A 131,451-nucleotide genomic window follows, 5' to 3' on the forward strand; every position below is an offset into this window, starting at 1 on the left:
CTCAATAAAACTGATTTGTTGCAAGTACTGTAGTTGGAAAGCGGGTGGTTTGTTAGACTTGTAGTCTAATTTTTAATCAAAAACTGTTGCCACTATAACATTAAGCGAACAGATGATACCAAACTAGATATCTTTGGTCCCAAATCATTTCTGGTGAGGATTCTAAGTTTCTTCACACTTCACAGACATTATACAAAGAGTAAAAAGACGATCAAGAAAAAATGGTCTACCTATGACGTTCTAACTCATACGAATGGTGTATGGACCGAAGTCCCCCAAGGAACCATTTTGGGTCCTTTGTTATGGAATGCTTTTGCGAATGACCTAAAGCCAGGTGTCAAAAAAGTATGCTGATGACACTAGCTTGTATGACATTGTAAAACAATGTGGAGTGCCAGTCACTGAATCAACAAAGACTAAATCGACAGTATCATTTATTTGTTGAAACACTCTGCAGCATGTTGCAGATTACGCATCACTCTGGTGTAAACTCAGCCCCCCGATGTTTTGCGTCAAACTGTTTTGTACAGAGCATTTAACAAATTACTTTTGTTAGCTGATGGTTGGAGATCCATTTGTCTGTAATATACTAAGTGTTATTCACTCACCTAGGTAATCTTGTTCCATTCTATGAAACTGAGTGAGCAAAGTAGCCTGGACAATAAATATTTAGATCTTTAAATATTATTAAATAAAAGTTTTATTTTGAATGCCAATGTGCATATGTGGTACAAGTTAGACAATTGATGCCATTGCCATTTATGAAGTTGGATCAAGCACAAGCTCAGCTCGTGTCTGACAGTTAGCCAATGCTGAGCGATAAACCAAAAGTGCTTCTAGGTTTGATGCTCAAGCAACTCGAGCCGCTAACATCGTCAAGATAATAAAACTATAACAAACTGACGATACTGCCGTTGTACGAAAACAGAGCGAAAAACTGTCTTATTGTACCACAGCTTACAAAATTGATTAACAATATGGTTTGCAAGACCCTTCTCCAACATGTCAGAAGGATAGCACCCTTTAAGCGGCTTGACGAAATTCTCCTGCAAAAGTCTCCAAGAAAAACTTTAAAACCAAGCGAATCCTTCAAATGTTGGGCTCATGCGAATTTTTTAATTGAATAAATCGTCCACATTAAAATAATGAAATAGAGTGGAGAAAAAATTGTTAAAAGGTTTTTTACACAGAAACGCAAAAAGAAACGGGAGGTAGGCGCATAACTTAGAGAGCACTACCAGCTTTTACAGGAGAAATTCATAAAGTCACCTTAAGGCTAGCCAGCAAGTAAACCAATTGGAAGTACACCAGTAATAGGCCCTGCCAGCAAAAGGACTGGTCTAAAATACACTATAACCGTGATTAGAAACAAAAACGGATGCTTGATAAAATTATGCTTTCAGCAGTAATAGACTAAACACTTCATTGGGCTCTAACAAATGGTTGGAAACGCTCACAAATAGTAACATCCGCAAGAGAATGAGTAACACCCAAGAGCATATTACCTACTTACAGGAGATGGCCTCTATCCAATAACGGATAAGAACCCTAAAAGGTTGAATATCTGACCAACCAGACACTGCACTTGGCTAATAGTCAAAAATAAAGATTGTCATATTAAATAAGAAAAAATAGGCAATTAAGTAAACTGACAGGGCCAGTCGAGCTCGCTCTTGACTATTTACTCAGTTTGCTGATGACCCTGATAAGCGCACCATTTTCTTCCTTAAGCCTTGTATTGTCTTTTATAAGGCTCTGCATTTTCTAAAACAAACGGATGCTTTCTACAACAACTTTTCCCACAGATAAAAAGCCAGGAGCACACATGCAGTCTGAAAAACTCAGTATATGCATATTTATTGTACTGATTGCATGCTGCTAGTCATAAGAGAGCTTTGAAACCCGCTTCAGATAGTTTCACATGACTCTAAAACCTTCCTGTATATCTGCTTATTTTAAGTCATCTACAGTATACGACTTGAAATAAGCAAATATAAATTTATGAAATGTGATAATATTTGTAAAGACTGTTATCTTCAACCTTGAAAAAAAAAAATGTTCCAAATTTATTCTACATGATTATTGACAATACATAATTTTACAGCTATTTGGTTTACATATTCGCTATCAGAAAAAATGAGGATTAATTTAATATATAATTTATGGTTATTGACTAAACTCACAATGAGTACAATATAGTAAATGTGAATTTTAGTTTTCCAACAAAAGGGTTCCAGTTTATTTCACACACCAGTGTATCTTGATATTGGCAAATATTTAGCAACTCCAGGTCAAGAAATCAAATGCCATTTAAACAGAGACAAGATGTCTGGTTTATAACACATAAGTTCTTTATGATGTAATTAGCGAAGGTAGCTAGGAAACACTGAAGATGCTCAGCACAGCATCCAATCACATCCACCCTCAAGTAGCCCAAAAGAAAACATGCCCAAGTTAACGAAATTTTACTTTGTTAAACTTATAGCAAAGTATAAAAACCTGAATGAGGCGTGAGTAGAAAAAGAGAGAAGCATGCGCGACACTCGGCTAATGGCGAGCACGATGGTAATGCAATTCGCTGACCCAACTCCAGTCTCAAACGGGGATCAACGACTAGTCATTCAGCTGCGCACCTTTGGCCATGCAGTAAATTAGAATCCAGCAAACCAGCCGAAGACGAGCAGCGCATGGACCGTGATACAACCGACGCTAGGAAATGAACTGCATGCGTGGCCCAATTGTACCTGCTTTGACAATGATTTATCATTTTGACGAAAGTTTTGCTACAACTCGAGTGAGGGCTCGGTTTTCTTCTTTGAGTTTATCATTTTCCGCTTTGTATTTGCGGCACTTCTAAAATTTATGCATTCATGAGAGTAGATTTATATAAAATATACATAATGCAATCAGTGTAATATATATGACACGCATCTATATTGAACTTTCAAAACTATAAAATTCAGTCTATATAAAGAGTAGGATAAGAGAAGAGCAAGTCAGATGTTAACACCGTTATAAGTAGTACACAGCAACTACATGTAAATATATAACATTTTATCTTTCTGAAAAAGAAGTTCAGTTTTTTTGATCAGCTAATCTGTTTTGTAATACATAGAGTTGTATGTAATACATAGAGTTAGATGCTTCAGTAATACATAGAGTTATACGTTTCAGTAATACAACGAGTTCTATGTTTCAGCAATACATAGAGTTATATGCTTCAGTAATACATAGAGTTATGTTTCAGTAATACAAAGATTTATATCCTTCAGTAACACATATAGTTATATGCTTCAGTAACACATAGAGTTATATGTTTCAGCAATACATAGAGTTATATGCTTCAGTAATACATAGAGTTATGTTTCAGTAATACAAAGATTTATATGCTTCAGTAACACTTATAGTTATATGCTTCAGTAACACATAGAGTTATAGGTTTCAGTAATACATAGAGTTATATGTTTCAGTAATACATAAAGTTATGGGTTTCAGTGATACATAGAGTTATATGTTTCAGTAATACATAGAGTTGTATGTTTCAGTAATACATAGAGTTATACGTTTCAGTAGTACATAGAGTTATGTTTTAGTAATACATAGAGTTATACGTTTCAGTAATACAAAGTTATGTTTCAGTAATACATAGAGTGATATGTTTTAGTAATACATAGAGTTATACGTTTCAGTAATACAGAGGTATATGCTTCAGTAATACATACATGTAGAGTTATATGTTTCAGCAATCATAAACTGTTAAAGGAAGTGGTATGTGTAGGTACCAAGTATATGATTACAATTCATGTCATTAAAAGTGCATATAGGTGTTTTTGTTGCTCTCAAAATGATGACGGAAACCAGATTTGGTTGACTTAGACAGATAGGTGATGCATGACTTGTAAGAAACTGTGGATCTACAGTGACAAGTGAGATGGAAACTACATGCACCAGAAAACAGGTAAAGTAATGTGTCCTTAACAGACAAGCTAGAAATTGCTTTTGTGTGATGTGCATATAATGAGGGTGATGAAAAACCGTGACACTTAAATTGGTGAAATATTACTGCAGATGACAAATGGAATCGTCTCATCTTCGTGGGTTTCACTGGAGCTCCTAAAGTAAGTATTTGTGTTAGAATACAATAAATCAAGAGTCAACGACGTATAAAACAAAAGCATAGCATACATTACCTCGTGTTCCTCTTCCAATTCAGATATCCTCCTTTCCATCGCCCGTCGTTCCTGTGAAAATACCATAACCATAAATATGTACATAAAAAGCAAAAGAATTGCCTCAAAAACCTCGAGACTGAACCTCGAAACTGAAATGAAGACCTGAGTTAGTTGATCAGTTAGCAGCACCAGCTGCTAACAAATTACTCTCTAGTTTAAAACAACCCCTATGTTTCCATGACGTGGATGATACAGATTTGGAGTTGTGCACACATTGAGTTACCTTGTGATAAGTGTTTCAATGGACATTCGCATGATGTGGATTAACACAGATGCTTTAGTAAAAAAGAAAAAGATTTTTACGTGAGAGTTCATAGTGACGCTTTCAGAACTGCTCACATTAAAATAAGAATGGTCGAAATGTGGAAAATGCTTAAAATGGACTATCTTGCTCGGCATGTTCTTGCGCATCATTTGCAAGTGTCGTTTCTATCTTTAGAAAACTTGAAACATTGGATAAAGATTTACGAGAAATAAAACTTGACTTGCGGATTTTTGCTGTTTCCATGTTGCGGACTGACCCAAACTTGGGGATTAATCGTGTCATGGCAACATAGTGTATAAAAGTCAACTAGGTTAATGCATAGCTAGATTAACACAGCAGTATTTAACACTTTATAATTACCTTGTCTCTATGAATAAGTAATGTATATAGAACAATTTATCATCTTTTGTCATCAGCATAACAAGCCTTAGATTACAGTTCGCAAGTAAAAAAAATTGAAGGGCCATTTGAATGAGTACCTGCAATGGCTTCTACACTTCAACATGCTCCTAAAACTATTTACAGTATATCAGAATGTAGTATATACACTATCCAGTGCATGTAATATCCTAGAGTGTTAACAAGTCTCAATGCGATAAAGAAGCACGGTAGTTATTTTATGAATGAATCAGTGAGGCTAAGTCCTCTATATAATCACATGAAAGAAAAATCTAATATGTATAACCAGCCACCAACTGAAACAAATCTTAAAGTAAATATTTAGGGCAAACTAGTAACCTCGCAATGTCTATGGTAATAAAGGTGACATATTAGCACTAAGAGTCTTGCATTGCATGAAACATAGACACGTGTATGCACGTTTATTGAACTGTAAACTGTACAAACGAGCAGATAACTTCCAATTTTGTTGCAAATATTGCCTGATTTTCTATGCTGCCTTCTTGAAACTGTTTTACAAATCAAGCCTCGTCGTCGGCATGAGTTTATATGAAGTTATCCAACGATAAACGTAAGAGAAATGAAGAAAAACAACTCACAAGTGGGATCTGTTGGAATATTTGATGATTTAGAATGTGTCCACGCATCCATACAATACACATCCATACGATACGCATCCATACGATACGCACCCATACGATACGCACCCAAACGATACGCACCCTAACGATACGCACCCATACGATACGCACCCATACGATACGCACCCATACGATACGCACCCATACAATACGCACCATACAAAGTTTAGTCCAATCTGATTCCTAAGCCTTAGTTGCTTGAAAAAGTGCTGCCGGTACAAGTCAGAACGAAAAGTAACTGGATGCCAACTACTTAGCACAACAGCAGCAGGCATTATCTTCAAATCATTGAGAGGAATGGAAAAGTAAGCAAGGAAGAGATACCATTCTTGATGCAAACATACCCGCCGATCTGTCATTTGAGTCTCGGTAGAAGACGAGCGGTTGCTAGCATTTCTATTGGACTGCAGTAATTGCTCTTCTACGTTCTTCAGCTTCTCTTTCAGGTGCTCATTCTCTACTTTTAGTTCCTCACATTGCTGTTCACAAACCAGACATATTTATTCTTATTAACGATAAAATGAATGACGAGTAGAAATTTAAGAGGGTGAAACGATGATGAAAATTCACCAACATGTCGAGTCATACACCAACCATATTTTTTAAATCAGTAAAATATGCTGAGCTTCATCCTTTTCTCATTGCTGCCAGATTTCTTACCATGCTCTCGACATGTCAGTAATGTTTCAAAAAACATATTAAACATCAGTTTTTTCCTCCTCTTTTCAGGCAAAGTCAACAATTATATTTTCCCTATACTCCTGGATGTATTACTGAGATGGTGACTGCCATGGTTAATAATCATATACAGTCATACTTCGACTTACGAGCTTAATGCGTTCCAAGACTGAGCTTGTATGTTAATTTACTCGCATGTTGGTGCAATTTATTTATATAAAGAACCATTAAATATATATTGATTGGTTTCCATACTCTAAAAATGCAAATAAAACACTCAAAACAAGATATTGTAACAGAAAGAACATGTTGGTTATTGTCTTAATTTACCAAATGCTTTCAAAAAGCAACAATTAAAAAACAATGCAAGGAAATGTGATTAATTAAAATGTAAAATTAAATACATACAATAGCAGCTAACGCTAACATTTGCCAGAGAGGGAGATATAAGTTATCCTTCATTGCAACAGTTGAATAAATTTGGAGTTTATCAATGTCTTAAAAGACAAACGTAGAAGCAAACCTAAAAGCAAACTTTCATTTTTAACTTAACGTAATTAAAATTTCTTCGGTGTTTGTAGTTTGAAGTTTCTCGCTGGTTAGCTAATTTTTCTTTTGTTTCGCTTTCACGACCAGCCGGCCGTTTTAAGTTGAACCTATCTAAGGACGTTTGCCTTTGTCGCCCTTTCAACATGTTGCGATTAGGATGAACGCAGGTGTCGTCACAAAAAGTTAATGCACGGCCACTAGCCAACTTGTCCGAATGTCTATTTTTATAATTTTGCTAGATAGCACCGGCCTTTTCATATAGCATTGTTTCAGTTACGCTGTCACCGGCCAATTGTTTATCCAATGCCTGAGCAGTCTCTCCATCAGCGGTCGTGAAGATCGCTGCGGCGTTTAGAAACTATGGCCAGTCCTTTTGCGAACTAAATGCCCTGAATATAATCCTTCGGTTTGATAATTGTGGATGTATTTCTGTCATATTGCTGAGCTAGCTCAATCACGCATACACATTTTGCATATTTTTCAATAATTTTCCGTTTAATATCAACTGTTATCATTCGCTTTTTCTTTGCATTATCTTTCATTTTACTGGCAAACTTTCGGTCAACGCAGAGTACTTTAAATTCACATGATTCTGCACTGAAAATCGCACAAAAAAAACACGGTACAAAAGTATAACCTGAGCAGTTGAAAAATACAGAGTGATGCTGTTCTCATAAAACACCTCCGGCATACTTGGCAACTGACTCACGTGCTCGTATCTCAAACATGGCTCGTATGTTAGTGCTAAAACTTGCTTAAAAGCTGGCTCGTATCTCAAGTTTCTCGTACGTTGGAGCACTCGTAAGTTGAAGTATTACTGTATTGGCTAATAATGGAACTTAAAACTAAACATTTGAGAGAATATATAATTTCGTCCGTAATTCAAATGAATGTTTAATACTTGTCCATCAGTCTATCACAAGCGAATTCAATCTTTTTTGAAAGAAAACAGTGGCCATCCATGGAGACGGTACCTCCTTACATCAGACGCTTACGGACATCAAACAACTTATAAATAGATTACGCTGGCGTTTAAGATGAACTTACACAAATTTTTAGTGGATTTTATCAGAAAGTGTTAGTATTTTTTTACTATTTGTGATTGTTTTTGATGTTTGAGGTGATCTGACTGCCAGGATGTTTCGAGATTAAAATTAACAAAAATTGATCGTGGTTGAAACCCTCAGAAGAAAAACATGTGCAAGATGATATTACTAGTTGCTATCATTGCTATAAAGTTGTGTTCAAGTTGCAGCATTACAAGTCTCTATTCTGTCAGTCTCTTTGCAACTATAGATGTCATAATCACACTTTTGCTTGATATGAGTGTTTTAACTGTGGTTAAGTTAAGTTGATTTTAACCTTGAAACATTCTGACTATCAGATCACCTCAAACATCAAAAGCATGGTAGAAAAATAGCGATACTTTCTGATAAAACCTACTAAAACTTTGTGCATATTCATCTTTAAAGATGCAGGTGATTACCCAACTTCTACATCCTTCTATCTCAATACATGCTACAATCTGGCTCTGCTGTCAATACAATCCATTTGCTGGTAATGTTCTGCTAGCAACTCACAGCTTTGTAGTCTACTTCAGAAGACGAGTCTAGTACTGATGTAGGCCGGCGGCTATAACGTGAGCTATATGATGACCTATCACTTTTGTCACCGACATTACCACTAGCCATCTGTGTTGGAACATCTGACGTAGAACCGTAGCGCCTAGTAAACGGCCTTGATGCCTGAAACAATAGAGCAAACAATAGAGTGAAATCCAAAAACTAAGCTTGACCAGTTGTGTTAACTTTATTTTTCTGCTTTTCTACCTACACATTTTAAATCGGATGAAACCCTGCAATTAAGGTGTCTAAGATGAAAGACAGTAGTTATTTGAAACGCAAATACAGCTCAAAAAACGATTCTACACGTGTGGCAGGCACATCCTAAAATTCTTAAAAATATTATACAGTTAATAATATGACATTCGCTTTAACTAGTAAACACAATCATACTTCATCATTTCGATAACAACGCTAGCTTGTGATAAAATAGCGCTTCTTGGAGCTCATTTTTCTTGGCGTTCAGCCTATTAAACATCCTGTAACAAGCTATGAGCAATGTGAAATAGCTTATCTACCTTTAAGAAAGAACTGAGATTATTTTGAAAACTAAATTTAGAAAATAATGGGTTTTAAGACACCCATCTCTATAATTCTAGACCAGACTAAACATCCCAACTTCAGTCCCTAAAACCTAGCTTACGTCCCATATTTATGGGCGGGGCTTGTTGTGTCGATTGCGACACCAACATTGAATCGCTGTAAAAAAGCCTTCAAAAACAAAAATGACTTTGAAAGTTAGTGGACCAATTTTTATTTTGAGTACAAAATCAGACTCACTGTGTTTGATTTACGTATGAACAAACAATGAAAGCTGTTCGTGGCAGTTATGATTTAAATTCTTGAAAATACTATACAGTTAATAATATGATATCCGCTCCAATTAAAAACAGTTATACATCATCATTTCTTGTATGCATAACTCTGGTGCTGAGCATATCCTATAACAACCGGAATAAATTCTATTAAAATATACATTAAATTCCCCATTCCTATATCGTAAGTTATTCATAGCAAACCTTCAACTACCAGACTTCACAGAAAACTATTCAATTCTATCTTTCAAACAGAAAACGTGGTCCAACTAAGACATATGTAAGTACATTAACTCAGAGATAATTTCATTAATTAAGAAAGAACCACTCTAGTAAGACAGCTTTCCGTTACAATTGGTTGAATAAGGATATAAGATGTGATTGGTCAGTATATGACTATATTTGATGTGATTGGTTAATATATGAATATAATGAATGTGATTGGTTAGTATGTGGATATATTGAATGTGATTGGTTGAATATCTAAATATTTAATAGAATACTCCATTTTTTTCACATCTCACTATTTCTCTTATGATGGAGATATCAATACCAGTCTTAGCTTTGAATTTTAAGGTTGTAGAGATGTTTAGAAATTATAAACCTAGCATGACATGAAATTCCTTTCTACATCGAAATATGCATAGAAATGACAGTCAACCGGCAGCATTTTTAGTCCAGCTGCCCTATCACAGGCAGATGTTTATGTTGCTAATGTTTTTCATAGTAATACTAAGACGCTCTGTTGAACATGTTACAGGACGGATTTTGATAAGTTCTTTTTAGCTATATCAAGATTAAAGTTATTCTCACACCCATCACATGCCTAGATACATGCCAAATTATGACAAATAACAAGAGGTCAAGTCAGACTAATGATAAATACAAGCTGACCAGTATTGTACATTTCCGCCATAACTTAACAAATAATGCCACTAACAAGTTAGTTTTTAGGTTTTCGTAAGTCTTGTGAGCAGTGCGGATTTTTACTATGAAAACAAAATTGGCAAGCTTGTCTCAGTAAAAATTAGTGCATGTGAATGTTGTGAAAGTACTGCCAAAAGGAGGGGACGGCCCTGTGTTGTATTTAAATAAAACTAATAATTAACGATTGAAATTTATGACTAAAATAATAATTATGAGCGAAAAAAGTGCCACCCGTTCCATAAAATATCCTCATCCCTCACCATGTGCAACAGCACTAACAGACAGCTATGGGTAAAACAGCTGACTACAATTTCTGTGTTTAATTTAGTTTCTAGGTTTTTAAGAGTTAATAAAAAACAGACAATAAATCTTAAAAAAATAAGGCGAGACCACTTATTTATACAGTGTTTTATTAAAGTGATGCCGTACAACAGCGGTCTATGCAATTAATAAGGACCGTTATGGGTAGACAACTTTAATCGAGAGTTATTCCTTGTGAAACAATATACATGTATAATCATTTGAGATACTAGTCATGAGTGGTAGCACAGGAAAAACGACCAACACATAGTTGCTATATGTGTAGTTATGCAGTAGACTATAAACTCGACTAAGCGATTTAATGTTGCTTGAAGCAGTTGAAGAAATTCAAATAAACCTTATCTTAAAACCTATATCATCTTCATCTTTATCTATATACAGTCAAACAAGGATAACTTGGCCACGGATATTTCGAACACATTGTTAACTCGAACGGATTCTTTGGTCCGTTCCTACGCAACGATAAATTGCTTTAGATAACTCGAATTTAACACGGTTAACTCAAACAGTTTTTTGCCGAAGGAACAAACTTAAAACAAACTTTGGTTTGTTTTAATCCGAAGGAATTTACATTAATCGCGGAGCTACGACTACTCTGCCTTCCTAGCGAGTAAAGTGCTCCCTATAGGTATATAGTGTACATATATTTCCCCCGTACCGTATAATGGAACCGATTAGGAGACCGTATAAAACCTGATTAATGGGGTCGCTAACACGTCAGCTAAGTTACGGCCAAACTAAAAACGTTAAAAAGTATTAGCGATAAAAATTTAATAAAGATCGACACAACATGCAAAATCCATATTGTAAGAGTGATTATATGTGGACATATAAGGATAACTCACCTTTTCACAGACTACACTCGATAGGTATTTTTAATGAAACAACTACTCAGATGTGAAGCATGCGTTTTTGGATTGGTCGTAAATGTTTACTCGTGTGAAGTTTTAAAAATTATCCGAAAATTTAGATATTTTTCTGTCAGCTAAGATTTGTTTGTAGTTTTAGGTGATGTGACTGCCAAGATGTTTTAAGATTAAAATTGGCAAAATTAATTCCTGTTAAAACGCTCAGAAGAAAAAGATGGTTTTTTTCTGAGTGTTTCGACGACGATCAAGTTTTGCCAATTTTAATCTGGAAACGTCCTGGCGGTCACATCGCATAAAACAACAAACAAACCTCAAGGGATAGAAAAATCTCTATACTTTCTTATAAAATTTTTTTAAACTTTACAATAGAAGCATTTTATTTAAAGCAAGCCATTCATGCTTTTGATTCATATTATAGTTTGTATATGTACATGTATCTACTAATAAATACATGGACTTATGACAGTGCTCTGATAACTTGAACGCTCTGATAACTCGAACACTTTCACTCGGTCCCGTGAAGTTTGAGTTATCCATGTTTGACTGTATATATTTCTCAAAGAATGTCTGTATGTATGCAGTCCGGCTATAGCTATTAAATCTTGAAATAAAGAATCCACACCGAAGAAGATTTGATCTCAGACCCTACCACTCACCAGTCCGACACCATACCCAATAGATCACAGAAACTGAGTTGATAACTTGCCGGATAAAAGTCACTATATGAGAGCACATACTAAACGGCTTTGCATACCATGTAGGGTGAATGCATAAAGGCGAAAACACACTAGGCGATATCTAGCACGATTACGCGGTGTGTGGCGCTAATCTGCGCTAGAACTCACTCAGGGAGCGCATGCAGAGCGATAACGCTAGACTTTCTCTACACAACTTTATCGCTAGTGAGATGCATTTCGATTGGTTGGGTTTTCCCAGAACGCAATTTTACGGCGGGTAATTATTTTTTATCGATGTTCAGCAACGTACAGCAGCGATAATTTGCTATTTTGTTACAATTGAAACATCTTCAGAACGAACGCTGAATTGTTCATAAATTTAATAAAAGCACTTCCAGTCCTGTACACCTTAACAAAAATTCCGAGTTGAAAACCAACATTTGGAGTCAATCGTTGCGCAGGTTGACCATCTTGACAATGGTAAATATTTAATATATTAAATATAAAAACTACAACAAAATAAAAAATATATATAAATCGTAAAATATTACAATTAAAAGTACAAGAATCATTGTTTTCGTATATCTTTTTGTCGTGTACAATCCGGGAGAGTGAGATAGGTTTAATAACGAAAGCGGAATGTGTAATAAACATGTCTTCAAACAACCAATAAAACTGAACACCAAAAGAGAAGATTTTGGAGCTTTATGTGACCTGCAAACAGGCTAACGCAGACTCCAATTATTCCACTTCTGATCAGGATTGAACTACAATCCAACTTGCACTTGTTTAAAAGAAGACGAATCCGCTCACCATTACCTCCATATATGTGCGGATTACAAAGATTCTAGATCACACACACAGCCAACAGAAAATAGTTGGGACTCCATAATAGACTTCCTGCAAGTCACCCGTCGTCTCATGTTCACGTGACAACAGATGACAATATTAAAGCCCTAGTCAGGCGCTAACCCGACCAACACTTTACGGCGTCTAGGGCCGTCTGACGTCAGGAGGAGATGCGGATGTTAGCGACGCAGATGTTTGCAGATACTGTTGACCCAAGCACTCTACACAGTTTTTGCCAAACGCTCAAAACAATCATGCCAAAAACTCAATGCAATCTTGATTATGGAAAATTTTGCCCGTCAACATTGCCAAACATGAACAATCAAAATAAACACGTCCATTTTAATTGTATATAATATTATCTAGTTTTTGCTATATAATATATTACAATCTATTCAGGTCAATGTGTACTATAAGCGGACCATACAATTTCATTTCATCTTCGCCTGCAAAAAGAGGCTTTTGTTTCATTGTTGTATATTATATTTTATTAATAAAGAGTTCATCATCATCATCATCATCAGCGAAACCCAGGGCTGATACTCCCCCCTAAAAGGACCATTAGGTTCGGCCCAAAATCACGTTTTAGGGGGGGTTTCAGACCATGAGGCACTGTCAGTGAATTTGCTACTTTAGGGGTGGTTTCCACAGCCAAGCTAGTAAAAGGGCCCATGCTCATTAAGGTTTTATTCAGCCAAAGTAATACCAAAAAATTGCACCGAAATTCCAGTCTTCATTTTAATACAAATCGCATTAGAATCTACATGCTTGCTGACGAGAAACAAATTGAAAAGAGACAGTCGACACTGAATCATCTAAGCAACCCTTTAGCAATATACTCAGAACGAATGATATGCTATTTCTTTCATTGATATTTACTATGTTTTCCTTTGTAAATTAAAATGATGATCTGATGGTTGATGTTTGGAATCAGTTTTATTAACCCTTTTTGCAGGCTTAGTGACATTTTGTCGTTTTGCGATACTGACGCTAGTCGGCAGAGCAACTATTATGTCGCCACACGAATGGTTTTTATAAATTGATTTATGGTTAGCTAATTGCCTGTTTTTGTTTAATTTTTTACCAATAGTAAACTACAATATATCAGTCTCTGTTAGCAACAAAAAATAAGCCGTTTGCAGTAAAAAAAAACGATCGTTTTTGCTGTACTAAACAAACAAAAAATTCGAAATAAAAACGTATCTAAATAAAATTGGGAATTTTTTTCTGCTTTATTAATGCATGAATCATATTGGATGTTTAGCAGGGCTTAGAACCTGGGCGCCCTTTAGAAAACTCCCAGTGTTTAGGGGGTGTATTTCAAATTGACCAACCAGGTGATTGGGGGTACAATATCCAAATTCAAATTGACCAACCAGGTGATTGGGGGTACAATATCCAAGTATGGGCCTATCCAGGTGGGTGTTTCTTTCAGAGTATCAGCCCTGGGCAGCGAAAGTGGAAGTTTCTTACGCTGTTGCCTAGATGGCACCATATTGAATTACCTAAATTTATTAACAGCTCCGAAGAAACTAATGATACGAAATTTTATTGGCAATTTGTGAGCGTGTCCATTATATCATTTTTTGGTGAATCGCTCAAGTGTGTTTAGGCACACGCCAGCGATATCTCCGCCCTCCTCATGACGCTCGCGATAAATTCGCCTAGTGTGTTTGGACCTTAAGTGATTGTCATTTGTTTGCTTACTAAAATTTTCCATTGGCAATCTGCCAGGCTAATAGCAAGTGGTAAGCAACTCTCATTACTCTCATTGTTTATAAGCTGATTTTTAATACTCCAGCAACGCCGGATAGCACAGCTAGTCACTGATAAATTTAAGGGTGTATACCTGTCATTCCACTCAAATCTTTGGACCTGCTTTGCTAAAAACTTTATGGTATATCACTGTTGTAACAGCTTAAAAATCAGCGACGTTTAATATTAGTTGAATTGTCATTTTGCTTTAATTGAAAAATTGCCAATGTAAATTTTCCCGTCTTTTGGCTGTACTACAAACATGAAAACAGGAATAACAGTAAAAAATTTTCTTTTATACGAAGTATTGCAAATTAAACTATTTTGATGTATAATTTGCATTTAAACAGGCCATTGCTAAAAGGGCAGACGAAGCGAGAAAACTCCATTTCAGTTTTTGGCATAAATTCAAATATGAAGATGTTGTTACTGTAGGAGGATGTTAGAATTTTTCAAATTGTTAATTATTAAAAATTGTACATCAACCCCCTGGCCATACTCCATGGTCAGAATTACCCGACACACAGTTATTAAGGCATTCAACTCCTCACGAATGTAGAGATAAACCTAATATTTTCCAAGTATCACCATCTTGTGAGAATTAGTCATTTTCTTAGGGTGACCTGAATCCATACACATATCTCCATCAATATCACAACAACATATGTCAGACGATGAACTTGAAGTCATAAACATATCACTCTACTTTATTTATACATGTAGATACCATATCGTGGAAGCACTGTTACTAATTGGCAACAGCAGAGGAATTATATTGACACCAATGACTTACTACTAAACACACAACAATCGCATAATGAATGATGTACAGTGTAAATGAATAATAACCTAGGGTCAGGCAATACTTAGGCATTTACTAGGTATATGAGCAACAGAGAGATAATTGGCAGGCGTTATTAGTCTCTGTTCTTTAGAGCTAGTGATACGATTGTGATGAGGAGTTCATTGAGCAGATTGAACAGGTCAGAGAAATGGAAAAACTGATATACCTGAAGATCTATATACATGTACATCCATAAGAACTGGTATCTATATACATATACATCCATAGAAGCTGGTATCTATATACATGTACATCCATAGGAGCTGGAATCTATATACATGTACATCCATATAAGCTGGTATCTATATACATGTACATCCATATGAGCTGGTATCTATATACATGTACATCCATATGAGCTGGTATCTATATACATGTACATCCATATAAGCTGGTATCTATATACATGTACATCCATATGAACTGGTATCTATATACATGTACCTCCATATGAGCTGGTATCTATATACATGTACATCCATATGAACTGGTATCTATATACATGTACATCCATATGAACTGGTATCTATATACATGTACCTCCACACAAACAATTCAAGCAAGTCAGAAACAGAACAATGAATAAGCTTGAAATTTTATTAAATGGATTACTACGACAAATTTGAAACTTCAAGTGTTGTTTGATGATAAGGATAAATTACAGACATTAATTAGGCCTATAGTAAAAGAGAATTATTCCCTTTATTTATTGGTTTTTTCTTTGTAGCACCATACAAGAAATATTTGTTTTATATAAATCATTATGGACAGCCCAATAAAGGTATCTTCATTCCCTAACCTTTAAAAGACTGCGAACAGTTAACTCTTTAAGCAGGTTCCGGGATGGCAAACAAACACTTCTAAACAATAAATCTGTATGAATTTAACGACTTAACAAATTACACCCTGTTACATCCTTGTTCGATTTTAGCATTAAATAGTAGCTTATTTAGAGACTGACACTAATGGTTAATTGACTAAAGAAAGCCCAATATGGCCTAAGAGATATTGTAACTGAAACACAAGTATCTTACGCAGTCAGCACTCCTGCTACTGGCTCCACTGACAGCACTAACACTGCTCACGCCACTACCGATACTTGACAAACTGCTTGCGCTGCCAGACCGCTGAGCGGGAGAAAGGGAGGAAGAATACGCGTTAGGAGAGTATGGTGATGGGTAAGTATAAGCCCCGCTGTTTGAATAGTGTCCTGGGTTATATGGCGCGTAGGAGTATCTCGACGACGGCGATGCCCTCTCGGTTCCAGTTGAATATGGAACTGACAACGAATTTGTACCTGAATATCGGCTGCCGGGATAATATGACGACATAACGTCTGCAGCGAGATCTTTACTGACCTAAGCTAGTCCACCGAGTTCGACTGTCTTCCAATAAGACAGAAAGTAGCCTGACTATAAGATTTCAAGAGACTACAGAGACACAGGTTAGCAAAGAACGAGTAGATCACAAAGCTAAACAATGCCGAGAACGCAGAGCTGTGAGCAGTTATATCCATGTGGCGCACGCGCAACCTTAATAACATGTACACGAGTAAATGTCAGAAAGTCTGCAATCTACCAGTGACTAACTCATTTTCTCCATCACACTAAGCTATTGCGAGCAGCCACATTATCACTATCTATGTAGTTATCAGCCAATAGAAACGGCTTATGAGCTCTAATTGCAAATTCTATGCCAGCAACTGTTGTATAAGCATCACTCCGCCTTGATTATTATACAGCAGACAATGCATTAGCAATGCTATCTTCCCAGTTAAATTTAGAGCTGGAGCACAGCCTTCCCTGAAGGCTATGCTTAGCCCATTGCATAGAGCAAAACAATAGAGCGCTTCACCGCGAACCTAGACATAAAGTACAGACGACTTCATCGCTAAAAGCGTATATATGTAAACATATTCACGCACAAGGGAGATGAAATTAAGACATGCTCCACACAGTAGCCAGGAGACAACTATTTTTATAGCAGTTGAGGAGGCTCTGGCACATCATTAGTGTAACCATCTCACCCTTACTAAAACTACTAATTAATGCAGGAAAGCTAACTCATTTAATCATCACACCATCGCCTGCTTTACAGCAATCGCTATTCATTCTAAGTACCTGCAAGCACATTTTCATGGAGTCAGAGGAGATCACCTATAATCTGAAAGATGATTGTCATACCAAAGTCAAATTCAGTTTATCGACTATGCGATCGTCAAGCACGTATTGAATTTCTCACATCAAACTGATATGAATGGGTACGACAGCCACTGCACACTATATTTTGCATACAAAAGGAATCATTTTTTGAAGAAAATATGTTATTGCTCTGATGCAGTCTGCCACATAACCTCCTGCCACATAGCCTTCCTCATTACATGCACAGACTGCGACTGTCAGATATACTTTAATTGAAACACAGTGTATAAATAAACAGTACTGCCTATTTTTAAGAAAGAAACATTGTGTTTTGTGATACACTCTCAAAACTTAGAAACTAAATTAAATACAGACATTGTAGTCGGCTAATTAATCAATAGCTGTTGGTTAGTGCCGTATATGGTGAGACATAAGAATTTTTCCTCGAATAGATGGTACGTTTTGAGCCCACAGTTATTAGTTTAATCTAAATTTGAGTATAACACATGATAATCCCTTTTTTGGAAGTATACACACAACATTTTTTTATCAAAAGCAAAAGGTTATAGGAAGGACGAAATTTGTAATATGAAATTAATTATCATGTGCCAAGTTTCGAGAATAAATACTAGGCAAAAACTTACACGAATGTAACAGGATCCTTTTCTACCTGCCCCAAAACCTATGAACTGCACAAATAACCGATATTAAACTCAACCCAACTCAGTAGAAACCTTTGGGCCCACAGGTTTTATATGTGTTATAACACATCTTATAGTAAATCTGAGCCAACAGACACATGCAGCTTCTAGTACTTGCCATGAATGGCTGAACACTAATACGTTGATCATTCATTGGTAATATTCAGCACCTAGATGACATACTCACATTACAGTAATCCTTTTTCAAATAACTGTAGAACGTAAGAGACCACAATCTATTATCATTGAAGAATTCACTGTCATACTGCTTGGCAGAAGGCCAACAATCCCTTCCACGCATACCAGCAATAACTCCAACCAATTGTAAAAGAAATGGATTGACTTCTTGATGTTCTGAACTTGTCAAAGATAACAACAAGGATAACACGAGTGTGAGATGCTTATTGCAACTAGGCAGCACTAGCCAATATGCCTATGCAACACGGACTAAATACCGAATTGGCAAAATTTTATATGGAGTTATCACGACAATGAGTAATAAAACGATTCAAGATATAAACATGGTGGGTTGAGGGTAGGCACCCTTCAGACAGAATTGTGTACTTGAAAAAAATTCAGGTGGCGCTGCTATTTTTCCAGTTTATTTTACACACAGCCCAACTATGAACCTTTAAAATTAGCATGTTTAATACAATACGAATGTAAATTGCTTAAGTTGTTTTAGTTATGTGAATTGGTTCGAGCCGAGTTATTAAATTTTCAATCGCACCATTTTAAACTCCTTCCTTCTACATGAAAATTCATCTACTAGGCTGTTGAATCTAGAAAGACTTCAATGATCTCTCTCAAAGACATTAAAAACTTTGTAGCATCAATTAAGAATTCTACCAAAGAAATCTTCAATTCATAGTTAAATGGATGGGAGTATATAGCGAGTATTTAATAGACTTGAACATCTATACTCGGCTCTCAAACCGATTAGAATTTTTAAAACATCAGACCGAGTTTACAGCCAAAAGTCCTGTTGTTTCTTACAAACTATAAAAACATTATTTTTAGTTAAATATTCAAACTCCAACTCAGCCCACTAGTAGATAGGACATCTACAGCAATCTAGATGCACATGTATTTCAGAACATTTTTTTCCACAAGACAAGTTCCAATCTGACTCACGCTGCGTAATGGGTTCATGGGAAGTAGTAATCATTTTGTGTCTAGGCCTATACGACAGTTGCTAGCGAGTTGCTATGAATGAGAAATTAATTCAACAGTTCCAATGCCAACACAGCGACTTTCACGCTTTGGTTAGCTGCACACCCGAGTAGCTATAACAATCAGTAAGCGTTTTTACAATGTGCTAGTCATAGGAGTGAGTTGCATAGTTCTAGTTAATAACGCTATGAATTTAGAATCTTCCACAGGGCTGATATCAAATTATCACTCGTTATGGCGGATTGTTTTCTGAAATGAGCAACAACGCAAAGTATAAAATTAATAAGAAATATGAAGTAATTAACTTAAGATTGATCGCAGAATAAGTATTTGAAGCTGCTGATTAGATTAATTCCGATGCATTTCTGAAGAGCACAGCTATAAATGGCTGCCTGATTATGAAGAGATTTTATCAATATAGGCTGCAACATCGAGAGCAGTGATGTAGACAGGTAGCAGCATTGATCTGTGAGAGTGTTTCATATTCACACCAGGTATACCCTGCATCTTGAAGTAAATAAACAATCAAATTATATATATTTCTACAGCGTGTGTGGTCGTGTGTGTCGTCGATATAGTAGAACTATAGCTGAAGGAATGACTTGACGAAAAGGTAAATCGGAGTAGCTTTAACAGTTTGCAGTCAGATTAGTAATTAGCTGTCAACTTTCCTGCGGTTAACTGCTTTGAAACCATTTTTTACGAACATCGCGGATTAATAACTCGCTACTGTGCACTTCAGCTTTCATGGCTTCAGTACTTTTTGAGGCATGAACTATTCATTACAACTTAAATAGAGAGAACATATAAAAAAAACTAAAATGGAAAACCCTTTCATACACTGGCCTAGGGAGATCCCAACGTGAGTAACACTGTACTAGGAGTCGTTGTGATTCCCTGTTTTCCTGCTCCGTTTTGTCAAGTGTAAAAATACCAAATGCTTGTGACACTCTTCATCATGTTTAACAAACACTTTTGACTAGTGCTGGGACGATATTAAAAATTCGTTTCGGTACGATATGATGGCGTAGCCAACAGATATATCGAAATGTTATTCGGAATTGTCTTACCTGCCAGATAACGCTGCCATGAGAGAACAACTCCCTAATGAGTCCAAGTACCAGTATAATTCTTTGAAGAATCGGGTATCAAATCGAGTAGAATATATATATTATCGTCGATATCGTCAAATATCGACGATATCGTCAAATATCGACGATATCCAATATTTCGATATGGGCAAAAAGCACTTGGTATGGTCGGTATCAGAAAGTGGTATCGACGGTATACCGAAATATCGTAATATCGTCCCAGCACTAGTCTTGACCGTAAAACTGTCTAATGAACATGAGAAAAGCTTTCGATTAATAAAAAAGGGAGTTTACTAGATATGAGTCTAATAGTTTATATTAAACAGATTTTCCTTTTTCGCGCCAGACTTGATTAACCGTGAGAATTGAGGGATTACTGTATTGTTCTTCAATGTTGAGCTTCAATGTTGAGCTTCAATGTTGAGCTGCTGTCACAGTTTATACATCATTCGAAGCTTTGATTTTCATATAGAAATTAAGCGTTGGGTTAATATTTTACTTATGAACAAAATTTGAACTGATACAAGGAGCTTAAGGAGAAAACACACTAAGCGATGTTTAGAGCGATATCGCGCTGAGTGGTGCTAATCTGCGCTAGAACTCACTCAGCGTGCTCATGCAGAGCGGTAACGCTAGACTTTCTCTACACAACTTTATCGCTAGCGAGATGCATTTCGATTGGTTGGTTTTTACCAGAATGCAATTTTACGGCAGGTAATTATTTCTTATTGATGTTTACCAACGTACAGCAGCAACAATTTGCTATTTTGTTACGATTGAAACATCTTCAGAACGAACACTGAAATGTTCATAAATTTAATAAAAGCACTTTCAGTCATGTACACCATAACAAACAAAAATTATCAAAAAATCCGAGTTGAAAACCAACATTTGGAGTCAATCGTTGCGCAGGTTGACCATCTTGAGAAAGGTAAATATTTAATATAATAAATATAAAAAACCAATACAAAATAAAATATGTATAAAAATCGTAAAAATATAACAGTTAAAAATACAATAATCGTTTTTTCTTGTCGTTTTTTCTAGAAATTCCACTGTCATACAGCCCACGACCAAAGTAATAATGGAAAAAAGAAAGGGTACTGTTGGTTGTTGAAAAAGTAGTTCTCAGCAGGAATTGACAGAATATAATGTAAATGAGACTTGTTTGAGATGATATAAAATAAATTTGAGGGAGCACGACTCTAAAAAGGCGCAACAGAAATAACAGAAATGTAACAGAAATAAATATTAATAAAATAAATAATTAACTATCTCAAACTTATGTTTTACAATAATAAAATAAATATTAATTCAAGCTGTAGACCTAAACTACTGTAAGTAATTTAAATAACAACGGCAATAATGAAATATGTTTATTATATCTCTTATTATATTGAAATGCAATATTAAAAGTAAATGGCAAGCTGCCGTGTAATAAACAATTTGAAAGTTGGTTGTTGGTTAAAATAAATATTAATTCAAGCTGTAGACCTAAACCACTGTACGTAATTTAACTAACAACAGCAATAATGAAATATGTTTATTATAGCTCTGAAATGCAATATTACAAGTAAAATATATTGTCATATACAGTTTGAAAGTTGGTTGTGTTGAATGCAGAACAGTTTTGACAACGATATGTAACAGAAATAAATATTAATAAAATAAATATTTAACTATCTCAAACTTATGTTTTACAATAATAAAATAAATATTAATTCAAGCTGTAGACCTAACCTACTGTACGTAATTTAACTAACAACAACAATAAAAAAATATGTTTATTATATCTCTGAAATGCAATATTAAAAGTTAAACGGCAAACTGATGTGTAATATACAGTTTGAAAGTTGGTTGTGTTGTGATGAATGTAGAATGGTTTTGACAGCGATATGTAACAGAGAGCGAGCGTGAGCATTTACGCGTCTGGAAGTTTTATGCAAACTGGAGTGAAATAAATAAATATTCTTGTCATAGAAGGGCGTTGTAGTAACGCCCTACCTTGTAGATAAGATGTAAAGAAATCTGGCTGATGTTCTAGATAATTTGAATAACCTTCGGTAATTGGACAAAAACGTAGGCTGATAAACTGTGTGCCACATTTTCGTACCTGTAAATCGGTCTACGCCTCAAACAGTACACAGTAAACAGTTCTACTATCTGTCGCACGGCTTTATTGGCGTTTCGTAGGTCGATCGAAACTATTAGGTAATAACCCAAGCTGTTCAAGCGTTTTGTGGCGATTTGTGGCAAGACTTTATCGCTCTATTCTCTGTCGCTCGGCGTTTCAATTCTCGGTCTTAACTTTAATTAAACGAAGCTTTTCAAGCGTTTTGTGACGATTTTCGTCCTAATAAATCTGTCTATTTATGTATAATCCGATCAGATGGGTTAGTTTTAGGAATTTGCGTCAACCTTTCAAAGACTTGGTAACATATTTAAATAGGTTTATATGCGTTTTGTATCATTATTATACTTAAACGACTTTACCAAAAAATAGTAAAATTTGTTGATAGGATTTCGTTGCAAGGGTTTGGTGACGGCCGTTAACGGATAATTGTTCGGGAGTTGTGTGCACATGTGCATTTATCATAATTCTCCCAATCAATCGTTTCACTCTTGCTTGGTCGTGGGATAATCGTTTTTTCTTGTCTTCTTGTAGTGTAGGCAGTGTACAATCCGTGAAAGTGAGATAGGATTAATAACAAATGCGAAAGTTGTTTACGTTGTCGCCTAGACTGCGCCATATTGACTTACCTAAATTTATTAACAACTCCGAAGAAACTAATGATACAGAATTTTATTGGCAGTTTGTGAGTGTGCCCATTATATCCTTTGCTAGTGAATCGCTCAAGTGTGTTTATGCACACGCCAGCTATATCTCCGCCCTCCTCATGACGCTCGCGATAAACTCCCCTAGTGTGTTTGGACCTTTAGGCTTCACTGTATCTCAAATGAATGTCATTTACATAACTTAGCCAAACAGTACTTAAAATATGTCTTATGTATTGCTGGTTTGATACATATTATCTAGAGTGTATATAATCAATGCCAGTCAGTTAAGAAAGACAATTAGTAGCAAGAATACAAGTGCTGAGACCACAAGCGCAGAGGATGGCGCCTCATCACTGTGTTCGATGTGGTGGCATTACGGCTCCCTAAGTGGGTTGCTCAAATAGCGACCTGTCTCTAATTTGTGCCTCATGTTTCGCATCCTCAGTACGAAGCTGAGTTTTTGATAGCCACACTTCTATCACACATGACTGGACGAGAGGGAACGGAATCAACATAAATTTGACATCACAAATAAAAAAGCGACATCTTAGCCAATGAAGCTATTAAATTACCAGCAATAATGTATATTCAGGAAATAAACACTGCAGTGCTACCTGTTTATCAGAGGCAACATAAGTGAAGAATATTTACAAGAACCATTCGGGTGACATCACCTTGACACCACCTTGCAAGGTTCTCATTGGAAAATGAACAAATAAGCCAGTCTAGACTTGTTTTCAAGTAAGGTAACACTGTGACTCAAATATATAAACTATAAGATGTACTTGGTTTTACACAAACTGGCTATCAATGTATAAACTAATGTATGTGTGCTATTAACATATAAACTAGCTAGCTGTGTGCTACCTGGCATTGCCCGGGTATTAAAAATCAGCTTATAAACAATGAGAAGTAATGAGAGTTGTCTGCCACTTGATATTAGCCTGGCACATTGAAAATGGATAATTTGAGTAAGCTTACTAATAAGAGCTACCACAATGCCATGACTTCGCGACGTGACTGAAGGCGCGATTGCCTATTTGCTCCCATATAGTGACATACATCGCCTAAAAAATCTATCAAGCTCGTGTAGCTTAGTTATTAAGGCGTCAAATTTGCTAATGGTAAGTTCTGAGATCAAAACTTCTGCTTCCCGATTCTTTATTCCATGATTTTAATATCTATAGCTGGAGAGACACACATACCAACATTGAGCAATAGATGTATGTGTGCAATAGAGAGTTTACGCCACTTTTTGGTTTCTCACTTTTGGTGGTCAGCACTAGTCACCATTAAAAATGTATGGGGTATAACGCAATGGAAAACATCTATGCTTGAACAAACAAAAACCGACAAACTTCGCAAGATGCCCTTATACAGAGAGAGATACACATTATTGACCTTCACTCATACACCTACCCAATTTGTGCCGCTGACGTTGCTAGAGTTGGCCGAAGAAGCCTCTGTGGATATGCTATTTTCTGACAACTCAGATGTATCTTGCTCTTTTTCCTCTTCATTTTTTTCATTCTAAAACAAATTCTACAATGCAGCACATGACTGGCATAAACTGTTTGACAACCTTATTTACTTGCCATCTAGCAAAAGCAACTCGATGCTCACACAACAGAATTAACATGGCAGCTCATCTTAATTCACACACCTAAACCACCTAACACAACATATATCCCTTTATGATGCATTCCATCCAGGTGTATTGGCTCAGCTATGACTAATTCACTACGAATTGTACATCAAGTATAGAGAATGATAGTTAACCTAACAAGTATGTGTGCGTTTGTGAGAACAAAAGCAAAAGTTCTTGTAGTTTTAACATTAGAGACGGACGGTATGCAAAATAAAAGAAATATCTGAACAAATTGGAGAAGTAGACCAGCCTATTTAGCTATTAGAACTGAATCTGTTTAAAATTCTTTTGGAAATCGGAAATTAACAGTACGACTATAGAATCCAAAGTGACTCAAAAGGTGAAATATTTATCCCTTTTGTCCATGTAAACTATGAGCTTGGAAAACACCTCGATGGTAGCATGTATCTCTTTAACTGGGAGAAAGCGACATTGTTAACAAAAATATCACGCGATCAACCAGAAAACTTCTCTACCTATATTTTTACTGACGAAACAGTCTCACTAGCGCAAGAAAGGAAAACATTGTGAATCAACTGTACAACGATAGGGAACTTCTTGATCTGGTAACCAAATGGTGTAAGCGGATAATTTTAGAACATATGGAACATTTTAGATATGGACAAACATTTCAGTTGGTTTAATGATGAAATGTGATAGAAATTGGCGCACAGACTTGTTTGCTATTTTACTGATGTTGAATAAACGGGAATTCCTAATTTTCTGAGGCTTCGTTAATAATGAGCTAATGTTTATGAGATGTTTTCGGCCTGTTTACAAAAATGCTACCTGGATGTTTACAAGGTTTTTATGAATTTGTTACAAATTCCTCTAATGCCACACAGCGGCTAACAAATTATAAAACACAGCGAGAGTGCTTATCCCAATTAATCCCTACTTGAGCCCCACTAATCTTTACTATAATAAGAGCTGTGTCTGTCTGTCTGTCCAAAGCCACGCTAAGAATGTTAAGAAAAAGATTGCCTCACACGGGAATCTAACCCGCGTGTCAAATTCAAAATCAAGCATGTTCCCACCACACCATTCAGTCCCCTTACCACTTCATGGGATAATTCTCCATATACTGATTACACATGACGATCTCTCACGGCACACAGGACTGGAAGCGTACTAGTAGAAATAATTGATGTAAAGCCTTAATGTACGATGCCAAATGATGTTAAACTATTCCTCCTTACAAAAACCCTAACCTCATCATAGTTAATAACTCCAGTCGATCGCCTCTCTCTGCGGTTCCGTCTTGACCGCAATAGCCTGGGTTTCTTTTGATCCTTATCAGTGTCCTCCTCCTCATCTTTGGCTAAAAGAGAAGTTATTGTAACTATGTATATGTAGGTAAAATAAAATGGATAGAATCCATCGACAACTCACCTAAAGCAAGATTTATAATGACAAGTATTATAGAGAAAAAAGCAATTGGTGTCTCAAACAGACAAAAAATGGTCACAATAATTGCACACAGATACAAGTCATTCCTGAAACATGCAAATGATGACCACTCAAAAGTGGGGAACATTTCTTCAGACGAACAAATGGTAACACTTCGATCTTATTTCGAGTTCATAGCCACATGCACGTCATACGGATGCCCAGCGCTAAGTTTCATTCCAAATGTTCCACAGTCCTTGCTTACAGAAACAGGCTTTTGGATGATACAAAGGCTATCAGTAAAACCTTGCTGAGCAAATTTTTATTTAGGTTACCTTTTTTATTATTATTCTCCTTGTTCTCTGAACGCCAGCTTAACCTAGATCTTGCCTCTGAAGGCTCAAGGTCACCATTCCGATAGCGTGCATACGCTGCAAGCAACATACAACCGAACGATAAAAATCTATTAAATACATGCAAGACACAACAGGTTCCATGGCAAGCTTGTCATGCAATATACAGACTATCGCAATCAATTCTTGACACGGTATAACCTCGAGATTAAAATCGTTCAACTTGCGACATAGCATTACAGCAAATATTTGTCTTAACATACAAATTTCTAATATATGATCTCTAGTTTCTTGAAACATTACAGTTGGATAAATCAGCACAAATGTCTGAAGGTCACCATCACCAAGTTTGGTTTAACAGTGCCCATAAATAACTTTATAGCGTTTCATACCTTCCTTCTGAATTAATTTTTTAAAATCATGAACCCATGATAAGTAGTGGAGATGAACAAAGAATGCCATTTTAGAACATGACAAAAAATAATATAAAAACAAAAAAAAAAGACTTCTTCGGATCAATTTTCTTAAAAAATCGGAAGCTGTCTGGAAAAAGTGAGAGTAGGTACATATGTCTACTGAAAAACAAAACATACCTAAGCCAAATTATTTTCGGTTCACCTAGTCTGAGCTCAACTATATCTGTATTACTGTCAGCCTCCTGTATCAGTATGGCTATAATTCAACTGGCTACACTTCAATTAACAGAAGAAAGCCTTTTCCTGGATTATTACTTAATAAAGTCTCTTACATATAATTTAGTTTCAATATTCATATAGTACACTTGTTTTAATACTAGAGTATTCACTTAAAATATTTATCACGTTAATCAGATAAAATACAAAGTATTCATACAGAAATATTTGTTCAAACGTAAGATGGTTTCTGCACACGACACATGTCAAGGTTTGGCTGTACCAACTTGTGCCATGCATGTGAAAACCATAGATAACGAAATGCAAGTAATTGATGACAAACTCAAAACACATGAAAGCAAACAAATGCAATGTATGAAAGCAATCTATGTTACCTGAGCTGCTAGCCAAGGCATCAGGAACAGATGAAGCGCTGCCGCCTGAGATTATAGTATCTCTGGCCTTTCTAAATGAGGATGAACGACCCTCGTCCTAAAGAACAAAAAAGCTGAGTCACAATCATGATTCACAACCCCACCATTCTTTTAGCAATCACCAATTCATGAGCCATTATCAAGTTACAAACTTCGCGACACCAAACTCAAAAAAGGGAACAAATGAAGGATTTTTGAAGTCACCAACAATAGGCAGAGATTTGTATGATCAATCCTTGTTTACTTTAGGGTTGGCATATGGTAGCTGACATGCACTCAAAGGTATTTTTACTGGGGGGCATGCAGCGAGGCAGCAAGGATAAAGCAAGACGTGTGCAGCGACTCATAAGGAAAGGTTCATACAGTTGACGGACTTTACTTATCAAGTAACTAACTGTATGCCCAAATAAAGCACTCAACTTCACAACAGTTATCTTCGGTGGCAGATCCAACTTTGGATTTAAATTTCGAGCTAATCGTTATCAAATAATCGTTAATTGCAAATGAACTACAAGAGTCATGCGGTCAAAACATTTGGATACAGAAACTAAAATCCAGCGAAGTCCAAGAAAACAGAAAGCGGGGGTTAGCAAAATAAAATATAATCTCTAACTAGATAGGCATGCCTATGAGCATCAGTAGAATCTGCTTATGGAATGCTGTTAACTTTGGACGCACGGATGCGTAGACCAATCGTACAAATGTCCATGAACAGAAACCAGAAATCTTGCAAGACTGCTCATCTTTAAAAAGATGACAGCAGCGGTGTAAGGAGATTTGGCGAGACTTCTAATAAGCGACTAGACTAGGCATGTTAGGTAGAAGGAAGAGGTCATGTGAGAATACCTGTGGACGAGAGGACGCAGATGAAATATCTGGCGCATATGGACCCAAGGGTGATGGAGGGTCGTAAGATACAGACTACAAACAACATTGGCAGACAAAATATAGCCAAGCTTCTAGTTGTCTTGCGCTAGTGGACAAAATCAAGTAGATAACAACATGAAATCTAGGATAATAGGCAATTTATTAAGATTGCGAACAGAAAAATTATAACAGCAAATCAATTTGCCAATTTGAGGTATGAATTTGTCGGCATGATCACGCCGATCGTGAAGCCAGTTAGCAGTAAAACGATACTTTTGGCAGCGATAATGACTTTGAATGAGTGAATTATTTGTCAAATGTTGCTTTCAATGTAGAAATAGAAGTAAAACTTTAACTAGCTTCGCACAGAAACAGCAGTGTGCAACAAACATAGAACTTCTTGTTTATGCATTGAAATTTGATGCAACCTGCTGCGTAACTAAACAGCAAATGAAAAAAGGATAAATTTTGCAACCTTTTAAAAGCAATGATCACATGCTCATTTGAATGCAGGGTTTAAAACAGCAGCAACAACTCCCATTTGAGCACATCTGTACATGCTTAAACACCAAATTCAAGTGCTAAATGCAACAGAAAAAGGAAAACAAATGGCATATTTAACAGCCACCTATGCAAAAAGCAAAAATATGACCGAGATTAAAACAATTGAAAAGATAGAACAATACAACGTTGACAGTCTTCCTGTCAGGAACAAGCTGAGAAATCCCGATCTGATTACCTCAGTAGTCTGAAAAAACATGAAAACCAAAGCCTGCTATTATTTTTCTCGTAAGACATTTCGCACAATTCAAGATGAACTTGCACAATATTCTAGTAGATTTTATCAGAAAGGATAGATATTTTTCTATCATTTGCGACTGTTTTAGATGTTTGAAGTGGTTTGATTGCCAGGATGTTTCAAGACTGAAATCGACACAACTTGATTGCGATTAAAATGCTCAGATCAGGTGAAAGTCTGATTATGACATCTATAATTGCAGAGAGACGGACAGAATAGAGACTCATAATTCTACAACTTGAACACAATAGTCGATATCAGCTACAGCAATGATAGCAACTAGTGACATCATTTTGCGTATATTTCTGCTGTTTTAACCATGATCAAGTTTTAGCAATATGAGTCTTGAAACATCTTAGAAGTCAGACCAACTAAAAAATCAAAAACAATTGCAAATGACAAAAAAATATCGATACTCTCTGATGAAATATAGTAAAAATTGATACAAAAAGCTTTTATATATAAGAGTGCAGATCGTGTGCTAAGTAAAGGGAGGGCATGAATATCAGCGGTGTGTTTTGAAATATCATATGCCGGCATACAAGTAACAGAGTAAATATTAAAAGTTACTAATTATAGAGTCAGATATCCTAAGAAAAGTTCTATCAAAAGATGGACATGCGGCTAATCTAACCAAAGCTGCAAGCTAAAGAAACGTTAACAAGCACGCGAAAGAAGACAGCTGCAAGTACCTGCCCATATCAACTACGTTAAGTCCTCTACTCACCCTGCCCCAAGCGCGTCGCCTAGCAGGCTCTGCACTCAAGTCCTCAGGCCTAACAACGACGGCGCTGTTGGAGTCGATGCGGACTGATGCAGGCTCTCCATTGCTGACTGGTTGGTCAGTCACCCCAGCTGGTTCGCTAGAACTTCCACTAATATGTTTCTCCGTTTCTGCACTTTTTAGTGTTGCCTCGGCTGCTTTCACATCATCCTGAGTGACTCCCTAATACAACAACATAACATATAATGTTGAAAACAAAAGATGTAGCGAGTGGCAAATGTATGAATTCTGACCGCGGGTCACTGAATAAACTCATCAAGCAATGAAAAACAATCAAACCTCTACATATGACGATGTTAATCCTTTCTAAAATATTCTCCACGCGTTAAATTAATCCCGTGTTGGAATAAATACTTTATAATAATACAATGCACTACTTTCTACAGCTTATAAAACTATAAAATACAGTATATACTCACATATAGCTACAAGAATTATCTTCCATAAAACTAAGTTGAAAACTAACCGTAAAATAAAATTAGCTAAGTGATAATTGGTGAAGATGTTATTGTCACTTCGCCTTTAAATCAAAGATGCCTTGGCGATGCAGCAGATAGTGATACGAAGCTAGTCACACTTAAGCATGATTCCGATATCGACTGCGTGATCCTGGTGGTTATCTCGTGCAGCAAAACTTGCGGCGCTAGACTCGGCGGTTTATGCTCACATAAAGCTGCATTGATGATCGCATAAAAAAGCCATTCGCCATTCCGTTTTCGAAAGCACTGACTTGTGAGTATATAGTACATTTCAGGAAGGTTTTGCCTGCAGCTCCTGGCGATAGTTGAACAGTGCAGAGCTCTTGCGTCGAACGCCGGCAACTGATGGCGGTACTCGGCGCGTAGATTCGCATTTCATCCCTGATAGCCTGCGATCCGGCTACCGGTGCTTGTGACGTATATGGGAACCAGGCTTTAGACTCAGTGCAATTTAAATAATCTTAGCTTTTTGTTTTCAATTTTTTCAATTAGAACTTGTAAAGTTTACATTTTACACTAAATTTTTACATTAATACCTATTCCAGCCTTTTTGATTTCACACATTTTTAGGTTTCATTTCATTGTGAAACCTTCACTTCCCTTATAAAAACTACTGGACTACTTCGTAGATATTTTCAAAGTGCTGATCCAAAGAAGGTTGTTTACATTTCACTCTAAATCCTTGCTTCAATTTTAAGGAAAGCATTACTCTCATCACCCTTTTTCTCTATGTATGACTACAATCGCACACTAAAAATTCACGATTTCAAACTATATAAGGAAGGTATGAAACACCGTTTAATAATATAAGAGCCGTGTTAAACCATATCATGTGAAGGAGAGCGATTTATATACCGTAAAACCTCTAATTGAATGCCATGGCACTCTATTTTTCAACCCTTCCTATATAGTGGCGGTCAATTGGAGTCGGCGGTGTATTTTTCAAATAGCTGGTCAGAATTTTGACGAAGCGAATGTCGCCTATATTTTGCTCTTTTTCCGGCGGAGTGATATTAAACCTTTTGGATGCAATAAATCTGCTAACTTACCTCCAACTTGTCAAAGATCTCTTAATAAATATGCATTGAGAAACCGAGAAATATCTCTACCAGTTGATATCTATTGCTTGCAATTGACCTGCGATGATATAATCGTATGTGTTCCTTTTTGCAATTTGTTGGCATTTTCAATTTTTATTTCATTCTAACTTCAAAACTTATTTTTATTTTATATCTATATATAACAATGTTGCATAAAAGCTCATTGCACTCATTGATATGTTTGCTACAGTTTGCATCCAAAACTAGCATTTTAGGTGCGATAGAAGTGGAGTTATGAGCATCGATCCATTGTAAGCCGTGTTAAGATAGCCGCAAAGATGCTATTGAATAACATGCTATAAATCTGCATATTTGTAAGTTATATAATGATAATCTATCAAATGATACGAATATATATTCATGAACGATTGGCATAAACGAACCATACTTATACTACACGCAGAAACAAAAATTTATGATTTTAAAACAAAAATATTTCCATTGTTTGCGTTCTGATTGTTGCTTTCGATGGAACGAACATCATCTAGTTGTCCTATACTTTCCACAATATCTTCTGGCCTCAACTCTTCTTCTGCACTGCTGAACTAGTCGATAATAGCGTCCAAACAATTTTTTGGCAGAACAAAACTTTTACGCGCAGTATTTAGCAAAGATGAAATGCGTAAAAGTTTGTTTGTTAAACGTAACCTCAAGCCCAAAATTTGCAAACTGTTTTTTATGCATGTTTTTCGAAGTATTAAGACCGCGTTAAACAAGGAACTACTATTAGCCTAAGACAGATATTAATTATTTCTATGGTGTTGCTTTCAAAGTTTTCACGAAAAAAAGCAAAAAGCTTTGGAGTTGGACGAGAGAATTGATTGTTAATAATGTAAACGATTCTACATGTAAATGTTTCTACAGATCACTTGATATTATGGATTCATAAAAAATAAAACATGTCAAAGTGGCGGTCAAATGGAGGTGGCGTTCAATTAGATGTTTTACGGTATGTACCAACTTACACAACCACAATATTTCGAAAAACTTTGGATGTTGTATGCTGCAAATAAATTCTCGGATAGAGTCAAACAGTTGCTTAAATACTATGTCATACATTACGAAAGTCATAAGTTAAAGTAGTTGCAAGCTAAGGTTTGACAGTAGATAGTGTAAAAAACAAAGAACTTCAGTAGCCTTGTTGCCCAATATGTTGATAATCAAACTACACAAGCAATCGTATCAAAAATTGAACTATGCAGAAACTCCAACCTGCGTTGAACGCCTCGTTTCACGCGCTCTCTTTGCTTTTATTTTTCTATTTGTTTCAGCTTCATCATCTCTCTGCGGAGTCACAAAGCGACCAACACGTCGCTCTTGACTAGGGGCACTTGTTGCAGCTTTAGTGACCTCTTTGTCCATTTTGGCCTATTAAAAGAAGTAAATGGATGATAAGATATCAGAAGGAAAGCAGTCAGTAAAATAAAATTGTCTCAGCATAAAGACTTTCCTCGTCAAGAACTGATGCGGCCATCTAATTTTCCCACATAAATCTTTACGACAAGAAGAAAAAGAAGAGAAACTTCAAGTTATGTTAAAGCAAAGGAAAACCACCAGAAAATCTAAGTTGGAAGACAGAAAGCAGAAACAACTTCAGGTATGAGAGATAGATTTGATTTGACTTTTTGTCTAACTAACATCACTAAAACGATAGATAGTGGACATTTTAAAAATAAAGTCACACAAAAAGAACAGCCATGAATTTTTAACTGATTGCTGCTAGCTAAGGCAGCTGTACAAGTTTCCAAATGCAGCGTAAAATACACAAACCTTAGCCTCCCTCTCCATCTGCTGGCGCCGATAGTAAGGAACATACTGCGACCGACCTGCTGTCACAGGATAGGAACTCCGCTCAGAGAGTCCCTGATCCCTAAGGGCCACAAATGGTCGCCTATTGTCAACTCTGACCTGCACAGGCAGGTTAGCTGAACTAGAAGACGATGAGGTCTTCCCTTCCTGTAGTAACAGCGACAGCGTATACAGGTGCCGGTAGGTGAACCACCCCAACGCCCAACAACTTATCAATCCGATACATTTTTTAGCATATGCCTGATATGAGTATCTAAGTCAAAAATGAAGATGAAGCTGAGAGCTAATTAAAAAAGATGAGCATGCTATTTGACAATCTACATATTCTACATTAGATGAAACCAAGGTTGACAAAAAGATTAAGAATACCCTAAGACACTTATGTATCGCCTCATCTAACTTTCACGTTTTCGAGGAGTCATCCTCTGGCGAAAATTTCATGCGCGAAACTAAACTATCATAACGAACGAGCGAAAATGCGAAATTAAATAGCTTTGTTCATTGATAGTCCAAGAAACAAATAGCAGCAAGAATCAAATTGCATTATCGATCTCACCCACACCATTCTACCTGCGGTTCACAATTACAAACTAGTCCCAAATTGAAATTTTTTTCTTATCGGTGAACCGAACCTGAGGAATCTAATTATGTTTGTTCCACTGCATTTATTTTCACACTCCAACATTTTCACACTCATCAAGAGCTGCGAAATTAAGTTGCAGCAAAATTTTACTTTGTATGCTACTCACGAAACTAAATACTAGTGAAATATAAGTGTCCTAGGGTAGAGGTAAGCTAAAGAGAATGGAAATACGAGCACTTACTTGTCTGCTACACAGATGCTAGATGGTTGAACTAGTTCATCAGATCAAACAATTTGAATAATTATAATATTACTAGGAGAATGCCCGGAGTTGCATAGGTAATAAAATAATTACCTAATGAATTTGAGTAACTCACCTGAAAAGCAAAAGCTTTACTAAAAATTTTAGTTAAACAATGCCAGTGTTTTGAGGCAGCTTAACAATCATTATGAACAACGGTTAACAGTGCTAGTTATTAACCCCAAACAAGCGCTTTAAGCATGAGTATCTCAATCAATGTAATGACTATTTGCCCAATGACCCCATTGTATTCTGTGTAGCTTAAAGGTTAAGTTCGCCGCTTTTAGATCTGGAAGTTTTGAGATCAAATCCAGTGGTGTGCAGATTTTTCATTGCTAGATTTTGATTGCTATAACTGGACACAGGGTTTAATAAAAAGACAAATGATGAAAGAGAGACATATATATATATATATATAGAAGGAATATATATGTATTCCTTCTATAGCAGAATTCTTCAAACAATAACAAATTATTATTCAATGATGCCTAAAAGGTTTGTTCAACATGCATACATTTAAAAAAGGTTTATAAGATCGAAAAAGAAGCAATTATTGTAAAACAAAGTAGATAAATTGTAGTTATCATTTGAGCTTGAACGACTGAAGGAAGAAAAAAAAAACAGTACCTATGAAACATGATGCCAAATTAGCACCTTCTTTCTACATCATGTAATAATGGGTTGCCTATAGATTCTCTCAGTTCGTTACACACATAACAAAACCATCAGCGATAATCAGCAGAAAAGTTGACAAAGAAGAAATTAAGTTAATTCAGATAATTAAACAGATGAGAATGCAAAGTAATAAAAGCTTTTATCATTGCCATAATTTTAGTCATCAGTTTTAGTGAGTTGCATCTTCCGCGTTGTATCTTCAGGTTTAATGAATTATAAATGACTGAACATCCAGAAATCAAAAGCATAGAAAATGGATATCATCTGTTTTCTATGCTTTTGAAAATAGATGATGTCCATTTTCGATGATGACTACGAAGAATTAAAAAAACATTTAGGACTTTGCAATACCCGTTAAATTAAAGATACAATGATAGAAAAGCTAGCATATCTTGAGAACGTTTTGAGCATGTTAGCCATTTGCTAGACAAACACGTATTACAGCGAGGACACCCGTGTGACAAGCTCAAACAACCAAATCAGCTACTGATGGTCAATACTATTTTGGTAGTAAAAGCACGACTAGCTGGGCCTGAAGACACATGCTATAATAACAACTAAATGCTAAAGGTAAATAAAAATCATATTAAAATGTTTTATAGCTAGAGGATCACGAGTTACTACAATGAAGAATGATGGCATCAAGCAGATAAATGATAAAGCAGCATTTTGCAACAAGCGATGCCAATGTTACAAATAAGCGTTGCTGATAAACTTATACTAGCATAGCACAGACAGAGACGATTACCATTGTCACATGGAACAATCAGGGATATGCTACAAAGTGGCCTATTTATGGCTATCTCAAGACCATCTGACTTGTGCCAAAATGGGTAGGGAAACGACTGATTTAACCCAAGAGGTGCGAATAGGTTTCTTCACTCTTTATTTAATAGAACAGTTTACTGACTAGTGTAAGATTCAAGGGAATTAACAATTTTTCCAATTAGTTATTTGGATTGAAATCTAACTACCTCCGGACCCTGATGCTCTATGTAACAATAGTAACGGGCAAACTCGGCAGCAGCTAATGGACTACAGGCTAAACAGCAGAGGCAGCAGAAGGGTTTAGATTCAACTAACTTCATATTCTTGAATCACTTCTTATCTGACGGATCAACTTTCTAGAGGTTAAAGCATTGAGTAGACAAAAATTGAAACAAAAGACTGTCATGTCAGAAATTTGCTGATGCGATGAAAGTTCTAAGAAGGGATTGGCTTTTGACAATGTTGAACAAAACATTTCTGGAGTGGCAAAAAAGTAGTTTTTAAAGCAACGCGTAAACATCTAATTAACAAAATAGCTTGTGAAGCCAAGAAGAGTTACATCACAATTTTTCTTGTAATCTATTCTGGCACAGACTTTGGCAAAGCAGTAGAGCAAGTATGGAAAGAACAAATTGCGCTGTTGAATGCTGAATGAAAAAGCATGTATTTAGGTAGAACGCAATCTTTGCTTCAATTAAATCTAAACCCCTTTGCAGGCAAATATCAAAAAACTGCTTTACATGTAGATGTTTTTTTTTCAAGCGTTGAGCCACTCACATTGCCTGCAACAGCCGTGGCCGAAGCCGATTTGGTCACACTCGGTAGATGATGTTCAACAGTCTCAGATACAGACGAAGAGCTACCAGTTTTACGAAGACTAGCGCGCCATGATGTTGGATCTGATGAGTTTTGCTCTGTCTCAGGGCCTGAGGATCGCCTCAGTGCCTGCTGCTATAGTAACATATAGGTTGTGGGAGAAGAATTCCTCAACAAACAACACGTCGATCGTAACACAGAGGATCGGAGGAAACAACACAACGACACCTAGACTATAAAAATGCGCACCCAGAACAGTTACTCTGCTACAGAAGTGCTACAGCAAACCAATATCCGCATACTGGCATAGCAAGAAACTACTTCCAAACAGAATCATGTTAAAGTTCAATATGCATGGGCAAATCTCAACAGAAAAGTGTGAACTTTCAGCTTATTTTAACATTCGTGATTTTCAACAACTATACAACAATGCACAGGTACTCTGACAGCTGTACAACAATGCACAGGTACTCTGACAGCTGTACAACAATGCACAGGTATTCTGAGCAGCTGTACAACAATGCACAGGTATTCTGAGCAACTGTACAACAATGCACAGGTATTCTGACAGCTGTACAACAATGCACAGGTATTCTGAGCAACTGTACAACAATGCACAGGTATTCTGAGCAGCTGTACAACAATGCACAGGTATTCTGAGCAGCAGCATTATCTTCATTAGATAAATTCTTCACAAAAACTCCTTTTCTTACAAGATTGACAACATCTAAACCAAGAGGATAAATGCGATAGCTTTGCAACTCTATAAAATATAGATCTATTGGAAATGAAGTAAGACGCAGAAAAGAACAAATCTCATTTGAAAACAAGCGCTTGCACTACAGAACGAGTTTACTTGACATGCACAATTAATCCAGCATTGAAACATGTTTATCAGTGATGGATTGAAACAACTAAGAAACTAAACAACGAACGAAACAGCAAACCACTTCTATACAGAGACCAGAGGAATTATTAAATTGGTAGAACGATTGGCTCAGAAATGAAAGCAAGCCATCTGGTGAGTTCATTACCTTCCGAATTCTATCGCTAGTATAGTCGATGCCAAAGCAGACCGGCACCACCGGCAAACAAACCGGAAGGCTGGTTGCTCTATCTTGACGAACTTGAAAATCCTAGTATTTTTTAAAAGAAAATGTGCAATACAACAAAATACAAACAATTGCAAAACTGTGCAAAATGGTGAGGTCACCCACAAGCTCACACTAATGCCACTACAAATGCATTCTAGCAACAAAGAAAATATATGCAAGCTACAGTTAATATGAAACTATATAATTTGCTCGCTTACACGCTAACAACGGGATCACCAGACGAAAAGATCAAGTTGGGATTGGTGTTACAGAAGAAAGATATGTCAGAAAGTGTTACTAGACTAGTCTATCAGCTAGGAAACCGAGTTATAATGCAGAGCTATACACTAATTCGTGCTAACAGCCCGCTAAGCTACCAGACAATCAGCATTTGTCTCACCTCTTCAAACTTGTCACGATTCTCAGTGGAGCTCGTGTCCTCAACCTTTTTAGCAGGTGCTGACGGCTCTGTTTCTACAGAATCATTGTTAATGTAATCCAAAACACTCGATAAGGTTCACCAGCTTGTGATGAACAGAGGTAGTGTTCAGATTTATCAGTGGGGCAGTCATAATATTACAGCTACTCATACAGACTTGGCACACAATCAATAGGGTGTCTGATTTGGGTTGTCATCACCAATTACACCGGTTGTACTGGTAGGACCTTGTATATCCAATCACTTCATCTGAACAGACTGTTATTAGTAAAATAAGGAGGTTGATTTGGTCTTGATTGACTGAACCATCTGGTTGGATCGAAACAATAGGATATCGTATAGGATAGTATACCAAATAGTTGTGAAAACTGACCTTATCTCAAAAAAAAGAAGAATAAAAGAAATATAAAAAACGGTATTCTATTACAGTGACTAAAATCTCTGCTGAAATCATAGATATATAAACCTTATTTATCTAGGGTTTATATATCTATGGCTGAAATAATGAAGCAAGATGCAGAAATAATAAGACATTAAATATAACAACAAATAATAGAAATAGTAATTATTACATGTACATAGATGACACTCATATTATGTGTGTAAAAGGTCTTTTCACATAAATGTCTACATGTAAGCCAAAGCTTGCGTTCCCATGGATCACTTTTAGGATTTAAACAATTTTAAAAGAATTTAAATTGGTGAGTTTGACTCATGATCATCAACTAAAATGAAAAACTAAAAATACTCAAGTTAAATAACTTTCTCTACAAGAGATAATAGGCGTTGAAAAGTTCCACATTGAAGCTGTCAATTACGTCTCACTTTGGTTATAAATTTCACGAGTAACAATCTAAGAAGATATGAACAATGAGTTGGATAATGTAATAACAATAATACATAAATAATCCTAAACATAAGTAGAGATGAATACTTTATGGCATATATTTCATAATACAAAAAGCTACTTGTTCTGAATGTCCGCCAATGCTCATCATTTTCGAAAATAAGGTAGACGTCCCCACCTTTGTTATCCTTATGAGATGCTGGTTCTCCATGTCCTGAATTCGTTTCCTCATTTCGAGTGATATTACTCAGCCGGTTCTGACAAATCAAATATTCTTAGAGTATAAAAATGATACAAAATCTCCATTTCAAAAATTGGAGAAACCTGAAAGAAATTATTTGACATTTTACATGTATAAGTGCTTGAAGCAGACTTGAAACAGAACTAAATCAATAGCCAAGAGAATACCAACCATAAGTTCTAAGCACTGATGCATAGACTGAATTTTAAGAGTAAAGAGTTAGGCACTGATGGGAAACCTGGCCACTCTCAATGCCACACTGGATATATTTTGACCAGTATAAATATGAAAGACATAACCTTGGAAGGCATCAACAGATGTGTCATAGGCATCAATAGATGTGTCATATGCATTAATAGATGTGTCACAAATTTTTACTACTATTATTAACATACCTCAAAACAGCAATTTATATACATAGACACTCAGTCGGAAATCTGTCAGCTTAATACAAGTAATTCTGCCACATGGAGCTAGCCACCACCAACACTTAGTATGTACAAAGAATTGATTTAAAAAGCTTCTAGCAGACTGTCTTATAAGCTGACGAGGTACTTTCAAGTATTACATGGACTGTTTTGCTGAGTGGGTCATCATCTACTTTAAGGATACACGCTGGGTTGAAAGAGGTATAAGGGATGAGTAGCTTAGGGGTGAAGTGTTTGCATGATCATCAGTGGTCACATGATCATTAGTGGTCACATGATCATTAGGAGGGTTGATTCGGTTTAAACCTTGGACCGGTGTAAATTGGCTGGTTTTTCGGCTGGTTTAAACCAAGCGGTTTAGACCAGCTGAAAAGAACCGGTTTTTATGGTTTTTACATTATTTTTGTGTGTGAAAAACATAATATTTTAAGCTCCTAGTGGTTTCTGTGCGGTAAAAATGCAATTCTATGTAATTATCAGCTGTGGAAGTTCATTTAGCACAAAGTACTAAAGGGGTAGTAGAGCTCAAGTTGCGACTACATGAAATCCTAGCACAACAATGAATTAGTGAATTTCATTTTCAATTGGTTTTATCAAGTGATATGATGATCTCTTTACTGGTGAAATATAAAAACCATGTGAAATATACTAATCCCATCATCGTCTCTAATAATGCATGAAAACTTTCTCAAGTTTGGTCAGTGAAAGAGGATTGCTTATAATTAGAAATTAAAACAATAAAATCCTTTTGGGGAAAAGCTTCAAGTTTGCAAAGTACAAGCCAAAGTAGTTGGATTGTTAGAATTCAGTTTATCAAATTTTTTGTTTTTGGAAAAATCAACTCGAGTGCTAGCATTGAGCGGATATTCTCAACATTTGGGTTTGTCCATTCAGGTCAGAAATAGACGGGGCAGAGAAAGCTGAGAAACTTGTATTTATTTATCGTATGACCTATACCTAAGTACATATTCAGTCACATATTGTATCTACTTCTACCCTTACAGATTTGTAAATAATTAATTCTTGCTTCAATTTTAGCAATTGTAGATCATTATGCTCTGCTATTCACTACCACATAATTAATCACTGGGATTGAAATTCATACTTATACATAGAATTATATATATATATATAATTCTATGTATAATATATAGAATTGTATATAATATATTCACTTTATGCGATAAGATTTCTGCTCTGTATTTCTTTAACCATGTTTGATTAAAGATTAATTCTGAAATTTCCATGTTTTCTCTCCTTTTTCTCATAGCAACTCCCACAGTACCATCTTTAACAGATGATTCCACATATGTATGTTCAATACCCAATCATGCAGCTATAGTAGGTGATGTTAATTAGACTTGAAATTGCAAAAACTTTGGTACAATTATAAACCGTAAAAGCCAGTTTAAACTAAAAAACCTGGTTTATCCCTTTTTTTAAAACAACCATGGTTTTTTCCAACCCTGATCAGTAGTGGCCACAAGATAATTAGATTAAAATAGATAGCTCAACGAACAGTCAATGGCTGGACACTAAAAATAAGTGGTAGTCTGAAACCAAAAAACTTGGGATAATTTTAGATAACTTATCAATTTTATTTGGTTATCAAATTTTAGTTGTTAAAAAGTTGTGTTATTTTCTTATTACATTTCACAGTTTTCGGTATCAAATTGAGAAGTCAGCCAATCAGTAAGCTGCTCATTTTGATTCCAAAATTCTTAGCTCAACTTGGGTAATGAGAGGTAAATTAGGAGTTGTCTACTCATCATACCTCCCTGCACCACAACATGTGATGGATTGGCCTATGATCAAGTTGTCAAACAACACCTCAACATGAATTTTTAAAAAGGTATTTAAAAAATACCGCTTATGCTGCCTCTCCTGGGAGTATATTGTACATCCATGTGATGCATTCAATAGTGGCTTTAAAGCTACCACATATACATGTACATCAGCGAAAGGCATTTTCTACAAGGATCAAAATAACAAATAGACAAACTTACCGAAGACCCTTCAAATGGGGACGAAATGGGCTGAGAATCTTCTACTGCCTTTTCCTCATTCTCTCCAGAGGCATCATTCTAAATCGTGCGAAAAAAGTGTGATAGTACAAAGCAGCAAAATTAATTAAGTTCACAGTGAAAAGATTCAAAACTAAACACGCAATGCCTATATAGAACTGGAGTTTAAATTTATACTCCAGAAAGCATGCGGGGCTTGAATGACAATGATTAGCAGTAGCGATACAAATCGTCAAATTACTATGACACTATTTTGTGAGCTAAAGCCAATGCATAACTACTATCGCAAAATTCCCAAAACTTTATAGATCATCGGTTGGCTTGTTCGTTACACTCTAAACCAAAAGTACAACTCGTGCCAATTATTCAACGTTTGTCATAACTCTCATGAACTTCTAATTTTTGTGAATGGAAGTTCACACAGTACAAAATGCAAAAGCTGGGGGGTCAACTCTGAAAGCCAAATTTTAAAAAGATGCAAAGGTAAGGCGTTAGTTTACCAGTCGGCTTGATTTGAAGATGGTCTTATTTATGATTGGTTTGTTCAGTGATCCCAGGTGAATTTATGATAGCAGAAACTAGCCCAAAGCCTGGCCATACAACGCACTATTTATGAAGGAAGGAGGCACCGAGTCAAATAGTTTAAGGTTTCACTTTTGGCATTATTTCGTCTCACTATAAGTTTGACTAATGATGATGTGTGCCAAATATATTAGTAGAATTATTACTGGTCATTTCTACCATTATCATATCAAGCGCATTAGGAGGGGTGCATCAGAAAGGAGCGGTCAAACAAAAAATTCAATTCAGAGCAGCTCTTTAGTAACCAAAGCCACGCTAGAAACCAATAGACTTCAATGTAGCTCAATTTTTCGTCCAACCGCAACCAAAGTTTACATTTCAATAAAAAACGTGATAAATAATAAAATATTTACTTTATTTCCCACAAACAACTGATTTAAGCATGATTCGGAACATAACAAATGGAATGGAAGGGCAACAGGACATTTTAATTAGAATAATATCACTTTCGTGATTCCTGTTTGGATTCTCGTGGCTGCTCCTGGCAAACTTCCAAAGCTTTTTAGAAAATGGGTTAAGTTGCAGCATGGTTATCTCTTAAAACCATATAATTAAACCTTGACTTAGGAGAGGCCCAATATACCGAGTTTTTCAATTTATGAGTCATCATGTTTGTTCGTCATATAAGCCAACATTTGGGAGATCAGCTTTGTTTCAGAGCAGTTGTGACTACACGTATGACCAGGTACATGTCACGCGTTGATTCTGCATCGAGTGAAACTCACGAAAGTGTAGCTAAAATGTCAAAGCCAAATAATGGTTGAAACAACATGTTTAAATTACAAGTAAACATTATCCTTCGTTCCGACTAGAGAGATTGTTTTGTTAATTTATGCGATGAAAAATTCAGCATTTTCTTTGTTGTTAGAGTCAAAGAAAATGACCTTTACGTTTACAGAACTTAAAAAAAAACCTCTTCTTCAGCCACCTCGACCACATCTGTCGCTAACAAAAGGAGGCAGAATAATATATTTTTATATAGTATAACTTTTTCTTTGTTTTTATTCTGCATTGGCAAAATGTATGCAAGTATTTATTATTTAGTAACATGCTTATTTTTGCAATTCCCTGTGACAACGACATGTCTTTTTAGGTCTGCAACGCATCATCTTGTTTTCAATTATTTCAGCTAAGATCAATTCATTTGACCTCTGAGTTGATTGATACACCACCTATTTCACGTATCTCGAGGTTCAACTGTAATCAGATTCCACAAAAATTAAAAAATCTGTTCGACAGCTACCATAATACTCTGTAAGAACTCACCTCTGGAGCAGTCGGTATGATGTTCGGTGTAGTACTAATTTTTCTCTCATCTATGAACAGAAAATACGATTAAACAGAAAAGTGATATGCAGGTATCAATGAAGGAGAAGCGATGGCTATCATGTGAATTATGCTTGCATCGTCTAAACTCAAAAGATGACTCCAATGAAAATAGAGCTATCAATCCAATGAGTTGGTGATGGTGCATCTCCACCTTGAACTTGAAAGTCAAATCACTGCCAAAACTGTGAGCCTTGTTTTTGACTCGATTTACCTTCATCTTGCTGCATGGACTAGATATGTTCCAACAACAGATTTACTTGACAGGAAATTGCACATTCGGAGCTACAATTAATTTCCATTGTAGCAAAATGAGAAGAAATCAGAGACATTTTTATCATACCCTCATCCAAGCATAAGCTTTTTACATTTGCGCAGCTATACATTTCATAAAAGGTTCGTGTATGGCTATGCCAGCCATACACGAACCAAACTGGTTTAAAACCTGTCACTATCATAGAAAAATGTTACCTGGAATAATTTTAGAAAATCTCTAAACCATTAACAGTTTTTCAAAAAACAAACTTAAAAGTTGTGAATTTCTTTAATATTTAATCTGTAAATTGTTAGTCAGTGGCTAGAATTATAGAGGAGATGCAGAGCTGATGGTTCGCTGGCATGTAGTGCGTAACGTGTACATATGCCATGGTGACACAACAATGTAACTCAATGAAGCACTTCATTGACAAATGAACTGACCAAAGAGAATTGTCCTCAGTTGGGATTAGGCTGTAAAACCCTCTGGAATTTCCATTAACACTAATGAAGTATTATCAGCAGAGTGATTACGTATTTTGAATTAAGAGTAATTTGTAAAAGGAATAGCCTTTGTGCAACTAATTGTACAGTTTTAGTTTAGCCCAAAAAGAAAAAGGCTACAATTTAATATTGAAAGTTAGCCATAAAAAAGAATTAGGTCAATCAAATAGACCAAATAAGAGAATAAACTTTGGCTTTCAACGGATGTTTAGCAGCAGTGTTATAAGGCAGACAGAGCCAGTCTTGGCATAGTCATAGTATTGACACATGATTACTGGGTTTCCATGCTTCGAATAAATTCAGAGTTTCTTCCACTCCGAATAATAGAAAGGGTAAAATCTAAACAGATTCGGAGTCATTTCACTTCGCAAAATTTGTATGAAAGCATTCGCAGAGAGACTACTGTTCAAAGTAACACAAATGCTCACTGCGGATGAATTTGAATCGATAATACCCAGTTAACAACTGTACTATACAGTGGCAAGTGATAACTGTATGGCTAGTAGTAAATTCTGTTGTTGTTTTGTAAAATAGAGGGATATTAATATTATTATTATTATTATAAAGGAAATCCTGATAAGGTATTATGGCTGAGTTGGTGCAGCAAACGTATGAAGCGTGAATTGAAAAGTGACCATGACCAGAAATTGAGTCTACTTGAGCAATTTGTTTTCAGGATTACATGGCTAGTCTTGGAAAAATCGATAACGTGCAACTCCGAGTTGATGAAACGGTAGGGTGCGAATTCGTTAGCAGAAGTCAAATCTGAATCCATTCCAATCATGGAAACCCAGTGATTGTGTGATATAAATGCAACAAGAGTGTTAAAACTTAGAATGGGAATAGCGATGCTACATATTTTGGAATTTGGTGAGGAATTTTCCAAGTAGTCATTATCTCAATCAATCAAAATTATTATTAGTAACAAATTATGATTTTTATGCTGCCACATCCAACATAACAAATTTTAAATATCAATGGAATATTACATTAATCTGATGAAGGGACTTTGTGCTGATTGATATACAATTCATAAATACGTCAGGATTTAAGTAAAAGTTTTTTCTAAATCTTGAGTGACTAGGACAAATTAGTGCGACAACATTTTTGTGCAAAAATCAGATACGTTAGCGTGTTGAAGACATTTAGCAGAGAATTGAGGTGTCTTGAGTGTAGATAAAGCTACCAAATAGGAACCGGTCGACTTCTTCAGTGATTACAAATTTATCCATTGAATTGAGAAAAGTGTGTCGAGGCGATAGTGTGGTGGCTCACCCTAAATTGATAAGCAAACTTGGGTGAGTTGTTGTCTCTTGAGATGAACGGCTTGTGTCAGTATGGCTCAAAACTTAACATGGATCAAAGATTTGGCTTAATTAATGATGTTTGTGAATAATACTCACACGCATTGTTACTAGTTCAAGGTAGTATATACCTACTGTAAGCTGCGTCATGGTTTATTCTGGTAATCTTACTGATTAGTTTCATACTTACATGTACAATGTATTTGAATGCATCATAATAAATGAAGTGACAGGGCATTCCTTTAGTAATGCAGCAATGATAGATCAAGACTTAGCAAGCAAATCCAGTCATGAGATCGACACATAATTGGCACTAACCTGGGTTGCCACTGGTCAAATTTTGAGTAGAAATAGCCGAGTTTCTTTATATCATTTGATTATATTAACCAATCAGCCGAGGTACTAGCGCTGTTTCTCATACAAGGCAACCACTAGTGAGCCTCAGGCTTCAAAATAAACTGAAATATCACTCAGCGACCCAGCTCCAATATGAAAAAAGCTAAACAGTCGTCCAAGATCCGCAAGGTTTACATACTAAAGACTGGTTCACATTGTATCACGGCATGTCGGTGTTAATCGCACAATACTTCGGTGATCCTCTGTGATATCAATGTTTACACTATCACAAACCCATCTGTGTTTACATCAGCGAATAGTCCAAAGCAGTTCTTATTATACAACGCGGTCGAGGAATGATGAAATACTAGTCCCGCAGCAACTGTCATGAAAGAAAATAAAGCTCAAGCTATCTGCAACAGCCAATCATCATCGCTGAAGTGGTGCGCATTGCACAGGCTTTCATGGATGCTCAACTAACTATCAGTAAATTTGGACAGCTGCAATGTTTCCCGATGTATCAGCATTGCCTCGACGATGCCGTAGTCGACGAATAATCGCTGAGAGGACAATGCTGACTTATGGCGATATAGAGTGAACCAGCATTTAGTTGTCGAGTCATAATTATTACTAATTTTTTAACGGTTTATATGTGGCTATGTTCGTTTATAAATACAAGTCTTATCAACACATCAGCTTGATTTAGTAAATGGTACTTATTCAAGTGACCCACCAGTGTCCTGCTCTTCGCCTAGTCTCAGGTTGAGGAGAGTCGACTTTTCTTGAAGTAACGAGTTATGTGACAACTTTTCTTTCTCTTCAATAGACATTCGAGTGACTGAAGGGCGTCTTTTGATGCCGACTGTAGTTGATATCATGTTTGAACCTATCTCATCTTTCATATTCTCCTGCGCTTTTTGCTGCAATGCCAATGAAACAAACATGAAGCTGTGCACTTTCAATGCAAAATTTTATAAAGCGAGTGTATTTACAAAACTCATTGTGAGAATAGCTAACCTAGTTATAAAAATATAGTAAGTAGCATACTGAAATAATGTCAGCAAAGATACTACACTATGAATAGTGTCACTAATATATTGTTAAAATATATTGTTATATATATATATTGTTAACACATACATATTGTTAACATATATATATTGTTTAAATATATTGCTAAATACATTGTCAAAATATATTATTATATATTTTATATTAGTAAAATATATTGTTAAAACCAATATATATTATATAGTGTTAATACATAATTGTTAAATTGTTGTTAATACATACTGCTAAAAACAACCAAGTATGCTCCAGTTTCAACCAACTAGTTAACAATTGTTGATGAACTAACTCTTTAATTGATGTAATTTATAAGAAATGCGAGGTCAAAACAAACTAGCAATTTAAAAATACAAAATTGCAAAAATAAAACTTTGATTTCAAGTAGAGATAATACTTATAATATTTACAGCCTCGTAAGTGAAACCTAGAAACATCTAATGTATAAGCTGACAAATCGATGGGAAAGTAACAAAAGAAGACATGAGATTTGTGATGGGAAGACCATGATTTGTGATGGGAAGACCATGATTTGTGATGGAAAGACCATGATTTGTGATGGGAAGACCATGATTTGTGATGGAAAGACCATGATTTGTGATGGGAAGACCATGATTTGTGATGGGAAGACCATGATTTGTGATGGGAAGACCATGATTTGTGATGGAAAGACCATGATTTGTGATGGGAAGACCATGATTTGTGATGGGAAGACCATGATTTGTGATGGAAAGACCATGATTTGTGATGGGAAGACCATGATTTGTGATGGAAAGACCATGATTTGTGATGGGAAGACCATGATTTGTGATGGGAAGACCATGATTTGTGATGGGAAGACCATGATTTGTGATGGGAAGACCATGATTTGTGATGGGAAGACCATGATTTGTGATGGAAAGACCATGATTTGTGATGGAAAGACCACGATTTGTGATGGGAAGACCACGATTTGTGATGGGAAGACCACGATTTGTGATGGGAAGACCATGATTTGTGATGAGAAGACCATGATTTGTGATGGGAAGACCATGATTTGTGATGGGAAGATCATGATTTGTGATGGGAAGACCATGACTTGTGATGGGAAGACCATGATTTGTGATGGGAAGACCATGATTTGTGATGGGAAGACCATGATTTGTGATGGGAAGACCATGATTTGTGATGGAAAGATCATGATTTGTGATGGAAACACCATGATTTGAAGATGAAAAGAATGCCGTACAAAGTTATGAATATTTGACGCAAAGCGCATTCTCCACATATTAACCTATAGTTTGCCAAATATATGTTTATGAAGCAATATCAATTCAGAATGGTATATTTACTGATGAAATTGTCATGAATGAGTCTGACATTCTCGAAAAATGCCGGGTTAGCAAAATGGGAGCTAATAGATATGTATTAACATTATCAAATAAAACAAATTTTAAAATGTTAAAATACACCAAAAATATTGAGTGATATGAATTTAGGATTAACCATTTCTTTTGAAGTTTTAATCGACCGAGTAACAAATAGTTTAAATCGAAAGCAAATCACACATTCCAGAAAACTTCATGATGACGCTAGTGTAATTAAACGCCGACACTCAATCCAATCCTACATGCGTGTAGACGATGGCCTAATATATCTCTTTGAGTATCGGTAGTTTTAGTGACTGTTTATTTGTAGTCATATGAATCGGCTCAAGGACAAGAGGGTGCAGACTGAAAGTGTGAAATTATTTGATAAACTGGTTATTGATGGTTTGGCCCGGCAACTTTTGGCCTTCAAAATAATTGTACCATTGGTTTATACAAATACCGTTATGACCACTAGTCCATTATTGATTAGCAGCTGTTGTCTTATTACAACTTGTTACTCTAAAAAACTACAGTTGAGATTTCACAACAGCTGAGAAAAATGTAAAACTCTACGATTGAAACTAATTTTGCATAGACACCATCATCATGGCTCAAGATCTGAGATAACAAGCTAAAGAGAGGAATGAGAAGATAATCTACAAGCATGCAAAGTTTAGGAGTCTAGACACAAGCCATACTCTACAAAAGGCTGCTGTGGTACCGTCCAAACCACATTAAGAAGGGATTGAACGCAGCTTTGAAATTACTAGTAAAAAACAATACTATATTTTTAAAGGTTTGAAACAATAAAAATATCTACTGGTTATTTATTGGCAGTAATGTTCTATAATGCAAGATAATAGAATAATTTAAGGCAGAAAAAAAAGATTTTTAAACGAGCGAATCAAATATCTGCCGAGGTTATGCTACTTTGATTAAAAAACTTGTCTTTTATACATAAAAGCATGCATTCAGATGTACAACTTTTACCCAGCTTCAGCCAGAATCATTTATAAGTGAGAATCAAAGCCCACATTCAGGGTTTCCACCAAAGATTATCTCACTCCGCGAAGTGGAGAATATGAAAAGAGAAGATGAGCAGGAGTGACGACTCACACGAGTTGCTTGGAAAGCTGTTTGTCTGTGAGTTGCTGACTAGCATTTGAACAATTTAAGATAAATGAATTAAATATGCAAAAAGCAACGAAGAAATGATGTACGTGTTGAACTGCAATTAGTGTGCATTTACCTTTGTTGGAATGACCTCGTCTTTCGAAAAACGCTACAACATGGTAGGTGAAGGTAACTACTGGCATAATTTGCTACAGTAAAACATTGACTCAGCTAAATTATGTGTTCACAATACTGACGATATCCACACTTGCGAGCGCTCGCACTACCTGTGTAATTACACATCAATAAGCTTCATAAACTGGAACAATAAATATATTACGGTTCACGCCATACCTCATAGATAGCTAAGGAATGGGATAAAACAAAACGACTACCAAAACAGTACACATTTTGCAATTTCTAACTTTAAGCTTTGCAATTTATATCTATAACCATGTATACTTCCGTAAAATATGTCAGGCGCATGTGGCAAGTGCTTGCAAGTGTTTTTGTACGATCTCCAGTGTGCACAGCCAAAGAAACAAGCGTGTTAAGGATTTAAAAAAATGCCTCAGAGAGTATACTTACAGCCTCTTTGCGCTCAATTTGGTCTTTCAAGAACTTTGCCATTGTTTTGTCAGCAACATCAATAGCTGTAAGACCACCGTGGTCTCTAATCGTTGTATCACAACCATGGTCTATTAAGATTCTACAAGAATCCTCTTGGCGCCAATGAGCGCCACCATGCAGCGGAGTCCATCCATCCCTGTCCTGATGATTTATTGCTGCACCAGCTTTAATCAATGCCCTGTTACGAAGGGACAAAGTCCTTGAAGATAAAACTGAGAAACAGACTACGTATTAAAGATAAACTTACACAAAATTCTAGTAGATTTTATTAAAAAGTATCATTATTTTTCTATCAATTGTGATTGTTTTTTCAAAGAGTTCTAAAGCACATTTTAACCGCGACCCAATTTTGTTGATTTCAGTCTTGAAACATCCTGGCAGTCAGATCATCTCAAAAATCAAAAGCAATTGCAAATGATAGAAAAAATGTAAATCAAGAAAACTTGATCACGATTTCAACACTGAAAAGAAAAAGACCTTTGAAATGATGTCACTAGTGGCGATAGTTGATATAGGTTATTGCGTTACGTGTCTCTATTATGTCGGCCTCTTTGCAACTATAGTTATCATAATCACACTTTCACTTGATCGGAAACATCCTGGTGGCAATCAGATCACCTCAAACATCAAAAACAATCGCAAAGGATAGAAAAATACTAATTCTTTAAGATAAAATTTACTAAAAGTTTTGTGCAAGTCCATCTTCATGTTCATCGCTAAATGATAAACGATATAAATAACAGTTCATCAGAATTACTACAAACCAAGATTGCAGCCCTTTATAATTTTGAAGAGTCCATTTTTCAATCAAAGAGAAATATATGAAGAATTATTTTAAAACCTATAGCCGTACAATTTATAGCTCTAAACTCACAACATGGCAGCATGATAGCCCTTGACAGCTGCTACGTGCAGTGCCGTTGCACCGGTACGTTTGTCTTCATACTCTGGCATGTCGGGATTCTTGCACCGCTCGTTGGCATCATTGAGAATATTCCTCTCTTCCGCCTTTCTCGCAGCATCTGCGTTCACGCCTGTGAAAGCGCACAATTCCATGTTCTAAGAACTGAATGACCATCAACTATGAGAAATCTATAATGGACTATATTTCTCACCACCTAAGTTTTAAGTTCTATTACTGATATGTCAACTTACTCTGCCGATTCATAGCAACAGCCAGCAGGTTCTCCATGTCTCTGCCTTCTGCTAAATCTATGGGTAGATCTCCATCGACATTACAGGCTGCGATATCTGCTCCTTTGTTGATGAGGTATCTAAAGACATAGAACAATAGGTCTATCAAAAGAAATACAATGTATGGTAAATGAACAGCCGGACATGTGGCCCGATCTCTTCCTAAAACATGAACAAATGCTTTGAGATGTTTGCCAAACGAAACATCACAAACATTGGTAAAATGCAAAATTTTCCAGAGGTAAAACTGATGCACGAAATACAACAGGCAATATAATGTATATATAATACTAGAAATTCCACTGTCATACAATACAGCCCACGACCAAAGAGATGGCCAGAGATATTGGCAAAAAAATAAAGGGTACTGATGGTTGAGAAATGCAATATTAGCAATCAAATGGCTCTGCAGTGCAATAGGATAACTGCAATGGTAGCTGTAATGTACTGGGTGTTATTATATACAATAATAAGCAATAATGAATGGAAAAGATGTTTATATTTTCCCCCTGCAATAGGAGAAATGCAATATTGGCCAATATTAGAAGTAAAATGCATTGATATTCTTAGAATAATCAATTTTATTAATATAGTAATAATAGAAAAACAATACACAATTTTGTTTACATTTCAAAACGTAATAGGTAGCAATATCGAGAAGTTGTGGTATTTATATAGGTTTTTAGAAAATTTATTTAAAAAGTGTTTGGTCATGACAAACAACAACAATGAAAGGAAAATATTACACGTTTATATCTCTCCCTTGCAATAGGAGAAATGCAATATTGGCCAATATTATAAGTAAAATGCACTGATATTATTAAAATAACCAATATTGTTAATATAGTAATACAGCAATAATAGAAAACCTATGAGCGTTCATGCGTCTCGAAGATTTCTGCAAACTGCAGCAAAATAAAAGCTGTTATGGAAGTGTTATAAAGCTGTAGGCCTAATTTACTGTAATGTATGTAATTCAACAACAATAAAGAAATATGTTTATTATAACTCTGAAATGCAAAATTAGAAGTAAAATGGCAAGCTACTGTGTATTATACACAGTTTGAAAGTTGGTTGCGTTGAAAGTAGAATGGTTTTGATAAGCGATCTTTAACAGAAAGCGAATAAGAGTATTCACGCGTATAAAACTGTAGCAAAATAAAAAATGTTCTCGTCATGAAGGGGCGTTGTAGTTCGGCCCTAGCTTGTACATAAGTTGTAAAGAATTTCGGCTAACGTTTCAAATAATGAAACCTTCGGTGATTGGACAAAAAACACAGGCTGATAAACTGTGTACCACAATTTCGTACCTGTAAATCGGTCTACGCCTCAAACGGTCTACGTTTATTACAGAAACCTTCGAATAAATTCGATTACAAGTGAAAAATGCCATAGACTGATGAAATGAGCACGGTTTTCTCGTGAAATGCGCACTACAATCGGTCGCACGGCTTTATTGGCGTTTCAATTTTCGGTCTTAACTTTTATTAAACCGAGCTTTTCAAGCTTTTTGTGGCAATTTTCGTTCAAATTAATCTGTCTATTTGTGTATAATCCGATCAGATGGATAAGTTTTAAGATATTATCGTAGGTTTACAAAGACTTGGTAACATATTTAAATAGGTTTAAATGTGTTTTGTATCGTTATTATACTTTAACGACTTTAAATTCCGATGCTTAAACTTTTTGATGAAATTTCTTGACGAGGGTTCGTTTCATTGTTGATGAATAATTTTCGTAAGTTGTGTGCGCATGCATTTATCATAAAACTCCCACACTTCCGCTCCGCTCGTGTGGTCGTGGGAATATTACAACTACATATGTGTATTGTGTTTTGTGCTTGACAGCTCAATAACAATTAGTGTTGGGCCGGTATCTAATTTAGTGCCGGATCGGATATTCTTGCACATTTTTATTGGTTTTCCCGGTATCGGTATCCTCGGTATTTACCATCTTCGGTATCCTTTGCCAACTAAGAAAGTTCGGTATTGTCGGTACTATTGTTCGGTATGTGGTTATCAGTGTGTCTTTAAATGGTTTAAAGTTTAATGGTTTAAACTTTAAATCATAACTGTCTCGAACAACTTTTATCGTTATGCAAAAAGTAGCCTGTGCAAAAAAAACATTCTTTAGTGAGCAGTATATTGTTACGGCAAAGAGACTCCTTGTTTTAGAAAGCCAAAAAAGAAAAGAAAGATGGAAATATAATTTTCATGATAAATGTTTTTATTGTTTATTCTATTAAAAAATATAGTTATTGATACAAACGTTATGTATAATAAAGAACAGATAGATAATGGCAAGGGGCTCTCTTTGTTAAATATAATGAAACAGTTTACAGAAATCTTACTATCACATATTGTAATCAGGTAATGCAATCATATAATTATACGCAGTCCAATTAGAGTCCAGTCCAGTTAGAGTCTTTATACATCCTCCCATCTGTGGAGAACTCCCAAACCTTCGAGGCTGGTGGCATTATCAATGTAACCTAATATAATAATAAATTCGTTGAATTTGTTCGCCAATGCTTGCTGAGATTAGCACGTTCATAATATCCGTATAACCATTTACCGGTAGGCTTTTACGGATACATACCGATCATATCAAACCGGCCGCGGATACCTAGCTGTCACCGAAAATGACTGGTTTCCTCAGATACCGAGAATCCCTCGGTATCGGTAAGAGCGGATAACCCAACACTAATAACAATACAGTAGTAGTAGGCGTATGTATGATTGGTTCAAGCTAAAATTTGTTCAATTTGTGTTTCCATCAATGACCTTTAGATGTGTCACCAGCTAGTCCATTCTAAAGCTCGGCAAAGTAAATACTCAGATTGTAAAAAGGTTTTTGATGGAACCTTTTATATATATATATATATATATATAAAAAATTGTTTCCTCACCCCGAATACACCGTATGGGTGGTAAATTCTGCTCTAACTCGGGTCTCCTACCAGAGACCTGGGAGTTTGAGCACTCGCCTCAAGATCTTAGCTGTTTCCAATAGCGCACTTTTCTGCAACTCATCTGAGTTGATTGCTGTTGGTATTTGGGCAAGCCACATTTTATGCGCCGGTGTTATTGCACCCAGTGCCCCAATGACTACTGGGATTACAGTTGTTCTTACATTCCAGCATTTTTCAATTTCTTCTCCAAGAGGGAGATATTTCTCTACCTTTTCTTTTTCTTTGCTGGCTATATTGTAGTCATTGGGTACTGCTATATCTATTATAGTATATATATATACATATATATATATATATATAAAATATTTATAAGTGGAACTTCACTCTATAAGTTAAACATTTTATTACTAATAGTTTCATGTGGTACACTCAGTATCACACTCTTCAGATAAAATGTCTAAAAAACGTCTAAACGTCGTTTTTTAGACGTTTTATCTGAAGAGTGTGATACTGAGTGTACCACATGAAACTATTAGTAATAAAATGTTTAACTTATAGAATGAAGTTCCACTTATAAATATTTTATAATTTAGCTCTGATTTATCATTGAGCACTCTGTAACGAACTGTGCAGCGTCCACTTTGTCTATATATATATATATATATATATATATATATATATATATATATATATATATATATACTGGATGATAAAGAATTGAAAATATAAAAGCTCGGCATATAGCATTGCCAAAGACTTGCATTTATAGCTAAAAAATTGCCTATGGGAATAAGGAGATATTCAGCAGCAAGTTAGCAAAGAGTTGCCATGTAAACTAAACAGTGGATGAGCACTCCACTTTCTTTCACAGGAGTTCTATGAGTGGAGTGCCTGCTCTGGGGTGTTCCAACTGACGAATTGCACATCCAGAAAAATTGCTATTTCTATGGAGCACTTCCATCTGCGTCACTTCAATTGAGGAAATTAAACAGTTAAGAAATTGTTAATGAAACAATTAAGGGAAGGCAAAACACCTGTTTGCAGGGAGTTTGTACAATTTTCTTCTCCCAACGCCAATAAACACTGGTCAATATCGCCATATACCCGACACAACTAAGACATGAAACCGTAAAACACTTGTCCAAGTTTGAAGGATATTTAAAGTGTTAGTTACAACAAACACAGCGATGCAGATGGTCAGGCCATGAGACCATCCATCAAACGTTGCGAGGCCAGAGAAGAAGAGCAAAGCTGTTATGGCGGTAAATAGATAATAATGCTACTGGAATAAATAGTGATAAGTAACCAGCTAATTACTAACATGCTCTACTCATTATTGCATGATTAGCCTTTATATACATGTAGATATGTTCAGAGACTAGATTACTGGCGTTCCATGGTTCAGCGTATCTACTTAGCATACCCTGAATACCCAATTGATTAGTATGGCTCAATCTGGTGACTAGCTTTGTGCCAAAAACTATTGAAAATACTTTAGTGCAATTTGAGAAATTAGTCTTGTTTTCTTTTTCTCCCAGAAACCCTACCTGACGATCAGTTGTAAAAATAGTGATCCAGACAAGTTTTTGGTCCAACAAAAATAATGTACAAACGCATGTATATCGTTAAAAATGGCACTTAATGGTGTGGTATGAAAGTGTACAAACTTTATGCAGCAAAATATTTTTGATGTTTGTATTTATTTGAAAACCAGATTTAGATTTGCGATGGCGTCTTCAAATGCTGCCAACTGCACAGTTCAACTGCTGCTTATTCAATCATAATAATAGTTCTCATGTTTCTACTGCAGCTAAAACATAATGTTGGGTTTGGTAACAAATATAAATATTTCGGAAACTCATTGAAGTCAAACACTGACAAACTTTTCTAATTTTTGAAACATTGTAAGAGTGACATAATACAGTCAAACATGGATAACTCGTCCACGGATAGCTCGAACACATGGTTAATTCGAACATTTCCTTTGGTCCGTTCCCACGTAATGATAAATTGCTATAGATAACTCGAACTCAACACTGTTAATTCGAACTGTTTTTTTGCCCAACAGCTACCGAAACGGTTGTTTTCGCTTTAGAAAATCACTTTATTCAAAGCCATAGAGGTAAACTTCATCTTTTCGTAATTCATAAGCGTCGTTATTACCACCATCGGCAAAATATTTTTGTCAACGACTTTTCTAAAAGTTTGGTGAAATTTGATTTATACTGCGATACGATGAATAGTACGGGCTAGCCGGGTCACGTGCGCAAGAATTTTCGCCACGCACATACAAAACAAAAATCGCATGTTGTTTTGTATGTGCGTGGCGAAAATCCTTGAGTGCGTGACTCGGCTAGCCCGTGATGAATAGTTTTCCGACGTTGATTCCGTGTTGAATCAACGTCGGAATGTTGAATGTTTAAAACGTCTTAAAAAATGTTGTAATTAAACGTATACGTTGTCTTAGCTAAAAAAACTATTCATCGTTTGACCTAAACACAGAATACGTGTGTACATTCAATAAGTATCTATTAAAAAAGCGTGAGTGATATAGAATGTACCGTAAAACCTCGTAAAACTTCTAATTGAACTGCCTCGGAGTGTTGCTCTTAACGAATCCCAGGTAAAGTAAGGTAATCTGCATAAACTTCAAGAAAAAACGGCAAAATTGATCGTGGGTAAAACCCCAAAAGACAAAAAAGTCTTTTCTTTTGAGCATTTCAACAACGATCAAGTTTTGCCAATGCCAATCTGAAAAACGTCCTGGCAATAACATCACCTCAAACAACAAACCAATCTCAAGTGATAGAAAAACTCTATACTTTTTCATGAAAATGTTTTAAACTTTACATTAGAAGCATTTAATTTGAAACAAGCCATTTGTGCTTTTGATTTATATTATAGTTTGTATATGTACATGTATCTACTAATAAATAAGTAAATATATGGACTTGTGACAGTGCTCTGATAACTTGAATGCTCTGATAATTCGAACACTTTTGCTCGGACCCTTGAAGTTCGAGTTATCCATGTTTGACTGTATATATTACTGGTAATTACAGACAGCCGGTGCATAAAATAGACATGAGACATTATGCCTACATGACAATGATGTCCTGCAACAATGCACTCACAACTATATGGGTAATGAGATTTGTTCAAGCGGTAAATATCCAAAAATTTTAAACAAAGTTCTACAAAAACTTGTATGTAAGAAAGTTATGCAGCAATAAGACATAGCATATAACCAATAGCATGACTATCACTCGTGCTAAGGATAGCGTGCGCTGAATGACTATAAATTATTCCACCAGGGATTATTTTTGATTAAAATAAAATTCACGAATGTTCTATCTAATTTAAGGAATGCTCTCCCATTTTGATTAAGGCCAACACAACTAGTGAAGTTTAAAAAATACATGGTCGGGCAACTCCATGTGTGCATAATCACTGGCATCTGAACCTTATTGGATACACATAGTCAGCCATTCTGTGTGCTAAATAGCTTTGCAAAGCAGCATATAATCCATTTGTAAGTCATTACTAATTCATACTCGACATTCCTCTAACTAGTTGATCTCTCATACTTACTGGTTGTTAAAGCGACAAAAATGTATTAGTATTGACAGGAGAATTCTTTTCTTACCCAGCAATGTCTATATATCCGCAGCTGGCTGTGGCATGCAGGGGAGTCCAACCTTCGTTGTCCCTTACATTAATAGAAGCACCATTATCCACCAGGTATTCCACGACTTGCATCTTGTCATCAATACAGGCCTTCAAAGAAAATGTTGCTAAACTTACACAGCCATACCAGGATAACCATAGAAAAAAACTTTATTATATAACGGAGAACAATGAAAACAGTTTCACCATTTGTGATATATATTCGGGTTGCATTCAATTTGGTTGCGTGATAAATCTGGCAATATCAATTTAACAGATACCAATAGCTTAAACAATTCATTTCCTACGCGACATTTAGCAAAACTCAAATGGCTGACAGCGGTGCTGTCAAAAAACAATTTTACCGAGTAAGAACATTATATATATGCCTACATGGTATAATATACATACATTATATACAATGTATTATATATATAACATTGCCATATATATAATATGTATTATATATAATATATATTATAAGCTACTAATCAAATTTCAAACAGAGATGTTTTTCAAATTATGCCATTCAATAATCATAAAACAAAAAGAGGGCTAAAAATAACCTCTAAAATCAAAAAAAAAAAGATTCGACATATAGCATTTAAAATACCTTTCTCCTCTAAGTGAACAGACATTAGATGGAAAATCACAACAATGTAATATTTCTCTGTTCTCCATGAGGATGAATAAGGTTTAGAGATGTGGAGAATTATTAGATTCTTGGTGCCAAACAGTGTTAAACTTTGCTTCCAACAAACTGTTTCTAACATAGACTGGGAATGTAGAAAGTTTAAAAATCTACACTACTATAGCTACGATTTATTTAATTGAGAATCTATATTTCAGACAACGAAGAAGCTGCAACTATCAGAACTTAAGTGACCTATTAGGATTAGGTGACTTAATCAATGGCAAATCGACCTTAAAACGCCACACAAGGGTATTATATGGAACGCTGGAAGTATGCCAACTTGGATTACGCCCTTCTAAGAATGGAGCAAGCCTTCTAAGAAAATTATTTGGTCTGTTCTTATTGCATGCAGCCTTATCGATTGAGCAGCCTCGAGAGGCTTATCGCTTGTGAGAGAGGAATTTTGTTGACAACCACAAACAGATTGTCTTTTGTAGTCAATATTAAAAACATGGATTTCTGACTGTCAAAAAATAACATAAATAAATTGTGGGTTTGTGAAAGAAATCAGCTGCATTTATGTACACCATAATTCTTTGTCTTTATGGTGCAAATCGAATTGTAATTCACATGACTCGCTCAAACGATTGTTGTAAACAGAACCTTGACTGGAGCGGTCTGTGTAATGCGACTATAAAATACAGAGCTAACAAGGATGCTATTAATATTATCGGGTATGATATTAAGTAAGACAAAAGACTATGCTAGTCCAAAAGTGAACTTTCTAGTGTTTTTAAGGAGAATTGCGTTCAGCTGAGAGTGTTTTATGGCAACTGTAACCAACTATTTTTGAACACCATTTATATATTAATACGTATTTTTGATGCTTCCAGAGTTGGGATTTAAGTAATTGCTACTCCAATAAGTATGATAACGTAATACTACTACTTTTGTTACTTCATTGTAACCTTGACACACCGATTCTCAACTATAAGGCTATAGCTATTTTTTCTCCAGATCTTTTACTCTTCACCCAAAACCTTTAGTCATCAATTCTATTATTGACAGTTAGGAGAGCTGGTCACTAATTCAAGGTGCTGATCTTATAGCAAAGGCGACAGCACCGCAGGCTATTAGCGGTGAAATGGGAACCTACACGCCGGGTACTGCCGAGGACCGCCGGTAGTTGCCAGCGGCATCTGGTATTTAGGAAATCAGCAAATGGTATTTAGCAAATGGTATAAATGGTATTTAGGAAATCAGCAAAGAAAATATTTTGATTGATCATTGCCTCACACAAATCGTGAGCTTTCTTTAATAAAGTATTTTACATGGTATGAACTTTATAAAAAAATAAACATGGCAATCTATTTTTAGTTACAACATAACTCAGCCAAACCAGGGTGAACCTTGCAAGGCATGTCAGAGCATTTATAAAATAAGATAGTGTTATAGTCGAAGAAGAAAATTTTTACTAATACTATAAAAATGCGAGACAAGTTAGATTTCATTATTTAATTTTTGATGAATGCTGCATTTAATTTTTATTTCTTCCTAAAATGACATTTATCGCAATAAATTCTTAGTTTCATATAGTGACCGTTGTATCCTACTTGACTTTCAAACTCAAATACACTCTAATTTATATACATGCAAATTTAATATATTTTTGAGCTTGATTCATGAACCCTCATGCTGTTCACACTACTGCTATAGAATACACTGTAATTCTCTAGCTTATTTCCACAGACCAAACACCTATGACAACTCCTTAATAATATTGCAGAAGATTACCAGCATCAATACAACAAATGCATGAAAGACGTAAAGAAACGCTTAACCAATAACTCACCCGATTACCAATATTTATTGTTATTTCACTTTAGATACAAGGCATCAGAAGTGTAGGTTCTTCGATAAGAAAATGTTCATGTGGAGATAATAATGAACATAATCAGTGTAATTTACTCCCACTTTAACTCGTGTAAACAAACTTAGATCCATTTAGTTTCTACTATTTTCAAATTTTATATTTGTTTTATTTTCTTTATAATTTTCACCTTCGACCTCTTCACTACAACTAGCAAAGCTGCAATGCTTTCAAAATGTTGGAGGGTCTTTTGTTTGAAAACATTTGCACAAATTTCACATCATTTGTTGGAAAAATTGTGTTCAAGCAATTGGAAGTAAAAGGTTTTTGGCATGTTGCAATATGCTGCAGTGCAACTACATAGCGCAACTTATAGCTAAATATGGTTGAATTTGTTCACAGAAAACAAGACTGAGATATTATTATTACTAAAATGTAAGGTAGCGTTATGAGTTAAAATTTTTTTTTTCTAAATGAGACTCAAATCCTAGCGAAGTACTTAGTTGAGAGAGTTATTACTGCTCACCCGATTAGAAAGGCAATAGCCTAGTTTTTCCTCTATTGTGCTTATTATTTCAGTGCGTCATAGTCTTAGACAGTGCAGCCAGACACGAGGCATAATGAATATTACCTAGACAATTTGAATATTCTGATAATCATACTAGCAATGCATTTCATCGTTACTTCTAACTAGCTGGAATATTCCTTCACAAGTCATCAAGTTATCTAACTGACTGTACGAAAACTACTAAAGAGTACTACATTCCTCTTGAACATCATAGAAAGCTAAAACCATTAGATTAGCCATAAAGATGTGCCTTAGCCGAAGTGACATTTTGTCATTGCAACAACAATAATAAATTGATCTATGGCCATTAAAAATTACATTAAAATATTACACGCGTACATCTAAAAGAAATTCGATTTTACTTATAGACTGACTCTCTTAAGTTAGTTGCAAATCATAAGTCATTTTTGTGAATGGCATGATTTTAGTGCAGTTAAAATTACTGACAAGGAAAATCTTGTTAACTTTTTCATTATGGTGTTTTTGTTTGTAATGTAGAGAAAGATAAAATAAATGAGAAAATAATATTTAAAATACTGATTGTATGGCCAAGAAGGCGTGAAGTGAAGGCCATGAAGGCAAGAGTGTCCAATTTGGAAACTAAAACCCAACTTAACGGGCCCTCAATCATTTCTCCGTCCTTTGTGGGGGTTGCTATTCCCTCGGAATATTTATTGTGAACAGATTATCGAGCAGACAGAAAATTGTATTCAAGCCAATGTTTTGAAACATCGAGATGGTTTAAACGCAAAAGCCACATTCAGTTCAGCTCTAAGAGACTGCTAAACACATTAAATTGTTGTTAACCAATTTGGAATTATCTATCTCTGCTGATTTACAATGGCAGTGATTCATTTTCACTGCCATTCACCGTGTGCTGGTTAATATTCGACTATTTATTGGCAAGCAACTGCGTGCACATACATTCTCAAATTCAAATTACCTTAAATTTAAGAATGTCATAGTAAATTTAACTGAATGGCTACAGTTGCAATTACAATATATGCTGTCTGTAATGCAAGTCGGATATAGCTTGTAAATCGTGCTACGACCAAAATCTTCAAATATTACCATTGCCATTCATCAAGTAACTCTTTGTAGGGTGTGCTGATAGGAGAGTGAATGTCATGAATGATTGATTGAACGATGTACCAATAGTCAAAACATTGAAATACAGAAACACAGGGTATGAAGTATGCATGGGATATTCGCTGATGGAACTATCAGCATGAAAGACAAAACAAGGCAGCTACTCTGCCTGGTACCTAATGAATTTAGGTCTGATGAATGCTATCTAATCAATTTATTAATTTGGCATCTGACAAAAAGATCTTTTCAAACACTAGAAAACCCAGATTTTACCACAGCTTCTAATTGACTTACTAAAAAGAGCCTATTGGACATATCTTTACTTGTAATAGATTAAACAACTGATTCATAATCACAAATCTCATGAAGTGCCATTTTCAAGATTTGACACACATCACAGCAGTAAATATGTTATCAGAGACTCCACCACCTCTATTACAAGTTTGTTAGCATAAGCTTAGATTGTGGCATAACTTTCGCAGTAAAATCCCAGCAAAAATAGCAAAACGTGAACAGAAATTTTCGTGAACAGAAATTTGCCATGTCTGATTTATCCACTCTTGTCATATTCTAAAAGACTTTCTATAGCAGAGCAGCAGAAAGTGATAACCATTAAAATATGCAGCTAGGTGTAACAACCTTCTCAACTCAACACTTAGCAACCGTGCAGCAATTACTATACTCGAGAATTGACCCTAATCTATATTGACTGTCTAAGAAAAAGGAGGTCAACGCCTCTCGTATATATTATAATCAATGTTTGCAAATGCTTGAACTACCGGATGTACAAACAAGACCAACACCTCCCACAAAGGTAACATTATATTCAGACTAGCTTAGCCTAATAGAAGTCGGTGTAAACTAGGCTAATCCAACGGCTCAACAAAAACCTTACACAATACCTTCAATTCTGTTACACAGCGCTTATACTCCTGAACAGCAATTTCGACTGACACTCACCGGTGTGTTCTTGTGGAAAGCGATTTAGCGATGATAAAGCTTACATCTATTGTAAAAACGGTTACAGAGCTGATACCATTTTTGTTATTGGAAGCAACTATTACAATGAATATTTAGCAAAAGGGAACACAAATCCTTGAAGAGCATACTAAATCATAACGTAAAAAGCCTTGCTTCTCATCTTAGCACATGTATATCTTTTAATCTCAATGACTCTACTAACAATTAGAAACTTAGGCTTACTTCAAATGTCAGAAGTAGTTCTAGAATATGTGACAAGTTTATTGTAATTATTTCATTTATTTGACGTAAAGTATTTCGTTATCTAGAGTTATGAAAGATAATTTGTGTTTGCTTACGAATAATCAATATTCATATGCTTGGATACTGTTAAAAAACTTTCCAAACTGTGTAGCAAGTGTTACACGAAAATACATTGGAATAAATGGGTGTATTCTGACCCATATGCATCAGGCAATGGCCAAACAAAAATCTAACAATCTTCAGAAAGTAAGATCTCTTCATCTAACCAGGCGTGTAATTTAGATGAGCATGTCATTGTTCTGAGTAAGAAAATATTTTGTGTCTAGGCTGGCTAGCACAGAATTTGAGGATATCCAGATTGCATTAGTAATAGGTAAATACTGAATCAGATGTCTCACAGGATGTTATCATAGATACTTTTGTAAAGGGATTGCTTTCCATCTTTGTCAGCAAACAAAAGTACTGAACTTTGCAGAGGAGGTAAACATATTCAGGGTTAATGTTTTCATTAATATTGTTAAGCTTTTGTCACCTTCAGGGCAACGATTTGAAATCTATTAACTGCTAGACTTTCTCAATTTATTATGCTAACAACTGCCCATTACTTATTCTGGGGAGCTGAAAGCTACAATCAGGTCCTTCCTGTGGGACACATGACTATAACTTCTCGAGTGACTAAGAAAGTACTGGGCAGTATCTATTTGTTAAAACAGTATTAAAACCTGGCTGCATATATATAGCCCACAAACACTAGCGAAACGCTCTCAAGATTATGGCAACAAAATGATAATCTACATCAAAAGTGCTCAAGTGGGCAGATGTTCAGTAATGTTCAACTTTTATATGAAGCCAATTACAAAACCTTCTTAGAATGCATTCATCAAATGAAACAAAACCTTTCCATAATACAGTGGAGACAAAAACTTGAGCGATATAAAAACCATGTTTAGCAGTGTCAGTCTTCTATTGAGAACAACAATTTCTAATAGACATTGATATTCGAAGCAGCCTGATTGTGCAATAACTGGCAAAATCACTTTATATGAATGCAAAACCTTGAATTTCATGCCTCAACATGAACCAGTCTTGACGCCAAATGCTAAGCAATTATCAGTCGCACTAATTAAAATAATACTTGCATTAATGCGCCGCAAAATATTTGTAATATATCTATTTTGTAACTATTTTAAGCAGACAGACACTATAATGTCATGTTAGTGTCGACAGAAAAGAATTAGCAATATTAAATATGGCAGTCTTGTATTCAATATCTGCTAACCTTAAGTTGGGGTCGGATGCTTTAGCTCAAGAGACAGGAAAGTATGAGTTATAAGAAATCTTTTGAAATATAAAAGCCTACAAATAGGCAAAACCCAGTGGAAACATTTTTGTTCACTTCAATGAAGCTTAGAAAATAATGGGCTATTCAAAAGTTAGCGATGTTATTACTTTGTTGTAATGAATAGATCAGGGTATGTTTGGACGTCTTTTTACCTCCCACTGTATGCATCAGAGTTTGTTGAAAAAAGTTTATTTAACGCTGTCTTCATACTTCGTTGTATACATGTGCAAAATGTTTTGCATATTCACGATGGAGTCTGTGCTACTATTATTTTCAGGTTATTTTAAATGTACTCGTTTTCTCGTTATTTACGCGAGAACTATAAGCATAGTGACATATTAAAAAACAAGTGACTATATGATAAATATGGTTTGTTTATGTCAGTTGTTTTGGAAAATATTTGTATCATTTAATAGATTATTATTACATAACTTATAGGCTTGCAGGTTAATAGCATATTATTTGATAGCATTCTTGCTGTTATATAGACTAGGTTAATAATGAAACACCACTCATAACTCCTCCTCTATTTCACATAAAAAGCCAGTTTCAGCTACAAAATAGAAAACATATTAATGAGTAGAATCAGTTTTTATGCAACCTAGTTAAATATAGTTATGAAATGAAAACATGCCTCCAAATTTAGAATGAAATAAAAAAATTGAACGCTCCAACAAAATGCAACGTAGGCTATAAAGTCATGGTAGGTTAATTGCAAGCAATAGATATCAACTAATACAGACACATGTATTAGCTTTCCCATACATATTTATTTAGGAATCTATGACAAGCTGAAAGAAAGTTAGCAAATTTATTGCATCCCAAAGGGTTAATGTCACTCCACCCGAAAGAATACAAAATATAAGCGATATTCACTTTGCCTGTAAATGGATTAGATTTATCTTCTAAAAATTGCGATGAAATATTTGAAAAATGTAACGCCACTCTTTATTTGAACGACACCTCTAATAAAGCATTACTATAAGGGAAGAGCTGAAAAATAAAGCGCCATGCGTTCAAATAAAGGTTCTACAGTATTTTAAGATTCCTTACATGTACGCCTTTGGTGTAAGAGTGAAAATATATCTATTGTTCAATAAGGATGCACAATTAGCAACCATTGAGGTAAACAACGACTCATAAACTGCCAAATACCACTGTTAACTAAACCAAAAAATAGTGGAAGATCCGCAAATGAATCTAATTACAACTTTTCTGTTCATCATTGAACATATCCGTTATATGGCAAAAGGTTAACTAGTTCAGCCTACAGACAGAAAATACTGATATGTTGCGTGCTTCACTGATGTGTCTTAGAGACTTCACATACTGACTGCCAATGAAACCTTTACAACTCTACTTCGTATATGCCTTTGTGCATTCTAATCGTCTTACAAACTATAGTGAATTTTCCTCAATTTTTAGGGTTATGTGATGATAGGTTATACACCATAGATAGAAAAAATTCAAATGCTCGTGAAGGATTCATTTCTATCATTCCAACTGTTTTCCTTTTGCAAAAGGCTAATACAGTAATACTTTTAACTATTTGAAAATGTTATAGGATGTTTACAAAGATTTTCGAAAACTACATAAGATATGCGTACAGATTACTGTTTACCACATTATTTTCAGACTAAAAAATTCAACAAATCATATATTACCTTGAAGCAACTAGGTAGTGACACTTGTAAAATGACCATCACGTTTTTAAGTACAAGAGTTACCTTGAGAAACTACTGCAAAACAATTTTAAACGCAGATGCATGATAGATATATGTATTTCAAACACAGCTAACATATCAAGCAAACATTTTTGTGCAATTTCAAAGGAAAATCTATGCTGATTCCTGTCAAAATTCTTCCGAGCTTTTTAAAACGGCTTGTCGCCAGTTGCTTCATAAGGTACAAATCGAAATCTTGTTAAGACACCTTGCCATAATGTTATATGTTTGCAGGCTTGGTTATGAGATTGGATCTCACTTATACAGTTAGCAGAACCCAAATTGTGATGGGAGCAGCTGATACTCAGAAAGTGTTATATTTGTGGTGTGCATGACAAAGCACGACAAAGCATGTGATAACATGATAGTCACGGGATGAAACTGCATGAGGTCATTCTTTTAATTAACAAGTGACAAATCATCTAACTTGGTGCGTTAAAGAGAACAATCTATGCAAAAGAAGGCTTATAAAGGATCTTCGATGGTTTTGCATTTTGCATCATTTACAAACATGACACAAGATGCCACAGCATAACAGCAATTGGCATGGCTTAAAACCAAGAATTAAACCTTGTATAATGTTTTCAACCATAAGAATAAATTCGGAGGCTATATTCAAGTAAGCCTGTTTCAAATTGACTACTGAATGCTACCTATATCGATAAAAGACAAAGGCAAAAAGCTATCACAAAATTGGCAGCTTCAATCAGCATCTACATGGACAACAGCTTTAGACCAAAAACCGATTGCAAGTGTGACAGAGCTTGGATCAACTGTATAGGGCTCATCTTACTACAACGCACTTGAATAACCAGTAGTTCCAAACATGATGTTAACCATAGCAATCTAGCAAATAGCACATCTACTAACTATGGTACTTTGTAAAAGCCTCATGACCTGTAATAAGCCAGAGCGGAGAGTCATAATATGGAGTTCATTAGAAGGAACGAAACGTTAATTAGAGCAAAAGAAGCAGTTGGTCAGATCAGAGATAGTTTCATTATATAACCAGATGCGTATATTAGTAATGGGAACTCATTTACTCAGCTGTATTATAGCTAACAGCAGCTTTATGCAATGCCATTATCACTTGAGTGCAGTGCAGCGCAGTGCAGCATTTATATTGCCTGCGTTACAGCTTTAGTAAATAGGCTAGTAGTTAATGTGAGCAAGCTATTCCTTTATCGTAAATCTCAAAGCTCTGCAAAACAGCAACCTATATATCAATTTGAAATAGTTAATTTTCACGTCAATTTTCTGTACAACAGTTAACAGTATGTCAAAAGTTGGTATGATACTTTACAACTGTGTTTACATTACCAGGCCATAGCAGAAATTCCCCAAGAATCAGCAGAACAAAAAGAAGAAAAAACGATTTTAAAGGTTGAAGCACATTGAAGCTGAAATAAAAATAATTGCAAAAGGCTAGTGCTAGCGTCTACTGTACAAGATTGTAAGATCTTGTCGACCGTGAACCGTGTAAGATTTGATCCTAATGTTTTGTCATTGACACTCATAGAATCTATTTTTCTTGCAAGACTTGTCATATAAATTGAATATTTCTTAGTATTCATCTTAAACAAGTCTAATTTTAGTCAGTATGATGTTATGTTTAGAGTTAACAAGTATTTATTATTAACTCAACTACTTTTTCCTTTCAGTGATTTCCGTTTTCAGTTAGGAACATGCATCCGATGATCACCTAGAGAACCATGGCAAATACATCAAGCACCCCTTATTCAGGGGAATAGACTAGCATTCACCGCGAATGTCAGCCACATAGTCCACCCTGTGAACTCACTCGATGTTTAACCCATGAGCTTCAGACTTACTACGTCAAGCCTGAGCTGGTTAATGCTCACTACTGATCGATTGCTTTATTTACCATTTTATCGGGCGCGAGGTGGTAGCAACATCAATTACCAAATTCAATGATGCCTTGACTAGCAACCAGATATCTCATTTGTATGCAGCTGAAGAGATTAGTAAAGAGAGTAACTGGTAAAACCATTTGCATTAAGACTACAGCGCCAGACGCCCTACACAACACATGCATTTGCGCAGCGGGATGCCTACATGTTGCTACTAAACGAATATAAAAAAGACCATGTTGTAATTATTTTGAAGAACCAAAAATAAAACCTTCAAATTGCAATTTGCCTTCTCACTACCCTTACACATAGTTGAAGTTGACAGAGTCTAGTCACTGCAACACTGGTATCTAATTCATTGGTGCACACAAAAAAATGATTTGTCAAGAGTTCTTAACATAGCCATAGCTAGTTCGCAGCCAGATAGTAGTTAGTTAATCATATGAAAGCTGTCAACTGCTGACTTTTAAAAATTGCTTGCGGGTTTAAACAGGATAATGATCACAGAGAAATCTTCTGCAAGTTTTACAGCAGCATGTAAACTCTGCCGAGTATAGCTCCAGCGTTGGTAGTAATATGAATACTTGTATTTCTATCGCTTCACAAGTAATGTGTAAGACAGTAATATTTTAAAAAATTTTCTTTAAAATAAATTGTTTTACTATTAAATATTACAGTACTTATTTCCACAAAGATGCAACAAAGAGAAACCATTTTGATGATTATTATTAAAAGATCAGCGATAAAGTAATAGGCTAAGCTCATTCTATTCTTTGCGTAACAATGACCCTAGTTCGAACTGACCTTCATGCCAATTACCTATTTGTTTATGTTGCAAACAATGCAAGCATTGCGCATTTATAGCTGGTCTGCTAATGCTAATAGCTCAAGCCTGGTTCACACTATATCGTAGTAGGTCCGCGTTTTCTTTTCGACGTTCATCGTCGATTATGTGAACCGTAAACCGATGCCATCGACGAAGCAACGCGGACACGTCATGAAAGTTTGCAACTGTCACTCTTTCTCGATCCTTCGCCGAGCATCGATGACCGCTTTCTAAATGTGAACCATTTCGGCGATGGTAATTCGCGGTCGCCGATAGCGTGATTTATCTATTTCCGTTTGTGACTGTTGCTGCGAGACTAGTATGTGATTCAAGCGCACAAAACAAAGAGGTTTTATGCCGAAAATTTAAATTGAAAAATGAGAATGCTACGTCACTGATGCAAACGTGGATGGGTTTGTGATGGTGTGAACTGAATAGTTATCATCGACGGTCACCGAAGTACTGTGGCATCAAAGCCAAGACACGGTGATATTGTGTGAACCAACCTTTAGCTACACTGGTCATAGGCTCAGGAGGGCTGCTGAGAATTGTAAAGCTAAGCAATACACTTGTATTGACTCGGAAAAAAAGAGTCTCAACTCTCGATACAGTGCAAATCATATCTCACGGTGTGATTTATGACTGGCTGCCCTTCTCACAAAATCGCTACAAATTACACTACCAATCCTAATCTTATAAACAAGTAACCTTTCAGAATGTTTTCAGCGATTTTAGCCTATGCAGACAGCAGCTGTAAAACTCACAAACACGGCAGTTTATAGCAGCTGTGGGAACATAAAACGATGTGGCTTGCGAGTCAATTCGTCTTGCACAATATGGTAAAAGTGCATTTTTTGCCAGACGTCACTTTTACATAAATATGTCAAGAATGATGCTCTGGTCAGATCAGAAATAGTATCTCAAAAGGGTTGAGGATCGACTCGTAATAAATGAGCTAGCATCTAACGAGTTTATGTGCTAGAATGACAAATTTATGTGACACAACACAAGGTAGCAGGTGCGAGGAGTCTAACCAAAATGAGACGAATGCTTTACCTGATGAAGACCTGTCAATCCATCTACATTCGTGGTATTAGGATCCACTCCTTTCTCGATAAGCTCACCAACTTCGGGAAGATCACATTGGCCACACGCGGCAAGAAATATTGTTCCTCGGTCAAATCGAACCTTGCCAGCGCCATCTTTTTTTGAAGTCCCTTGCTGATCTGTAGAGGAGTTCTGCCAGCGATCAACTTGCTCTTTCCTACGGAAGGCAGCTGGCTTGCGCTCATTTGGATCTGCCGGCTTTAGCATTGCTACCGATGTAACGATTCTACAAATAGGATAAGTAAACTAATGAGCAATGCATAGTACAAGAATTCACCAGAAAAATTTCAAGTATGAATAAAAATACCAAGTGAAAATCTACCTATCTACCCAGGTTGCAGTCTGTGACCAATATTTGCCAAACTAAGCAGTCAGCAAACAAACTGGAAACAAAGTGGGCGCAAAACCGTTTTAAAATTAAATTAAACTGTATTTAGTTTCAACAGTTGGAGTAGCTAACAATGCAAATAAAAATACTTTCGAGTGTCTATATGACAGCAATGGATTAGCAACAGTGTAATGAAAAATTACTATTTTTCATTACACTGTTTCATTAATACTTTTCACGAAAACATTATTTTCGTGAAAGGTTTTTCAAATAGTTTGACATAAGTTTTGATTTGCCGAAAAACTTATTTGGACGGTAATATTGACTAGTTCAGCAGTGCGGAAGAAGCGCTGAGATCAGAGGACATCGTGGAAGATATTAAACAGCCAGAAGATCATGTCATTCCAAACAAACGCAACGATCGGAACACAACTGGCCAAGCAAAAGATACAACTATTTTTGTTTCAAAAATGTTAATTTTGTTTTTTGCATGTATTATGAATATAGTTAATTAATGTCATTTGTTTTTGAATATATATATTTGCAGCATTTGATAGATTATTATATTATATAATTTATAAATTTTCAGATTTATAGAATATTATTTTATAGCCTCACTGCAGTTATTTAAACTCAGCTTACAATGGATTAACGCTCATAACCCCTGTTCCATTGCACATAAAAAGCCAGTTTTGGTTGAAAACTGTAGCAGACATATAAATGAGTGCAATAAACTGTAATGCAACACCGTTAATACAGTTATAACATGAAAATATGCCTTGAAATTTACGATCAAATGGTATATTGAAAGCTCAAACCATTTAAAAAACAGAGGCGATAAGATCATTGCGAGTTAATTGCAAGCAATAGATACTGTATTAACTGGTAGAGATATTTTTCAGCTTCACAGTGCATATTTATTTAGAGATCTACGACAAGTTGGAGCTAAGTTGTCAGATTTCTTGCATAGAAAAGAAATAATATCGTTCCACCCGAAGAAGAGTACAAAATATGGGCAAAATTTGCTTCATCCATAAAGTCTGATGGGCTATTTGAAAAATACAATATCACTCTCTATTTGAACCTCCTTTCTAATAAAACGACATTGAAGGAGCAGAAGTGAAAAATAGACCGCCATGACGTTTAAATAGAAGTTTTACAATATGTGAATTAATATTTTTGCTGCGCATTCTACAGCAAAAATTACAATGATATAAACGAGCAACCTTGCTACTTGAATCAAAACTGGCAACTACACCAAAATTTATTTGACTAACACTAAGCCGATAGTCACAATAAGTGAAGCTTTGGCAAACAAGTTCAACATAGACCCAATAAAAATGACAAGAACCTTGCACAATTTGCAGTAAAAAGTATGCATTTTGCAGAAACTAGAAGTCGCAACCCATGACTTGACAACTCTGTACATTTTCAAGTCATTATTTTATAAGAAACAGTGAATTTGTATTGGTTAGGAGCAAGCTGGAGAAAATCATATAATGCCTGTGCAATGTGCTACGATACATGCAAGATATAGCAACAGGCCTTTCTATGTCTTCGATGTCTTCAAATGTCTTTCTATAAAAAAACATTGTTCAACCTTCTCACATGTTTAAAAAACAGTAAAAAACAACATGGCTGTATTAAAATTTGACTGCAAGGTCCTACTATAATGAACACACAACTGCAAATCTAATTGTTTCTAGTCCAAATGGGTCAGTAACGACACCTAACGTGACTGTATAACTTACAAACTTAGGATAAAAAACCAGAAAACTATGATCATTATGCTGTAACAGCATGATAATAGATTTGCTTAACATTAGCAACTTGCAATAACTTGCATTTGTACTTATAGGTCAATATTTAGTCTTCTTATACCAACCGTAAAATCACTATTTGAACGCCAGGGCGCTCTACTTTTCAACCCTACTCTTTAAGTGACAGTCAAATAGAGGTGGCATTCAAATAAAGGTGGCGTTCTATTAGAGGTTTTTGGTATATGATGTTCAATATTATTCAACAATTTTCGTTTTATGACATAAGAATATAGCTTCTTGCATGAATATATATTTCGTGTTTGTAAATCTTTTTTTTAGCCCTAAAGTGCAAATAAGACAAACCTTACGTGAAGGGATCTGCGGTAGGTATGATGATTTGTTATATCAATAATAAAAATAACACAAAAATACAATGTTGGTGCACAAAGTAAATTCTGGTCCAAAGTAAATTTATCAGTCATGAGAAGGTTAATTTGATTGTTTATCCATTCCATGCAGACTTGTCAAGGTACTTTTTCATACATTCATGAATCTTCCCTTTGGTGGCATTAAGGCTGATTCATACAATATTGCAGTAACTTGGCACTGATGCTGCAATATTTCGGTGATCATCGATGGTAACAATGTTCAAACTATCACAAACATATCCGCGCTTGTATTGATCAACAAATCCCCAATGGCGCAGTGTTCTCATTTTTCTTAGCGATTCTTCACAAAAAAAACCCTTTGTTTTCGGATGCTCAAATCATATCTTAGTCCCGCAGCAACTATCATTCAGAGAATAAATAAATCAGGCTATCTGTGAATTACTATTGCCGAAATGGTTCACAATGTACAAGTTGTTGTCGACGCTCAGCGAAATATCGGAAAAGTTTGATAGCTGCAAACTTCCCAACGTATCCGCATTGCTTCGTCGACGCTATCGGTCCCCGGTGCACATAGTTGACAATGAATGACGAAAGGACAATGCTGACATACGGCGATATAGTGTGAACAAAGCTTAAGAAGCAAGAGGTGACACTTGAATTTGCCGTCTTTAGCCACTTCTTAAATGCAACCCCTAGAAGGCAGCCCAAGTAATTTATGACTGTATGCTCTACAAGCCTTATTCTATTATTCCATTGATTTGAACCGCTGTAAGGACTTAGACAGTTTTTATTCCGATCTACCAGGTAACTAATAACTTTCATTTTTAATAGGCTCATCAACATCTCTCGGATTCTTCCAACAAGTATTAAATTCCCTCTTAAAGGTGGAGTACTATGACCATTTTATAAACGTTACACAATTTGGAAAATGTGTTAAGTTGGCGTTCCATTTTTATATTTAGAGTCATGTCAAAACCAATTTTTAAATTTGCTTTTATCAGTTTGCATTTGATACAATGCCTTTAAATCCTACCCAACTATGCATATTACTTAAGTTTATGCAACACTTTATTAAGTAAACATATAGCAGATAATTGAAAATATGCTGCTTTCATATTTTAATGATGCTAAAATGGAAGGTTGTGCATGCCCAGTCCTTGACAACAATCCATTTACAAGGCTGTTCGAAAGGCATTTTGTTCAAATTCTTGAACAATTACTAAATTACACGTTATGTAAAGAGGTTTATCCATTTCAGGATTGAAAAAGCCACTTCAAAGGTACTCAAAAACACCCACTTTTTTGTAATGTTACTTGATATCAAATTTGAAGCTGTTATGACCCTAAAAATCATTTGCAGTTATATTTCAAACTTATTTATGGCTATTACAAGTGTATAATTTAAATAAAATGGAACAACCGAACAGGAATGTTGATCCTTTTCAAGAACGAATTTAACAAACTGTTGACAATAAGCAAATTCAAAAAAATTCTTTCGCATTACTTATTTATCACTTGTTGCCATTACAAACTGTTCATCTGATATCCTAACTTTCAACATCGACACATAATTCTCCTAGATTGCACTCATATTTCAGTACTGAGATGCTTCGTGTCTTTGTTTATATACTTACTCGATCACATGCTTTATATTACTAGCATGTATTAAACTAATACCAATGGAACCTGGATTTTCTTACTCAGCTATGTATTTTGCCACACCAAAAAAAACAATTATCAAATGAAGTTGTAACCTTTGTTTATAGGCTAGCGCAAGGTTTGTAATGAAATGGAGAGCGTTTGCTTGTTGTGTTCATGTCCATCGACACAACAAGCAAACGACACAATTGCAAAACTTTGTTGCCAAGGTTTTGAGTTAATTTTTACATTTTCAATCAATAAGGACAATTCCTAAAAATCTAATTTCTTTAAAAACAGTTTTGCAGAAAAACTATACTGGAGTTTACTGTATATAATAACCGAGTTCAGGGATGATTCAACTTTAAGGGACAGTGAAATAAACTTCCAAATCTTATCTATTCTACTTTTCCAATCACATTAGCATCAAACTTGATACGCTTAAACACAACGGTGGTGGTCTCACTTTACTTTGTTGATATCCACAAAACTAGACAGCTGTTTTGTGAGCGAATTATAGGCGTACTTGCAAAAAATACTAAAGGGTACTTCTAGGGTCACTTTTCTAATGTAGAATCACAATTTTTCTCAGCACTTCACGTCAAATTAATGTCCATTGCAATGTCCATTGCACCATGCATTTATGAACTAAACAGAAACATGCATTTTATATTAAGGGTTTGTCGAACTGAAATGTTAAAAACAGTAATGAACCCTATGGGGTCGAGCAAAGATGAAAAAGCCTAAAGAATCATAAATCTCGGAGCATTGAAGAGAATCGAATGTAATTTAGATTTTGTAGTAGATTTTTGGAACTAACGTAATTCCTAAAACCGACTAGGTTGGTTAAGGCGACTGGTGCAAAAGGTTGCTTGCACGCGCTATGTTTGTTATAAAGTTATGGATAACAGACAAAAATATAAACTTAATCTATCATTGACAAAAACAGGAATAAAAACGACAGATAAACTACCGTAACTAAACATTTCAATCCATAGGGTGGCAAATTGATAGGCCTATGATGATTCGTCGGGCGCTTTGTGTAAGTTGCTAGCCAGAATACTATTTCAATGACAACCTGCCAGCGTTATATATGCCATATTACAATATATTAATAAATACCTAGAGCGTACAAATTCACTTGAAACATATAAAAAGTCATAAGGCCGTGTCTGCCCTGAGTAGCCTACATATTGTGTTATACCAAAGATGAGGCTGCAATACGTAGCCGCGTAGCCGCACTCATCTTACGATATTTTAAATTCAAAATGAATGCTCTAATAAAAATTCTGTAAATTCAAACCATGCTATCGTTTCAAGATGATTACATTTTACTACTTTGTGTTAAATATAAACAAAACCCAACGGTTCAACAAATAGTACTATATAGTTTGAGATCAAGTTACATACCTTTCTTAAAAATAAAGAGATGAAATTACACGGTTGAATGTTGAAAATATTCACATATTAATAGTTCATGATAATCCGTTAGTTATTCAGAGTACTGGAAGAACCTTAAATAAAAACATTATTATGAAAATCGGCAAAAGATATCGGACGATCGTGTGCAACTGCAAGGCCCTTTTATTAGGTCATCTCGAATTGCGAGAATCGGCGAAATTAAATATGGCTGCGCCCAGGCTGAAATCTTGTTTAAGGCTTCGGAATATAAACAAAACGTATTTGGCTTCGCATACTAATGTGCATAATCTAATCAATTTTATAACTGCAAGAACTTTTACTGGGAAAGGAATCCCTCCTATGCCGAGTATGTAATGTATTTCATGATGTAGAACGTGAAATAATCCTAGCTGTACGAACATTTTGCAAAGCAAACAACTCAAACTAGGAGTTCATTTATAAATATGTGGTATTCACGTTCACAGCTTATGCTGTTTACGTAAAAGTTATTTGGATTTTAGTGAGAAATGAAAGTGTTTGCGAGAAGTGAAGGTATATTCTTTTCAGAGTGTTTTACCAATGATATACAGCCCCCTGTATATGGAGCTGTATATCATTGGTTTTACCCATTAGAGTATGTCATATTTCCACAATGTACAGTTGTAAATATTTCTTATTTCGTATAAAATGTGCAATAAATCAATGTTATAGCAGCCATAATTGTTGAGAGGGTTATTGCAAATTATCAAAGGATTCAAAGCATTTGTTATTTACACATTTGTATTTTACACTATCAAATTCGATAAGTTAGGTATGTTATCAAATTAGCCAAATGGGACTCTAACAGAGCTCCATCAAGTTAGAACCATTTCAGCCTTGCAAACAAGGTAAAATCTGGGCCAAAATGATTTATTCAACATCTTTGAATTTAATAAATTTTGGATGATTCGGTTTAATTGTGAGGTTTTGGCTATGAATTATCCTTCTAGGTGCAAGAGACAATTTCAATGTTATACGCTTTTATGGCATTCTTTTCATGTCTTATTAAGTCAACAATTATTCAGTTAAATGGCCGCAATATTTTGAAAAAATGGTTATGGTTTTTGAATCATAAGTTTAATTAGCATATATGTATAGATACAGTAGACGCTCCTGTAACATATACCTCTGATAATATAAATTCCAGATAACGTATAAATTTTATGTAAAGTTTTGCTTCTACTATGTAAAAGATTCCATATAACATAGTGTCAAGTCAGGCAAGTTTTGAAATTCGATTTGAATGTTAGTTTATCTCGCCGCACTTACAGAAAAAAAACCCTGTGCATATAGCGTTATATCTATTTTATATGTACTGTATATATATTTTTCACGACATTCTAATTCATCATAATAAATCATTAAATGTGTCGACAGAAAGAGCAATAGGATAACTGCACAATTGTTCACAAATTCAAGGGTGATCAATTGGTGCAGGTGTTATAGCATTGGTCTACCAATCTGAATATCATGAGTTGGAGTGTCGTCGAACGTTATCTTTTATCCTAGCTTTGACCCATGGATACAGATGGACGACAAATAGGTAGAACTGATTCGTTTAATACAAAGATTTTGTTTTGCCTTATTGTAGACGTACAAAATATTTGTTATCAGCTTTACTTTGTAGAACAGACATAGCTGTGTAAAAAAGTAAGCCAATCGTTGTAAATTAACGTAGAAAATGTACAGTCCCCATCAACTTGTTGTAAAATTACCCCAATCATGGTCTGTAAAACCACTGAGATTTATTATAAAAAGGAGAAGAGTTGGCGATGCAAACCAATAATACTGCATTTACGATACAGTCCACAAATTAAAACAGTCAAGTTTTTTCTTTTGCATGGTCAATGGAAGGAGTTTGGAAAGATCTTGGAACGGATTAGGCAATTTACATGCATTTTCCCATTCTTATAACGTAAATTCCCTATAACGTAAATGTTTCTGTATCGGATCATTTACATTGTAGGAGCACTTACTGTATACATAATATATTTATACAGATATATATATATATACTAGCGGAATGCCCGGCGTTAAACGGGTATTAAAGCATCAGCTTATAAACAAGGAGAGGTAATGTAGTGGCCTGTCACTTGTCATTAGCCTGGCAAATTGCCAATGACTAATTTGATTAAGCTTATTACTAAAAGCTGCGAGAACAAGCATAAAATTTTGTTGCGTCGTAAAGGAGAGCGGTAGCGTATTGTCATCCACATAGCGACATATATCGCCCTATAAATCCATCAACCTCGCATAGTTTAATTGGTAAGGTGTTTGCCCTGTGAACAGGAAGCTCCTAGATCAAATCTTCTGCGATACAGATTCTTCACTCCTAAATTTAATGACTATAACTTGACAAACCGAAGTACTACACACAGACACAAACTTAGAGATTTATATATATAGATCCACCCAGCATATATATGAATGCCCAGCATTGCCTGGGTAATATAAAAGTCTGCACAGAAAAGTTGTTATTATTTAACAAATAACAACAGTTACCGTTCTAACCTTCAAACTTGATATCATAAGAAAAATGTTTTGTGCTGGTCAAATAAATTAAAATGAAAAATAAAACCATTTTAAACGTGTTTAAATGTAAATGTGACATAATTAGCAAGTAACGGCCTAATAAAATCTGTTTTGCTACAATTACAATGAAAAATGATTTGGCAATGATACAGTTAATACGAACTGAGAAAACAAAATGAAAAACTTGAATATGTTGAATTAATGATAACAATGATTAGTGCATAGAAATGTGTGTATAAAAAAGTTTTCTGTTGCAGCAGAAGCTATCTATCAAAACTCAGAATACGATGATAGTGGTACCTGTCGATACTGGTACAAACGTAAAAATGAGATATCAGACTGTCTTTGTCTGGTAATTTGTCTGACTGAAGGGAGAAAGAATGTAGATGATATTCCTGCTCGAGATAATACAATTGTCCACATGAAAAGAATTTAGCTTTCGCAGATCTAACAATCAAATGTTAGGAAAAACTGGAAATAGGATTGTAACGGCACGCTTAAAATTGAAACAGCACATTTGAACATTACAAATTGGAAAACTAAAACTGGCAGGAAAAAATAACTTAGAAAATTAAAAAAAAATATCAAAGGCAAAAGATATATTAATTAATAATGAAAAGTGCGCATTTCGCGTGTGCAATCACGAAAGTTATACAGAATACGTACAATTAAAAACTATGAAATAGTAAGTGCCTTCGTAGACTTGTGGTTAGATATTTGGTTTACAAACATGCGGTTGCAATCTTCGTGAGTTCAAATCCAGCAGAACGCGCGCTTTTAATTCTGAGATTTTAATAGCTATAGCAGAACAAACCGGAGGGCAGACATACAAACACAAACTTTGAGATTTATATAAATAGTCATGTATATATAGAGTATATATATATATATATATACCGCAAAACCTTTAATTGAACGTCATGACACTCTATTTTTCAACCCCTCTTCTTTACTGGCGATCAATTGGAGGTGGTGGTCAAATAGAGGCTGACATTCAAATAGAGGGGCGTTGTAACTTTCAAATGGCTCGTTAGAATTTTGAAAGGATAAATTTAACCCTATTACGGCGAAGCGAATGCTGCCTATATTTTGCCCTTTTTTCCAGCGGCCCATTATTAAAAGTTTTTGTTGCAATAAATCTGCTAACTTACCTCCAACTTGTCAAAGATCTCTTAATAAGTATGCATTGAGAAGCCGAGAAATATCTCTACCAGTTATTTATTGCTTGCAATTAATCTGTGATAATATCATAGCCTGTGCCTTGCTTCGTAATTTGTTAGAGCTTACTTTTTTATATTTCATCCTAAATTTGAAGGTATATTTTTATTTTATATTTAACAATTTTGAATAAAATGTGTTTGCAGCCAATACTAGCTTTTTAAGTACATGAAGAGAAGTTATAGGCGTCGATCAAGTGTAAGCCGTGTTAAATCATAACTGCCACGTACAACAAGTACGTGGCAGTTTTGTACTGAAGTTAAAGATTGGTCCGCTAACTTTCAAAGTCATTAAAGGTTGACTTGCAACAAAATTCACATTATAGTTATTTGTACCAAAAGATTGACCATGTCTTACTCTGCTGTGAGGTAGGTGCAAAATATGTAGAAATGTGATTACAAGCTCAAAAACCGACAGTTAATCACCGCCATCACAAAACTGCCGTAGATTAGAATTTCTTTCCAAAACGGCTCAAATGGGACGTACTTGAACAAGATGGCTTCTGTTTATGCTTTCCTGCAGCCACATTCATCGAAATATTTTCACAAACATACTTCACGCATTCAATAAAATCATGTCTATTGTTCGTACGCGTTTATTTCATCATCATTGTAATGCTGTCATTTTGAGCACTGATATCTCAAAACCTACCGTAGAAATTCGTTTAATTTTTTAATCTTAGCTCGAAGAAGTGCATATCATCCTCTGATAAACATGATGAGCTTGTTGGACACCAGTGATGTCGAAAATTGCTGCAGAAATTATTCACGCTGCTTGGCAGGAAATATGGGTCATATGATCAGATTACGGCTAGACGCTTAGACCAAGCCGAAATGAAACTGTAAAGTAGCCAGCATCTATATTTGGTAAGGGCTCTTCAGTAAAACCCGAAGTGTTTTTCATAAACTAGTGCTACGAGAAGTTTTATATTGAGCCTTTTATTGGCCTTTCAATTCACGTGAGAACATCACGTGTTAAAACAATAATCAAATGGATGGACTACGCCAGTGAAATAAACTGATTCCGATCTACGGCGGTTTTGTTATGGCGGCGATTAACTGTTCGTTTTTGAGCTTTTAAGAGCTTGTAATCACATTTTCACATATTTGGTACCTACAATACAGCAGAGTAAGACATGGTGAATCTTTTGATACCAATTAACTGTAATGTAAATTTTGTTGCAAGTTGTTGAAAGTTGAAATGGCAATTTTTTTTGTATGTTAAATACAAATCATTTTTCTGTGCAAAGACTTTTTTATTATCCGGGCGACGACGGATAGCACAGCTAGTATATATAATACATGTATATATATATATATACACAAGTTGTCTGACCTCTTACCTGCTGGTTGAAGGGATCGCAACTCCAATTTTAGTACTGGTTTAAAAGAGAAAATATTATCGTTTTAGACACGAGCATTGCTAAACTGAGAGAAATCGGTCATTGTGTCTCTTTCATGCATTATGAAAGGTTTTCGGCGAACAGCATTTGCCGTCTTTTTTATTTCGACGCGCGTAATAAGCACACCGATTGCCAAATTGGAACTGGGGTGAAAGTTTTGTTGAATTCGTATGGTGAAATAAGATTCATACAGTGATTCCGTATGATGAATTTTCATTTGCCGATGGCTTTTACTGGCACAGCATACAAACTTTTTAATATCTAAAAAGAATATTTGCCTTGCTGGAGTTATCTATGCTTCATTTATTGTAATTCATACCAGAGAAAAAGGCAAACCCGCTTTCATCCTAAAATCATTGCAGATTTTGCTAAGGTTTCCGTAATCTCTACATGAAATACGTGTAATGAATATTGACTGAGTGAGTTACTGATGCTGGTGTACTTATATCTATAAGGTTTAGTGCTGCAGTTTTCTGTCATTCATAAATAACGGTTTTAGGTTTTAGGCGGTGTTGATTTCACTGAAAAAAAATTTGTCATAGATTGTTTCACAATCCAGACAAGTCTAAAAAATTAATAGTTGGTGAAACGTAGTAGTAATGTAAACGTCACACTTGGGGTACAAATGCTTATCAATAAACAAGGTCAATTCTACAGTGGGCCACTTTCTCACATCCATCCTCTTCTTTTGCAGTCAATGACCAATAGATTAGTTTGCAACAATTTGATATCATAAGGTGACAATAAAATTTTTAGGCTTTTTTGCAAATGCTTTATTTTGCATTCATGTTTTTCAAACAATTTTACATAATTGTTTGAAATACATGAATGCACCCTATGAGGGCGGTCTTGTATGGAAATGGTGTTGCTTAAGGTGGACTCCGCAGCCAAATTGATCAATTTTTTTCAAATTTTAAGTAATATTTATGTGCCATTGTGTGCAGTAAAATATGCTCTTTTGGAACGTATGCATTTGGCTGACAGAAATCGCTGCAAATAAGTACAATTTTATCATTGTAGGAGAATTTATATATTTTTATCACAATAAAGAGAAATGCTAGAAATCGTTAAAACTTGACTGTTGACTTGTAAGTTTGGAGATATTAGAGTAACTGTTGGTATTTTTATTATCAAGTTGTTTCTATATTAAGGAGCTGCCAGCAACCACACAATGAGTATAAAACGCAAATTTGATAAAAAAAAATTGTAATATCGCAGCACACATTTTACAATGGTGGCAATTTGCGAATAGAAGATGGCTGTTATCCATGAATTGCTTCAATTTATATTTACTGGAGTTTGGATCAACCCAACTGTCAGCCGCATGGACTCACAGAGTGATTATTTGGCATTGGAAACCAAGCACTTGTAGCCTCATCTCATTTTCCTGTGGTACATGTGTTTATTGCAGAATGTGACAAACGTGATAAAGATGGGTTTAGGATATACAGAATACCGGGTCTTCACAAAGATCCCGTGGAACAAAAGAAAAGCCCGTTTAAAATGTTCAGTGAGGTACATGTATATGGAGACTCATAGCTTCCTTTTGCAGATAAAATTGTAGTATTTTTTGTATTTGTTGGTCCTAGCTAATCCTTTGTGTTTTACCGGGCCAAAAATCACTAAAACCTGTGTAATTTTTTGTTGAACATTCAATAAAATCAGTACTCTATGAACACATGTGGTTTGAACTCAAATTTATTTGTGTTAGCAAAGTCTTTTGTACATAGACATTCTTTCGCTTATGTATTACCACTGTCTATGTATGGTATGATTTTTAAAAAAAATTTGCCGACACCCATGCCACAGTCCTTAAATCAAGTTGTTATGCCCATTCCACTATCTTCCAAACTTTTATAACCGTCACTTGTGTCATTGTAATCGAAGTTTTTTGCATTTACATCACTTCCATAATCTGAATTGCTATAATTGTTGGGCTACATAAGGTGCTGACTGACCAGCTGCTGACTGACCACTACTGACCAGCTACTACCACATTATTATTATTATTAACAAGCACAAAAGTACGTTGAGAGTAGAACATTTAGTGTAATATAAAATATCTAAAATAGATGTGAACACTTGGCAATGCTTGTTGACTTTAATACTTTCTACCAACTGATGAATCATCTCTCTATGATTCATGTTTAGAGACCTCCTCCGAGGGAGAAGGTGATGAAGGTGGATCAGGATTGGACGAATGTATGGCCTACAGCGGCTTCATTCAAACCCTCCGTCGTACCACTTCCGATTCGCCAAGGATATGTCAAGGTGAATTTTGAAGTCTAGTCTTTCCTGATTGGTCGTATCACAGTATGTCACACACATGTAAATTACGATGTACAGTCAAACATTTGCTTCGCAGAACCATTTTTTGTACAACAATGGCTCTTAAAAACGCATACAGCCTCTGCTTTACATTAGCAACATATCCATCAAGCACACGTTACATCATCGTTTTATGACTCAAAGTAATCTGCAAAATTATGATTAGGATCACAGGTGTCCTTTAGCGGAATATTGCCGAGGCCGGGCCGTAGTCTACACACACAAAACAGCAACAAAGGTCCACGTAGTTATGAGCAAAAACAAAAGTATCCACCCAAATATCTCACCAATCCGATGAGCAGCACACACAAAAATTAAACCAATCGACAGAGCCACCCATCGTGTAAAAATATTCCAAGTTTCAAGTCATGTCTTGCACAACTCACCTTATGGTTTGTCAAAACTTGTCCCAAAGTCCATATTAATTTGAGACTGACCGATTGCTGTTTTAGAAATGGTCGCCGCTGGCCTAGCCTAATGTCCTGATTCAACATCTCAGTAAATATCGGGGCATTGCTAAAAGAGGGAATTGAAAGGTTTGGGAGCACTTAGCGATGCACCGATAGTTACTGAGATGTTGAATCAGGACGTTAGGTTAGGCTAGCAGCAACCATTTTTAAAACAGCAATCGGGCAGTCTCAAATTAAAGGGACTTTAGGACAAGTTTTGACAAACCATAAGGTGAGTTGTGCAAGACATGACTTGAAACTTGGAATATTTTTACACGATGGGTGGCTCTGTTGATTGGTTTAGTTTTTGTGTGTGCTGCTCATCGGATTGGTGAGATATTTGGGTGGATACTTTTGTGTGTAGACTACGGCCCGGCCTCGGTTTCGGCAATATCCCGCTAAAGGACACCTGTGATTAGGACCATATAATTCTTCATCTGCATCACAGTCATCCATGACATACCGACAAACGAGTCATATCAATTTTTTTCGCAATATCATTCAGTAAAATTGCTATTATAATAAAGGATGTAGATGAAAGTATTTGAAAAATGGAAGTAAATTTCTGGTCTAAGGCCCTGTACAAGAATTAATGTGATTGGTTTACTCTGTTACTTAAAAGCAGCATATGTAAACAGAGTCATTTGATTGCCGGAATACCAGCTGTTAGGGTTCAAAGGATTAAAAACATGTACAGCCTCTGTTTGCAGTTAGCTAAGCAGACGTCAGACTGGATTTTGAGGGATTGCTCGAACTTTTGCAACTCATGAATGTTAGGTTTAGAGGTAGAGATGGTGGTAGAGACATACAGACACGTGTAGAGTCATACAGCGCACTTGTATGTTGAAATAGTTGAGGTTTAAACTAACTTACATTAATTACTTATTACTATTTATACAAAATAGTAATTAATATATTTTCTTTCTTTCCTTTGTCATCTTCTTACGAAGCTGTTATGCTTCATGAAGATGTACATTGCATCATCACACATGTATGGTGGAAATTACATCGGGGATGTCATCAGATACATTACATGTATTTTCTGGAAGTTTACATCGTAATTCTGAAAACAATTATGTTAAAGCAATTGTAATGAAAGGTCTGTTGTGTGAAAGTTTGGTTGCTGCCATACGAATATCAAGCATTTAGCAACACAAACATCTATATGAGGGTGTTTCTTTTGAACCATCAGGAATTTATGTGACTGTAGAAGCAAACCCACGCCTTGCTGTGTATCCTTAGTAATACCATTTTTTAGCTATGCGATCAAGTACAATAGGACCCTCGCCATACGATTTGTATTTGTTCCAGTGTTGGCATTGTAAGGCAAAGATTTCGTAGAGAGAGGCATAAAAACCCATAATAAATATTTAGTGCAAACACCCGCCCTCTGCTAAAAATCATCAAACTTTAATATACAGACTGTACATATTAAAAATTAGTAAGAAAATAATTTGTTGACCTTAGTAACTACAGTTACCTACAGTAACTTTAGTCTATTTGATAGTTATGATCTGCAATAAAATGTAACGTTACAATGTAGTACGTGTCGTGCATACCATAGGGAGTTCTTACCTTCGAGACAGAACATATAACATAAAGGTTGAATTTAATTTAAATGAATTTAACTTACTAGACACATACAGCTAAATTTTAGTTGAAGGTTTTAGTATGTATTTTTTATTATTTTACTGAACTTCAACTTTTTCATCGCAAAAATTTTATCATCTATCTGTTTCCGGTTTCATTTTCACAATAGCAAATAACGAATATTGCGAAACTGAGCGAGATCAAGTATCGTATCTCTTTCATTCGTTGTTTGAGAGATTTTGGCAAATAGCATATCGACATATTTGTTATTCTCACGTAATCAGCACACTGACTGCCAAATTTGAATTTCGAGAGAAATATGTTTTGATGTCGTATGGCAACAAATATTGTGAATGGAGAGGATGAAAAATCATCGTGTTTTACATCGCAAGAGGAAACAATCGTATAACAAGGTAATCGTAACTCAAGGGCACACTGTACGTCGATACAGTCAATGAAGCCTGTCATATAATTATTCATCGTATAGATTTGCTGAGACATTTGGAGACAGACACTTTTAACCGAGTTTTCTAAAATCCATTCTTTTATAACATTCACAAGCTTTATTGATGAGCATTTTCTATTGCTCTCACATCATTGAAGAACCTTTTCAAGACAGTCTGATGTGTTTATAAACAATATGACCAGAGGCTGTCAGTCAGGAGGATATTGAAAATACTGCTAATGAATAAGTGTTACTAACCTGATCTCATCTTCATAAGTATATTTTGTAATCTCTTCTGCTGTATAACTAATATAACTGTCTTGAGTCTGTTTGCTGGAAGGATGCAGTCTGCTCAGCCAAAAGGGAAACCGACTGTCAACAATTGTTTGTCTGTAGAGAAATATTTTCTTTCTGAATCTATTAAAATGCATTGCAGAAGTGTTTTTTGAGAGCTTCAATCGATGTGAAAAAGTTGGAACTGGAGTGTTTATCCCAACAAAAGTGGACGACTCTGAATTGCTGTTATAGAATAATTAGTAGGAAATGTAAGCTTTTTGTTCAAGGAAGCGCAAGAGAAAAACTTAAGTTCTCATCAAATACCATGCCTGACGAGTTGACACGTTTTACTGTCAGATTCCATAGACATTATCACTGTATGCTGCCTGATTGCTTGGTAATAAGGTGTCTGCAAGTGCAGACAACTACATGGTTTATAATAACTGAGTCTTTGAAAACTATTAATACTGTCTGAGCTGTCAAATGCAGTTGTCAACATTTATTTCTTTTAAAACTTTCTTCCAAAGGAATAATCTGTAAGCTTAGTGAAAGTGATTACTTGTTCATTTTTACATGGCAAATATCCAAGACTATTATAGAACGCTGGCTATATCTATTCAGTATGATAATAACATGCCTTATCATATGCTCACTCATTTTCACATTTTACACTCTAAATTTTCTTTTGTGGCTTTGATCAGGCATCAGAATTTTGGTTTTGCATCTGCTTGGCACCATTTGCTTACAACTTTTTGAACAGGTTTTAAGTAAGCTATTGAGTAGACTACTGAATGCCCTGCGTTGAATGGGTAATAAAACGGCTTATAAACATAACACTACTTTACCTACTGCATTACCTGCAACTGTTTATAACCTATTTTTATTACCCATGCAACGCTGGGCAGTGACCTAGTGAGGCCAGCTTCTAATCATTCTGGGGCAATGTTGTTTCGCATCTTTTAACCAATGCAGTGGATATCTTCACCATTGTTGATTACTCTGATCAATTGAACGCCATAGCCTAATGGATAAGATGGACACCTCCAAAACCGGAGGTTCCGAGATCAAACCTTCTGCAAAGTGGATTTTTCGTTACTAAAACTTTATTGCTATAACTGGACAAACATGACAAACACTGAGTTCTATAGATAGATGCTTTGCTTGTTATAGAATGCTGGAGAGAACCAGGGGATTATTCCTTACAAGTACCACAATATGGAACTAATGAAAGTTATCAATTTCCTCCATCTCACTCCACGGCACATCAGCAAACACTGCGCTGCTCTTAAAAGTATCTATTTGTTCTATGAAATGCTTTATTTTGGTTTGAATATGGGTAGATAACTCCCAGCACCTCTTCATGTTTGATCCTATAGAGTTTGCCTGAAGCTCCTTTGGCGCTTAGGGAAAATTATTTTTGTTCTCTTAGAGTTTTGCACACCTTGGCCGCAGGAACTGAATGAAGAGGGAATACAGGAAACGCATTTTCCCCTTTCCATCACAACTTGTGACTATGTTTACTCTCACTCCACTATTAGAGATCCACGGAGTCGTCTGGTTACCATGAAGGTATCCCGTCTTCACCATTTTATGCACCCATTGCGTGTCTAATAGCAGAGCTTATTTGCAGCTCCAATATGTGTCAAGGTCTTTGGGTTAGTGCGTCTTCAAATTGGCGACCATATTTGTTGCTTTAGGACGTTACAGCTACCTTTGTGCACAACCGGGTTGATTTTTCAGGACTGACTTTGTAGTTGCAATATTTTTGATCTTTCAAATTGTATTGATATCATTTCTGTCAGTTTGTCAATTTGTCCGTCCATGGCTGTTTTTGTCATTTTTTATTGTATTGACTGTCTGTAGTTCAAACTTGTGTCATTGACTGTTGCATTACATGTTTATTTTATTAGGCCTCTAATCAGAATTCAACAATCCTTCACTTGTTGCGTTTAATCTGTCCTGTCATAAGTAAAAATTCACAAAATTCACGGTCTGTGTCGGCTTGCACAGTAATATAAGTACAGACCGTAAGCCGATGTATCGGCTTATCAATAGGGTGTCACTTTTCTTCTCATTACGAGGCCTACACACTAGCTAGACTAATCAATTTTTGTCTCCAACGAAACAACCTTGTTGCCAATCACGTGCGCACAATAGAAAATGTTTTGTCTCAATTCAATTTTTAATTATTATTCAAAACGGCAAAAGCAGATCGTTATCGTCATAGATATAAGAAACACACCGCATTGTTCAAGGCACAGAAAAGTTGCGAGAGTGAGATTTACTAAACAATTTTATATATATCTTGTAGAGAATTTCTTTCTAAATAAGATGCTTTTTACTGTAAAACGATGTTTTTATTCTCGAAATATTGCCTAAATACTAGCGGTATATCGGTTTTTCGAAAATCGATTTGAATTAATTTGGGCAGAATAATTGTTCGGCCGGAATTTAATGCGGTAACAAAAGTGTTGAGAAGCGTAATGAAGGACGTCAAAAGCATGTTGCACTTCACCAAATGTAACAGAAAAATAGCAAACATGGCGGTGCTGGCAGAATGATACACCTAAAAGTATCTCACTAGTGAGATATTTTTCGCTATTTATCTGCTTGTGAAGCACTTCATCGCGCTTCGTAAGCACCCACATCTCTCAAAATCGTCTAACAAGCTTTGAAAGACGCAAAATAAATAATTATTTATAAATATAATAATTATTCAATAATAATAATTATTATTTTTCCGATTAATAAAAAAGTGACTTTTAAACAGTTTTTACTATTATATAAAAGAGACGTGTTTCATTTTTTTTCTTTCTATTGTTATTTATTTTCTCCAACATTTTATTTTAATGGGTATTTTTTACACTGCGAAGTACTGAATCCGTGAAAACTGAATGTAACCAAAGCCAGGGATTACTGTACGTATTTGCGATCATTGTCTATTTACATTGCTCTGTGGCAGTTTAAGATGAGTTGCCTTGACCTCGACTACCACGCTAAAGACAAGATGATACGACTCCTTGGCGACAGGTATGACCAGGAGACAGATGAAGTAACTATTCAGTCGGACAAGTGTCCAATTCAACAACAGAACAGCGACTACATCGCATACCTACTCACAGCGCTCTACTATGAATCTTGGGTAAGGAAGAAATAGCGCTTGTTGAATGCCGCTGTTATCACTCGAGGTTTTCATGCAATGGTTAGAATGGTATGGCAACATTCTGAAAGTATGTGGATAGATTCCTTAAAATCTGTTAGCTTGCTTGAGTTATGCATCACATCGTGATTGCATATCAGTTGAAATCTGTGAATTGATATAAATAGCTTGTTGGGGTATACATGACTTTCCTGTCACTGCAACTAATAGAAAAGATAGCAATGCTACTATATTGATATAGAGATAACTCTATGGCTGTCTGTAGTAAGTTTAGCTCAATTTTATATTCTAGAAAGGCTCATGTTACAGCCTTTTGCAATAAATGGGTTGTACCGGGTTCTGCTAGCAGCTAATGGTCATATCTTTTCAAACTACATGAATAAAGATGGCTCAATTAGGTGTTATGTTCTCTTCTTCAGCTTTATTTCCAGGAATAGGAGAGTTACAGTCTGTAGAGAATGTATATTTTTATCCGTTTGTGGTTCTACAGAAAGTGGAGGAGTGGGAAGGGGAGAAAACTTGGGCAGATTTAGAAGCGTATGACTGGGAGAGAAGCAAGGCTAAAGAGAAGATAGAGCGTCTGCAGGAGAAACTGCCACAGGCTGTACGTAGTCTTTTCTTTCTTTACAAACTTCACAGTATTTCATTTTTCCAGCGTTCTTTGGGCAGCGAATATGGCGCAATGATTAATGCAGTGTAAATGTAGTGCGATGGTGAGCAAATCCTTTCTTTTCGGTGTCAATTTCGATAACTGAAGGAGTCTAATAGTCTTTCATAGCCTTTAGGAAAAGGAGTTCATGTTTTTAAAATGGAAAACTGTAAACTCACTGAAGAAACGGAGCCAACGTCGCTTAAAATCCTCAATAGTACATAGAAAGTTATACAGTATGCGCTCCGACAACATAAATAATCGGTTCCAGGAACGTTTACGTTATAAGAACAGTATAATCCATAGAAATTACCTAAGCCATTCCATGGTCTTCCCGAACTCACTCCTTTGGCTATACAAAAAGGAAAATTTGACTTGAATTTTCAATTTGCAGGCTGTACTATAACTGCAGTATTATTTCTTTTTCTGATCAATCTCACTAGTTTTTGTAGACCATGATTGCAGAACTTGTACAATAAGTTGAAGGGCAGCGCAAATATTCGACATTCATTTTCCACGATTTGCTTATTCTTTCTTAACAGCAAAGTCTTTTCTGCAAAGTAAAACTAATAACAAATATTTCATTCATCTACAGTAAGTCCAATTAGCAAAATATTTTTACTATAAAAAAACGGTACCACCTGTTCGTAGTGTATCTGTACCCAGGGTCAGGTTAGGATAAAAGAGAACTTTTGACAGAACTTCAATTCGCCACGTTCATATTGGTGGACTGCACTGTAACAGCTGAACCATATGATTGCCTTTAAATATTTATGAACAATTACGCAGCTACATATTTTCTGTTTCGTTGAACCATCCGGCGATCTATCACGACGAACTAAAATGTCATGGAGGTTGTATATATGATAGATATAATGATATATGCACGTCGTTTTTTTCACAAGTGTGGCAATATATGTTCAATTCAAATCGAATTTGAGAACTTGCACAGACTTGACACTTTACGTTATATGGAATTTTTACGTAGTATGAAGAAAAACTTCACATAAATTTTTACGTTATCTGGAATTTACGTTATAGGAGCGCCTACTGTATACAGGTTCATTTGACCAATCAAATCACATGATACCCCCTCAAGTTTGACAACTGAGCGCCTCATGAATGTAATAAAATCTTCTGGTTATGGTTCAATGCTATACAAATGAAGGGTAATTTTAATGATGGAATTTGGTAATAGATATTTAAGCTTATAAGCTTTGTGATGAGATTAGATTTGTGCATCTAAATTCAGTGTATCTTAATTTATATTCTTGTAATCATTGAAATGTAAAAGTTCTGCTACAAATACAATGGAAGTTTTATACAGTTGTCTACGGGTTAAATTTATAGATACCTATATATACTCCAATGTTTACATTTTATGATATCCGTTACTCTCGCAGATGATGCGCTAACCAACAAGTGTAATCTTTCAGGGTTAAAAACAACCCAACTAGCATAATCAATTATTACAAGTGATGTTTGTTTAACCCTGGCATTGAATCTGAACATTAAACAATCTGAACTTTACCAGCCAAAGAAATGGTTAAACAATTAGCATTGTAAGAAGAAGGTCATATTGGCTGGAAAACAAACAAATTTATGGCATTTTATTATATAGCGAAAGGAAAGTTGGAGCGAAGATGTTGGTCGGTTTGCCGAGGCTGTGACAAGGTTGCACAATGAGGGAGAAAGCAAAGACACTCTGAATGATTACAAATCTGCAGTATTAGCCATGTTGAAACTACGTACTGATTCCACTCCATCGAACAATGCACAAACCCCATCCTGATATCGCTCATAGCGAATTTTAGTGTTTGTATATTTTGCAATAAAAATAAATCATGTGAATATTTGATTTGTTACACTCGTTCTGCAACCCAGATGGCACCTCGACATCCTATTTTTATAGCCTCAGTGAGTGCTGTATAGAGGGGCGCTTTTTCAGCATCGTGGTCAAGACCAATGTCATGATGTTCAAGCTCTTCATCCCTGAACTTGGTTATTATCTCCAGCAGTTCCTTGTACTTCTCTGGATCAAGAGCAACTAACTCCCTTATCTGGTCATTGTAATGTTCACCAATTACTGATTCTACTGCAACTGTACATGCCATAGCACCTTCCTTGCCTGTCAACAAACATGACATGTCTTCATACTGGGTACGAAAAGATACCTTGCGGTTGAATGTCAGTAACCTAACTCACATGTATTTAATATAGCATTGGACTAACAAGAGATTGGTGGTTTTTATATTAAGGTTGTAGGGGTGATTGCAGCTATATTCCTTTTTCCAGCTACATATTAACTGTGGTCTGCAGTCATCACAGTATAAAGTAGGGAGTTGAACCCAAGGCACAATTGAAAACTATCAATGGGCTACTTATGATGGGATTGATATATTTATGGTAGTGATAAGTTTATGGTACAGATACATCTATGTTGGTGATATGCTTATGGTATTGATACATCTATGGTAGTGACATTTTATGGTACTGATGTATTTATAGTAGTGACATTTTTATGGTACAGATACATCTATGCTGGGGATAAGTTTATAGTATTGATATATCTATGACAGTGATATGTTTATGGTATAGATATATCTATGGTAGTGACATTTTATGGTATTGCTATATTTATGGTGGTGACATTTTTATGGTATTGATACATCTATGCTGGTGATAGGTTTATAGTATTGATATATCTATGATAGTGATGTTTTATGGTATAGATATATCAATGGCATTGATGTGTTTATCGTAATGATACATCCATGCTAGTGATGCGTTTATAGTATTGATACATCTATGCTAGCGGTGTGTTTATGGTATTGATAATCTATAAAAGAGTTTTATTTAAAATAAATGGTTTGCAAGCCAAACACTGGCTAAAATGGTATCAGGAAATGTATGACAAATAACTGTAAATTGGTAGACACAAAACATGAAACTAGGAATTGTCTTCTTTTTAGTCTAGTATGCATAGCCATATATGTCACAGATTCATTACAGCAGATATGCAATATCATGAAATGAATAGAAAATATTGTGACAAATCACAGCGTGATTATGGTAAATTAGCTTACAAAATGACACACAACTATTGCACATAGGCTCGCACTGATGAGCGTATCAGTGTAATAACTTAGCACCATATCTCAGTGTCTGCTAAGAGTAAACTCTCCTGAGTGAAACCTTAATTACTGCTGTCAGTTATGTAAGAGAAGGCTATCAAGGGTACACAACTTCACCATGAGACCATCTGTTAAACTAAACACTACCTGTCTGGAATGGAGGCGTTACTGGCATACAATGACACCGAACTGGATATCAACGCAGGATAAGAAGGCGAGCGCAACAAACCAGGTATGTAGAAGCATTAAATATGCCATTCCAGAGTTCCCCATACAAAATTTCATATCTGCGCTTACACGGGTCTCTGCAGGCAGATATTTAAGCATTCAGACTGCTTGCTGACAAATCCGCTACTGAAACCATAGAGCAAGTTGAGAATCAAGTAGTACAACTTATATAGAGAACATGAAAGAATAAGTGGCATAACCAATGCTCTCACAAAACCTCAACTTGGTACGCTCAAAGATAGAATAAAAATGGCAGAAGTTAAATGGAATGATCTGGTTAGGTCAGATGATGTCAATGAAAGATATGACATGCGATATAGCCAGTGAACTGATAGGTGCAATTAAATAAACAGCTACAAGAAATCTTATTAACTTGCTTTCATCATTTTTTCCGACGTTGAATACTTTTGTTGATGCAATGAAAGCTAAAAATTTGCAACGAAATAGTTTCAGTGTTGGTAACTTTGTTTAGTCAGAGCTGGTATTGGATTGGACAATTTCGTGCTAGCAAATAAAAGGGTTACTATTCTACTGCTGGTCTTTTCTTTAATTATAAGAAATTAAACGAAAGAAAAACTACACAAGAAAATTCATGAATGAAGCTACCAGCTTACGACGATGAGTTTAATAGAATCGTTGTTAGTAAATGCAACTTTTCTGTCTGCTTTTTAATCTATATATATATATATCTATGTCTTGTGTTTGTCTTTTTGTTAAACCGTGTGTCCAGTTATAGCAATTAAAATCTAGAAATGAAACTGGATTTGATCTCAAGACCTCCAGATCTAGAGGCGGCCAACTAAAATATTAAACTACACAAAATACTATGGGTTCATTGGGCAAATAGTCATTGCATTGGTTAAGATACTCACGCTCAAAGTGCTTGCTTGGGATTAATAACTAGCACTCATGACCGTTATGCGCAACGATTGTTAGGCTGGCCCAAAATGCTGATATTGTTTTAGTAAAGACCTAGCTTTCCAGGTAAGTTACTCAAATTCAATAGGTAATTATTCTATTACCCTGGGTATTCGGCTAGTTTGTATATATGTATCAGTTTGCGCATTCTAGTGTGACCTTTTTGAGCAGCTACTCAAACTGTCAGTAGTCTCTCCATGCTGAAATCAATAAAGGTTTCATTGTTTTTTGGCTGTTGTTGTTTCGCCATACAATTCTGAGCTGCTCGTTTTGGCTTGCATCTGGCTCGTGCTATCACTGTATATATCATCGACTGAAGAGGTCTCTAAGTTCGGAACTATGGAACTTAACGCACATTTAGAGCTTTGGTTACACACACTTGGTTACACATACGCTTTGGTTACACACAATTTCGGTTCGGTTGCAATGTGGCCAGATATACAGAAAAATGTCTACTAACAGGAATAATCCCCTCCCAGATTCTGCCCATATCCAGGACTTCGCATAACCTGAATAGTTTTTTTTCATTAGAAACAACTGATACCCTAGTAAACTGTTTCCGGCCTCTATAAATTGGTTAAGTTAACCTCAGCTGACTACATGACATTTCTTCTGAATTACACAAAAAACTCTGACTATTATTTATTATTACTGTTATTATTATTATTACTAAAAAGCACATTCAAATAGTAAATGAACATAAAAATACAGTAATAATACAAATGGGTATTAACCAAGCAACATATGAAATTACTATAAGGACATCCCAGCAAGTGAGCAATGACTAAGGAAGGTGTATGTGAAGTGTTGGAGGAGTGAGAGATGATATAAAATATATTACATATATTAAAACTAACATTAAATGAAAAACTATTTTTGTTTACTGCAACACTTTTATTTTATACAGACCTTTAATATTTTTGCTAAGAAAATTTATTTTTTCCAGGAAAAGCGCTGGGTGGTCTTTACCATTAGGCCACCTAGGGAGAGCATCTAGAAATTTCCTTGACTTGTAAATTCTGTCACTTTTTGCCTTTTAGCAGAAAGGCAACTCTACAACTATTTTTGCTCGAAAGACATCTATTTAATATTCCTAGTAGGAAGAGGTTTCACTGTACGTACTTCTCATCCAACAGTGACTTACCTAGCAGCGCTGTTCCAGCTCCGAGCGCCCAACCAGCAACATTCCAAAATGGAAGCAAAGCTGTCGGTCTAACTCTGTACTGAGGTATCAGTCTATTAAAGGTGTCTAAATGCTCCTTTTCCTGCTCCCACATATGTTTGATGATGGGCCCCACTGGAGTATTGCCCAGCACTGCCAACTGTCCAGCATATATTGTGTTGGCTCCAAACTCTCCAGCATGGTCAACTCGAATCATCCGATCCAGAATTGCCTTTTCCTTATCTGATACATGCGAACTGTACTTTCGACAGTATGTCCTGATTGGTGTCGATCGGATGAGGCCTGATCGAAGCATAATTCTGGTAAATAGTTAATCCTAAAACAAAGCGTAGAAACATTTACTATCCTCTAAGTTAGAATCTGATTACCTGTGGGGCTCTCACAAGATTGCACAGGATCTGACAGAATAATCCCGAAAAAAAATTAAGTTTTCTACAAAATCTTTTTATCAAATTGAAGAAATTAAATTTTTTGAAAGTATCTTGAATATTAAGGGCTTGCTATTTTACGACGGCGGGTGTGACAAAACTTTGTATCTGAGGTCTAATTATACATAACCCACATTCTGGATATCAGTTTCGCTGGTTTTATGTAACTCTCCCTGAAACAATACCAAGAATTTTTTTTTAATTTTTCAACATGTTGAAACACTTAAACCATAACTGTCACGAACAATTTTTATCATATTTACTAGGTAAATCAGCCACGCTGATTCCGATTTTGTACTCAAAATAAACATTAGTCCACTAACTTTCAGAGTAATGAAGGCTATTTTACAGCGTTTTAATATCGGTCTCGAAAACAACACGATCGGCACAACAAGCCCCGCCCATAAATACGTGACGTAACCTAGCTTTTTAGGAACAGAAGTTACGTAGGGATGTTTAGACCGATTTAGAATAATAGAGATGGGTGTTTTAAAATCCATTAACATCTAAATTCAGCCTTAAAAATAATATCAGTCTTTTCTTTAAGGTAGATAAGCTATTTAGCATTGCATAATTAACAAAGCGCAATAACAACGCTAGCTTGTGATAAAACCACGCTTTTTGAGCTCATTTTTCTCGGCGTTCAGCCCATTTAAACATCATGTAACAAGCTACGAGCAATTTTAAATAGTTTATATACCTTTCATAAAAAACTGAAATTATTTTACAGGCTGGATTTAGAGAACAATGGGTTTTAAGACACCCATCTCTATTATTCTAAATCGGACTAAACATTCCTAACTTCTGTTCCTGAAAAAGCTAGGTTTCGTCACTTATTTATGGGCGGAGCTTGTAATGCCGATTGTGTTGTTTTCTAAACGGATATTGAAACGCTTTAAAAAAGCCTAAATGACTTTGAAGGTTAATGGACCAATCTCTATTTTGAGTACAAAATCAGAATCAGCGTGGCTGATTTACCTAGATTATACGATAAAAGTTGTACGTGACAGTTATGGTTTAATGTTTACTTAACATATGAGTTGGCCGCGATTGTAATGTGCATCAAGTTGAGAAATCAAATTTCTGGCGCCCCATTTAAATGTCTAATACAACTCGCTCTTCATAACTAGTGTCCAAACTAACTGGATATAAGCTCTATGATATAATAAATGAAATAAATAGGAAATTCAAATGATCACACATATTTAATGTAATTAAGTCTTTAACCCTTCAGGCTCACTCCCGGAATGTCCGGGAAGAAGTTGTTATCCCCTGGAATGAATCCCAAATTATCCTGTAGCACCTTTTTAACCGATTTGCTTTATCATAATTTTGTAGCGATATTTCCAAAGATCATATTCTAAGTATTTAGCTGAGTACCAGTTTGCAATAGGTTGGAGCTCGTAAAACAGACCAAAATAGGCTTTTTTCTTAAGTTTGTGTAATAAAAATCCACTGTATCAGCAAATTTAAGGATCATTTTTTCAGCATTATCATTACAATATTATATTCCAACTCTACAACTGTATCACTTTACCATCAGCTCTAAATATGTCTCAAAAGCAGATGTGATTATAAGGTTTCCTTACAGGTAAGGACTAGACTTTGAATTGAAGGTGAGCAAGACATATCGATAGTTTCTACTATTTGACTGCTGTGATGGTAGTTTTTGCGAGTTGAGTAAACTTTGATGTTACATGATTTTATTTTCAAGTAGCTTTACTACTCGCTGCTAAAATTGTGCATATTCACAATAATAATCACTCGATAGCAGCTGAATACAATCTAAAGTTGATCAACCATGTTTTACATAATCAAAATTATCTCAGCTAGTTTTACATCTGATAATTTTTTCACTGTTCATCCAAGCAAATGTTCCTACAACCTAAACTTATATTTTGCCAAATTGGGTTGGGTTTTCATGCCTTTAGTAGCTTGTACCTTTTTTAAACGTTTAGTGATTTTAAGGAATTTTTTTTATTCTGCTCAAAAAAGGTTTCTGATTTGTACATAACGACATTCTTTTAATATAGAAATGTAGCTTAAGATGTTTTCTTTTTTAATAACAAAATACATTAAGATAAATTTAATAAAAAAAAAATATGGGCAACTTGGTAACACAAAGTCTATCACTTGTCAGCAACCAATTGCATAACTGGGCCTGAATGAGTTATTCTACTTTTTCACTACCGCATTAAATTCTGACCGAATGATTATTCTGCCCGAATTAAGTCAAACATATTTTTTGAAAAACCGATATACCGCTAGTATTTAAGCAATAGCTCGAGAATCACAACAGATATTGTTTTACTGTAAAATGTCTCTTATTCGAAACAAAATTCTCTACAAGACAAGTATAAAATTGTTTTATGAAACCCACTCTCGGAAAATCTCTGACGCTTTATTTGTGTTGAACAAACGCTGTGTTTCTTATTGTCATGACAATAACGATCTGGTTTTCCCATTTTAAAAAATAATTAGAAATGTAACTGCTGAACCAAAAAATATTTCTTTTTGGTTGCAGGTGATTAGCAACAAGGTTGTTTCATTGGAGACAAAATCTGATTGGTCTAGTGTCTAATGTGTGGGCGTCGTAATTAAAAGAAAAGTGCAACCCTTTTGATAAGCTGATCCATCAGCTTACGGTCTGTACTTATATTACCGCGAAAGCCGATACATCGGTTTATGGTAGCGAAAGAGTTAATTGAGCCTGAAAGGGTTAAGCGGATCTAACGCTCAAGGTCCATTTTCAATGGAAATGAGCCAAACTATTATTTAATCTAATATTAATTATTAATAATAATTAAATTATTACACCTATTATTTAATCTCATCTAATTACATATTAACAGTAAATGGTCATCAAATTCCTATCCAACTAGTAAAGTAATTGGAATAAACATGCAACACCAAAATATATAAGCTAGCTCATCCCTGAAAGTCCTACCATAAATGTAGAGCTGAGACCAAGTATTTTTACTCTTTATGATATGGTATTTATGATTCCTCCAGTAGTAAAGAATACATTCCTTGCAAATCCTTCCATACTCTACTTTTAAGATAGTTTGTTGCCATAAAGATTATAAAGCCCAAAGATGCTTGTGCATTCTTCCTAGCAAAAAATCTGTGCATTTGTATACAGAAATCTCAATAGTTGATATTCGTGTGTCCAGTTATAGCGCTAGGCTTGGGAATGAAAAATTGACTTCATACTCAATTTGAACTCAAAACCTTAAGGTCCATAGACAGCTGGAGCTAACCCGCTACACTATGTTGTCCTTACCTTATTATGGAATAATAGTGCACATCCGCAATGGTAACTTGTAACTTTTACTTTTTTTCTAAAGTAGTTCAAAGAAATACTTATTCAGTGAAAAAATTTCAACTTATTTAAATTTATTCACTGTTACAGATTATCATGTTTTAATATATATTATAAATCTTTTCAAAGATGCTGAGTGTTTCGATTAACCCACTCTCCTGGTTAATTGCTGGATACCGAAAAGAATCTGCATATAAGTGTACCATTGTAACAGTTCTAGCTCATTGGGGAGCACTGTATAGACCACTTTCGATGAATCAATGTATTTTGCTGAGTGTTCAGATTATTTTATAGAGATAGATCAATGGTTTGAGTATTTACGTTGATTGTCATAAACCCGCACAGATCATACAATAAATAACACTAAAACATTTCACTAAACATGGCATCTTCTCAGATGTTGGGATTAGCTACCAAGGCTATGATTTGGCTTTCTTCAATTCTGAGGCCCTAGTTCATGAACAATGGATCTCTCAAGGTCAGACAGTAACTAAAAATGTCTACTTTGATGTTTTAAAAGCACTGCATTTAATAATTCTAAAATGGCATGAAAGAAAAAACAAGATTTCATCCTGCACCACAACAATGCACAAGCGCCTGCTGCCATCAAAGTTACTGAATTATTTTGCGAAAAACATAACTCCTATAGCTTCCACCAACCCTATCCGCCAGACCTGGTGCCAAAAGATTTTTTCTTGTTCTTCGACACAAACGAGCATTGAAAGAAAAAAGATTTAAGGCACTAGAGGCTGTGAAAACGGAATGTGAAGAGCTTGAGGGTCTACTCCAAATTGAGTTCCACCATTGTATGGAATCCTGGAAACGCCGCTTTCAGCAGTGTATTGATAACAATGGGGGAGTATTTTGAAGAAAACTATCCCTAAACTGTGCAGAGTGAAATACTTTTCAAAACATCGAACCTGTCCTGGAACCTTTGGCTTGACCCCCGTAAAACAAAGATCTACCTTGCTTTGTGGAGTGAAATTTTAGTCTATGATACACACATGGTACTCTGTTTCTACTTGTTAACAGTAAGATAGATGAGTATGAATTACAGCATGACCTTGACACTCACGTCTCTCAAAAGGAAGAAGAATTTTAAAACCAGAAAATGGAAAACAATAGCATTCTACAATAAAAACAAACTTTTTTCCAGCTCACCCTATTTGGTATCCCTTTTCTATATGTTGAAATACTTGTGGAGACATGAAAAACATGTGGATCTCGGTGTACTGACGCGAATGAACCCAACATTTTATGCATGACAAAGATGAGCAGCACAAATCAGGTACCACAAAGCATTAAATTTGCCATCACAGTGTTCCAACCAACAAAATTGAAACTGCTGGCTTACACAAGTCTCTGTAGGCTGCTTATGGGTAGTTAGACTAGTCAAGTAGTTAGACTGCTTATGGGGTCCTATTGACAAGTCCATTACTGAAGCCACAGAACAAATCGAGAATCAGTAGTTTACTTTGTATCAAAAAACATCAGAGAAGACATGACATAACCAAAGCTCTCTCAGTACTTGGACTCAGTACGTTCAAAGATGGAAGAAAAATAACAGAACTTCCTTACTGATGAGGATTCTCTCGGACAACGACAAACATCAACGTCTTTCATCTGCTTACGACAAGATTGTTAACCAACAAAACGCAATTGTTGTAGCGAAGACCACAGACGAAAGTCAACTAACAGTTTTCTATGCCTTGTCTATGCTTTACGACAACAGTCCTCTACTCAAGTCTGTAAGAGACCTGTGGATTTGTTACCGCAACTCTAAATTACGATATCGCACGCAAGCTGACACTGCAGCCAAATGCATATTAAAACTTTCCTATGGAACCCAAATGCGGCACCCCGTGTGCGCTTACTAAGACATCCTTCCCATATAAGTGTTCTATTTTCTTTCATGTTAGAATTAATATACAAATTTAAGATTTATATAAGGAGTTGATGCTTTGCAAAAAGAGATATCACGGTTGGATTTGCATTATTAAGCATTAATTTCCAAATATATTAGATAGACGTTCATAGCTTGCTCATCGCTACGTTGCCGTAACTAGTAAATCAATGTGAATTGCATAAGCGATACATTAATTGGCAGCGCTGTGAATTGTTAAGTTAAAAAGTGCTGCACTCGGTCCGCTGTCAAGAGCTTCTGTTTAACGTCACACCATTGGACCTTTGGGATGATTTTCACTCGTTTGTACGGCGAGCTTTAATGGCACCGCGTGCAAGGTGATAACTTGTTTAAACCAATAAGATGCATTTTAACAAAATACGTAACAACCGACATGAAATAATAGCAACCACGAAACGACATGGTAACGTTTTATTAAAAAGACATGTCAAACCTACTCTGATTCGGCTCTCGAATTTCACTTTGTCGATAGATTCAACCGGTTAGTATGTATGTAACCAGCAGTTAGTGACATTAGTTGTATCGTACTTTTGTTAGGGCTAAAGGTAATGTCTTATTTGCTCGAAGACACATTGAAAATTTTTTCGAGAAAAAAGCCGCGAAGCCTTTACTGCGCGCTTGGACAAAGTCACGACTATTTTTCGTTGATAAGAGTGTTTTTGGTCATCAAAGTATATGTGTTTTATAAAATTAATTTTATTGTAATACATAACATTAGCTTCTAGATTTGACATAATTCACTTTACAATGTTTTCCATTGAGATGTTGAAAACTGAAAATGAGTTTTTCTCGTAATTTCTTCTCAGTAGGCTACATCTATATATCTAAGCAATGTGGTAAGAGTTTTGGCGGTGTAGGACTTACAACTTTTCAAAAGATTAAGGGCAAAAGTTATCCAGCAAGCAATTGATACCTGTGATTTTCTCTGTTGTTGATGGCTCTACAAAAATGTTTTGCTAATTAATTCACTGTAGTACTATGGGTATTTCTTTTGGTAGGCAACTTCAAGTAAGTAGTTGTTTTGCAAAGCTTGTTTTTAAAAAGCATCGAAAATCGTGTACGATATACAATAAATGAATCTGGAGAATCTTGTTGGGCAAAAGTAAAAAATACATTTAATGAGAATATTGTGCCTTGTAAATAATATTTTTGATAAGAGGCACAAGCTTAAGATTAAAAGTTACATTAGTTAATGTTCTTATTTGGTATTCTGCTCATTCAAATTCAAATTTTTCAATCGCAAACTCAAATGCCTTAGGCCTATGTTATGCTATGTGGTAAATATTCAAAGATCAACATTTATTTTTCATATAAAACATCAGCAAATTCTTTAGCCTGAAAAATCTAGAAGGAAGTTTGGTGAAGGGTAACCTCACTAGCAATAACTTAGCTAATTCTGCTTTCTGTCTGGTCAATGTTGCCTCTCTGTTGCTATGATGGTAATCTCCATGATTGCATCATTTTTTTTCACTGCATTGCTAATTTAGCATTTATCTCTCAATATAAAACTCAATCACAAAATATTGTATCTAATGCTCTCATATGAAAGATGAGTAAAGAATTCTGTTAATGTATGTCTTTGTTAACCCAGCTAAAGCTAATTTGTCAACTGACTTCAGATCATTATGGGCTCATCATCATCTAAACAAGCGAAATCTTCAGGAAAACCTGGATGTTTAAAGTTCGGAAAGTCCAATGGTTCAAAAAAGTAAGCAAGCAATTATTTGTTATGATTTGAGATTATAATTGGATTCATTTGTTTGCCAGTTCGTCGCTCCGGTAATTTATCTTTTACATTGAGTTGACCTCAAATTCACAGAGATGGAGATAGCTTTTATCTAGAATATCTGTTTTCTACTGTAACTGTGTCACGGTAGAGAACAGATTATTCTAGATTTTCAGCTTAGTTCTCTTAATTAGGTTCATTTGAAGAAAACATCAGCGTATGGAATCCCTAAGTTTCTACAGATCTAGATGAACTAACTTTTAAATATGAGCTGACAACTCCCTATAAGTGTTTGTGCGGTTATGTCTATTTATTATGGTTTGCAGAGAAATTATCCTGGCTACTTTGGGTTTGGACAATGCTGGAAAGACGAGCATAGTGCTGGCCCTGTCCAAAGGTCAGTTCATTTCATAGCCCTTCACATTCAGGTTACACCATAATATATAGTGAATAAAAAATAAAATGGATTAAAAATTAAATAAAGGGAATGTTGAATTAGAGTTTTTTTATGAGGTTTGCATGCTCGACACATTTACGTTTTTGTATACGCTTTTGTTACATTCGCTGCATTTATATCATACAGTATATACCGAGGATGAGATGTTATACGGTAGATATTAGCTTATTAAAAATATCCAAGTGCACCATTTTTTCCTGTGACTGCAATCTGAAGGACTTTATGAATTTATTTTGAATGCTGGAATTTTCTGATTACTTAAAGCAGACTGAATATTTCTTGATTTTCCGCCATTTGTTGTTTTTTTATAGCAACTTTAAATGTTCATTTCCGTTGCCTCATTGAATTAGATATATCCAGGGAAAATTTTAAAAGAGCTGTTTAGGTTTTTCACTCAAAACAAAAATGTTTTTTAGTAAAATGAACATTTTTGTAAGCTTTTTAGTGAAAAATTTTTTTTAGTGAAAACCAAAAATTTTTTTTATAAAATCACTTTGACCATTTCTGTTCACAGAACATCTTCTGTGAACAGAAGCACTTCGACCGCAGTAGTGGTCCAAGTGATTTTTATGAATCATCGAACAAAACATATGTCAAGCCTAATTTTGTAGGTATATTTTATTCTATTATTTTAATCAATAATCTACATTGAAAATTTCTTTTTCAAACTCTAGTTCATATGATAAAACTATAGTATATGTATATTTTTTATAAGAATACACTGGTCCCTTTAAATCATTCTCAGGTAACTCCTCAAGGAGTACTGGAGGAAAAGTACACATAGCATTGAAGCGAAAGTAGTACATGAAATTAGGTAAAAATTTCTGTCAGATGGAAAAAAATTATCAGTATGGTAATAATGAATAAAATGAGGCATTTATTGTTACCTGACTTTCAAAGCAGGCGAATTGAAATGTAGAGTTGGCAACGTTTAGACTTGGTGCTACTGCTAGAGGGAGTGATAAAGATATGTCATTTAACATACCTTAGTTTAGCCTAGGTGAAAATTTAAACTAATGTAGTTGATATAATTTTTATTATTATCATATTTTCTCACTTATTACTTCTAGTGTTGGCCAACCTCTTCACTTTCATCTTTGAAACTGTTTCGAAAAACTTTCAACATCAGAGGTTAAAAACTATTTCAAGAGTGGAGTGAAATACTTGGTCCAACCTTACATCGTTTTAATGAGAATTTGTATGATGATGTGATGGTTTGATTGGAGCTAATGGATAAAAGTAATGGAGCGTCGTATGCCTACCAGGGCCAATAAATACATTCACAATCTGTTCACTGAATGTTCCAGACAAATAGAAGTCGCTAAAATACGTCTCAGTAATGTGAAGAGTTGTCTTCTCTTATTCTAGAGAATAAGGAGACAATTCCAGTTTTCTGTTTCATTGGTAGTAATGAACAATATTTTGAGATATATTCGCGTATTCACAGAGCTGTTACTTCAATTTATTAAAAACACCAGGTAAACAGGTCTTGAAATGTTTTATTTGCCCTAGGTGTTTTCTTTTAATTTCCTCCTGTTTGGGTTGTCTAACACGTTTTAGTCAATATAGTTGTTTATATCCATAAGCTAAAAAGTGTTCATAGTTTAGCTATTTTGAAATTCACCAAAATTTTTAAAAAAGTAAAAATATCTTTAATCGTTTGTTACTGGTTGACTCACTAATATATTGACTGAAAAATGAAAAAAGTTGACTCACTGAAAAGGTGAATCACTGAAGGGTTCAAATATTCATCAGTTTTTTTAAGTCTGTGTTCGAGCAATAACTGAGGTAGCTTATCATTGGTTGATAAGTCCTCAACGTGTAGAATCGTGTTTGAGATGAGATTCCTAACTCAACTACATGCTTTTAGAACTTGAAAAGACGGAGGAGATCATGCCAACTGTCGGTTTCGATTCGAAGAGCATTACTTTGTTTGGGCAGCCAGCAAAGATGTTTGATCTAGGAGGCGGTACCAGAATACGTGGAATCTGGAAGAATTACTTTGCTGAGGTTCATGGGATAGTATACGTAGTAGATGCAGCCGACCCCTCTCGAGTGGAGGAATCGGCAAAAGAATTTCAGGCTCTTGCTAAGAATACATACATACACGGCAAGCCTTTGCTCATGTAAGTAATATGGGGTTTGTGGGTACTGAGCTCCACCAGTTTCATATGTGCTTTCATCATCACCAAACCCTTCTTTATTGAAAATGAAATGTATTTTTCACATGATAAACAGGTATAGGTTTGATTGGTGCACCAAATGAACTGGGAATTAACATCACTGTGTTCAAAGAACAAAACCATGCAATGCTCGAATTCACAACAAAATACATATCTTTTCATAAAAAATGACCTTGAAAATCAGTGTGATTTCTGCTGTTGCCATGGAAAGGCCTCCACCAAACCCTTGAGACTGACTCACCAATTCCCTAGGTTTCAGAACCACTGGAGGACAGAGTCCATTACAGTGCCTAGAAAATAGACTGTGGTCTTGCAACTGTAAAAGTGTTGGTTGAAACCAAGTGTAGGCTGCAGCTGAAGCATAGCTTTTTATAGTTGAATTAACTAAAGAGTAACTCTATTGGCGCAAATCAATCATACTAAAGAGTAACTCTATTGGCACAAATCAATGGTACTAAAGAGTAACTCTATTGGCGCAAATCAATTGTACTAAAGAGTAACTCTATTGGCGCAAATCAATTGTACTAAAGAGTAACTCTATTGGCGCAAATCAATTGTACTAAAGAGTAACTCTATTGGCGCCAATCAATCGTGCTAAAGAGTAACTCTATTGGCACAAATTAATCATACTAAAGAGTTACTCTATTGGCACAAATCAATCGTACTAAAGAGTAACTCTATTGGCACAAATCAATGGTACTAAAGAGTAACTCTATTGGCGCAAATCAATTGTACTAAAGAGTAACTCTATTGACGCAAATCAATTGTACTAAAGAGTAACTCTATTGGCGCAAATCAATTGTACTTAGGAGTAACTCTATTGGCACAAATCAATCGTACTAAAGAGTAACTCGATTGGCACAAATCAATCGTACTAAAGAGTAACTCGATTGGCACAAATCAATCGTACTAAAGAGTAACTCTATTGGCACAAATCAATTGTACTAAAGAGTAACTCTGTTGGCACAAATCAATTGTACTAAAGAGTAACTCTGTTGGCACAAATCAATCGTACTAAAGAGTAACTCGATTGGCACAAATCAATCGTACTAAAGAGTAACTCGATTGGCACAAATCAATCGTACTAAAGAGTAACTCTATTGGCACAAATCAATTGTACTAAAGAGTAACTCTGTTGCCATAATTAAACTGTACAAGGCCTAAAAGTAACTCTGTTGGCGCAAATCAATTGTTCTGTGACGTAGTGTCTACCACCCAGACAAGACCTTTATTTAGCCAGACAGATTAGAACTTGTTGATTAGGTTTTTGAATTCGCGCTTTTATAACAAATAATGTTCAGACTCCATTTCCATTTAAATGTTTGTTCACCTGAATCCATTCACTGGCTACAATAGTTGTAAGTTTTCATCTCACTCTTGAGTCTCTGAATCAATAAGCTTTGAATAAGGCATCATGGCATATCAACTTTTGCTAATATACTTTCCAGTGGGTAGGAAATGTTTTGTTTTTCAACTGCAGTAGTCTATTTTAGTATCTTCAGTTTCTCTATTGTGTACTCTACGTAGAAATGTGTGGAATGGTCAATGCCATAAAAAGTCTTTCAGTTCTAGGTGTGTTCATAAAATTGGAATTACCATATATACTCAATTATAGGACGCACTTTGTTGACCTGAAAATCAGCCTACATTTCACCTGCATCTTATAATCGCAACATACCACGAGGGGCCATGTGTTTCTATGAAGCAGCACCGATTATCAGGCCACTGCTATACCGTATACCATGTATACGAGAGGGGAATGGACACTCGGTAGACGGAAGACAATCACAGCGATTTTAACTGTTTTTAACTCCACTTATTGCTCGCAATATAAAAAGAATATGAGTAAGCCGGTCATATTTCTATGTCTGAGTGAGGTGATAAATAAATGGAATTATGTTTTTATTTCACGTTTTCGTAGCTTTTTATTATTGAGTCAAACGGACGCCTTTATAAGGAAGATTAAGAATGATTGCTCACTTCCAAGATATAGTCACGTGACTGACAAGACAATAACAACCAGATTCGTTTTCAAAAGATTATTCATGACAAACAAAACAACACAAAAAAACAGCGCATGTGAAAAGATTTATTGATTCCAATTACAAAATTGATTGCCGGCAGACTTCAGTTGACTTCACTTGAGCGTTAAAACTTACCTGTCAGTCAGTCAACTGAGCCCTAAAAGAGAGAAAACAACCGATTGATCGTGCGAAAATTTCACTTGTGAAGAGATCAATTGAAGTGCGTCCTATACCTGAATTACCCTTTATTCTCAATAATTGGCTAAAATTTATGCTGCGTCTTATACTAGGGTGCGTCCTATAATTGAGTATATGCGGTATCTTCTCTCAGCATTATGCGATCAATACAGTACTTACTCCATCAAAAACTAATGCAAGAAAGCATAAAATGGCCCTGTCTGTTATAAGGCAATGTAATCTGTTATCATAGCCTAAAAACAATAAAATATTGATAAGGATTTCCGGCCGCGTATGTTGCTAATATATCATGCCTTTGCTTACTACTGTCGGCGAACCCTACTCAATTCAGATATCATACATGATCATGTGCTCTAGGAATGTTAAAAACTGTATTTTTTCTAAATTGTCAGGGTTACGGTGACTAGAATCTGGACATCTCAAGTGTATCTTATAACAAGCCCCGACAGCATAGGGAATTTGAAAGCAACCTTTGTGGAGCAGTTTGTTTTCAGTTTGATAAAATGTTGATAGGGGTGTAACGCTAGAATACAAAGTTTTGTCATCAGATAATTGCCCATAAGTTGTGTTGAAATGAATTATGACAGACATTAAGATCTTTGCAATTGAGCCGATTGTTTTCTGGAACATCCCACTAACTAGGTATATTCTGGAACATTCTATTGATTGTATTCTAGAACATTTTTTGACTGTATTCTAGAACATTCTAATGACTGTATTCTAGAACATTCTACCGACTGTATTCTGGAACATTCTAGTGACTATTTTCTGGAATATTCCAGCGGCTATTTTTTGAACAATCCACCCATGAGTGTTTGGTTCACACAGTCTTATTTAGTGAATAGCATGCATTCACCTAAGATATTACTAAACATCACCACATAAGCTGAATTTGGCTGCTACTTGCTCTTTATTATGCCGTTGTTTTTTTTTTATTGTAGATTAGCTAACAAATCAGACAAAAGAGATGCCCTCTCGGAATATGAGCTGACAGAGATGATGAATCTAGAAGAAATAGTAAATGTTAATAAAATTCCTACCAAAGTGCAGGTATGTAATGTGAGGTAGTTACGGTTGTACAACTATGTCATATACACTATGTTTCCGTGGCGCGGTTAATCTGCAAGATGGAAATCTGCAAGCCAAACTAGTTTTGCTTTTCATAAATTTTCACCAAATGTTGAATGCTTGCGACAGATGGACACAGCATTTGCGAATGATGCATGAAAAAATGCCACGCTGACTGTTCCATTTTAAACATTTTGTACACTTAAGTTATACCTATTCATATTTCTTAGATCAGCTGAGAATTCCTTTATCTTTTTTAACAAAGTGCCCGCATTAATCCACCACATGCCCGTTGAAACACTTATCACAAGGTAGCTCAATGTGTGCACAACTCCAAATTCACATCATCATCATCGATATAGTGATGGTGGTTGGACCACAGACATAGGTATTTCAGTTTTGTCAAGTGGCAGTAAGTTAGCCTCTATATCATAGAACTATCAGACCAGTCTATATCATAGAGCTATCAGACAAGTCTATATTATAGAGCTATCAGACTAGTCTATATCATAGAGCTATCGGACAAGTCTATATTATAAAGCTATCAGACAAGTCTATATTATAGAGCTAACAGACAAGTCTATATCATAGAGCTATTGGACAAGTCTATATTATAAAGCTATTAGACAAGTCTATATCATAGAGCTATCAGACAAGTCTATATCATAGTGCTATCAGACTAGTCTATATCATAGAGCTATCAGACAAGTCTATATTATAAAGCTATTAGACAAGTCTATATCATAGAGCTATTAGACAAGTCTATATCATAAAGCTATTAGACAAATCTATATCATAAAGCTATCAGACGAGTCTATATCATAGAGCTAACAGACAAGTCTATATTATAAAGCTATTAGACAAGTCTATATCATAGTGCTATCAGACAAGTCTATATCATAGAGCTATCAGACAAGTCTATATCATAGAGCTATCAGACAAGTCTATATCATAGAGCTATCAGACACGTCTATATCAAAGAGCTAACAGACAAGTCTATATCATAGAGCTATCATACAGGTCTATATCATAGTGCTATCAGACTAGTCTATATCATAGAGCTATCAGACAAGTCTATATCATAGAGCTATCAGACAAGTCTATATCATAGAGCTATCAGACAAGTCTATATCATAGAGCTATCAGACACGTCTATATCAAAGAGCTAACAGACAAGTCTATATCATAGAGCTATCAGACAAGTCTATATCATAAAGCTATTAGACAAGTCTATATCATAGAGCTATCATACAGGTCTATATCATAGTGCTATCAGACTAGTCTATATCATAGAGCTATCAGACAAGTCTATATCATGGAGCTATCAGACAAGTCTATATCATAGAGCTATCAGACAAGTCTATATCATAGAGCTATCAGACAAGTCTATATCATAGAGCTATCAGACACGTCTATATCAAAGAGCTAACAGACAAGTCTATATCATAGAGCTATAGACTATATCATAGAGCTATCAGACAAGTCTATATCATAGAGCTATCAGACAAGTTAGCCACTCTTTGTTTTTATTGCTCAGGCCTCGACAACAAAGACGAAAGACCATAAGACAATCAAGGATGGTATGAAGTGGTTGTTTATGTCTATTGCTGCCGACTGGAAGGACCTGAGTGAGAGGGTGGAGCGAGACATGAGCAATATTAAGGTACACTGAGATTATAGCTGTTTTATTTTCTTGCACTGTAAAGTTATGACAGCTTGTCTGGAGTAGACTTTGTTCATATCGTTGCATGTATAACTTGCTATTGGCATCGTGGTAATCACTCACCAACTAAATTATGTTTTTCGCTAGATGCCAAAAAAAGGAAAATCAAAATTTATTGAGTGAGTTGAACAAAAGTGTTTTAAAAGTTGGTAATCTAATAGTATTATAGAGGAGTCAGGATAGTGAATTGAAGGTTGTAGTGACAGAAAGTTCATAAACTGAAACATACGATGGTGGATGTTAGTGTCGTGGAATAGAAAATAATGTTTGTCATATGTGTGGAAGGATAACTACAAATATTCTGATCATAGTTTACGCAAGATTTTGAAACCTGTAACAAAAATACAGAAATAAGCAAGTTTGGGATAAGGCAAACTTGCTCATATCAGCATTCGTGTTACATGTTTCAAAATCCTTCGTAAAGTATGCGCAGAATATTTGTAGTTATCCTTCCATGCATATGGCCAACATCGGTTTCTATCGGTTTGGCCTAATGAGCAGTGAAACTTTTGCGAATTATTTGAATACTTCTAAAGTAGCTACAAGAAGTGATTTACTGTGAGATAATAAAAGGAAGTGCTTGGAGAGGGAATGTCAAAATGAAACTGTAGGGAATAACGATAAGAGTGGGAGGAACAGAAACGAAGGCTAATGTAATTCGAGAGTTACAAACACTGTTTCCATGCTTCAAATGAGTTTGGAATTGCTTCCCTTCCAAATCAAAGAAATGTTAAAATCCAAACACGATCAACGACATTTCACTACGCAAAAATTGTGCGAAGGCTTCCGCTGCATGAGTACATTGATCTCACAGAAACATTCACTGCTGATAAATCTGAATCGATAATGCTCGGCTAAGCTCTCTCAATGGAGATGCAAAAATTTCAGCATTGCGATCGATTATGGTCAGGCATCCTGGCTTAGTTAGTGCAACTAGTTGATTACGTATGAATTGAAAAGTGACATTGACCCGAAAGAGAGTCTACTTTAACAAGTTTTGTTTTGAGGGATACATTGTGAAAAAAGAATTTCTAGCATAACTCTGAATGGTTGAACGGGTGGAGTCCGAATTCATCGGCAGCGGGCAACTCCGAACCCATTCGAAACATGGAAACACAGTAAAAGAAGACACACTACTAAGCTAAGATATACAGTAAATACAAACGTAACTCAAATAGAAAACCTATTATTGGAGTTGTCTACACATGGTGTTTGTTGAATTATGTGATCAATTATAAATTGTAGAACTAACCAGTAAAAATTTAAATTCAGTAAACATGTTGTTTGTGTTTTACCAACAAATATCATGCAGTTTCACATTAACACAAGGCTCATGCCCATTTTAAAGACTTGCACAAGTTCATAAGTCAAAGGCCATGCACTGCTGACCAGTAGTTACTAACCAGTTGTTTCATGAGTTTATTTTGTGGAAAGAAAAATTATTTATATAACTTAATTTTTTAGTGCCACCCCTGGTACACAGTATCTTGTTTAATTAATTTTCAACTCCAAGAAATGCAATAAATGCTTTAAATAATCAACATTAGCGCATTGCAAACAAAACAAAATCTACTTCAAAAAGTGAATGTAAAAAACTAAATTATATGTAAAAAGTAGATTTATCAAGTAAGAATCAGACAAGGGAGTTTTTGTCATTTTGGGTGGGAGACACGCGAACAGAAGTACAGGTTCAGCATTTCGTAGGTTCAGCATTGCGTAGGTTCAGCATTGCGTAGGTTCAGCATTGCGTAGGTTCAGCATCGCGCAGGTTCAGCATTGCGTAGGTTCAGCATTGCATAGGTTCAGTAGTAGAGTGAACGATAGAAATACCCAGCATAGCTTGCTTTAACTTTGATTAGATCTAGTTTAAATTAATTTGTAAGTAGAAATTTTACTGGGAATAACATAATATTAACATTCAGTAAAATAGATATATATTAACTTTATTTACACTGGTCAATGTCATTTAGAGCAAATTAGACCATGAGACCAAAATATTAAAGGAAATTATGTGTATGGGAAAAAAAGCTTTTTTTGCAAAAAGCTGTTTTATAATGTACATGATGTCGTAACTCACTGCTAAGTTTTACAAAAATTTACCAAACTATTCATGAGTCAATTTTCAAAATGCATAATATATTTTGTAAAAGCAAGGTGTTCGTGTCTGGTGTAAGGTGTAGTGGTTTTTTGGGGAAGCAGGAATATAATGGATGGTCTGGCAGTTTGGAGATGTGATTGGAGTATTTTAAACAGTTAATATCTAAAGACACAGTTAGCTCTTCAGCGTTACCAAGCTGGTCGTAATGCTTGTAAGATGTCGTTTGGTAATCTAGTGAGAGATATTTATTTGATATTTTGAGAGCGCCAGCTGACAAAAGTTGATTTTTGTTTAAGCTGTTTTTAAGGTTACTTATATTTGGTCGACTTCTTGACCTGTAATTGTCACCAATGCTGCTTTTAGAGTAAGCAAATAGAAAAGTCTCTCTTTACGTGGTTTTAATAATAAGATGCTGTAATGATAGGATTAGGTTGTATTGAAGTGTTTTTTGTTCAAAAGGAAAAGCGAAAGGCAGAGAGGCAGGAGAAATTAGAACGAATTCGAAAGCAGAAAGAGGAGAGAGAGGTTGAGGGAGGTGAGCCTGAGGAGGAACAAGACGAGGACGCCGACGACATCGTTGATGCTACGAACCCGTTTCAGGCCATCAATGACCACCTCAGTTCTAAGGTTAGCTTGATTTTTTTCAAACTGTTTCAGTTGGGTGGCTCAGGTTAAGACCCTGTAATGTAATATTTGAATATATTTGTTCCAGTTTTCATGTAAATATTTTTTATCTAAAATTAGTTTGTCATAGTCAAGCATATCATCTCAACAAGTCGGAGGTAGGTTATGTATTTGTTACAGTCAAGTTTCTGGTACAGGGGTTGACCAATGCAAGAATATTGTTATTACATGTTTAGCAATAAAATGTAAACTAATTTTATAAAATAGTGTTGAAAAACTAAGAAAAAATCTTGTTTAGTTTATTTATTGCGAGTGCGTATTAGCGTCACCATGTCACCAGGTACCTGTTTTGTCTTCTGTTTTCAACTTGTCAATACACTTTTGTACTCTGATTTCTGTAGGCTGCAAACAATTCTAATAAAGAAAAAAAGACCAAAAAGAATTTTGAACAAACCCAATTTGTCGACGAGGAAGGGCGAGATATGAAAGCTACAAACAAGTCCCTACGCTCTTCCGGTGATGGCCCTCATTTAAAAAATGACAGGCTACCGCAGGTGGTTGAAGGTAGGTTTTGTTGTTTAGACGGCCTGGTAATATTGGTAAGATTCATATATCTCAGTGGGTGTTCTTATTCACCTGACAGTCAGTCAACCAAATAATTGTTGGTTCAAGCTTTTGCTTTCTTAAAAATTTCAGAACCAGACGCTTCCACTCTAACGGTGAATGGTGACATGGCAGCTAGAAGACCAGAGAGGGTACCATCACCTCTACCAGCTCCTTTTGGAGAGGGTTTGACTAGCCTCCCGTCTAGACTTCCACCCTTAGGGGGTGGACATTTGGCACCTCTATCTACCAGTTCTCCTTTAAAGCCCTTAGACTTTTCTTCAGGTCAGTATCTGATATTTATTTATTTATAGTATCTCTACAGTGCTGTCAGCTGTTGTACTCATCCTTTTCAATTAAGTTTATTATAGAGACGCTACCCTACTTACGAACATTCATGTTAAGAAGAGAAAAGTGTAAAGAAGTGTAAAGAAGAGGCAAACCATTTTATTTGAAACGAAAGTGACGATAATAAAGAAGCTTGATGCCCGTGCATATAACACGAATCATTCGACCGTCGGTACGATTTACAAACAGAAAAACCAAACCATGGAGCATGTAAAAAGTGCCGATGCAATCCATGATCATAAGCAAGAAAAAAGGGAAAGTCTAGGAACAGATGGAAATACTTCTCTGAGGAAGTGTTCTTTCAATGCAGTACAAACCAATATAGGTTACTTATACAAGCCTTAAACATACTTATACAATCCTTAAATATATGTTTCGTATAAAATAACGAAGTGAGACAACTTATGAACAAATTCACTTAACGAATGACTATCTGGAATGTATCTGGTTCGCAAGTTGGGTAGTCTCTGTATACAGTAATCCACCACTAATAACAAGAACTGGCATCCGCTGCTATAAGTGAAAATCCGCGAAATAGAAACTAATTTTAAAGTATATGTCTGAGCCAAACTTTTAACACCAGAGCACTTAAACTGCTGTCTAAACATATTTTATTTATTTCTTATATAATAAGTGAGTAAATTGAAGTTATCTTGATTGACTTTCAGTTTATATTTCAACTATAGTCTCAATATTTTAACCCAGATAATGCACTTACATAGTGCGTAGTAGTACATAGTAGTTTGGACTCATCTGGTCTGAATATTTGTACTTGTGATTAACTGGGTTCATTGTGAGAAGGAAGTCACATGTTTCTAAATGAGTTATATTAGTTATCAAGTTACAAGGGCAAGTCCGGTATTATTAAAATAAGAAAATCAATTCAGCAGCTATATTTTAATTATATATACCTGTGTATCGCTATGAGCTAATACATTCATTCCAAATCTGGAGGGACCAGAGTTGTTCTTGAACTTTCTAAAATAAGTCTGAATATTTAGGCTACAAATACATATACAAATAAATAAAAATATTCTTGATAATATATTATTTTATAGGAGTATTAGCTAACTAATCTGGTGTACTATTAAAGTATTTAAAATAATAATTTTCTTAAAGCGTTATGAAAATTTAGGAAATCAGTGATTGCATATCATTAGTTGTCAGTAATTTGCAGGCTGCTTTTTTTGTGAATTTGGAACATTCCAGAAGTGTGAGTAAACATTTTTCTCAACACAGAAGTTTATGCCAGAGTTCCAAAATGTGAAAATATATTTATATATAGTTTTAGACTATATATACTAATATATAATATTGATGTATATCAATGTTGAACTTTCTATATTTTAGAAGAAACTAGTAAGAAGAAAAAGAAGCGTAAGAAGAAGGCTAGAATATTACCGACCAGCGAAGTACACGGTGAGTCAGCAGTATGAGCAGTAGTAGCTCTAGTTTACTTTTACATTAAACTTTCTATAGGATTTGTCTCATCTTGTTAAAATTATACGTAAATATTGCCTCTTTTATTTTCCAGTTTACTTTCACATTTAGAAGGATGGTTGGTGCTCTTTGTGTTTATTAATAACGTGGTATCTTGGAGTTGTTTTACCACCATTAAATATAGGGATATTAGCCTATTATAACAACTAAGACACTTGCAGTCTTGCGTGCCGTGAGAGATCATCGTTAATAAGTATGTGCGCAATTATTCTACTGCGCGGCAAGGTGGTATAGCGGTGCAGATTGTAACATGCTTGGGTCGGAATCCAAAAATCCGGTTTCGATTTCTGTGGAATCAATAGGATTTGTTTCATCTTGTTAAAACTATATATAAACATTGCCTCCTTTATCCTTTATTATATACTAGATGAATGCTCGTTCTTGTATAAGTAATAAAATAATTATTACTTATACAATACCGAGACTAGCTTAAGTTAATCAATTTGAGTAACTTAAGCTAGTCTAAATTTTAACTATAATATGAGCCACTTCTGATCCAGCTTAATTATCAAGTGTGCAATTAATAACTCATAGTATTTCCCAAGCGCTTTAAGTAGGAGTATTTTAATTGATGTAATGAGTATGACCACAATTATTCCATTGTGTAGCAGTGTAGCTGCTTGGCCTAGTGGATAGAGTCTCTGCCTGTGGGCTTTGAGGGTCTGAGTTCAAATCTAGTGCTAAGCAGATTTTTCATTCGTAAAACTTTATGAGTGGGGTGGACAGCTATGGGTGGACACACAAACGACAAACATATAGTCTGTTAATAGGGTTTGTATTCTTTTGTTGTACCCATAAATATTACCTTCTTTATTATATATACTCTGTTAATAGGATTTGTCCCATCTTGTTAAAACTCAAAAATAGTCTTCAAAATAGATGAGAATTTGTGATTAGGATTTGTCCTATCTTGCTAGTTCCTTAAATATTTGTTCTTTTTATCCTTTTAGATGCTGCAACTCAGGTAGTTTTTCTCTAGTTTCAGTCATAGGTTGATTGCAAAGAAATATTTTTATCTATCACTCAGTTCGACTCCAAAAAGACGAACTGAAAAATATTAGTTTTTTCATCTTATGACTAGCTAGCCTTCTTCATATTTGATTAATTTAAAATTAACCTCTCCACTGATTCGGTGTATGAATAGCACAAGTTGTCACGATTGCCAAACATTTCGGTTGATATCGAAATATGTTTGTTAAAGCTCCGCTCTATTAAATAGATTAGAAATATCAGTCAATTAACATATAAAGGTACATTTAATTAATTCATTCTATAGAAGCAGTTGAGTTTCTACATTTAATAAATGGTTTTGGTTTAAGATGCTTTTAAATTCCCTACAGATAAGAGGTGCTAACTCCAATTCTACAAATCTTTACAGTTGTTGTAGAATTGTTGTGTTTTAACAACAAACATTAAAAAAAAACTAAAAAAATTAAAACTAACCATAATAGATATGAGTTTATTTGTTTCTATATCACGGATTTCCACAGATCCCATCAAGTAGTAGAGGATAACTCCATATTTGTGATAGGCTCCAAGGTTTTTCCAATCAATAATAGGTATTTTTCAAGTTTACTCCAAAGGAACTTTAATAGCACCTTGATTTTACGTTATATCATCAAGTAGCTTAGTTTTATCAAGTAGCTTTTTGCTTCAAGCAGTAGGATTTTAATTTTTGCTTTACATTATGCAAACATACATACTGTAGTTTTTATTGTCAAGATTTCATCCCTGGGAATCTTCTACACAACTAGCATCAGCCATTTGTCTTTGTTGGCTGCATAGCATATATATTTACCTTTATGTAGCCTGAGATTTTCGTAGGTTATATATTATCTGCTGTGAATGTGTAAGCTAAGGTGGGCATATGTGGCTGCCTGTTATTTGAGGTTCACATAGTTTTCTATGTCGTATCATACAAAGTCGATCCCTTCCGATATTCGCTTCATATGCTGAAAACGTTGATGTTTGAGTAAATTTTCTTTTAAGAGTCATTTGCACTTTGTTTATTCCAAACCGCAAAACTATAAATACTGATAAATACTTTACTTATTCACACGCTTTAAACAAGCTTATTACATTAAACTATAGAATCTAATTTGTTTACAAATTTCCGTCATATTTAATTAAAAACTGGATTAAGTAATAATTAGTAAAAAGAGGTTTGGTTGTTACGGGAAGTGGAAAGCAAAGACTCAACAAGCGTAAGTTTGGTGGTCGAGTTAGAGGTAAAAATTTAAAACATAATTTACTTTAGCTTGTGCTAAATATATTTTAAATTATTTTAATTTGCATAGTTTTTAGTATTTTTTTTGTTTTTTTTTAGCTTATGCCAGCTTTTATTACTTTTACTTTCAAAACCGTAAATTTTAAAGAAATTTTTGGTTATCATATGTTGAAGATGACTTGGAATGTGAAAATAAATATTTTCTCGACCTAACGTTGTATATATGGGTGGCATTTAGTTATATAGGTGAGTTCATCAGTACGATGAGTGAATCAGGGATTATTCATACTTTGACATCAAAATAAAAAGTATTTATAACCCTGTTTGTTGAAGGTCTGATGCCAGTGAAATGTATGTATATTGGCCTTTGTATTAGATATATAATTTTTGTTGTATAACCTTTGAACCTTTGCTCAATGCTGCTGCATAAAACAGTTGCTGTTGTTAATCGATTATTGGCAGCTTCATGACTAGTCGCATAGGTTTTCAATTTTTAGGTCAGCGCTCAGTTCATAGATGTTTACAATCAAAGTAAAATGTGATGATTCAAATTCAATAGTCTATGAATGGGTTTCCTTTTTTACACTTTTTTTGACCAGCCAAATTATTTGTTGACCTAGTTTACTAGATTTGTTTTTCTGAGTCTCAATCTAAAGTGGTCATCCTTTATGTTGTCACAAGGTTAACAACTTTTATAACTTAGCTTATTAACTGGTGTTAACATTTAATAACGTACTTCTTTTGAGTTACTGTGAGACTTTGTTTTTGTTTTGTTAAATATGAACTTACACAAAATTTTAGTAGATTTTATCAGAAAGTATAAGTATTTTTCTATCATTTGTGATTGATTTTGATGTTTGAAGTGATCTGACAGACAGGATGTTTCGAGATCAACATTGAAAACTGAATCGCAGTTAAAATGCTCAAGTCAATCTGCGTACTTAAGGATCAAGTATGTGACTATGACATCTATAGTTGCAAAGAGACCGACAGAATAGAGACCCGTAACACTGCAAATTGAACGTAATAGTTGATATCAACTATAGTAACTCGTGATGCCATATCGCACGTATTTTCATTCTGAGTGTTTTTACCGCGGCAAAGTTGTGCCGATTTTAATCATGAAACATCCTGGCAGTCAGATCACCTCAAACATCAAATACAATCGCAAATGATACAAAAATACCGATACTTTCTGATAAAATCTATCAAATTATGTGCAAGTTTATCTTTAACCATTTGCTGTCGAAATTGTCTATTAATCGCTGACGTACTCTTGCATATACAATGTATAGATACATTATGTATTGTATCTATAACCCTGTTTGCTGAAGGTCTGATGCCTGTGGAAGAGGAGGCTGACTAGCTGATACATCTCATCCTAGAGCAAGATTTCCTCTCTTCCTTACCAAGTGCCTATCTGATGATAGTTTTCAGTCTGAGGACATTGCTGGCCCACTTCTAGCGTTTAACAACTTGGGCATGGATGTCACGACAACTTTTATAAAACTCGGTGAATTTATGTCACTATTGTTGAACTTCAAGTAGATGTCATGAAGTTGTCTGCTTTGGAAACTTCTCAAGTTTGACAGAAGTTAGCTTCAACATTTCTAGTGGTCTATGGCATCTTATAAAAGTTTGCTGACACTGACCTGAGAGGCAACAATGTTTCCAACAAGTTTTCGAGCAGTGCTAGACATCATTGTTGGTCTTTTTTTTTAATGTCATATTGACCTTTGCTTACTGAAGGTTGTCAATATTTCACAAAAGGCCATTGATATTTGCTACTAAGTAGTTGACCTTTTACTTGGAGTCATTGACCTTTCTCTGGGGGTCATCGACCTTTGCTACTGAAGGTTATTGACATTTTACCGAAAGTCATTGACAATTGTTTGATAAAATTGGGCAACCATTTTACTAAAGGTCATTGACCTTTGCTACTAAAGGTCATTGACATTTGATGCTAAAGATATTTGACCTTTGCTACTAAAGGTCATTGACCTTTGTTATTAAAGGTCATTGACCTTTGTTACTAAAAGTTGTTGACATTATACTGAAGGTCATTTACAGTTGCTATAAATGTTGTTAATCTTTTGTGATTGGTCATTGGTTACTAGAAACTTTTGACATTTATTTGAAGGTCATTGACATTTTCTAAGGGTTGTTGACATTCTATAAAAGGTCATTGACCTCTCCATGCCAACTGCTCAACTCAGGGTGCTAATGGTTCATAGTCATTGCTTTCCGTTGCATTTTCATATTCTTTTCCTAATTTTTAGACAAAATAGGTGTCATGCTTTTACTCATATTGAAGCTTAGCTTTCCCTTTTTATTCTCTTTTAAAATGACCGGAATGAGTTTAACCATAGGATAATTTTTGAATGGATATTTTCACAGCTTTAATGAAATATTTCTGCTCGTGTCTGCTAACATGCAACATTCTTATGTGTGACTTGGGTGCCAAAGTTTCATCAGCATGATGTAAATGCACCCACAGCTTGCTTATTGTACCTGACAATTTCACTTAGTTGTATTCTGTGTATTGAGTGCATAGAATTTGGTGTATATAAGCATGAAATACCATTGTGATCATTGTTAATAGTTGTAAAATATCTTGCTTCATTTTGGACTGTACAACTTCCTGTGTCATGTCTTAGTTTTGCTCATGCTCAAATCGTAATTTTGTTTTAACAATAACTCTGTTTTGACAATCTGCATAACTGTGGTACTTTATTTTAATTTTAGATATGCATAGTAGAATTTATATAATAAAATGTTGAATTCTCAAGTTAACATTTGTCAGTGTAACATATAAAAAAAACATGGTTGTTATAAATTAACGACTGGTAGGAGCAGACAATTCCATAAATGGCAACTGAAATAAAATAAGTGATTAGAAAAACATGCAAATTTATTTCTGATGACAATTAGTTTATTCCAAAACACTGGATTAAAGAAGAAAATTGAAAAGTTATAAAATTGTCTTCTCATGCTTCAACTCCAAGAAATTAGCAGTACATGATTAGTGGCAATGAATTTGGGCATCTATTTGGCACATTCTACCAATAGTTTCATTTCCCTGAGGTTTGTAACAATGTCTTATCTCTGCTGTGGTTTTTTTGGACTTTTCGTTGCATCAGGTTGGCAAGCAAACATTGCTTTGTATTCCTAACTGCATGAATAGTCAAATCGAATCAATAAACAAGAACATCTATTTCTTAGTGCCAAATATACTAGAAGGGTATCTCACACCTCAAGAATAGACTTGCAATATTTTAATCTCCTTCACTATAATAAGAGCCATGTCCATCTATCAGAAGCCACATTAACAATGTTTAGAAAAAGATTACACCACATAGGAATCGAATTCTGATAGCTGCATTTGCAGCCAAGTACACTATTGCTGCACCACTCAATCACCTTGAAACATCAAGGAATAGTTCTGTATTTGTGTTTTCGTCGCTGTATATTTTCAGCTATAGCAATTGTCATGTCTTGGAATAAAGAATCCTTGAAGCAAAAGATTTGATTTCAGACCCTCCCATTCACCAGCTCGACACCTAACCAACTTAGCCACACGAGCTTGATAGGATCGCTAGGCAGTATATGTGGCTATACGAGAGCAAATACGCTTCCGGTCCCAACGCAAAATGATTGCTTAACATCACGAAGAGGAGTAGCTCTTATTAGTAAGTTCACTCAAATTATCCATTGGCAATGTGCCAGGCTAATAGCAAATGGCATGCAGCTCTCATTACTTCTCATTGTTTATAAGCAGATTTTTAATACCCGGGCAACGCCGGTAGCACAGCTAGTATATTTATATGATACATTATTGGCAATAATTTCATTTCAAGCCTAAATGTTATTACATGCTAGTTACATACATGATTTTTATTACATGTAGTTATAACACATGATGGTCTTGCACCAGAATGATAGCATACCAGTATGAATAAAGATTGTTTATACAATTACCAGCTGTGTTGTCCGGGTATTAAAATCAGCTTATAAACAATGGGAGTTAATGAGAGTTGCCTGCCACTTGCTATTACCCTGGCACATTGCCAAAGGATAATTAGAGTAATCTTACTAATAAGAGCTTATGCTTCTCATGACCTTACGACGTGATGGGAAGTGGTAGCGTATTTGCTCCTATATAGCGACATATATTGCCTAATTAATACATCAAGTTTGTGTGGCCGAGTTGGTAAAGCATCAGACTGGTGAACCAGAGGGTCCGAGATCAAATCTTCTGCGTTACAGATTCTTTATTCCAAGATTTTAATAGCTATAGCTAGAACTACACACAAACTTTAAGAAATATATAGCTAGATATTGAAGTTTAAGTGTAAAGAGCCCAAACTCTACAAATAAAGTTCACTTGTTCAAAAGATGGAGTCGCCACATGATATGTTCAAGGACATCCTTGTAAGAAATACTGTAGTTCCGTTAGGTAATTGAACAGTCCTAAAATCTGCAGTAACTTCTTCAATAAATACTGCAAATATTCACAGTGAAATAAATGCATCTAATAAAAATTATAAAATGAAGTTTTATATCTTTAAAATCTCTATTAACAAATCCCAATATGTCTTGTTCGTTTGTCTGTTTGTTAGTCTGCGTGAACGCTACACATTTATGCTACACACGTGAACGCTACACACCATATATATATATATATTTACATATACCGTATGTATATATATATATATATATACGGTATATATATACCGTGTATATATATATATGTATATATATACACATATGCAATCACTATGTACCCAATGAATACATCCTATATGTATATATATATATTCATTGGGTACATAGTCATTCCATCGGTTAAGATAAAATACTCGCGCTCACGAGTTAATAACTAGCCCTGCTGACCGTCAAGTGTAACGATTGTTAGGCTGGCACAACACACGGTTTTGTTTTGTGAAGACTTTGCTAAAGATTTAGATTTCCAGATAAGTTACCCAAATTCATTAAGTAATTATTCAATTACTCACGCAATGCTGGGCATTTAGCTAGTACATGTAATAGCTAAAATCTGTACTTTTAAGCTCTCATTTGAAATATAACAACTGGTTCAAAAGCTAACGACAAATTCACATCAAGCTTGTCATCAAACAACACTGATGTGTTTCTTTTATTTGTTATTTAATTTTTCCTATAGACAGCTTGCACCCAACTTAACTAATATTATTAGCACAGCAGAGGTATAAACAGCATTAGACGTTGCAGCTAAAATAACCTTTGGCAACATTGTACAGTATTAAATATTACAGGTTATCTATATCGGTAATAGGTAAAAATCAATATCCTCTTTTGTTTGCGAAGTCGTACCAGGCAAAGGCGAGCAGCTCAAAATAATATGGCAAAACAACAACAGCCAGAAAACACTGAAACCTTTATTGATTTCAACATGAAGAGACTGCTGACAGTTTGAGTAGCAGCACCAAAAAGGTCACTGATACATACATACACGTTTTTCTGACTTTGGAATGTCTTTTGCCCTTGATTCAATATAGGGAGAGTATTGCACGAAACCTTGAGCGTGGCAGTACATGAATTAGTCATACATATTGTTCAGTTTCACTTACGTACAAGAGAGCAATTGGTGACGTGGTGTCTTAGATTTGTCTCAACGGTGTCCCAGGGTAGTTTCAAATGTGTCTCAGATATGTCCCAGATGTGTTTTAGGGGTGTTTCAGATATGTCTCAGTGGAGTCACAGATGTCTTTTAGAGGTATTTCAGGGGTGTCTCAAATGTGCCTCGGGGGTGTCTCGGATGTTTTCAGGAGTCTCTCAGATGTATCTTAGGTGTGACTGAGTTTGAAATCTTTGTTCAAGATCTAAAAAATAATTCTTAATTTTTTGTGTAAACCATGACTTCTTTGAGGCCTAAACAGTTCAAAAATAATAACTGACTGCGTCCCTATTATAGTGTTCAAATTATTTGACAGTATCACGACTCAGAGTGTCAAGTAATGCATCTATTTACAGCGCCTTTCTTGAAGATCTGCCCAATTTTTAGCCAATCTTTACTATAATAAGATCCACATTTGTTAATCCGTAGGCACCGCTTAAGTTTGTAAACCAAATGGTACTGTACGATTCAGGATTCACACTCATGGCAGTCTGCTTTCTAGCCTGGCGCTTTAGCATCTGCATCAATCACCACATTATGGAATCACTGTACAGTTAGGTATTACACCTGAGGATCTTCTCGAACGCACTGGACTGCCAGGGTACTTAATCATAATATAGCGTTAATGCTTAAGGCTGGTTCACACTATGTCACCGTATCTTGGCGTTAATGCCATAATACTTCGGTGATCATCAATGATAACCATGTTCACACTATCACAAACCCATTCGCATCTGCATTAGGAAATACTCCATGGCGGGATGCTCTCATTTTCCTTTTTAAATCTTCGGCAAAAAAACCTCTCTGTTTTGTGTGCTGGAATCAAATACTAGTCCCTCAGCGACTGTCATAACGCCGAAATAAATACATCACACTATCCGCGATCGCGAATTACCATCGCCGAAATGGTTCTCATTCGAAAGGCGGTCGTCGATGCTCGGTGAAAGTTCGGCAAAATCCCCAAAGTTTGACAGCTGCAAACTTTCTCAGCGTGTTCAGGTTGCTTTGTCGATGCTATCGATTTACGGTTCACACAAGCGATGATAAACACCGAAATGAAAACGGTGACATATGGCGATATAGTGTGAGCCAGCCTTTAGCTAACCTTTATAAATATAGATCAGCCAAAACACTTCCAAGCAGGAATGGTCATGCGGTAATACTGATAAACAAGACAATAGTGAACCGTATTACACCTCTCAATTCCCTGGATAATTCTCCATATACTTATTAGTCCTAACGATCTCTCATGGTGCACGGGCTAAATCAGTGTTAGAGAATGTACAAATTTTGTGAGATTTCATTATACACACTTACAGGGTCATAAAGACTAGGAGGCCTGATTTTGTAGTAATGGATAAGCTGAGGTTAAAAACACTGATGGTAGATATTGCTGTCTCTGGTGATTTCTGAGCGAGAGAGAAAGAATCAAAGAAGATTGAAAAAAACCAGGACCTGGCACTGAAGCAACCCAGATTTGGAAGGCAACAAAAAAGTTTTCCCCCTCGTAGTTGGAACACTCGGTGACAAAAATTTGGTTACTGATTGAATGGCTCTACTAAGAATTGATGGGAAAAATATGAATTAGTGCAGGAGAAAACCCTGTTACCAAAAGTTAACATCATCAAGAAGGTCCTATCTATACCAGCTTAGTCGAACTAGGTCGATGACAGGAAATAACAGCATCTTTAAGCTGTCATAAAACTAATAATAATAATAGTAATAATAATAATAATAATAGTAGTAACAATAATAATAGTAACAATGAATAAAATAATAAAACAAATGTGCAGTTAACCATCTACTGTATATGGACGACCTGAAACTGTATGGGAAGAACAAGAATGAAATTGAGACACTGATACACACAGTGAGAATCTTTAGCGATGACATTGGTATAGTGTTTGGATTAGATAAGTGCCCTACCATCACCATGATAAGAGGGAAACTAACTGGCAGAGGAAATATCATGCTACCAAATGAAACAGAAATCCATGAACTAGAAGATAATGAAAGCTACAAATATTTAAGAGTTATGGAGGCAGACGACATAAAACAATCTGAAATGAAAGCTAAGACCAAAAAGGAATACACTCACAGGCTTATGAAAGTGCTGAAATCAAAGCTGACTGCTGGAAATATCATTACCGCTATCAATACATGGGCTGTGTCCTTGTACAGATACGGAGCAGGGATTATTTAGTGGACGAAGGCTGAGTTACAGCAACTGGACAGAAGAATGCGGAAACTTATGACAAGGCATAAAGGTCTTCATCCAAGATCGGATGTAGATAGAATATATGTTGAAAGGGACCAGGGAGAAAGAGGATTAATGAGTGTTGAGGAAACTGTAAATTACGAAAGTCACAGTCTGAAAAAGTACACAGAAGGCAGCCCTTTCGAATTTATAAGAACAGCGGGTAAGATCATAGATACCAACAATGAAGATGGAAGACAAGAGTATAGAAACCATCAGAAAACTGAACGAAAGCAAAACTGGCATGATAAGCCAATGAATGGACAACATCTAAGACAGACAGAGGAACAAGCAGCAAAGGAGACATGGCAATGGATGAACAGGGGATGTCTCAAACGAGAGACTGAAAGCCTGATCATTGCTGCCCAGGATCAAGCATTAAGAACCAACTATAGGAAGGCCAAGATAGAAAAGTCAACAAACGATCCGAAATGCAGATTGTGCAAGCAGAAAGATGAAACAGTGTCCCACATAGTCAGCGAATGCAGTAAGATCGCACAAACAGAATATAAAGGGTGGCATGACAAAGTGGCAAGTGCAGTGCACTGGAGTATATGCAAGAAACATGAGCTGCCCCACACAGAAAAATGGTACGACCACCATGCAGAAGCTGTATTGGAGAACGAGAAAGTGAAGCTGCTATGGGACTTTAATGTGCAGACAGACAAGGTTATTGAAGCTAGAAGACCAGACCTGATACTAATAAATAAAGAAACCAAACAGTGTCAGATCATAGACATAGCAGTACCTGGAGACACAAGGGTAGTACAGAAGGAAGATGAGAAGATTGCTAAATACAAAGAGCTTGGGTTTGAGATAAACAGACTGTGGAAGGTGAAGACCGAAGTGATACCAATAGTAATTGGTGCGCTCGGAACAATATCAATGAGGCATATAACATACTTGGCGGAAGTGGGAGGGAACATGTCTTTTGAGACTATACAGAAGAAGGCCATTTTAGGAACAGCTCACATTTTGAGGAAGGTCCTCTCTTAGTGGAATTGAGGAAGATGTTGGATCCTTTGGCCTTTTGTTAAGACCCGGACTCAACATGGACAACAACCAGTCACCTACCACCACACGACTGTGAAGAAAAACTTTTACAATGATAATAATAATAAGAGGGAGTATGGTGAAAGGGGAGAGGCTCCGAGTTCTCAATGAACGGATGATGAAGTTTGATTAGGAACAGAAAGAACGCTATAAATTTCTCAGATGTACACAGACTGCGGCAATTGACACAGAGGCAGTGTATGACGGAGAGGGTGATGAGATAGAGAGACGATGCCGACCCTGACAAATAACGAACTCCATAAAAGAAACCTACTAAAGGAAAACAACGCCAGCGTAATATCTATTATGTAATGAATGTGTGCGACTTCTCAATCAAACAGCTTGATGACCTTGACAAATTAGTCAAAGGACATTTGATAGGGAAGAATACGCATGGGAGACGAGTGAGTGATAAATGATTATATTTTAAAGATGAACTTTACACAAAATTATATTAGATTTTATTAGAAAGTTTTACTACTTTTCCGTCATTTACGATTGTTTTGATGTTTGAGGTGATCTGACTGTCTGGTTGTTTTAAGATTAAAATAGACTAGACTTGATCACGGTTAAAACATTGAGGAATACGTGCAAAATGACGTCTCTAGTTGCTATCATTGCTATAGTTGATATCAGCTATTGGATTTGGGTTGTAGCTTTACGAGTCTCTATTCTGTCAGTCTCTTTGCAACTATAGATGTCATAATCACACTTTCACTTGATCTGAGCTTTTTAATTGTGATCAAATTTTGTCAATTTTAATCTTGAAACATCCTGGAAGTTAGATAATTTCAAACATCAAAAATAATAACAAATGATAGAAAAAATAGCGGTGCTTTCTGATAAAAACTACTAAAATTTTGTGTGAGTTCATGTTTAAGTAGGGAACATGGTGAAAAGGGAGTGAAGAGTACTAAAAGTGTGTTTAAAAACACAAAGGTGAGGGTCACTTGTTACATCGCATACCATGAAAGTGTGTGAATAACAGTGGGTTGGGAGAGGGAAACACAGAAAAAAAGAAAATTCTTAAGCAAATCAGGAACAGAAATGCCTGCTGTGTATGGTATCGGCTCTTTCCTTCATAAGAGATAAGGTTAATTTGGATGGTGAAAAAGTAATAGGGATGTGAAAGGATGTCTGGCAGAAGCTGAACTCTGAACTCAAAAAGACGAGGACAATGAGCAAAGTAGAGAGGTACAAGACAATCCATGTTTCCATGACACGCATGACTCGCATTACGGTAAGTGCTTCTACGGATATTCGCATGATGCCGATTGACTCCGGCGCCTTGTTGAAAAAAGGTAAGGAGTTGTATGCTATAAGTTAATAATTAGTGCTGCAGTTAGCGACGCACGTGTTGGCGGCGCAAATGTGTAAACTCAATTGAAAAAGGATGGCGGAAGTATTGAAAATGTTTAAAATTGAATAGCTGACGCAGTATTTTAATGCGCATCATTCGCCAGTGCTGTTTCCATTATTTGTAACCATGATGGATTCGAGAAAGTTTTGTGAATTGCAAAATTCGCTTATCTTGCAAATTTATGTCGTTCCCATAATGCGGTTAATTTGCAGATTGGCTCAAATTTGCAAATCATTCGCGTCATGAAAACATACAGAGTGAAAAAGAATGCGAAGTGAATACTGTACTACAAATATTTGAAAGAAGAGGGGACCCAATTGGTTGAAATGAAATATAGGTCAAAGGAATGGGGAAGCAATTGTTTGCATGAACCGATGGTTGAGACCTGAACATGGAAGCAGAACAGAAGGGCTTGCCATTGAATCAGACATCTGTAGACTGCAGAAAATTCTCCGGAAGGGTGATGTTTTAACAAGAGGATGCCAGATACTTGTCGGAAGCGTGTGTGTGACATAATAATAACAAGTCATAACAATGTGTAAAGAAAGCCTGCAGGGGGGGGGGGCTTCGGTACCAGCCCAATGTTCAACCTCTGAATAAGAACTCAGTGTGTTTGAGTGTCAAGAAATACATATGCTTAGCCTATATATCCTACTAGCTTAAGTTACCCAAATTCAATGGTAGAGAAACTTAACCAATGGCAACTACATTACCTGCCACTGTTTATAAATCTTATTTATTTAGTTTTTATTCTTTATTTTTAGTTATCTAAATTATTTGTTTAATTATAGTCTTCACATTTATATAGTTTATATTTATAATCTTAGTTTATTTTAAATCTGCAACGATTCTGTAGCACAAGAAGTAAGAATTGTTTTTGAAGTTTGTTTTAGCTATGCCTTAAACTTTCACATATTTATGCATTAGCTTTTGAATATTATGCACTAGCTGATTTTTTAGTGTTGCATGGGTAATAAAAAAAACTTTTTGCACAGAAAATTTATGTTTTATCAACACACACATATGTTCACATTTTAAAACAGATCATGAACAGTGGCTAGTAATGTGGCTGCCAATGGCTCATTTTCTTTACCCAATAAACTTGAGTAACTTAAGCTAGTAACTTAAGTTAGTCTAAATCGTTACTATAACTGGAGTTGTGCTTACCATAAAATTGTGCATATAATCATTAGGTTAAGCGTCATGATCTCTCATGCAATCATGGTCATCAAGCGTGCTAGTAATAATCAATAACATTTTGGCAAGCGCTCCAAGCATGAATATTTTGACCAATGCAATAATTATGTGCACATTTATTCCATTGTATGGCAATAGTGGATAGTGTAGTGGATAAACACGCCTGTCTACCAAATCATGGTTTCGAGTTCAATTCCAATATGAAGCAGTTTTTTCGTTCCTAAAACTTTATCGCTATAGGTGGACACACAGATGACAGCCAGATGACAAAAAACACTGAGATTTGTATATATGTATAAATATATATAAATATATATATATATACATATATATATATATATATATATATATATATATACATACATATATAGATTGCATATATCTGTGCTCCTTGTTTCCATCATCTTAGATACTCATTCAGTCGAAAGCTGTGCACTACTATTTTTGAACTAAGTAGGGCTGGATTGGTCTAGTCAAGCTAGGCCATGCAGGTCTAAGTCAGTCCAGTGCAGTACTGACTCAGACATGGCGCTGGCTGGCATTCCATCACAAATGTGCTGATGATTCTGATGACTGTCTGGGCCAAAGAGAATTATCTGTCAAGTCATGACTTAGGCTGCTACAAGTTGAGATGGGAAATAGGCTTTGTGTTTAAAGCTAAAGAGGCTAAGTTATGTTGGGACTTTGAATACCAGATGAAAAAGAAAACAACAGCCCGCCGACCAAACATGACAGTCAGTACAAAAACCATAATCTGATCCAGATAGCGTGGTGTTCCTTAATGTCGAAAACAGAGCTAAGAATTTAAATGACAAGCAGTTGATATACCAGCAAGTGGCCATGAGTGAAAGTCAGGCTTAATAATAACAATAACAATAGTAATAATAGTAATAATAATAATCTACTATTATTGGTGGATTATTATAATAAAAATGTAAAAATGGTGTGGAGCAACCCACACCATTTTTCTGTGTGGGTTGCCCCACACAGAAAAATGGTACGACCACCGTGCAGAAGCTGTATTGGAGAATAAGAAAGTGAAGCTGCTATGGGACTTCAATGTGCAGATAGACAAGGTTATCGAAGCTAGAAGACCAGACCTGTTACTAATAAACAAAGAAACCAAACAGTCTCAGGTCATAGACATAGCAATACCTGGAAACACAAGGGTAATACAGAAGGAAGATGAGAAGATTGGTAAGTACAAAGAGCTTGGGTTCGAGATAAACAGACTGTGGAAGGTGAAGACCGAAGTGATACCAATAGTAATTGGTGCACTCGGAACAATATCAATAAGGCATATAGCATACTTGGCCGAGGTGGGAGTGAACATGTCTTTTGAGACTATACAGAAGACAGCCATCTTAGGAACAGCTCACATTTTGAGGAAGGTCCTCTCTTAGTGGAATTGAAGAAGATGTTGGATCCATTGGCCTTTTGTTAAGACCCGGACTCAACACGGACTAAAACCAGTCACCTACCATCGCTCGACTGTGAAGAAAAACCTTTTACAATAATAATATTAATAATAATAATTTTCGTAGTCTAATAATAATGCAAATTTTTCAATATTATAAGAGGTGATTGGCTAGGAATGCATTTAAGAGCCCGTTTATACATCATAAGAAGTTTTAATTTAGTCTGTGATTCCATGTATTTATGGTTTTAAGAAATAGCCATCCTTTAATAACAATTCATCAATATTAAAATTAATTTTGTCTCTAAAATCACTATCTTGCACTCATATGTAGGCCACTAGACACTCAACATTATCATAGAGTACACAAACATTATTCGTGTTTCTACAATGTTTTCTATGAAAATGGGTGACATACTTCTATAAGCAGATTAGTGGTTGTTTACCAGACGCATATCACCGAGTTGGCAGCAATTTGACCAAATGTTGATTGGATTACATTACACTGTTTGCTAAATGATAAGACAGGAGAGCTTTATGGGACGAAGGCAATAGAGCAGTTGAGGAATTTCATAAAAGTAACTTTAACTCTAAACCAAACGTTTTGTGCGCACTGCAAATAAAAACTTAGTATTCTGGAAAAAACTACCATGTCAAATAAAGG

The 131,451-nt window shown here is 35.5% G+C and overlaps 4 protein-coding genes across 9 annotated transcripts; 2 read left to right on the top strand and 2 right to left on the bottom strand.

Annotated features, from left to right (window-relative positions):
• Nucleotides 1-682: 682 nt before the first annotated feature.
• Nucleotides 683-76,002, bottom strand: LOC137405470 (protein phosphatase 1 regulatory subunit 12A-like). 5 transcript variants are annotated; one of them, XM_068091743.1, is made up of 25 exons: nucleotides 75,853-76,002; nucleotides 70,277-70,553; nucleotides 58,053-58,183; nucleotides 51,457-51,575; nucleotides 51,176-51,335; nucleotides 50,260-50,479; nucleotides 46,878-47,064; nucleotides 43,686-43,735; nucleotides 41,820-41,897; nucleotides 39,323-39,401; nucleotides 38,259-38,332; nucleotides 36,726-36,896; nucleotides 33,583-33,768; nucleotides 33,025-33,180; nucleotides 30,177-30,395; nucleotides 28,630-28,704; nucleotides 27,745-27,841; nucleotides 26,700-26,795; nucleotides 26,187-26,296; nucleotides 24,747-24,857; nucleotides 8,345-8,509; nucleotides 5,882-6,016; nucleotides 4,191-4,241; nucleotides 2,745-2,853; nucleotides 683-1,764 (listed from the first exon to the last, which is right to left on the bottom strand). In XM_068091743.1, exons 2-24 carry the CDS (start codon nucleotides 70,532-70,534, stop codon nucleotides 2,764-2,766), a joined length of 3,018 nt encoding a protein of 1,005 aa, XP_067947844.1. In that variant the 5' UTR covers nucleotides 70,535-70,553; nucleotides 75,853-76,002; the 3' UTR covers nucleotides 683-1,764; nucleotides 2,745-2,763. The 5 variants fall into 5 exon arrangements, with proteins under 5 accessions (XP_067947844.1, XP_067947842.1, XP_067947846.1 ...); XM_068091741.1 differs by having other exon boundaries at nucleotides 36,726-36,899; XM_068091745.1 differs by lacking the exon at nucleotides 36,726-36,896.
• A 65-nt stretch (nucleotides 76,003-76,067) lies between these two features.
• On the top strand, nucleotides 76,068-91,789 carry LOC137405471 (small ribosomal subunit protein mS35-like). The gene is made up of 8 exons (XM_068091746.1): nucleotides 76,068-76,210; nucleotides 82,446-82,549; nucleotides 83,186-83,305; nucleotides 87,293-87,413; nucleotides 87,552-87,691; nucleotides 89,085-89,264; nucleotides 89,773-89,886; nucleotides 91,553-91,789. The coding sequence occupies exons 1-8, from the start codon at nucleotides 76,069-76,071 to the stop codon at nucleotides 91,721-91,723; spliced, it is 1,092 nt and encodes a 363-aa protein (XP_067947847.1). The 5' UTR covers nucleotide 76,068; the 3' UTR covers nucleotides 91,724-91,789.
• Nucleotides 91,790-91,793: 4 nt separating this feature from the next.
• Nucleotides 91,794-95,706, bottom strand: LOC137405472 (5-demethoxyubiquinone hydroxylase, mitochondrial-like). Its single transcript, XM_068091747.1, has 2 exons — nucleotides 95,356-95,706; nucleotides 91,794-92,059 (listed from the first exon to the last, which is right to left on the bottom strand). Exons 1-2 carry the CDS (start codon nucleotides 95,687-95,689, stop codon nucleotides 91,794-91,796), a joined length of 600 nt encoding a protein of 199 aa, XP_067947848.1. The 5' UTR covers nucleotides 95,690-95,706.
• Nucleotides 95,707-101,462: 5,756 nt separating this feature from the next.
• LOC137404281 (ADP-ribosylation factor-like protein 13B) lies at nucleotides 101,463-120,625 on the top strand. 2 transcript variants are annotated; one of them, XM_068090466.1, is made up of 11 exons: nucleotides 101,463-101,549; nucleotides 102,660-102,776; nucleotides 103,121-103,191; nucleotides 105,122-105,377; nucleotides 108,598-108,706; nucleotides 110,262-110,387; nucleotides 113,005-113,172; nucleotides 113,571-113,733; nucleotides 113,866-114,057; nucleotides 115,471-115,539; nucleotides 119,182-120,625. In XM_068090466.1, the coding sequence occupies exons 2-11, from the start codon at nucleotides 102,694-102,696 to the stop codon at nucleotides 119,211-119,213; spliced, it is 1,269 nt and encodes a 422-aa protein (XP_067946567.1). In that variant the 5' UTR covers nucleotides 101,463-101,549; nucleotides 102,660-102,693; the 3' UTR covers nucleotides 119,214-120,625. The 2 variants fall into 2 exon arrangements, with proteins under 2 accessions (XP_067946567.1, XP_067946566.1); XM_068090465.1 differs by having other exon boundaries at nucleotides 101,470-101,557; nucleotides 102,688-102,776.
• Nucleotides 120,626-131,451: the final 10,826 nt, after the last annotated feature.

The sequence above is a fragment of the Watersipora subatra genome, chromosome 9, assembly GCF_963576615.1.
Source record: "Watersipora subatra chromosome 9, tzWatSuba1.1, whole genome shotgun sequence".
Taxonomy (NCBI): Eukaryota; Metazoa; Bryozoa; class Gymnolaemata; order Cheilostomatida; family Watersiporidae; genus Watersipora; species Watersipora subatra.

What these genes read in the sequence shown, in the direction of transcription:
- LOC137404281 (XM_068090466.1), top strand. Translation starts at nt 102,694, where the DNA reads ATGGGCTCATCATCATCTAAACAAGCGAAATCTTCAGGAAAACCTGGA. An exon ending in AGTGCTGGCCCTGTCCAAAG is followed by an intron (nt 103,192 to 105,121) that starts GTCAGTTCATTT and finishes ACATGCTTTTAG; the next exon opens with AACTTGAAAAGACGGAGGAG. An exon ending in CACGGCAAGCCTTTGCTCAT is followed by an intron (nt 105,378 to 108,597) that starts GTAAGTAATATG and finishes TTTTTATTGTAG; the next exon opens with ATTAGCTAACAAATCAGACA.
- LOC137405472 (XM_068091747.1), bottom strand. Translation starts at nt 95,689, where the DNA reads ATGCTTCGATCAGGCCTCATCCGATCGACACCAATCAGGACATACTGT. An exon ending in AGCTGGAACAGCGCTGCTAG is followed by an intron (nt 92,060 to 95,355) that starts GTAAGTCACTGT and finishes GTTTGTTGACAG; the next exon opens with GCAAGGAAGGTGCTATGGCA.
- LOC137405470 (XM_068091741.1), bottom strand. Translation starts at nt 70,534, where the DNA reads ATGCTAAAGCCGGCAGATCCAAATGAGCGCAAGCCAGCTGCCTTCCGT. An exon ending in GGATATATAGACATTGCTGG is followed by an intron (nt 51,576 to 58,052) that starts GTAAGAAAAGAA and finishes CTATGTCTTTAG; the next exon opens with ATACCTCATCAACAAAGGAG. An exon ending in CTGAAGTAGACTACAAAGCT is followed by an intron (nt 6,017 to 8,344) that starts GTGAGTTGCTAG and finishes GTTTGTGAACAG; the next exon opens with CAATGTGAGGAACTAAAAGT.
- LOC137405471 (XM_068091746.1), top strand. Translation starts at nt 76,069, where the DNA reads ATGGCTGCGCCCAGGCTGAAATCTTGTTTAAGGCTTCGGAATATAAAC. An exon ending in TTCGCCAAGGATATGTCAAG is followed by an intron (nt 83,306 to 87,292) that starts GTGAATTTTGAA and finishes TGCTTGTTATAG; the next exon opens with AATGCTGGAGAGAACCAGGG. An exon ending in ACACTGCGCTGCTCTTAAAA is followed by an intron (nt 87,414 to 87,551) that starts GTATCTATTTGT and finishes TTGTTCTCTTAG; the next exon opens with AGTTTTGCACACCTTGGCCG.